A 144,179-nucleotide genomic window follows, 5' to 3' on the forward strand; every position below is an offset into this window, starting at 1 on the left:
CTACTTGGTGTGATTCCGATAGTCAAAACCCCGATCTCCTTGGTGCGAGGCTGAGAGATCCGATCTTTTTGGTGTGAGGCTGAAAGATCAAACCGGTATATCAAGAGTCTTTCCGCAACTCTTGTGCGACCATTCATTCCACCATCCTTATTCTTGAGGTTTCGTCGTCTTTAGAATCAAGGTGTCTCTATCAACCAACTCGAAGGTGCCGAATCCTTGGGAGGATCATATCACATCTGGTAGGAACATCCTGTGATAACCCTGCTCCACTCTTAATCTTTACTCTCTCAACACATGCAGCAAAAGCGTCTCTCCTCTTTGAAGATGCTTTAACATATATCACACTCTCTCTGATGTTGTGCAGAACATCTTTTGCTAGATCTGAACCTTTCTTCACTATCAGATTAAGAATATGGGCACAACATCTAACATGCATAAATTTCCCATCACATAATAAACCACTACCACTAATCATTTGAAGTTGACCCTTGAGAATGTTCAACATACTATTGTTGTTTGTTGCATTATCTAAGGTAATAGAAAATACCTTTTTCTCCAATCCCCATTCTTTCAAACATTCCAGAATCTTGTTAGAGATTTCTTCACCAGTGTGAGGAGATTTAAGTTCACAGAATTGCAAAATCTTGCTATTCAAGTGCCAGTTTTCATCAATGTAGTGGGCTGTCAAACAAATATAACTCATAACTGTACCTCGAGCTGTCCATAAGTCTGAAGTGAAACAGACACGCGCACGCTGGTTTGCAAGTACTTCTTTCATCTTGACCTTTTCCATCTCATACTTCCTATACACATCTGCTGCAACAGTCTGTCTACAAATTGGTTGACACTCGGGATTGAGATACTTGTCTCTTGCTCTAACTTTCTCATACTCAGGATAGCGAAATGGCAAATCATGGTAAATTATGATCTCACTTGTCATCTCACGGTTAATCTGATGATCATATGGAGGCCTATCTTCATTCTTTGGTTTCTTTGGACACTTCTCCAAATGACGAATCAAGCTCTTAGTCACATGTGTTTTAGTATTGATCACCAACTTGGTTCCACAGTGGATGCATTTGCCTCTTTCTTTGCCATCATCTTCAACCCCAACTGACACAATATCTTTCCACACCTTTGAAGTTAACTTTCTCTTCCGTGGAGCATTTTGAGTTGCTTGAGTTGCTTGAGTTGTTGATTGAGTTTCACTTTGATCTGTTCCGTGGAGTGTTTCTGTCTCTTCCTCCTCATTCCCATCAATTTCTACATCTATATCACAATCTTCTTCATTCATATCCATATAATCACTTTGAGCATTAAGCCTTGCTATCAAATGTTCAGTTTCTAAGTCCATTCTGCAAAATTAATAAAACAGATTTGTAAGTGTTGATGAGTCATCAAACAGTGAAGAAAGAACTGAGACAATAAATCGAGAACAGAGAACTAGTGGGTCGAGATCAAAGAACTGAGACAATAAATCAACTTTGAATTTGACCAGACTTGAATAAGAGAGCCCTAGACTTGACCAGACTTGAATAAGAGAGCCCTAGACTTTACCAGACTTGAATAAGAGAGTCCCTAGACTCATAAAGAATTTCTGAAGAGAATCTTTGATCACTTCTGAGCTTTGAAAAAACCTGAATCTTCACTTCAACATATGCCATTAAACATAATTCAAACCTGTGCCATTAAACATAATCCAAATCGACCATTAAACACAAACGTAATCTCCTCATCAAACAACTTAACACTTCAACATATTAAGAGAATTCACATTCGAGCACTCAAAGAAGTACCATTCATAATCAGATTTGTCACTCTCAGAGTCCAAGAACTTTTCAACAGCGCTCCTTCTTGGCAAGAGGTCTAAACTCTTTGTGCTACTCTTTTCAACACTGTTTGCTCCTGTACAAATCAAACAGCAAAATTAACACAAAATAAAAATCACTAAACAACTCTTAATTACTAAAAACTGAATACAAAATCACAAAGATATGGTAACACTAACTAAGTATAAGAAGAGGTTCAAAATTAAGCACTAGTACTACTCGCAGTCGCGGAAACAACAACACCAGAGCCAATTTTGATAGCCCTTTTCTTCAAACCAAGCTTAACCCTTGAAGGGTTTGGATTGTTACTCCTTAATCTCTCAAACCCATGAAACTAAGGGACGAAAAATTCGAGCTTGTTTGGTGATTTTAACAAAGTATCCATCGAATTCCCCCAAAATCGAAATTAAGAAAAACCAAACTTACCATGTTACCCATAAGCAGTGAGGAACGAAAGAGACAATTATCTTCGTGATTCGAGCTTTAGGCCTTTAGCTTTAGCCCCAAGCATGATCGGAGATAGAGATGGTGATTGGAGATAGAGACGGCGAGGTCATCGTTTTTGACAAGGTCAGGTCAAACCATCGACATCGCGTTTTTCAGAAACAACAAAAACTCAGAAAAAAAAATTAACGGGCTACCCATTAATTTTTTATCAGACCCGTGAAGCCCGTGAGTTTAAATGGGCTTACCCGTTTAAAACCCGTTTATTTGATAGTGTTAATAAATGGGTACGGACCTAAATTTTTATAACGGTACCCGTTTAGGCCCGCGGTCTCTGAGCCCGTTTTAACATCACTATCTATATCCATATATTTACTGTTATATATCATATCTTTAGTAGTTAGGATACATTTGTACACTATATATTAATACGTATCAATAACACAAATTCCTCACGAAGATTACATAGACTCTTTCACCAACCACAGAAAAATAAATACCCAAAAACCGCAAAAACAAAGCTGCTCGACCAACACCACCACGAGACGACCACAACAAAGCATCCCAGATTTAGTTCACTGTCCTATGCAATCTAGGGATGACAAAACGTAGGTGTGAGAAACGAAGTTCACTCTTCTACCTCCGAAAAGTTACTGGCGGGGGTGCTTACCACCGTTCTAGTTCCGAACTAAATAACAGAGTAAAGATTGCAGTTGCGAAGTGAAAGTTATATGTTATTCTTAGTTAAAGTTTTTTCGACCCCCATTACAATCACCCTTCTATTCGTACTTATACTCCCAACTATCATTAATTTTCTTTCATTAAATCCCGCACATTTCGCGTTATTTAATACAATTGATTAGGGGAATCTTTGACCGGCTACCAAGCTCCGAAGTGACTTGTATCGCTCTTCACCTCACTCCATTCTTTTTGTTTAGCGTTTGATGGGCCAGTTCCGCTTATGACTCCGGCCCATGTTCCTGAGGAATTGGGCCATGGTCTAACTCCCGAAGTGGATGATTGCGGTACCAACAGTTGCCCCCCAAGTCTACCGATCTGATTAGTTTGGAGGACTTTTGATCTCCAATCGATCATTTCGGAAAACTAAATATCCCCCGTATCCCATGATTTGATTGTGGTAATGATGGGTTTTACTTCCCGAGAGAGCCTTGCGTATAAAGGTAGTCTTCTCCCTTCTCTTCTTCATTAATTCCTGAACTATGTCTAGCATCTCTCCTTTTTGCTCTCGTTATTTGCTTTCATGATTACTGTTCACCGGAAACACTATTATCTCTTCCCCTGATTTCCTTTGAGAGCCATGTCTCCTCCAAAATATACTCCGAACAAGACCGCCAAACCCCTTATTCTCGGAGTTTTAGGCCCCCACCCACCGTCTATTCTCACCGAGAAAGATGTGGCGGAAATTAGAGGATCGTGTGAAATCCCCTCGGATATCAAGATTCGATTCCTGGAGGCTCACAAATCCCCGGAAAATCCTCCTCCTGGTTACTGCTGCGCGTTCGAAAGCTTCTTTTCCGGTTGTGGGCTATCCTTTCCTCTTCCCGAACTCATCGTTCGAATGATGTTCGAGCTCGGGTTCGCCCTACCTCAAATGTGCCCGAATTTTGTTCAGAATGTTCTATGTCTCCAAACCTTGGCGGAGGAGCATAAGTACAGGCTATCTCTTGCTGACTTCCTCCATATCTATACTGTGAAGACTGGTCGTACTAAGGGCACCCTTTATGTGAACCCGCTCTCCGGTCTGAAGGTCTTTGATGACCTCCCCGAGAAGGATGAGAAATGGCGGAAGTCATTTTTCTTTTTCCTCGTCAACAAGCTGACCTTTGGTCACCTCATGGGTTTGCACGTGTCGAAGTGAGCCTCGAAAATTGGTAGCGCAGAACGCCTTACACGGCACTACACACCCTTTCGCTTGTTATTTATTATGTATTTTTTTAAATCTTGCCCTTTTTTTTTTCTTGCAGCCCACTTCGAGCGTGGTCAGCTTGCTCCAGTCTTTGCGGAGTACTTCACTAAGTTCCGCGGTGGTCAGATCGCTGGGATTCTTTTTCGTGTGAGCGAATCAGGGAGTCCGGAGTAAGGCTCAGAAAATTCTCCTATGTTGCCTCTTTCCCACCCCGCATCGACACCTCTTCGATGGGTTACCGAGAAGAACAGGCTCTTAAGAAGGAGCTCGAGACCGCTGAGAAGGAAGCAAAGAGGCTAATGTCCACTGCCCTGGCTGAAGACAAGGCCCATATCTCGGGTAAGAGCGCTGACTCCTCGACCTAAAAACCGGCAGAAGTCCATGCTTCGACCTTGGCCCGAACTCCTGCTCCTACTTTGGAGCCTACTACTGCTCCTGTTTCGGAACCATCAGGGACCCTAGTGATTGTCATCTCAGACTCTGCTGATGACCCTAAAGGGGGCGAGGTTCCTGCTCCGGCTGCTGGTAACAACTCTTAGCGAACTGACAGTGACACACAGCAAACCGAGTTGTCTAGGAAGAGGAAGGAGTTAGATTCCTCTTCTTCTCTTCGTGAGAAAGCCCGAGCTCGAACCTCTTCTTCGGGAGATGGGCGGACCCGTTCCGAGCCTCGGGACCGAGTCACCCTCTCCGAAAAGAAGTCCGGGGAGTCCCAGCATGCCAAAGAGTCCGAAGGTTCTTCAGGTCGAATTCCCCTGAAGGAACATCGCCACTCTCCCCGTGGTAAGTAGTAATCTTGACGCCATTCCTTAATTTTTGTCTGATTGGGAGTAACCCATTATACTTGGCTCAGCTCCTCCCGCATCTCCAACTGACTTGATGAGGAGCTATGTGCGTCCCGGAGTCCGCATCCCAGCGTTCTCCGACATGTCCGAGATGAACCGCGGAAATTTCTTCCGATTTGCGGACAAAGTCGGCGAGGTTGGTAAAAAAGGGGGCTGTTTTACCTATTACATAAATCTTTGTGTCTCTTTACTAACTTTCAATTTTTGCAGATGATGATCGAGTTCAACACTACCGTGGCGTCCTACGAGGAACAGCTGTTCGCCTCTCCCTCGGTATCTAAAGTGGCTAAGCTTCAACGCAAGGTGGCCGATCTTGAAGGTCAACTAGCGGAATACATTCGGTTAGAAGCTGAGAACGCGAAAACGGTAGAGAAGGCCGAGCAGATTCGGGCTCGGATGAAGAAAGCCGAGGTAGAGGTTCTCGATCTAGGGATTGCCAACGAGGACCTCAGGGGAAAGTTGAAGAAGGCGGGCGAACTGTACTTCAAAGCTGCTGAAAACGAGAAGGTGGCCAAGAATAGGCTACATGAGGTCGAGCTTCGCAACCAGCTTATGGAGGCTGGGAACAACTGCGAGATAGAGAGGGTTGATATATGATAGTTTTCGTGGTTTTTAACCATGTTATAAGTGTATTTTGAGTCTTTTGACTTGTTTTCTAGGTTGTTTTTGAGTCTTTATAGATTTAGGTACTCATTGGCACGGATGGAACGCAAAGGAGCTAAAAAGGATGATTTGGAGCATAATCGAAGTAAGGCTGATCAACAAAGGTTGGAGTCGAGTTCAAGAGTATGCATCGACCGACGCAACCCTAAGCATCGATCGATGCAGTCCCTAAAAGCCGAATCGGAAGCTTTCTCCACAAGCTTTAGAAGATTTACAAAATTTATCCAAGTTTTCTCCCCTCTCTCTTCCCTTCAGCGTTGTGTAAAAAAAAGAGAGAAAAATCAGAAAAAGAGGAAGAATAAAAGATGAGATGATTTTGATCAGTTTAGAGAGGTAGGTAAATTACCTGTGACCTCATTATTCTATTCTTGAGTCAAATGATCACACAAAGCTTGGAAGTGAGGGGTAGGTAAATTACCAATGACTTTGGTATTCACTTACATCTTTGATAAAAAAACAATAAAAGAAAGTTAGGAGAAAACAACTCATTATCAGTGAGAAAAGGGAAAGGAAAGGAGATGTATGAAAAATGTCTTGGCCTGAAGAGAGTCCATATGCCACTGATCAATACACCAAGGTAAGAACTCACATGTACTTGCTTTAATTTATGTAATGAGATGACGATGGTGAGACTAGAGATTCCAGAGGATTGTGGGATTTGAGTAAGAAATGTTGATCCTTTTCAAATGACAAAGTATATGAAGTAAGTTCTTGAGAGTTAAGACGATGAAGAGTGTGAAGATCAGTTATATCCAGTTGAGGGAGTTCCTATGTTTTCAAACCTCTTTCACAGGTCTAAGTTTATGTTTTGCTTGAGGGCAAGCAAAGGCTAAGTCTGGGGAAGTTGATATATCATAGTTTTTGTGGTTTTTAACCATGGTCTAAGTGTCTTTTTGAGTCTTTTGATTTGTTTTCTAGGTTGTTTTTGAGTCTTTATAGGTTTAGGTACTCATTGGCACGGATGGAACACAAAGGAGCTAAAAAGGATGATTTGTAGCATAATCAAAGTAAGGCTGATCAACAAAGGTTGGAGTCGAGTTCAAGAGTATGCATCGACCGACACAACCCAAAGCATCGATCGATGCAGTCCCTAAAAGCCGAATCGGAAGTTTTCTTCACAAGCTTTAGAAGATTTACAAAATTTATCCAAGTTTCCTTTATTTGCAATTAAGTCCCAAGACGTGTTTTAGAGTATTTATAGATTTTTATGGTCATTGTTTAGACCTAAGTTATTTTCTAGCAGTTTTTGAGAGAGAGATTATTGAGAGCTTTTGGGAAAGAAGAATCCGAATTCTTTGTAAAGAGATGATTTCTAAACTCCCTCTTTTACTTTTCAATATCTATTGCATGTTATTCATAATGATATCTTGTGCTTCATTGATTATGTCTGAGTAGTTTGCTTGTTAGGTTTAGGGTTTTTCACAGGGTTTTTATGATTTATTAGATCTGTGGATTTATTAGGATTCTGATTCTTCTGTGATCTTCATCTTAGGTTGTTCTTCATATTAATTCTTGATTGATCACCTAGAATTAATACTTAGGAAAATAAATTGATATGAGAGTATACTTGATTTTCCTGATTAAAACTTTTGATGAGCAAAATTATTTCTTGCAAAGAGATTTGATTTAATAATTTTGTGAACAATCTAAACTGATTTTTAAAGCTGATTTTTAACCTAGAATTTTGTAAAGAAATTTAGATTTTCTGGTTTTAAATTTAGATAATAATTGCAGTGAGAACTGAATTATTTTACCAAAACTGTTTAGAGTTCTAGATCTGATTTTAATTGATTGAATCCTAATTTGTCAATTGATTTAATATTTCATAAATTCCAGAGAATTTCCCCAGACCTAGTGTTTTTAATTCCTGAATTTACAACAGTTTTTAATTCTGTTTTTGCACTGTTTTTAAATTAATATTCTGATTTAGCATAATTAAAAGATTAATAAGTCTATTGTGTGATCTAAGTCTCTGTGAATTCGACCCCTAGAGTATTACAACTGCAAGGCTGTTAGTACGATTAGGGTATTACAATTTGAGCTTATCAACGGTGCAGAGAGAAGAAAGGCAATCTATGAGACGAAGTCTTCGACCGCTGATAGAGGACGTGAAAGTCCACTTCAAAGAGCGTGAGAGGTTAGCCCCGGCCCAGATTCGAGCTGCCGAGATTAGGGCGAATCATATGCTGGTTGAAGAAATCACAAGAGGGGAGATAGAAGACCTCGAAGCTGAGCTTGGGATTCTCCGGGCCAACGAGGAAAATGCCGACAATGAGGTCACAAAGGTAGCCGTTCGTGACTTTGATCTCTCAGCGTTTTCCGGCCATTTGGCGGATACTCCCAAAATCCTTTGCAATGAGCCTCCCCTCAGTATCACCATTGATGAATCCAGGACTAACTTCGGTCAAATGTCAAACCAGGAACTTCACGCCATCCGATCTAATACTACTTCGGAGGTGGGGATCTCCGAGATGAACCTGGTTCTTCTTGAGGTGGACGGAGCTGCTGTGACCGACCTTGCCCCTACTTTTGTCAGAGTTTTTTTGGCACGAGTTGCCCCCCTTTTTGTTATTTTTCTTTTATTTTTGCTGAAGTTGGTTCAGGGCTTTTGGTCCCGGTGACCACCACTTTTGTTATTGGTTTTTGACTTTTAATCATATAATTCCTCTTACGTTCCCTCTAATTTTTGCCGAAAACCGAAAAGAACCCAAATTTTATAAAATAATCTTAATACGAACTTCGGAAATGAAAATGAGGTCCCGAAGTTGGACTTAGATAGTGCGAAGTAAGACTTCGGCTTGAATAGATTCTTAGTGACACTGTTATCACTGAAGTTTGGAAAGAGACCTGACTTATAGGTCTGATGCAAACTTCGGAAATTAAGCTGAATCCTCGAAGCGAGAGTTGGATCGTGCGAAGTTACTTCGAATTTTTAGTGAGTTCGGGACTCCGAAGTCTAAAAATCTTTAAGTGAGGTTCTTAGTGTTTTGAACTGCACGAAGTAAGAGCTCGGTTTTTGATAAGTATTACGAAGTGATCCTTTGAAGTTAAGGAATTTACTTCGAGTTTTCTTTTTAAGTTTTTTTATAAAGGAACAGTTCATTTTGTACGAGCTATACGAGGTAAGGTATAGAGTTCGGTACAAAATTACTCGAACTAATTATAAAAACGTTTGAGATGCATAGAGTTCCAGGACCTTCGTACTGCTTTCCCGTCCAGATCTTCTAACTGGTAGACCCCATTTTGTACTTCGCGGGTGACTCTGTATGGCCCCTCCCAGTTGATCCCTAGCTTTCCTGCATTATCCTCTTTGGTATTTTCGTGGACTTTTCCGAAGTACTAGGTCGCCGACTGCTAGAGGCCTACCTTTAACCTTTGAATTATAATATCGAGCTACCGCATTCTGATAATTCTGCATCCGAACTGAAGCTCGGTCCCGACGCTCATTTATGACGTCCAGGGTACCTGCAGGAATTCCTCATTCTCCTTGGCCTGAAGTAGATTAGATGTTGTGCGGACTCCGGATACTTCGATGTCGGCTGGGACTACAGCGTCAACTCCGTAAACCAAGGAAAAGGGGGTTTTTCTAGTAGCTCGTCTGGCCAACGTCCTTTGCGAGAGTCGAGCCGTTTCTTTAATTTTGCCAATATAACTTTATTCATCGCTTCGGCTTGGCTTGCGGATAACGAGGAGTCGACTTGCTGAGTCATATTCTCCACTTCGCACATAAACAATCGAACTTCGAGGACATGAATTGCGGGCCGTTGTCGGTGACGATCTCGTGTGGAACGCCGTAGCGGTAAATTAAGTTTTTTAACACGAACTGTTCCACTTCCTCGCTCATTATTTTTGCGTATGCTGCTGCTTCCACCTATCTGGAGAAATAATCAGTAAGAGCCAGCACGTACTGAACTCCTCCCGGGCCTCGATGTAAGGAACCAATGATATCCATGGACCATCTCATGAAAGGATAAGGTGCAGACACAGATGACAAAAGCTCGGTAGGTTGATGGATTGACGGAGCATGCTTTTGACACTTTTCACAGGTTCGGGAATATTCCTCACAATCAACGACCATAGTAGGCCAAAAATACCCTTGTCTTTTTATTATGAAGGCCAAGGTACGACCTCGGGAGTGATTTCTGTTGGGGCCACTATGCTCGCATTAATGTCGCAGGCTCTTCTCTGGTGACACATGTCAGATATGGACCGGCTACACTTCGGCGTAGGTGCGCTCCATTATAAATGCAATATTGTGCATTGACAATTTTGAGTTTCCTAGCTGCCCATTTGTCTGCTGGGAGTTCCCCCTTTTCCAAGTAAGCACAGATCGGGCTCCGCCAGTCTCCTGCCCCCCCCCCCCCCCCAATTGTTGGTGTTTGTATTGCCCGGAGGTTGGTGCGGGAGAATAGTCTGGTCGATTGTTGGTGGACTGGATACTTCCGAAGCTTGGGTGGAATCTTGTTCGATCGCAGATGTGTCCGTAATTTCTGGAGATGGTTCGATGGGAGCCGAGTCTACCAGTGGTTGAAGGTCAGAAGTTGCCTTCTAGGCTACCTCTGCAGCGGATTTTTACTTCATTTCCTGAGTTACCACATGCAAACTTTTTAACAGTATCTCTACTGGGATAATTCTTGTAGTTGCGGGGTCCGAAATAGAAACCAACGCCACTATAATGTCTGCAGTGGAGTTTTCACGCCGTGGGATCTTAGTGATTTTGAAATCATTGAATTTATCCGCTAATTCCCGAGCTGCCGCTAAGTAGGCTTCAATGCGCCCATATTTTGTCTCATATTCTCCCAGGAACTGGTTAGTGATCAATTGTGAATCAGAAAAAGCCTGGAGTTTTCGCACACCAATTGCCACTAAGAGACGTAGTCCAGCAAGAAAAGACTTATATTCGGCTTTATTATTCGACGCACTGAATGCCAGGCGAAATGATTGCTCGATTACTTCACCAGTGGGGGAGACGAGGCGAACCCCAATTCGTGCACCTGTCCTTGAGGACACACCGTCTACGTGTAAGTTCCATGGGGCCTCGATATTTCTTTCTACCGAATTGGCAAGTGAAAGTTCTATGAGGAAGTCTGGTAGAACTTGCGCTTAAGCACAAGTTCGGGTTCGGAACTCGATGTCGTATTCACTAAGCTTGACTGACCATTTAGCTAATCTGCCGAACTGGCTCGGACTGTGTAGCACTGTCCGAAGTGGTTGTGTTGTTAGAATTACAATCGAGTGGGACTAGAAATATGGCCGTAGTTTTCCTGCCGAAGTGACAACTGCTAGAGCCAACTTCTCCATCATGGGTTACCTGGATTGTGCCCCTGTAAATGACTTACTAATGTAGAAAATTGGCTTCTGTTCCCCCCTTTCTTCGCGAACAAAAGGTCCACTTACTGCACTATCCGAGATAGCTACATATAGAAAGAGTGGTTCTCCTAATTCAGGTTTAGCCAAGACCAGAGGTTGAAATAGGTATGCTTTCAGCTGAGCGAATTCTTCGTCGCACTTCGCATCCCACGCGAAGTTTTTCCCTCCTTTTTCAATAGCTGGTAGAATGGGAGGCACTTGTTCGTTGATCGGGAGATGAAACGATTAAGAGCTGCGATCCGTCCGTTAAGACGTTGCACTTCTCGTAACGTCCTTGGAGAACTCATGGATAAGAAGACATTGATTTGCCTCGGATTTGCTTTGATCCCTCGTTTTATGACAATGTAACCTAAGAATTCTCCTGACGGGACTGCGAAAGTGCATTTTTTAGGGTTAAGCTTCATTCCGATCTGGTTTAGAAGGTTAAAACAAACTTTCAAATCCGTAAGGTGCGAGCTGGCTTCTATGGATTTCACCAGCATGTCGTCAATATAGACCTCCATGGTCTTCCCAAGCTGCTGCTCGAACATCCGATTCACAAGACGCTGGTAGGTTGCTCCGGCGTTTTTCAATCCGAATGGCATCACTTTGTAGCAGTAAGTCCCGCAGTCCGTAATGAATGCGGTCTTTTCCTGGTCTTCTGAATTCATGAGGATTTGATTGTAACCAGAGAAAGCATCCATGAAGGACATCAGTTCGTGTCCTGTCGATGTGCAGAAGTGGAAAACTGTCCTTAGGGCATGCCTTGTTCAGATCGGTAAAGTTAACGCAAACTCGTGACTTCCATTTTTCTTCTTTACCACCACCGTGTTTACGAGCCATTCTGGGTATTTTACTTTGCGGATCTGACCTGCATTCAGTAAGCGATCTACTTCTTTGTTGATGATTTCAGCTTGGTCAGGGCCAAGTTTCCTTCACTTCTGCTTTACCGGCCTGAACGTCGTTTCGTCAACGGACCACGCGAAGGTGGACATGTTCTCCTTCAAGAAGGAGATCAGCTTGGTTCGGAGCTCGCTTCCTAACCCGGATCCGATCTTGATTTCCTGGTCTGGAAACTTATCACTAATAAAAATAGACTCACTGAGATCACCTTTGAGTTGCTTCTGAACTGGTTTCTTCGTGACCTCGAGATGTGGTTGCTATTGAACCAACAGCTTGTGGTTCGTAAGGTAACAACTTCTTGCTACTCTTTGGCTCCCTAAAATTTCCCGAACTCCCTGCGAGGTTGGGAATTTTATACACTGATGGTAGGTCGAAGGCACTTCCTTCATCTAGAACATCCAAGGTGTTCCCATTATTGCGTTGTAGGCCGCAGGTCGGTCAAAGACCGTGAACTCCACCATTTTAGCGACGCCTTGGGTGGTGATATGATCATGAAACCATCCAAAACGACTCTTGAGCCTTGTTCAACATAAACAAAGTCAAAGTTAAATTCTTCCAGCCAAACTACTATTTGGGATACATTCTTACCTCACTTAGAGATTATATCGAAGTGGAATCAGTCCAATCAGAGTATGTATGAAGGAGTTATTTATGTTACAAATCAGGTGAACTCATGGCTACGCGATTTGGACCTACGAGCATTCAACGGAGGATTCCAACCAAGTCAGACAGATTCAAGCTATGAACCAAACTGTTATGGAATCTTGATCCATTCCAGAACCATGGAGAATTGGAATCACATTGAGATCAGTTCATATGTGAAATATATGGATATTTCAAATCAGCGGATCTATTTGAGTCCCAGTTTCACGTCTGAGCCAAACATTGTATTACACAGACCAGTTCAGCAACAATTTCGACACGAAATCAGTTGGAGGATTTCAATGGATCTCTTGTGTTTCCAAGAAGCCCAAGAACACAAGATTTGGCTAACAAACCACAAGTTACGCTTCATATGTCAAAGGAGGTCAATCTAGTTCTTCACATGAAGAGTTTTAGGTCCAATTGGTTTAGGTGCTTCCAGAATTATGTTTGGCAACCACGAGGTGTTTGTACTAATCCCAAGGGGAAGAAATGGTACAGCCAATGTTGTTTCTCATCAGCAAGTTGGATCAAATAGTCAAAGAGAGAGAAGAAAAAGGAAACATATAATGGGTCAATTCAAGAGTTTATGGCCAAAGTGAGCATGGGAAATTCTAATGGGGATGTTGTCTATCAAGTCCAGTCCACTTTCAGCCTAATACAAGCTCAAGAAAGCCCAAAATAATTACTTTATTTTGTGGTCTAAGAAGAGTGACGAAAATAAGAGATACATGCACCAAAAGTCACTTTGGAGGAAGGAAACATGCACCAAGAGTTTGGTCTTCATTCAACTTAGTATCTTTAATGTTTTTAGTTTCAAGAATAATCAATACTTGGCTTTGTGACCAAGTTTTCTATCCCTATATAAACACATGTAATCTCATTTGAGAAAATCATTCAATCAAGAAATCTTTTATCTTTTATTTGAGAGTGGTAAACTCCTTTGTTCCTTTTGGAACTTGTTCTTTCTCCTTGGTGGGTTACATCAAAGAGTTCTCCTTCGTGAGTTACATCAAAGAGTTTCGGTATATCAAGTGATTCTGACGCACTTGACGTTGCCATTCAGTAGCTGAGGATTGAAGAGTCGTTACAAGAGAGTCTAGGGCACAAGGATTTTCGGGATTCGTCTCACGCCTTGTCATCTGTCTCCGCGAAGCATCTATCTAAATTTCCACCGCCTTGCTTTGTTTGGTTTGTTTTAAGAGAGTTTGGGGCATAAGGATTTTCAAGTTTATCTCACGCCTTATCATCCAGCTTCGCGAGCCATCAGAGTTCTAGGATTATCAGTCTACCTACCTTAGAGCGTCGATTCCTTGGAAGGATCATATCAGGTGGAGACGGGCAAAGTGATCGTCCCTAAGGACATGAATGTTTCGCTTGTAAACGAAACTAGTGGCGAAGGAGGACCTGCTATGTGTTCTCTCCCAATACCCATCCTAGCGAGGGTCTCCAGGAAAATCAGGTCCACCGAACTTCCAGTATCGACTATGATTCAACAGACTTCGTGGTTCGCAACATCAAGTGAAATGACCAGAGCGTCATCATGCGGAGAATCCAAGTCCTTGGCCTCCTTTTCGGAAAAGGTGACTTCGGGTAGAACATCTATGGTGAGCTTTACTGGCTTTGTACCCGAGTTGGTAAGCTTCCATTGGTGATCCTTGATCGCTGTTTTTGAATTTCGGAAGAGACGCGAACCACCCATGATGACGTCTATCCTTTTCTTGGGACTTGTATCATCATCAGCTTGCTTTGGTTTCTTCGATGGCGGGACTTCATCATCGACCTCGAGTGCAGCTTGTTGATCGAGCTCGCTAATAGTCACGCTTGGCATTTCACCAGAAACAAACTTTTCTGCGAGAAGGTGCATCAATTTCTTGCAGTTTCAGGTTGAATGTCTGTTGGCTTTGTGCAGCTCGCAATAAGCGTTCTCGTCCCTAACCCACTTGTTACTTGGGATTACTCCACTCTTGGAATGTGGTGAGAATGGTGGCTTGGATGGTGAGCCCCTGGGGGAGCCTTTTTGTGGGGACTTATCCACAATGAAGGTGCCGAGCCCGGACTTTGGAGTTGATGGAGGAGTTTTCTTAGCGGGTGCTTCAAACCTAGGTTTCAAGGTAACTTTATGCTTTTGGGCCGCGGCTGCCTTCTCTTCTTCTGCTACTATCCAGTTCGATGCGCGAGGTAGAGCGTCTTGGATGGTCGTGAACTGATTCACAGTCAGCTCCTCGCGGAAGAGAGACTCGTGCCAGAGGCCGTTCTTCAGGGCGGCCAATGCAGTCGAGTCGGAAAGCCCAGGGATTTGGACTTGGATTTCCTTAAATTTAGTTATATGCGAGCGAAGTGACTCTCCGGCGCTCTGACTTAAATTCCATAGTTGGGCATCCGTTTTAGCTGTTTCCATCAGGCTCGAGTATTGCTTGATGAAAGACGATAGCAATTCCGTGAAGTTGTTGATGAAGCTGGCCGCCAAAGATGGGAACCAGAGCAGAGCAGGTCCGTAGAAAGTTTCCGCAAACAACTTACAGTAATCGGCGTCTGCTTCGTGGGGCTCGAGGTCCACACGACTAGCAGTGAGCAGAAAGCTCTTGAGGTGCGCGGCTGGGTCCCCTTTTCCTTTGTAACTAGTGAACTTTATTTTTTCGGTATCCTTGACGCGGACTCTGGCTATAAGATCAGAGAAACGGGTTCGCTTCGACTCCTCGATTACTCGAGAGATGTCTGCTACTGAAGTGGTTGCAATGTGCAGCCTAGACCACATATCTCGGATCTCGTCTTGCATCCAATGGAATTCCGGATTGGACGCATAGGCCGGGGCAAGGTTCTCTTGGAGGACACTTCCTCCCACTGGGGGAGGGGCCCCAACTGGAACTCCCGAAGATCCAGCGATTTCGAACCGAACCGTGGTATTGTTGTTTCCTACTGGAGATGGTGTCTCTTGAGGAGTCGTCTATGGTGGGAAAATGTTATCAGGAGTTGTCGCGGCCGTTACCTGCTGCGGGGTGAGCGGTGGAATAGTGCTGGTGAAGTCTAAAGCTCGCCGCCGCTGTTTCTGTTTGGAAGAAAGCAGATCGAACCGATCTGCGTAAGCTTGATGGGAAGCCGAGAGATTGGCAATCGAGCTGGTGACAGTCTCCAGGCGAGTCGAAACTTGCCTTTCCAAACTACTGAAGCGCTCGGTCAGATCGGTGGAAGCCGCTTGCTGACGGTCGGACTTTTTGTTAGATCCTGCAAAAGCTTTTGGATTGTTATGGATCTGAGGGCGGAGTCGAAACTAGCGAGAGTATAGGTAATAACCCCCCTCCTTCTAGCGCCAAATGTGAGAACCGAAGTTCACTCTTCTACCTTCTAGTTCCGAATTAAATAATAGAGTAAAGATTGCAGTTGCGAAGTGAAAGTAATATGTTATTGCTTAGTAAAAGTTTTTTGACCCCCATTACAAACACCTCTCTATTCGTACTTATACTCCCAACTATCATTAATTTTTTTTCATTAAATCCCGCACATTTCACGTTATTTAATACAATTGATTAGGAGAATCTTTAACCGTTTACCGAGCTCCGAAGTGACTTTTATTGCTCTTCACCTCGCTCCATTCTTCTCGTTTAACGTTTGATGGGCCAGTTCCGCTTATGATTCCGGCCCATGTTCCTGAGGAATTGGGCCATGGTCCAACTCCCGAAATGGATGATTGCGGTACCAACAGTAGGAAGCAACGCTGCAACTTGAGAAGAAACCACCTAAACACAGAACACCACGAATAGATACGCACATGAATTCCCATATTTTATTGCTTCATGCTATGAATATGATAACATGAAAATAAATTACTTACATTATAGTTGATGAAGCACGAAAGTTATGTTCTTATTTCACGTACGTTAATTCCTTAATTGTTTTGTGACCGCTCATACTACATCCTAGGTAGTTTATATAATATTTTTACTCTGTTTTAAGTTATTTTTAAAAAGTTTAGTAATCGTGATTTTTTTTCTATGCAAAGTACAATGAGCAAGCTGTTTTTGGAGAAGTGAAAATTTTCACTTTTGATTCATGTTTGCACTGATCATGTGACATTAATTCATGATAATCCCATCTCCAAACTCGTTAAAACCAATCTCCTTTAAATAATTACACGGTAAAGATAATTTGTGTGTGTTTTATTTAGTGCTTAAAGATATCTTTCGTTAACTACAACGCCATAGCCACAATTTTTTTTTTGGGTCCAAACTGTAATTTCTTAAAGATCTCCTTTTTACTTTACTTTGTCTTTCTGCCATGCATGTTCAGTGACAAGGCGTCGTATGAAAATCCAGTAAGTCACCACTGATCCTAATTTAGTGCCATTACATTCTTCGATTCGGTAAGTTGCAAATTTGCTATTTATTATTAACAAATTACAATGTTTTCAAATAAGAATTATATCAAATTAATAACATATTCAACGTTTCAAGAAAATTATACTAATCAAAGAAGAAAATACATTCGAAGGTAAATATGGTGTCACGACTCACGATAGAAAAAAACAGCTAAATGAAAGCTGTCGATCTTCACAATCACAATATCACATGCCACACCCCAAAAGAGAAATATTAAAACTAGCTAGAAATATCAACGTATGAAATTTCAACTGAAATATGGTTTGTATATCAGTATATGGCGTGTTTTCAAATGTGATTTTTGAGTATACTGTATTATCGGAAGTTAAAGAAAACGTGTAGTAAGTGTATATGTCTACGCCAATTACATTAGCAGAATAAGGTTTTTGAAAATACACGCGGGCTGGCAGATCGGCCCGCGGTCTTCAAATATTAAATAAAAAAAATATTTAATATAGATACATAACTATTTTTATATAATTTTAAATATATATCTTTTAAAAGTATGTGATAATACAAATAATTTAATGTAAAAAATTAAAACATCTATAAAAAATTAATACAAACATTGATTTTACTTAAAATTATTTTTTAAAATTATTATTTATTATTTTTACTTTATTTTTATATATTTTTATTTATTTTATTTTATTTTTTAATATATTATTTAGGCTTGCGGGCTAGCTTCTTAACCCGCTGGGCTTAGCGGGATAGGCTTGGACATAACTTTTATGTCCGCGAGCTTAGCAGGCCAGCCCGTTGCGGTCTAAAAATAGAATTTGCCCGCTGCGAACGGCCATGGACGCGGGCTGACCCGTTTGACATCTCTAGTTTTAATGGATGAACAAAGAAGAAATACATATAAATTTAGTAGGAAATGTAGTAAGTAAGACTCTCCTAATTGAAAAAGTTGTGGTCATAATCAAAGAGCCAAGCTATTGCGGAGGAAGATGCTTCCTCTTCTAAATAAAGGAGTAAAGCTCGATCGGATGACAAAGTAAAGAAGACCTAGTAGTAGCAATGTCACATTTTTGTCGTTTATTTCAACCTTAATCCTAGTAACTTTTATGGAATAATCAATTTATACATATGTCGTGCTGGAATAATGAGTGGTTAGTCATGTCATTTATCTTTCCTTTCGAAATTTTTAGGATTCTCATATATAATCAATCAATTGATAATTATCTTTCTATTAAATATTAAATTTTACACTAGTCAAAATCTAAAATTGATAACTTGACACATGTTATTTTGTTAATGCTTAACTTTCAAAACCCAACTTTATATAATAAGATACTAATCATGGGAAAAAAAATTCATAATTAAACAGGTGAAATTTCTTCATGGTTTTGACTTCTTCAAATGAACTTTTAAAGTATTAGAAAAAGAGTGTGACATTTCAATTTAGATGTGTAAAACTTAATATTTATCTCTTTCTCTCTCTATATATATACTAGAACAGAAGATTAAGTTTTTAATGCATTTAAATGATGCACTATTTTTTACTACACATGTACAATACACAAAAATTATTAAAACTTTTGAAAAATATAAAGTTGAAAAAATAAACAAAATCAAAGAATAACATAAGCAAATGATAAGCAAAACATAAGCATAAATTAAAAAATAAACAAAATGAATAGAGCATAAATCAGTTGTGTGGTTAACGAGGAAGAATAGATTTTTTACCACTAAAATTTTCGTTAAAATAATTATTTATTGGGTATGAATGAAGAATGAGTTTTTTTTACTACAATAACGTGTATATTGAAACAATAACGATATGGATGAATTCTACTATAACCTTGTCAACTCCGATGAAAGTGGAAATCAGTTGTGTGGTTAAAGAGGAAGAATAGATTTTTTTACCAGTAAAATCTTCGTTAAAATAATTATTTATTGGGTATGGATGAAGAATGAGTTTTTTTTACTACAATAACGTGTATATTAATACAATAATTATATGGATGAATTCTACTATAACCTTGTCAACTCCGATAAAAGTGGAACAAAGTACTTGGATATACATTAAGAATCAGGTTTATCAAGAATTGTAACAAATTTATCAGGAATTGTAACAGATTTATCAGGAATTGTAACAAATAGAGTCTTTGATATATTACCATTTTTTACTTGGATCTTTGATTATGACCACAACTTTTTCAATTAGGATACCCTTACTTACTACGTTTCCTACTAAATTTGTATGTATTTCCTCTTTTTTTTCATCCATTAGATCCAACCACTCAATTTTTCAAAATCTTTATCCTGCAAATGTAATGTGCGTAGACATATATATATATATATATGTCTTTTGGGGTGTGGCTTAGCTGTTTTGTTTTCTTTACACCATATTTACTTTGTAATGTATTTCACTGCTATAATTTTCTTTTGGGGTGTGGCTTAGCTGTTTTGTTTTCTTTACACCATATTTACTTTGTAATGTATTTCACTGCTATAATTTTCTTGAAACGTAACGTTGAATATGTTATTTTATTTGGTATTATAATTCGAAAAGCAAAAATAATGGATACCTAAATTTTTTGGGATTAATCAAAACCAATATAACGAATATTTTGTCTAGCTAGTTGTAAATCAGTCAACCCTAAAAAAAAAAATGCTTCTTACAACAATAAATTTTCTTTTTAATTAGTTTTCCAAATGGTTTTCCATAGTTATTTATTCATTCGTAATAATTACGTTGGACTAAACTCAAGAGGAATTCAATGTTCTCTTCAATTATTTGGACGCTGGTTTTCGACTTTCAAAAATTGTACTAGTCCACAAGAAACACAAACGAAAAATCCACAAGCCAGGCCTGATCCTCCTGACTTTATATCTCGAGACTACTCACTTGAAAGAACACTTGTTCCTAACCACCACTGGTTTATCCCTTTCCCATTTTTAGCATGCGTACTATACACAGATGATTCTAAATGACAAAAATTTTAACAAAATGAAATGTCGACGGTAGTCCCATCCCATCATCTGTTGCTATTATAGTACATGGTTCGTTTAATCTTGATTTTCCAAACTAAATTGTTACTAGCTAATGGGTGGTAGAAACAACTTGATGTAAGCTGCGACATATCTAATTTAGTTGTCAAACTAACAACCATCTATTTGGTGATGAGTGTAATGTTGTAGCAAAATTAGTCTTTTCTCAGCTAGACGTCAATAACACACATTACACGATGGCCTTCAAAATGTTGTATATATGCATTAACCTCTACGATTCAGTGACTAGAGTCACTAGACCAAACCAAATAACAAGTGTTTATCGATCAATATACAAATCCAATCAAGTGTCTCGGACATATTACACAAGGTTTACAGTTCACGCACAATACATTGGTTACACTCAAAGTCGATATATGTGATCCCTACTTCTTTATAAAGTCTTAGGGAATTTTTTTTTTTTTTTTATCTTCTACTCTACATACATGATATAGTACTAGCACCATCTCGATCAAAATATTACGTAAAAAAGATCATCTTCAGCATTAGCTCTAAGCTAACATGATAGACCTCGAAAAAGTACACTCTTCATTGGCATGTGTAGTTCTTTCTCAGCAGTGTTTAACTATGCTGCAAACATTTTGCATCATGCATGCAACCCCTTGTCTCATGCTAGCTAGTTGTATCAAAGACAAAGTTTTTTACGAATCATTCGACAACCATCTTACCTATAAAACATTTCTAATAGAAGGAATATGTTAAGAGCACTCTAGTAATTCAATTTTTCATCTCCTTACATTTTGTTTTCCTTATATAGTTAAACTGGTCTCTGCGAAGTTAAAATAAGACACTGAGAGATCCTCTAGTGTCATAATTCTATTGCTGGTGTTTGGTTTTTTTTTGTTTTGTTTTTTTTTTTGTTTTTCTGCATTTGGTTCTCTATCTGTTTACAAACGAGAGAAGAGATAGGGAGAAAAATCGATTTTTCATAAGTTGATTCACAACCCATCGATTTCCAGTTAAAAATGATCTCTTAAAATTCTGGGTATTAATCTATTGATTTCGGAGGAGAAGACGACGAAGAGAACAATGGTAAGAGGGATCGTGGGGCATATGAGCAAGGAGAGAAGGAGGGATAAGGTTAGAGAAGGATCGAGAGATTAAGAGATCGACCGTGAGAGGAGTAGCAATAGGAGTGATAGGGAAAAAACCCGAGACCGAGAGAGAAGAGATAGGGAGAAGGATAGAGACTCTTTTGCTTGCGTTTAGTTTAGTTTAGTTTAGTTTTTTTTTTTTTTGTTTTTAGCTCAGTCTCAGACTCTCAGTGTTGATTTCAGGTGATACATCTCTCGTATCTCAGATCATGGCGGACGAAATCAGATACTGGAGCGAAGATTCCATCAGTCGGTCTCGGAACGTGGCAGGCCGATCCTGGTCTCATCGGAAACGCTGTCGAAGCTGCTGTAAAGGTTCGTCTTGTGATTTTCTAATTTGTGATTAATGATTGTATTAGCTAAATCACTAAAGAGTCTTCTTCTTGATGCAGATCGGTTATCGCCAAATTGATTGTGCTTTAATCTCTATGGCAACGAAAAAGAGGTAATCCAAACAAACTCATCTTATATATTATTTAGATTATGGTTCTGTTTCTTGTATAAGTTTTGAAAGTCATAGGTGATGTGAGATGTATAGGTTTATGAAAAAGTTTTTGTCTTTTGTTCGATTTGATACTTTGTGTGAGGAAAGCTTTGAATTTTTTGTTCTTATGGGACTTGGAGCAAAATAAAAGTTGTGTAGTTTCTTATGCGTTGTGTATCTCAATGGGTTTGCTTAACACTGCTCATCTTTAGTTTGCCTCATTTGGGAATTCCCGGTTCCTGCTGTAGATTGGGTTAGTCCAGAAGAAATTGTTTGATGATGGAGTTGTTAAGGGTGAGGAATTGTTGTTTTGAGAGTCCACTTGATTTTACTAGATTTCTAATTATCACAAAAAACTGAACTGTTGGTTTTGTATTGTTGATTACTCTTTGCTTTGTAATCCTATTTGGTTGTACAAGCTCTTACTAGATCAGCTCAAGGTTGTAGAAGACATGTATTAGACTTATATGATATGATAATGCTAATGATAATTTTAAGAGGGAAGGATGATGGGCTCTTAAGATAGACATGTACATGTGTTTTCACCATTCTCAGCTAGGTTCTTTTCGATTGGTTTGTGAGAATTGCTATAGAATCGGAATCAAATTGTGTAATGTTTCTGGGAATCGCTTTGACATAGCTAATCAATGAAACAAGGGTAAGCTTAGATTCCTTGAGATTTTTGGATTTGCTAAGAAAACAGGGGAGAACAGAACACCACTTTATCTGAACTGGTCTTTGATTTCTATGAATATGTTATCAAAGTGGGGCTCTTGTTTCTTTAGTGGACCTGTCTTTTAGTCTGTGTTACATCCATTTGGGTGGAAAAGGAGAAATTAGCATCATATATGCTCATGTCTGGAGTTGCTGCTTCTAGGCTTGGCTTGTGGATGTTCGATCTTGCGGTAATCCAACAAATGCAGGTACGAATTCAAAACTGAGAAATGGTTTTGCTCTGTTTAACTATTGCTTCAAAATCTTTGGTCTTTGATGAGTATGTGATGCTTCTGGGAACATTGGTTTAGGATCTTGTCCCGGAACCAGACCGTTGTGTGGTTGGAGGTGTACAACCCTGGCGAAGGCATTGATGTTGGTGACTTCAAAGGCTTACAAGGCCAAAACGATGCACAAGGATCACCTGATTCACCTACAAGTTGCAGTGTTCCCTCTACTAGTGCCAGCCCTGGCGAAGGCATTGCCGACACTCCCACTACTAGTCCACAGTCAGAGGTAAGCCTGACTGATGAGTTCTTTTTTTCCCTTAAGAGTTAACTATACTACAAGTTGTTGTTTGCATTTTCTGCTTTCTCAGCCGGAATGTTGTTGCTATGGATGTTCTTATTTGATCTTCTTTTAAAGTAATAATTTTTTTTTTACTATATGTATTCTACTATACTTACAGTTTCTAGTTTTATTTTCCTAACATTGCATACATTATATAACCAACATTTATAACATTATAAAATATACTTAAAACACATTTTGTAACAAAAATAATAAGACACTTAGGGATGACTAATGGGGGGAGAAAAAATAAAAACAAGGGTGTAAGGATTTAAACTTAAATTAGTATTATTTTTAAGGAAAAAAGATACTCAGCTACACGAAGTATTGTTCAATACATGGTCACACATCCCAACTTTAAAAATGTATTGCCAACTACACGAAGTATATGTATTGCATGGTCACATATACCAACTATATGATGACATGTGGTCAACATCACAACTTTTTTTTATTCCGGTACACCGTTCATCAGAATCCTGTGTTGACCAGTATTGACCGGTATTGACCGATGTTGATTAATAAAAATATGCAATTTTTTTTTGTTTTTAATATTAGAAACCAAAAAAAAAATTGTTTACATCTTTAATGTATTCATTCTTATAATTAGTAATTTTAATTTTGAATCTAAACTAATAGTTAAATAAAAATTATTAATAATTATTTTAAATTCATATATATATATATATATATGTATTAATATTTTCTACAGTCAAATATATTTTTTTGCAAACTCAATTTTTTGGATCTTCTATATATTAAAAATAAATATTGTGTGTTTTTGTTGTTTACAATCAAATAGATTTCTTTTATTAAATAACAAACAAATTGTATTTAAATAAATCAAATAGTAAGTTGATATTTTTAATTGCAATAGAAAAAGAAACTAACTATTATAAGACTGGATGGATTAACAGATATATAATATATTTTTATATTGCAAAAATTAATAAAACTGAAATGAAAAATCATTAATAATTTTTCCAGATATTAATTTTTTTATTTTACCATGAGTATATAACATTTTTCAATAATTCTAATAATTTTGATATGTATTGGGTTTGGTTCTAAGTATTTTTGTGGTTGAGAATATTAAATAATATTTATTTTATATTTAGATAAATTAAGTAAGAAGTTGATGTTTTTAAATTAATAAAGTTAAAATAAATAGTTTTCTTATTCGATTTATTATAACAAGATTATCTGGTTTGAATTTAAGTTTTAATATCTTATGAATGATTTTTATTTCAATTTTAGTTAAGTTTTGAAATTGAAAAAGATAACTATTACAAGACTAAATTAATGGAATTATATAGAATATATATTTATTTTGGATCCATATATGTTTAACATTATAAAACACTATAAATGATTCCTAAATAATTCAACTAAATCTTTTTTTTGTTTCTAAGATTAAAAACAAAAAAAATTGCATATTTTTATTGGTCAACATCGGTCAACGCCGGTCAATACTGGTCAACATCGGATTTTGATGAACGGTGTACTAGAATAAAATGGTTGTGATGTTGAGCACATGTCATCATATAGTTGATATATGTGACCATGCAATACATATATTTCATGTAATTGGCAATACATTTTTAAAGTTGGGATGTGTGGGCATGTATTGAACAATACTTCATATAGCTGAGTATCTTTTTTCCTATTTTTAATATTATGAAAAGTTAGAGATACTCAAATGAGGATGACTAATGGCCATGCTCTAAGTATTTCACAAAACAAGTACAATATATTTTTTCTTCCTATGAACTGTGAACATTATATTTCTGAATTACAACCAGTATATACTGTTACATCAACCTCTATATTATTGATTCTCATAAACGAATGTAAACACAAATTAAGAACATTAAAAAACAAAAAAAGTAACTCGAATTTGATTCTTAGTTATATAATATGAGTATGACGATTCACATGTTCCAGAAATTAGTTTATATAGGATCGTGTTTAAAAGATAAGAGAACGCTTCACTTTCTTCGATTACGGCTACCGGAAAAAAACAGGGCCTAAGCAAAATATATCAGCCAATGGGACATTCAACGCCGCACTATTCATGGATCTTGGAGCTCTAAACTCTGTAGAATTCATCTTCTGCAAACTCTTTTTTTTTTTCTTCTTTTAGCTGAATCTGCTACAAGCACTAAGAGACTTTTGTCTTCTCCGAATTCCTAAAATGATGTAAAGTGCTTCTTGTATGCTAGAGGTTAAGCATATGATTTAAAATGTAACTTTGTAAAATATTTGAAATAATTACAGGATATTTCTTTAAATACAAGCAGCTATTAAAATCACCTTGTGAGTGTGAAATGAGGCCGTTTCTAGGAGAATATATGAGGTTATACTCTCTAAGTTCACTCATGATTAACCAGGCATGTTCAAGGCCACAATGAACACAATAGAGAACCTCGTTCTACGAGAAAACAAAGCTGTGTTATGCCTGCTGTCTAAGTTAACATACAAATCCGGATGGTTCAAGACATCATGTTCACCATCTGGCCGAGTAAACTCGACATGGATAACAATGAGTCGGTTCAAGGTTGTAAAACGCCACCAACTCAGATACAGTTAGTTTCGCCTATACTCTCGAAGGTCTGTCTAGTCTAGCTAGTAGTGTCAGTCTATAGGGTTAGTTATGTCGTCATATGTTTCGACTTATTTCTATTCATGTGGGGGATTGTTGGAACTGAATTTTTCAGAAATAAGTTTCAGAAAAATTGCAGGTTTTGGACAGTGACTTTCCGGCCAAATTCCGGCCAAATGGCTGATCGGAATTGTCGGGTCAATAGTGCAATTGAATGCTGGTAACGAGTACTACAAGATGGTATACTCATACGTCCAAAACGGAGTTGATTTGAATAAAAAATAAGAGTGTGAAGTGAGCTACTTGGGATGGTTTCAGAAATATCCCACATCGGAAATATGATTGATTTTTCACTCATATATATATATATAGTTTTACACTCTTCTAGTTTCAAAAGTGTGTAGAAGGAAGAGGGAAGGTTCCCATGCGCGAGCCGAATTGAGCGGGCCGGGCACGGACGTGGGACGGGCCAAGCACGGACGCGGGCTAGGCTAGGCATTGACGCGGGCCGTAGGCTGTGGGCTTTTGAGTTTTTTGGACAGCTTTAGACCCATTTTTTTTTTGGAAAGACTTGGTGTGAACTCCAAGCAACTTGGACAGCACTCCGAGAATATTCAGTGAATATTTTCTTGAGACCTCTCTCCTTCCACTATATATAGAGGCACAACCTCTCATTATTTCTAACACTCAAAAACACAAAGACTCCTTCCTTTGAAGATCTCTCTCCCTCTCCCTTGCTTAGTCCAAGTAAGTTCTTAGTTTAGTAGTTTCGAGAGTATAACGTAGATTTGTTCGCTTGAGTTCTATTACTGGTGTGGTACTCTAATAGTTCGTGATCGGTTGTATCCTGGGATTCATAAATCGTGATTGTCCGAAAGCACTTACGGCCTATTTATTGAATTAAGGAAAGAGATATCATATCTTGCCTGCGTGATTTATTTTCTGCCTTATATTATACTGTTGTAATTCATTTATGATTTCATTATTTTAAATATAATTCGCATATTTTCTCAATTCGATTTTTGCGCTCCTAACAAATCTGATCGGAGAGGGATTCTCTCCTCGGAATGGTGAAGATTGTGACATGATATTGAGGTTACTCTGCTTTTAAAACTCATTGTGAAGATTATTAAAAGAAAAAAGAAAATAAATGTTTTTGAGGAATGGTTGATATATATATATATATATATATATATATACGACTACATGAAGAATGTTTACACAACAATTCACCAACCATTATTGACTATATGCAAAAAGTAATTTTTTGTTTTTATTAGCTTTTTTTTTACATTCTTTTGGAACTTTTTTTTTCGTAGTTTATTTTGTCACAAATTTTCCTGCTGTTAGATAAAACGAACACAAATTATCTCTTAGTTATACGTATAATATATCTCATTTACAATTTTGCTATTACATGAGTTTACGTAATAATAATACATGAGACACTAAAAGCTTTGCAAGCCTATACGTAGATAGATGGATTTGGGTAAGTACATAGAGTTACTGACTTAGATATGTTTGTAAATTCGATTTCTGCCACGACCAACACTAATGTGTGTGGGGGTGTTTAGTTAATTTATAGATTTTTGTCAGATTATTTACTCTAGTGCGCTTACTAAACAATCTTGATAAAAATAAATATTTTTTTTAAAGATTAATCGGTGATTTGGCTAACGGAACCGGCTAAGTCGGGATGAAATTTTTTTTAAAAAAAGACTCGGTAAAACCAAAAAGAAAAAGATGTGTAAAACGAAAACGTAGAAAAAGGTAAAATCTGCTTGTAATCTAAAGTTTTTTTTTTTTTTTTGCTTTATTGGGTGTAGGAAAGACTTTGACTTCATCGCTGATATTTGGTAGACTTTGAAGTTTGAAGCATTGATTTTTGCTGGACTTTGAAAAGTTGAAGGGAAGGGAGAAGACCCCAACATCTAAGTTTTGTTGAAAACAGAAACTATTCACCTAATTAATTTACAAATTAAAACAGCTCACTAAAACAAATTAAATAGAAAGAATGATTATTGTAACAAAAAAGATTAGAACAAAGTTCTCTCTCGGGTACGACTAGCGTATAAGCTTTTTTCTGTGCATGTTCGTGCTTCTCAACTTACCTGTTTTTTCAACCTTTTTTTTTGTTGTAAAAATGTGAATTTTCATTTTAGAAAATCGGATTGTAATGTTTACAATAACTTGATACTTGAGATAACTCTTGCCCAAAAAAAAAAAAAAGATATCTATATTAGAAAATCACTTTTAAAGTCACCTAAATGGTTCTGAGCCACACTAGCAATAAGCTTCGAAAGTTCTTTCGATGGGCCTTTGCGAGGATGGCATCCCGTACTTGCCGGTCAAGAGCTTTGAGTAGGATATGTGTTAGAGTCATGATGTTGTTGTGATACCTGTTGTTTCTTTCAATCCAAATGGAGTAGATGAGAGCCTGTAGTACAAGTCGATGGAGGGTTTTCGGGATGTGGCATCGTAAATTTCCAACCAGGTCGAGAAAGCAGTCCAAGTGTGAAAACGAAAGGAGAGTAGTCACAATGTAGGAAAAGATGGTTACGTGTTTCTGGCTCGAGACCGCAGATACAACAAGTAGTCACAATATCCAAACCCCAGTTTGCTAACCTTACTTTAGTTGGGAGCCTATTAAGATGAGTGATCCACAACATGAAGGCGTGTAGCGGTATATACCCCTTGTACTAGACATGATTTGTCCAGGCGAGAGGTTCCTGTTTTTGTCTAAGTACTTCCCATGTTTTACTTGATTTGAAGTTTCCAGATTCTTCGTCTTCCGTCTTCCAGAGATACAAGTCAGCTTCTGTCGAAGTAGTTGGGAGGGGGATTGTTGTTAGGTGAATTTGCAGGAGTTCTGCTTGAGGTGAACGTGCTGAGCGGATTGACCATCCTGTGGAGGAGCATGCTTGAGCTACTGTCGAAGATAGTGTGATACCTGTTTGTGCAGGTCCAATATCTCCCAGCAGTTTGATTAGTGGTCCAAATGGAGTCCACAAGTCGAACCAGAAGCTGGCACGCTGACCATTTCCAACTTTGCATCTCAGGAACTGTATCGCATAAGTACGACGTTGAAGTAAGGTCTTCCAAGTCGAGGAGTTTTGCTGCTTTATTTCAAGCTGCCAGAAGCATCCGTCCTTAATTTTGTTATTCCTCAGCCAATCTGCCCAAAGTGAGTCCCTAGCAGTGAGAAGTCTCCATATCAGCTTCAATCAAAGTGTTTTGTTCCATTGAGTAAAGCACCGAAACCCGAGCCCTCCTTCCTCTTTCGGTAGACAGAGACTATTCCAAGATACCTTTGCTTGCGGTCTTTTTGTGACATCACCACCCCAAAGAAATCTTGAGCAGAGGCTTTCAATACTCTTGATACAACCTTAAGGTAGGATAAAAGCAGAGGCCCAGAAGTTGTAAATCCCATAGATAAATAAAGAGATCAATTCTTTTCTTCCAGCATAGGAGAGTGCACGAACTGACCAGGAGGAGACTTTTGCTGATATATTGTCTAGCAGAGGTCTATACTCTGAAATCCGAAGTTTCCTATGCATGAGCGGTAAGCCAAGGTACCGTATTGGAAGTTAACCTAGATTGAAGCCAAGTGAAGTCCACCAGGAGGTTTCATTCAGGTTCACTCCAGCTAGGAAAAGATTGGTTTTGTCCTTATTCATGGTTAGGCCAGAGATAAGAGCAAAATCTTGCAGAACTTTTGTGATATTCTCCAAAGACCTGCTGCTACCATCAAAAAGACCATTATGTCATCGGTGAAAGCTAGATGAGATACATGGGGCGTGACTCCCGATGGATGATGGCCGATAAGATTGTTGTTGTAACTGTTGTTGAGCATGATAGTGAAAACTTCCATTGCTATTGTGAAGAGGTATGGAGATATCAAATCTCCTTACCTTAGTCCTTTAGCACTTTTGAAATATCCGCAAGACTCACCATTTACCGATACAGAGAATGAGCGTGTTGTGATACATTCATTGATCATGGCTACAAAACATGGAGGAAAACCCATATCCTTGAGGACGTTGATGATGAATTCCCAGCTAACTGATACGAACGCCTTCCTCAAGTCTACTTTTAGCATACCTCTTGCAGATATGTTCTTGTGGTTGTAGCCTTGAACCAGTTCAGTGGCTAGAAGCACATTTTCGACCAGAAACCGACCCATGATGAAAGCTGACTGTGAGTTAGCAATTAGATCCGGTAGAATTGTCTTTAGCCTATTGGCTAGCAACTTGGAAACCACTTTGTAAATCGAGTTACAGCAAGCAATGGGTCGGAATTGAGACATTGAATCTGCATTTGGCGTTTTCGGGATGAGAGATAGCACTGTGGAGTTCCACTGCTTTAACAGACGACCAGTGGTGAAAATTCTTGAACTGCAGCAATCATGTCAGGACCAACAATATCCCAATGGAAGGTGAAAAACTCAGCACAATATCCGTCAGGCCCTGGAGCTTTATTTCTCGGAAGAGCCAAAACGCTTCTTTTATTTCAACGGGAGTGATAGGGCTAGAGAGGATTTGAAGCGTGGATCCAGAGCAGCGTTGGGGAATCATGTCCGCGAGTTCTGCCACAGATGGAGGATTTACATTTTTTTGATCGTTGAGAACTTTTGAAAGTACTCCACTGCCAGTTGCTGGATCCCTTGCTTTGTTTCCACAAGCTGACAAGTATCATCGAGGAGAAAAAGGATTTGGTTTTGCGCCTGTCGAGAGAGAACTGCCCTATGGAAGAATTTAGAATTTAGAGCTAACCAACATATTCTTGATTTTTGCCTTAGAAAAGATTCTTCAGCTCTTGCCAAGATACACCACTTGTGATGGGCTTCTTTCTCCAAGATTATCTCTTGGTTTGATGGTGAAGACAATAGATATTGTTGATAGGTTAGCAGGTCCTCATAGGCTTTAGAGACTCTTTTTTCTAACTCGGATTAGTTGTCTCGACTGAAAGCTTTGATGACACTCTTTAGCTGTTTCAATTTCTTGGACACTTTTAACATCTTAGGGCAGTCAAAAGATAAGGCATTCCATCAGAGACTGATCAGGGAGCTAATTCCGGGTTTTTGTTGAGAAGGGAGAGGAACTTAAAAGGTCTCTTGCCCTTGGCCTTAAATTGATCCATAAAGATGCAACAAGTACTGTGATCAGAATAACCGGGTTCACCACATACACCAAGCGAGTTGGGAAAAGCGTGTAGCCATCCGTCATTCACTAAGATTCTATCAAGCTTCTTCGCGATTACATTTACGGAGTGCTTGTTTGTCCACATAAATGTGTTACCACATAATGGGAGATCAGCTAAATGAGCTAGAGTAAGGCATTGACTGATATCCCTCATACCTCTAGAAGAGTTTGAGCTTGGAGATGAGTGCTAATGGGGGAAAAGGATCTGATTAGAATCCCCGAGGACTGTCCAGGGTTTGGCTGCAACCAAAGGCGATGAAGAAAGCTCCTACAGTTCTACCCATAACAACCTTCTTTCCTCACTGCTGGTTGAAGAGGCATAGACCATTGATACTACTACTTCCATTTGCTCAAAAGGTAACTTGACCAGGCAGGATATCATTTGGAGTGACTTAGAGAGGACTGTGACCTGTACAGCTGGGTGCCACACGTTGCCTGCTCCAGATACCATTTACTATAGCGTGGACCGCTCCTCGATGGGGTGGTTCTTCATAGAACTGACCTAGGATGAAACTATCCCATGCTTTCTTATTTTTCTCTTTTACCGAATTGGGAATAGTTACACACACCTCCCCTGAATGAAGTACAAAGGGAGAACCTTTTTTCTGTAGTTGGATAGAGTGATCTTTTACCTGTGCTTTCCAAGGAGAATCCTCTGTCAGAAACACAGCCGGAGGTAGTGTTGCGTTCACCAAGGACGACTCCTGGGGCTTTTGGATGCCAACGGAATTGGGACCCTTTGTTGCCGGTACGGTTGTGTTGATAACAGTCATAGAAGCGATTTCCCCTGAATTTGTAGATCTAGGGTTTTCGATTGATGCATCTGTAGCCGCCATGGTGGCTGAATTGCAGGAGATCGGTGATGACTTGTTGGCTGAAAACGCAGGCGTGGCAGGCAACTCTTTCAAGAACGGTGAAGTGGATACAGTCCTGTTGGGATCGGAGACTCCGCCGAAAGGCTCTACGAGGCAGAGGAAGCAGAGGTTGCGGATCCAGTGGGGATACCGCTTGGGGGTTTTTTCTTGGTTTTGGATTTGCCCATGAGGGGCGGTGGGGACCGACGCCGAGATCGGCGACGGTGAAGGGAGAATGAAAAGGATCGCATGTTTGAGAGAAAAAGAGAAGAGAGAAAGAGAGGAGCTCCTGTTTTCTCAACCTTACCTTCCTTTTTATAGCTTCTTTTATAGTGAATCTCTATAACTTATGTGGTTTATCTCGCAGATTACGCAACTCAAATTTTATTTAGACTACATACCAGTATACGTCTAGTTTATAGTTTAGATCAAATATGACTATAAGAAACAAACATATACAACAATATGTAATTTTTTTTATACGTATTATACTAACTATATTTTTGTTTACTATGAAATTATCTGTTGATATGGTTTACCAAATCCATGAAATTGATTTTCTTAGGCATAAAATTCTAAAGTTGTATTGTTGGTGCGGGATATAGTACCCCCGACATACCTGTCTAAACCAAAAGCAAACCAGTTGCTTATCTAACCCGGGAATTCGACCAAGGCGGCGAATTAAGCCTTCAAATGAAAGCCAAACAAAATCGACAGGCCCAACAAGAGCAACTAGCCAAGTTTCTGATCGACTCAAGACCGACCTGGCGAAGAAGAAGAAAATTTTCTGATTTCAATTCAAACTATTAGGAAAGTAGACATGTTTTCTAATATAAGACAGCATATAAATAGAGGGGTATCCCCCTCTTGGTAATCCATCCATCCCCCTCTTTGTAATCCATCTAACAATTAATACAATAAACCTAATTTCTCCTTGTTCTTGAGCAAAACTTTGGCTTGTATTCCAAGAGATTTCAATTCTTTTTTACTTCATAACTTTGATCCAATTTTAATAGAAGAGGTCTTTATTGAATTTGTTTCCCCTAACATAGTGAAAAACCTAGTTTCTATAATTGACGCTGTCTATGGGGACGCAAATTTCTCAGCTACTTCTCTCTTGAAAACACGCTTCAAAACTTCTCTCGCAACTCGAACGATGACTCCAACCTCCAACGACAGAATCACCGGTGAAACCCTTCCACAACAAGACGTTTCCACCATTGGGAGCCTTGATAACCATAATCCGCAAGATAGCTTCTCGTATCCAAGCGCCACCTCAACCGAATCACCGCCGCTCGTCTATGTTCTTCGTAATCAGAATACGTCGGCTAACCCAACCGATGACCAATCTCCTCCTAGAACCAGGACAGGTACGGTCAAAGCGCCCAGTTAGGAGATAGAACATACAGATGGACGATAACCTGGTGACCAGTCTAGCGTCATGCGACCTCTTGTTGCACAAATCGCACAACCCCCTCAGGCTGTCTCCCTGAATAATTTCCAAATCATGTCCAGGACAATGACAAAGGAGATTTACCAGATGATCTCCGATACAAACCAGAGAATGGATGCAGTCGAGTGTCACACACCACCTCCCCCACAGCAGGATATTGCACCACATCAACTGTTCAGGACGAACGACACGATCCAACGCTATCTGTTCCCCGATCCCCCGCTCTTGGTTGATCGAGCTAGTTACAGACCATCCTGTCGATCTTGGCTTCCGGAATACAGCCGCACATCAGACAATCTCTGCAAGGCCACACGGCTTCGTGTACCCACCACAAGGTTGAGGAGATCCACTCCTTCATCGTGCTGTTAGTTCGGCCCTCGAGATTGATAGGATGATCAAAGCAATGCAGCAGACCCTGTTCAATCAGTGAATCATGCAAGCAGTAGTCCCACATGTGAATCTGAAACTCCCAACCTACGAAGGAAAGAAAGATCTGGTGCAATTTCTGACATCGTTCATTGCCATGGAAGCCAAAGCTCGTTTCACCGAGGAGCAGAAGGATGTCAAGTATTGCTAGTTGTTTGTTGAGAGTCTGTCAGGAAACACATTAACCTGGTTCTCCAGACTCGAAGCAAATTTCATCGACAGGTTTGCTCAGCTATCAATGGCATTTCTACGACACTATTAAATCTTTATTAAACATGGTTTTTCTAGCACAAAATTGTGGGAGATGACCCAGGAACCCGACGAATCCCTGCATCGATTCCTGACCAGGTTCAAAGAGAATTAATCCAACGTTTCTATCTCAGAGGATGACGCGATTTCTGCCGTTAAGAAATGACTCCTTCCCATATCTCCCTTACAGAAGGACCTGAATATTCAAGAACCAAAGGATTTGGTTGACACACTCTACCGAGCCTCACGGTTCGCACTCGTGGAGGAGGATGTGGATAAGGGAGCTGTGAAGACAGCTCCCACACGAACGATCTCTACGAAGGATAAAAACCGGGAAGACTATCATGAACCCCGCAAACACTACAATATAAGGGATTCTAAGCGGGGAGCAGTTCATGCGATCTCCTAAGCCAACAGACAGGACAAATCATCTTCGAACCCGAAAGATTTAGTCTCCGACTTCCATAAAGTCCCAGACACTCGACTGTCGAATGCAAACACTTGTCGAATAATTACCTGTCCGGTGAGATCGAAGCTGTCTGTCAACCTAAGGTTTTTCTTGGTGGTCGGCGAAATAACCACTACAAGAAAACATGCGATTAGCGACTACAAGTAGCAACTACATTTGTAGTCACCAAAAATAACGACCAAATAGTGACCACTTTGCGACTACGTTGTGACTATAGAAATTTAGTCGCTACTGAGTCACTACGGCACCGACCACAACTGATAGTCGTACCCTAGTCATTAAATTAGCGACTATTGTGCGAATCATTTGACGAGTCATAAGATAGTCATAAGGTGGTCGTAAAATAGCGACTACGGTACTGACCACAGCCGATAGACGTATAGTTTGCGACTGCTCTTTGACTCATACGGAGAGTCATTATATAGTTATCTTGTAGTCGCCAAATAGTCGTTAAAGACAGTTAAACAAAACGTGTTTTTCATGATTGATGTCATATTTATATCATGGAACATAATTGATATCGTAGAACTTGAATATGGGAACATAAATGATATCATAGAACTTGAATATGAGGGGATGGTCAATTCGAAGATTACACTTTTTAATTGTAAGTGGTATGATCCTGTTCTCGGTAGACGTGAATGCATCGAGGAAATACAAACAAATATGAACCATTTATTTTAGGTACGTAAAGACTCCATATAATTTAGATACTTACACATAAATGTAACTATCCATACTAAATAATGATTTTACAAACAGCATCTCAAGCGGATCAAGTTTGCTATATTCCGTATCCATAGATAAAGAAACCAAAGTGGGAGTGGCTTAGTGTTCTAAAAGTAAATCCTAGAAGAAAAATTTCAGGAGAATACGAAAACAACGAACCGGCTCTATTGCAATATTTAAACCCAAATAAATTATATTTGTTAAATAATATTAATTTTTTTTCAGTATTTAAACCCAAATAAATTATATTTATAATCTGTAATTTAAATTAATTTTCACTAAGGATTAATGTTTTCCAAAATAATTTAAATTTGTAATTAATTTTTACCAAAATAATAAATTAATTTGTAATTATAATTTTTACCAAAATAATTTAAATGTTTTAAATGTTATAGTTTACAATTGGGCTAAATTTAGGCCCATATCCACTTCCTAATTAACTAATTTAGACAAACCCTTAACCCCTCTACCTCTCGAAATTCTCTCAATCCCTACTCTCTCGAAACCTCTCTTAAACCCTACTCTCTTGATCCAAACTCGACTTCTAGTCTCTTTGAATCTATCAATCTCTCTATCAATTACCAACAAGATGCCGAATCGAGGAAAAAAGAGGAAGGTTGCTCCTAACGTTGCTCAGAGACCGAGAGGGGAAACACCAAATCGATGGCCTAACACTCTCCCTAGTCAGTATAATTTCACGCCGGTGGTCCAAGATCGTCCTTTTCTGCAGACGCCTAAAGTGCAAGTCGCCAGTTCACAACAACAATCACCAGAAGCCCACATCCGGAACTATCCTTCGCTGCAACAACTTTTTCAGAACTTAATTACACACCCACCTCCACCCGAACTATACCAGACTCCTTCCGAAGAAGTCCACTTCAATCCACGCACTCAGGCCAATCTTCAGGATGTCCCTCCGCCTTCTCCAGTTTGACCCTCTCAACCTCGATCACATCCATCGTCTCATGGGAACAACGTCTAAGAAGAATCTTCTCCGGTGTTGCCGGAACTCCAGGAGGACCTGTTGCATGCTCTAAATGCACTGCTTCTGGTTCTAGACAAGGATAACTTCACCACTGTCCTCTCTCCCACACCCATACCAAACACCCAATGGTATGATCTTTCCTCTTCACATGTTTTGGAATGGTGTTTTGTGATTGTAATTGTATTTTTTGATTGTTAGAAGAGAAATTGGTGAGTCAATGTATTATAATGATTGTGGTGTTGGCTTATACGAATAGCAATGGTTTTTTATGATTGTGGTGTTGGCTTATACGAATATCAATGGTGTTTTATTCTTGTGGTGTTGGCTTATACAAATAGCAATGGTGTTTTATGATTGTGGTGTTGGCTTATACGAATTACATAGCTGTTTTATGATTGTGGTGTTGGCTTATACGAATAGCAATGGTGTTTTATGATTGTGGTGTTGGCTTATACGAATAGAAATGGTGTTTTATTATTGTGGTGTTGGCTTATACGAATTATAAAGCTGTTTTATGATTGTGGTGTTGGCTTATACGAATAGCAATGGTGTTTTTTGTCTTATGCGTATGCGTATTGTAATCAAATAGAAACAGATGCCTCTTCTATTGATCTCATTTCTTTTGGTTTGTCTATTATTTGCTTTTAAGTAACCTACTTACTTGTTTTATTGGTTCAATTGTATGGAGGTTTACACATGACAAAGGATCAAAACTTGTTCGGAAGATTACTAAAATTCTTGTAAACAAATTCGATGATCCCTACTACAGCTGAACATGTGTGCGGTGGGACAAACAAGAGAGATAATTTCTTGAGTTTGCGGTAAGGATTTATGTCACATAGCCTTCATACATAGCTAACCATGTCTTCTTTCCACTCACAATAGCTCTTTTTTTTTCTAGAAAACCCACACCTGGGATCGTTTGATAACCAGGACTGTTCAAGCTTATTTTAAGCAAATTTGTCAAAAGCGGATCAAAGACAAGGTTAGCACTGTGAGGACTAGTCGATTTTAACCAAACTGGATTGAAAACACTCTCTGGATTACGATGGAGGATTATTGGGACACTGAAGAAGCACAACAAAGGAGTAAAACCTACTCTGATGCCTATGTCTAACCATAATGGCGTAGGTCCTCACGTCCACCTCTCAGGGCAAAAAATAACAGCTACCTAACCATCTTTAACTTCTTGTCTAGGAACTTGTTCATTCTTTTCAGCCAACCGATCCTCTTATGAGATTCCCTCACCCCAACAGGTTTCTTTTGAGAGCACACATACTCCTCAAAATCATACTCATCTGAGTTGTCTCCCTGTCCTTGCTCCGCTTACTCTCCCTCAGCTTCAGATTCCTCCTCCGGATTGTACAGCTCCTCCAAAGGTGGTGTGAAGTCTATGTTGTTCCCTAGCCGGACCTTGGCACTCACGACGTTGGGTAGGATCATTTGAGCTGCCCCTGCAGCTGGATGGACAAAATTGAACAAGAACATATCATTGGCCTCTCATAAGCCAAGAATCTCGCCAGCGTGAGGTAGTCGATGTCTAGCCACCTCGGCTCATGTATCACTCCCTTCAAGGGCACATCGCAGGCTACCAAGATTGGTGTTACCAATCCTCCAATGGAGATCTCTCCAGCTCCATCCCTCCTCGCAGTTTTCATTGCCCAAGACTTCAGGTAGAGGAACTGATCGAGCAGCACAAAGACCATACTAGTGTCTGCAGCATCTCCGGCTAGAGGTGTACCATCCCTAGCATTGCCTAAGACTCCACATAAGGCAATATCTAGCAGCTGGAGCTCATGATCATTCACATTCCCAGTCTCCTTTCTAGCAAAAAGAGTGCAGGCGACGGACTTGTGAAAATACCTCAAAACAGGGCTCCTTATTTGTGCAGACTTGGAGCTTGTAGACTTGTAAGGAAGCTTGTCGCCTATTGTCAGCCATAGGGACTTCATCTCCTCCTTGCTCACTTCCATGTTCTCTCCAGTCCCAGCCTTGAAACCATACAGCTTCTCCATCTCCTTGAATGTAAGCCGGTACTCCTTGTTGCGCACGGAGAAGGTGATGAACCCGATCCCCCCATCGGGTAGTAGGGTCGGGTGGTCTTCAAAATAGTGTAACCGCAGTGTGGAGAGGAAGTGAACCGTCTCCTCCTCATAAGCTTCAAGGTTCGCATCATCTTGCCCAGGTGGCACATGTCGAACAGGAACTCGACGTCTCTTGCGATTCCCAACTGCTTCATTGTTTCACGGTGAGGGAAATGGGTTCCTACAAAGCTCATCTTGCCGAGGACCTTGAAAAGCTTGGTTGGAGTCTCCACCTCTTTTAGCTTCAGCCTCCGCGAAGTTTGGCGTGTGCGTTCTCTCTGCTCCTCTTCTTGGTCACGGGTCTCCTCCTCTGAAACTCTATCTTCTTCCTCAGCTTCTCTCTCGGCTACCTTCTCAGCCTTTTCAGAGACTGGTCTCTTCCCTCTTGCAACCGCAACTCTGCTCCTTAACTGCGAGGTTTGGGTTTCCTCTAGTTCTCCTCCACCGGCATCAGAATCGACCTCTATCGGGTCGGTAACGGTTCTCTCGGACGTAGACAGGTCCCTACGTCGAAGAGATCGGCGGACTGCGACAGCTACAAGATCAGGATAGAGAACACGAGTCTCTACACGATCGGTTGCTCGAGCATCCTCTCGGGTGGCGGATCGGGTCGTGCATCGGGTTGGGGATGCGAAACGTCCAGCCGACGGTTGGGAATGTGGAACAATTCCCCTTCCTTGTGAATCGTGAGCTTCGGCGGCATCACCTCCGGTTATAGCAGCAGTGGAGGTTGATCTGCTCCCCTTATTTTGGTAGGTCTTCATCTTTGGTGCCATTGTCGGATTTTTGAACTTTAGAACAGAGACTAAGCCGAGATTAGTATGGTTAGTCCACAAAAACAAAGAAAACTCGATTTCTAGAGAGAGAAGGAGTTTGGAAGACAAATAGTGTAGGGTTTAGATAAAACTTAGGGAGTTATGGAGTTTTGAGGTTAACGCTCCTTAAATAGGGAAGGTTGGCTTCTTGGGCTTCACCGAGAGTGAGCTAGGGTTTTATGGAATTCGGACTCCACTCGCCACTTGATGGGGAACACGACCAGGCGCGTCTGGTACGGATTCGGGTAGAGCCTCGGTTCCCCAAATTCTCTTTCTTTTTATTTCTCTTTTCCCATTTTTTTTTATTTTTTTATTTATTTTTTTTTAGATAAATGAAAATATGCAAAAATAGAAAATAAGATTCAATAAATAAATAAAAATTAAAACAAAATAAAGTATACCTTTGGGACTTCCTCCCAAGTGAGCTTGTTTAAAGTCACTAAACTTGACTCTTCATGCTCTTTAAGCATGGGTATTGGGAGGGAGAGGTTCTGGAATACTCTCCTCTGTAACAAGTTGAATCAATAGATTTTCCAAGTCTTATCCAGGTTCCAAAGCAAATGTAGTATTGACCTCTTCAAGATGCTTGACTTTTCTCTGCTTTGTTTTAGTGGAAACGGTTTGACCATCAATGGTTGGCCTTTTAATTCCTTTCTTGACATCAAACTCCATCTTGAAATGCTCCCCATGCTCAATTCTGATCTTGCCTTGTTTAACCTCAATCACTGCTCCTATTGTTGCCAATAATGGTCTTCCTAGGATCAGTGGATCATCTGGTTCCTTATCCATATCAAGGATCATGAAATCAGTAGGAACTTCCACTCTTCCAATCCTGAGAGGCAAAATATTCGGGATCCCAATCGGATGTCTTCTTGTTCTATCAGCTAGAACCAAATACAAACTACTTGGTTTAAAACTGCTGAAACCCATCTTGTTGGCAACTGATAGTGGCATGATGCTGACTGAAGCTCCCATATCGCATAAGCAATTTTTGAAAATCCGAAGTCCTATCGAGCATGGTAAAGTAAAAGAGCCAGGATCCTCCAATTTCTCCTCGATTCGCAGTTCCGGATCAAAACACACCCCACTCCTCAGAATTTCATTACCAATCTCCATAACAGCTTCCTTAACCTCAATCTCCAGCTGAGCTGTCTCCTTGATGATTTCCTCTCGAGGTTTGTGTGGTGGCAAGAGCTTAGGAGGTGGAGCTTTTCGCTTGGCCATACATTCTGCAAGCGCTTCTAATTGGATGTCAAGAGCAACATTGAACCTTTCCTCTAGTTTCCCTTATGCTGCTTCAAGCAGTTGAGGTTGGTCTGCCATCTGAACGTCTACACGATGTATCATCCGATTACCACCATCGGGTGTGACATCGGGTTCAGCCTCAGATAGTTCTTCAGATTGTGATTCTCAAACCAGTGCTCGATCATCAACTCGATCACTCTCATAGGGTAAAGGCTCAGGTTCATACTCGGATATGTAGTACTTGACCTCATTTATCCCATAGGGATCCACAGCCTCCCCATCTTGAACATCACTGTCCTCAGTTAGGTAATCCTTATAGTCATCATCAAGGAAAATGGCTTGGACAGGGGCATAATCCTTTGGGTTCTGAACAGCTTTACCTGGAAGCTGTTTGATCTTTGGAGGTGGTTGGATGTTGTGGTGGCCCTCGAGGTATCTCAGCTTAGTGTTGAGAGAGTCATACTTAGCAGTCAAATCGTTGTATCCAGAATCGATCTTGTTGCTCATCTCGGCAAAACGTTAGGCATTGTCCATTGCAGGCGATGGTTGACTCTGTATCATTTGTTGAATCAGTCCGCGTAGATCAGCTTCTTGGGATTGGTTCTTCGGGCCTTGTTGTGGTTGGAAACCAGGTGGTGCAATTGGTTTGTAGTTGCCTAAGTACTGCTGCTTAAGAGCATAGCCTTGATTGTATTACACAAAAGGGTTTTGCTGGCCTTGGTTCCCTTGGACTCTGGATGGGTAGACTTGGTCTTGAGGATTAGCAACATTGGGGTTACGGTAGGACAGGTTCGGGTTTGGTTTGTAATTGTTGTACCCCTTGTTATAGCCTCCTTGGTTGGTGATGTAGTTCACATCCTCAAGCTCAACATTCACCCCATCTTGTTGCAGAAACTGCTCTTCCTCGGAGATGGCATGGACATGCTGCTGCTGGCTTAGGAGCTTATCCAACTTGTCATTTACGGCTTTCATGTCTCTCTTGTACTTGGCATTTTCCTATCCAGTGGATCACATAGTGCGATCGTACTCCTCATTGTAATGCCCATCAGATTGAGCCAAGTTCTCCACTAGATCCCAACCTTCATCGACATTTGAAACATGTTATTTTGTATGGGTTATGTATGAAAGTGGAATGCAAGAGGTTTCAATTACTCTTATGCTGTTGTAGTATAAGAGATGTCAATCCATAATGAGTATGATGCAAGCAGTCTAGATGTGAACACTTATTTAAGTTAAGCCAAATATGAAATGGTTTTGATGTAACAGTTGTTGACAGAAATGTAAATGCAGAATACAAAACACTAAGATAATAGACTAAATGCAAGGTAATAACTGAAACTAAGATATGCAATGAAATAAGAGTGAAACTAAAAAGATGCAGAACATAAAGTAAGAACTTGGAAGTTGACTCGAGCAAGCACTCGATCGTATGCTTGATCGAGTAGAGGGTCGAGTGGGAAGTTACGAAAAACAGAAATCAAACTTAACAATCAAACAGAGCAAATCTAAATAGTTCAAATGAAAAGCGGATAACAATAATCAAATAAAAGAAATCAATAACACAGAAGGTCCTAGGGATGGATTCATGGGCTGGACTTGAGCTATACTAATTTAAACTGATTAACAAACCTCAATCAACAGTGATCTATCTATAGACAATGACCCTCTAATACTTGTTAATCCATTCTCATGACAATAACAATCAAGCTTAGATGCTCCTAGATCTAGTTCTCACTAGCTATTCCACATAAAAGCAGGCATAAAGATCCAGATCATCACATGTCAAAGATCACCTTGTGCAACCAATCTCTTGGGACAAGAATAATAATCTCTAGCATTAGTATTATCCAGAAGCTTAAACATTAGTCTGATGTTAAGCAACTAGGATCTGTTCTTACCCTCTCAAATATAAGAACAACATAGAGCAAGCCTAATCTAGATGAAATATTTATACAAACAAGCTTGATCAGTCTAAACTACCATAACTCTCATCCAACCTAATCCATCCCTAAGATCCTAACACACTACTCAGATTAACAACTCATGATGAACAAAATCATAAACCCAGAAATTAATGAAACTTGCATGATTAGAAAGTTAAGATGGAAATCTACAACTTTGTTCAAAGAAATAAACTTAGATTCTCAATACTCAAAGAGTTACAGAAGCAACAAAGTATGAAAATCTAGAGAAAAAGCTTAAAAGTGGCTGATGATGTAAAGCTAAAAGCTAAAATCCTAAAAAGGGTAAATACTAGGTTTTCTGATATTTTCTCTCTGAAAAGTGGCTTGTCAGCGGCCAAAGAGTACAAGGGGTATATATAGAAAACTAGGGAAGCCCTAAAACAGCTACAGGACAAAATAGGAAGGCGGCTCGGTTGACTCGACCATGTGCTCGGTCGAGTGCATGGTCGAGGCAGGTCTTCTTCTGCTCCTCTAAGTCGGTCGAGTCCCTCTTAGCACACGGTCGAGTCCCTCTTAGCACACGGTCGAGTGTGGTGGTCGAGTGGACTTTTAGACCTTGATTATCCTCTGCTCTAGCTCCTTTGTCTGCTTCTCTTGATGGCTTCACTTTCCCTCAGCACTTATCCATGCTCAATTGGGTCCTAAATCACCTATTTATGCAAGAAACAATGCAATGCAATGCAAATCTACTCTAATGCATAAACAACCCTAAAACTACTCAATGATCTGTAAATAACAAGCTAGTGAATCAAGCCAAATGTGTAAATAAACTAAGGTAAAATAAGATAAATTATGTGAACATCAACACCCCCAAACTTAGTCTTTACTTGCCCTCAAGCAAACAAACAAGACATGAGTAGGAAAGTGAGGTTTGAAGGTGGGATCTCAGAACCTTAAACATGCTAATAGACTAGCTAGAATCAATGTCCAATTTACTATTACTAGGTTGCAAAGTGAATGAGCTGTAATTAAAGATTTTAGACAAGCCTTTCACAACCTAAACTGATTAAAGCCTTAAACTTCCATATGTATTCAAATCAACAATTTCCTTTAACATTCATTAAACAAGAACATGAATCAGATTATGCAATGCTTAAACTCATTTGGCTTGGTAATAAGGGTTTAGAGACAGAAATTTTCTCTCTTTTGAGTTGGGCTTATCAATAACAAGGGTTCTCTCACAAGATAAATGGATTGAGCTTCAGAAAAATGCTAAAGGTAAGATCACTTAGACACATACAAGAACAGAACCTTGTCTACCCAAAAGTACCCAAAGTAAATGTTCCTAATCATTCTAAACCCATGATGTCCTATTTCTACCCTTTAACTTCATCTTTTTCTCTTTGCTTCTCTGTTTTAGGAGGGGTTTCAACTTGATTTCTCTTAGTGGAATGGGGTTTCTTTCTTATTTGGTAAGGTTCTTATTCTTACTTGTTTCTCAAGTCATAAAGCTTTTCACTGAACTCTTCTTTTCTTTCTTTCTTTTCTTTGACCAGAACCTTACTTAGAACTTTTAGTGCTCCCATTCTTTCACTTAGAGTTTAATTTTTCTTTAAAAACACTTCCCTCCTAAGGAATTAACCCTTCACACACAAGATTTAACATGGCTTGAAAGAAGGATTGGTTAAGGGTAGGGGAAATGATTCAATGATGAAATCAACTACTTGGATCAACAAGAGTGGTGAAAATGGGAAAAGATGATCCAAATATGTATAAAGTATCCATGAGTTTAAAGCAATGCCCAAACTGATAATTAAAAGTCAATATTAGGTTCTTATAATTAGGAAATGGTTTCATATCACAACATGCTTCAGTTTAGAAAGAATGCAATATAGGAATTCTAGACTTGGTTCAATCTTATATTTCTAACCACTCAACTAGCATCAAAGTACTAATAACTTGGGCATTGATCCTAGTTTAGTGAATTCAAGCAAGTTTACAAGGCTAAACTCATCATAGATCCCTAATGCAAATATGAAACAATCCTATATGAAATATGCTAAACAAGATCCTATTATGCAATGCAAACTACATGAACACTCTGTTTTTTTTTACAAAGATTTTGTGAAAAATTTTCAAATTTTTAGGGTTTTTCTATGCCTTAGATAATATTTAAATACTAACATGATAATGCTAAAAATTTGAACTAAGAGAATAGAAAATAATGTCAAATGTCATCTCAAACCCTTCCCCAAACTTAAATTAAACAGTCCCTTGTGTAAGAGATATTTGAAAGAGGATTCAAGATTTAAAATAAAATAAAACAAGAAATGCAATGATATTTACAATGAGATGGTGATTGTGGTACCTTATGGATTGTCGAATAAACTAGAATGGCCGTCATGTACTTGATCACGTACTCGAGCATGCACTCGACCGAGTGCTTGGTCGAGCAGCTGGTCGTTGTTGCATATGAACCTTCCTCTGTTATCTGTTTGATACCCCCTTCCTTCCTAGCCACGAAAACACTAAAACCAAACCAAAATACTTTAAATTTAGATTAATATTCACAAGGTTACCTTAGGGATTTCCTCCCTACTGAGCTTGTTTAAAGTCACTAAGCTTGATCGTTGGTGCCTTTTTAGGCTTGTTTTGGAGACCAGAGAGGTGATGAGGTCCCCCCTGGTTCAAATTGATCACCATGATCCTTGTTCTTCGTCAAAACAGTCACAACACCTGAACCTTGCTTAATCTTAACCTTGGGCTTTGGCCTTGCTTTTTTAACAGATTTCTTGTTGAGTTTCACTTGGAGATCTTTCACCAAGCTAGTCAACTCTTGAACAAAATCCTTGAGGTCTTGAACAACTACCTCATTGGAAGAAACCTTGGTCTTAGAGTTTATTTTTTTTCTTAAAAAAGTCATCATCTGCTTTATCTTCTATCACAAAGGGATGGCCTCTAATGGTGGGTTGGTTTGTTGCATTCTTGATATCATACCTCATAGTTAACCTATCAGCAATTTCAAGGCTGATTAAACATTTTCTAACATCTATCATTGCTCCAGCTGTGGCCAAGAATGGTCTTCCAAGGATAATAGGATCATCAATCTCTTGCTCTATCTTTATGATGATGAAGTCAGTTGGTATCCTGGCTTTGCCAATCTTAACTGGGAAGTTCTCCAGCTTGCCAACATCATCTTTCCAAGACCCATGAACAAGACTTATGTAGAGGTTGCTTGGTCTGAACTCCTCATATCCTAGCTTCTCTGTTATTGAGAAGGGCATGACACTTACAGAAGCTCCTAGGTCACACACACACTTGTTGAAGTGCATGTAGTTCAGTGAGCATGTTAGGTTGAATGAGCCAGGATCCTCAAGCTTAGTTGGAACCACAACAGTTCCAATGTCTTCTAGGTCCTTCTTGGCTTGATTCTTAGCCTTCTGCTTTGATATGTCAAGTAACATGCCTTTATAGAGTGGATATGGCTCATACTGCTCTAAAGCTGGTCCTCTCTCTTCTTCTTTCTCTTCAATGACAACCTCTTGTTTCAAAGCCATCACTTTCTTCTTTTCAATACTCTCCCTGATTTCCTTCAGCTTTTGTTCCTTAAAACGTCCTGGGAATAGCAGAGGAGGTTTGTAAGCAGGGGAAATGTATTTGACAAGCTTAACAGCTTATGTGGGATCAACTCGATCTGTCACTCGTTCGTGTGCGTGGTCGAGCACCTTGTCGAGTGGTTTTCCTGCTTCAATCTGCTGAGTAAAACCTTCACTCTGAGATTTATCTTGTGACAAATCCTCCCCATCTTGATCCTCATTGTCTTTGTTCTTCTTCTCAACGGTCACTTCATGCGGAATGGCCATCAGATCCTGCTTCTCAATCTTTTCTTTGAGCTGCCTAATCATTTGTTCTTTGAAACGTCATGGGAATGGCAGAGGTCGTTTATATGCTAGAGGAATGTACTTGGTGGGTTTATCAGGCTCAGAAGGGACCACTCGACTGGTAACTCGATCAGCCACTCGATCGCGTGTTCGATCGTGTGCTGAGTCGAGTGCACTATCGAGTGTTTTCTCTCTTTGGTCTCCTGCTTCATTCTAAGCTGAAACTTGTTGAATATCCTCCCCATCGTTAACCTCACTGCCCTCAGTGAGATATTCCTCAGTAACAAAGATAGCCTTGGCTGTAAATTCCCTTGGGGTTTGCATAGCTTTGCCAGGCAGTTAATTAGGCTTAGGAGCAGAAGTTGAAGCCATACTGCTCTCCAAGAACTGAACCTTTGAGTTTAAGCTCTCAAACATAATATCCAAGTCGTTATAAGAAGAATTCAATGTTTGGTTCAGCTCAGCAAACTGCTTTGCTTCCTCAACCTGCCCATTTACTTGTCTAAGTAAAAATTGCTGCATCATAGCTCTTAAGTCAGGTTCTTGGGCTTGTGAGGTATGGAACCCTTGAGGTTGACATATTTGAGCATGGAATCCTGGTTGCTGTTGCTTGGGTACATAATGGAACATACAGCTTTGAAACATGATTACTAACTCGAACAGACAGACGGTCGAGCACAGGCTCGAGTGAACCTTTGTTGGTGACTCGATCAACCAATCGAACTGACACTTGGTCGAGCATTGGCCCGAGCTGAGGATGAACTGACTGAAACAAGAGGACTGACTGAATCTGTCTTGGTGCCAGACTGTCACAAACAACTACTCAAATGGCAAAGGCGCCAAATTGAAACATGTTATGTTGTATGGGTGATGTATGAAGGTGGAATGCAAGAGGTTTCAATTACTCATATGCTGTTGTAGTATAAGAGATGTCAATCCATAATGAGTATGATGCAAGCAGTCTAGATGTGAACACTTATTTAAGTTAAGCCAAATATGAAATGGTTTTGATGTAAGAGTTGTTGACAGAAATGTAAATGCAGAATACAAAACACTAAGATAATAGACTAAATGCAAGGTAATAACTGAAACTAAGATATGCAATGAAATAAGAGTGAAACTAAAAAGATGCAGAACATAAAGTAATTGGAAGTTGACTCGAGCAAGCACTCGATCGTATGCTCGATCGAGTACAGGGTCAAGTGGGAAGTTACGAAGAACAGAAATAAAACTTAACAATCAAACAGAGCAAATCTAAATAGATCAAATGAAAAACGGATAACAGTAATCAAATAAAAGAAATCAATAACACAGAAGGTCCTAGGGATGGATTCATGGGTTGGACTTGAGCTATACTAATCTAAACTGATCAACAAACCTCAATCAACAGTGAGCTATCTCTAGACAATGACCCTCAAATACTTGTTAATCCATTCTCATGGCAATAGCAATCAAGCTTAGATTCTCCTAGATCTAGTTCTCACTAGCTATTGCACATAAAAGAAGGCATAAAGATCCAGATCATCACATCTCAAAGATCACCTTGTGCAACCAATCTCTTGGGAAAAGCATGATAATCTCCAGCATTAGTATTGTCCAGAAGCTTAAACATTGGTATGATGTTAAGCAACCTAGGATCTGTTCTTACCCTCTCAGATATAAGAACAGCATAGAGCAAGCCTAATCTAGAAGAGATATTTAAACAAACAAGCTTGATCAGTCTAAACTACCATAACTCTCATCCAGCCTAATCCATCCCTAAGATCCTAACACACTACTCAGATGTACAACTCATGATGAACAAAATCATAAACCCAGAAATCAATGAAACTTGCATGATTAGAAAGATAAGATGGAGATCTACAATTTTGTTCAAAGAAATAAACTTAGATTCTCAATACTCAAAGAGTTACAGAAGCAACAAAGTATGAAAATCTAGAGAAAAAGCTTAAAAGTGGTTGATGATGTAAAGTTAAAAGCTAAAATCCCAAAAAGGGTAAATACTAGGTTTTCTGATATTTTCTCTCTGAAAAGTGACTTGTCAGCGGCCAAAGAGTACAAGGGGTATATATAGAAAAGTAGGGAAGCCCTAAAACGGCTACAGGACAAAATAGGGAGGCGGCTCGGTTGACTCGACCATGTGCTCGGTCGAGTGCATGGTCGAGTCAGGTCTTCTTCTGCTCCTCTCAGTCGGTCGAGTCCCTCTTAGCACACGGTCGAGTGTGGTGGTCGAGTGGACTTTCGGACCTTGATTCTCCTCTGCTCTAGCTACTTTGTCTGCTTCTCTTGATGGCTTCACTTTCCCTCAGCACTTATCCATGCTCCATTGGGTCCTAAATCACCTGTTTATGCAAGAAACAATGCAATGTAATGCAAATCTACTCTAATGCATAAACAGCCCTAAAACTACTCAATGATGACCTAACAAGCTAGTGAATCATGCAAAATGTGTAAATAAACTAAGGTAAAATAAGGTAAAATATGTGAACATCAACATCCTTGTTGAGGAAGTTTCCATTGCTTGTGGTGTCCAGCAACATCCGTATCTTTGGGACCACTCCTCGGTATAGTGTACTTAGCAATGAAGCATTGCTGAAACCATGAAGAGTGCATCTGGTATCCCTTGAAACGTTCCCAAGCTTCGCTGAACGTCTCATTGCTTTTCTGAACAAAGCCGGAGATATCATTTTGCAGCCTTGCAGTTCTGGAGTTGGAGAAGAATTTGGCTAGAAACGCCTTCTTGCATGCTTCCCAGGTGGTGATGGAATCCTTGGGGAGGGATTTGTCCCAGATGTGTGCTTTGTCTCCCAAAGAGAATGGGAAAAGCCTGAGCTTGAATCCATCTTCACTAACTCCATTTATCTTGGTTAGGCTACAAAGCCTATCAAACTCATCTAGATGATATAACAAGTTTCATGGATTGCTCTGTTCCATATATAAACCCCCCTCTTCTTCCTCTCGCCTTAGAACGCCGCAGACCCTCAGAATAGAGAGCGAGAGCTTCTGGGAGAGATCGAGAGCTACTCAAAACTCTTTTCACTTTTGTTAGGATTATTTTTGTTTCTTTTTGCATTTTCTCTTAGATTTCTACTCTATACTCTTCTACTCTACTTCTACTTTTATTATAATGCAATTTTCGTTTATCTATGCTTTTATGTTTTCTGCAATGAGATCAAAGTAGTGTAATAAAGTTTCTAGGGATGGGATAGACGATTTTGTGTTCTTGATCGGTTAGGATGTCTTAGCTTTTATATTTTTCGTTTTATAAATTCCCTTCTAGATTGGTGTTCTTAATGCTATCAACAGACCGAGAGGTTGAGATTAGAACTAAGGTGTTTTACCACTGAGAGGTGTTGATGAAATGCTTGAATCAATCAATGCTAGAGATTTACTCACTTAGCCTAAGAGATTAGATGAGTAAGGGGTTTATTGACAATAATGGATCGGTTTGTATTGCCTGCTTGGTCATGTTTCTCCAACGAGAGTTGGGTAGGGAAGTGATTAAGATTGATTGTTTCTATCACGAGAGTGTTTTAACAAGATTTTAGAGATTCATTGTCTAGGGTATATCTGCTTGAGGCATGTAGGACATCTGTACTGGTTAGGAACACTTAGGATTCGAGTACCCCATCCTTAGGAACACTTAGTCGAGTACCCCATCCTTAGGAGCTCAATCACCCCACCTGATCCTGTACATTCGAGTGCTTAGTTCATGTGGTTCTTGTTTATATTTGCTTTCTTTGTTTATTTTAGGATTGTTAGATCAAACCCAACTATTGCTTGGCTTGACTTGCATAGTTCTGATCATATCTTATCTGCTAGCATAACAACCATTTGGATTGATAACCCTTTGTACTACAACAACATACGGAATTGATACCTAGGGAGAAAATCCTATTATCAAAAGGTAGAGAAGATTGGAGAAACATATGAGAAGACTGTTCAAGAGAGGTTGTCTCAGCTCGAGGCAGAGTCTCTTGCTTTGTCAGATGGAGAATCACGGCCACGGAACCTCACAACAGAAGAATATACAGAAATTTTCGTTGAGGTTACTTTTTTCTAAAACCAATACACATTTATAGTCTTGGAGTTTAATTTGTCATCCTCTAATCTTAACTTTTTCTCTTATTTTCAAGTCCATTGAGAAGGATTCAAGAGGAAGACCTTATAGCGTTGGAAGCCTCAAGGACTACCTTATCAATGTAAAGAATAAGCAAGTATGTGGCTCTTCTACCTTTGTGTCTCACCAAGAATAGTTGAAGGAAGCTCAACGCATGATAGAAGAACAGGCTGCTCATTCGTTGAGGCGTGATGCAGAAATTGCTGCGCGTGAAGCTGAGCAATCCAAAGTTATTGCTACCCAGAAGGACAAGATTGACCAATTCTGCATCGTGGAGGAGTTTTTGAGGGAATGTGATCCGCGGTTTCAGAATTTTGTTGCAAGCCATTCAGCTAAAGAGACAACCACAAAACCTCTTCCCCAAAATAATCCAACTCCAACTCCATCAACATCTGCTTAATATGTTTCTCTGTCTTAACTCTTTTTGGATGAACTCAATCTCACTCTTTTGGATGAACTCATTGCCACTTTCAGATTGAGTTTATGACCTTTTTTTATTTCTGTAATTTGAACATGTACCGTGTATTTCTATATTTCAATATTGCAATATTATGTCTTTCAAAATTCTAATCACTCTATTTAAATTGGTATACAAGAATGAAAGGAAGAGGATAAAGGGAAATTAGTATATGCAACATTCAGATTCTGAAATCAACATCAGTGGCCAAATAGTCGTAATTTAGTTTCTAAATAGTCTCCTCTAAGTCACTATGATAAGAGACTATATAGCGACTACGAAAACTGTAACGCCCCCAAACCGTCCTATGGCCAGACAGACCAACAGACACTCACAAAACGCTACGATGGGAACTGCGCTGAGCTGGTCCAGTCCAGGGACGGAAGCGGAGGCTTACTGACCGGTCCTCCCTAGCACAATTCCACCGCGACCGAGACAACTTAGGCTTTGCAACCCTCGCGGTCTGGTGCGTTGTGTTGGCCCAGACAAGGCTAGTACCATTTGAATTCACACAACAATACTTAAAACAACTTCATACTTTATTTATTTCATAAAATAAGTTTAGAAAACATTTATACAAAAATGGCGCCAAGCCTAAGGCCAAAACACGATAAACTTTAAGTTTTACAAAAACAACAACTTGCAAAGGCAATATAACACTACACCGGTTGGCCTAACGTCCTGTGCTCCCTCTAAGGCTTTTCCCCACTAAGGTTACCTGCAAACAAATTATGGAGTCTTAAGTGCTAATCACTCAGTGAGTTCGGGAACCTAACAAGAACCAAAAACCAACCCAAACCCAAGCAAGCAAGCAAACAACAAGCAAGCCTAAGCTAAACAAACATGCAAGACTAAGCTTTCAACATGCAAGGCTAAGCTATCAACATGCAAGGCTAAGCTATAACCAAGCAAGCAAGCAAACATTCAAACAATCAAATGGGGAAAGCATGCAGAAGATAATGAGCTAAACAAATAAATCTAGCAAGCAATCAATCAACAACAAAGCAATAAAACTTGAATAAAATATAAATAATTTAAACAAGTTTTAATTCTTATGGGCCTGGTATGCTTCCTCCTTCCTTTCAACAACTTTGTGAACACCCACACTACAACCTCAAAGGCACGCAACCAGAACATCACCTAATGCTACACCGTCGCGTAGACAGCTTCGACCAGGGTAGCAAGCCCAGTAACCTCCGAGCTCTTCGTGCCAGGCCCTACAACTTACGAACATGAAATAATGAACGCGGCTGCATGCTGGTACGGAATCATCCTGAGGACAGCCATACCCAAGTTTTAGTACGCTAGCAGGACTTTGTCGCGGACACAACGAATTAAAACTTCTACATTTGATACCTTGAGTTTATATGGTTCTTGGAACACATAAATTTACAAGTATCGTACAAATTTTTAACCTCTCCAGCACTAGAACTTGTGTACGGGCGTTTCACCTTTTGCACAATCTAGTGTCGAGACTAACCTTTAGCAATGCAATTAAACAAGAAAAGCAAACAAGAAATTCAAGTAAAATGAAGTTACACTAACATGCAATGCAAACAAGAAAACATGCAACAACAACAAGCAACATGCAAGCCTAAGTAACTAGAGAAATATCTAGAGACTAAGTGCTAAACATGCAAACCACTAGCAATAACATGCAACTTAAGAAACTACACTAAAATCTAGAGACTAAGCTCTAAATACTAACATGCAATGCACTCAAGCACACATGCAACAACAAAAACGCAACTTAAGAAAATAGAAGAAAATCTAGAGACTAAGAGCTAGGCGCAACCTCACTCTAACAAGCAAGGAAGCAATAGACGAGACTTAACTACCTAGAACTTGATCTAGAAGATAAGAAACGAATCTACCCAAAAATGCCTAAATTTAACTTGAAAGACAAATCCTAAGCAAATATCAACAAAAACCCAACCTATCATGTACCATATTACATGCTTCGAGACTCACCTGGACTTGGATGAAAGAAATGAATCTAAACAGACTTCTAGTCCTTATTGGCGAGAACTAGACGCGAACAGCTCCTACGGCGGAACACGGCTAACGACCTAGGCGGATGCGGCTAACAAATCGTGGAAGAGAAAAAGCTTCTGAGGAAAGAACTCTCTTTCTAACTCTCTAACTTTCTCTCTCTTTTTCTCTAAGGGTGGGATGAAAAACGACATGGCTTCCTAAGGGGGCTATATATAGTGGAAAAGGTGTGAGTTTGTGTGGTTTGTTGAGCCAATGCATGGCAAGCAAGTGTTCTCCTCTATGCTACAAATATACTTGGTGAAACACATAAGACTTGACGTAACATACACTTGTTCTTTTCTTTGTCTCACATTTTCCTTTGCATGAAATCTCATTGGTCAGATTGTGAGAAGACAAAATGATGATGTTTTCTAACTTTTCTTGCATGAAATCCTATTGGTTGATTAAGAAGACAAACGCTCCTTTATTTCTGGATTCTTGTCTGCTCAGTAGCGACACCGCGGTGCAGTCGATGGTTCGCGTCGCGGTACAGTCTCGAACAGATTCTGCGGCATGGTCACGGACGACCCTGTGGTGCGTATTGGATCTACGGTACGTCGCGGATCTACAGTACGCGGTACGGTACATGGTACGGTACATGGCTTCTTCCTCTTATCTCGACCATTTTTCTTCCCTTGTATTTTTAAGAATATCCTTCGAGAGAAAACTCTTGTCCGTCGATCATCCGTCCTTTAATCGATGGTAGACGCGTCTGGCAACGGCCATCGGCCATCTCTCGGACTATCCACATTCTCTCCAACACTTTTTCGGCAATTCTTCTACCTTCCTTCCTTGCCTTCTTTCCAAGTCGTTTCCAGGTCCTTTGGTCATAAGTTTTTATTTTAATTTTACCCTGTAGTGAGGGTCACTACATCCCCCCCCCCCCTTACTAGAATTCGTCCTCGAATTCTGTGGTTATCTCCACCTTTTCTTGTGATGCCGATGCTTCTTGTCATCTGTGTCTCCATCCTGCTACCACGGTGATCTCCCTTACATCAATACCTCCGTTGTAATGTTTCTGGAAGCTTGAACTTCCTCTCATTCCTTGGTCTTTACGAGTCTTCTTGACTTGCTTCAATCTTTGTCGTTCTTCACACTGTTAATTGTCCTTGCCATCACCTTTGGCTTTGTCTACTTCATTATATGCTCTCTCCACTCGCGCCATTGGCTAGCGCCATTGAAAGCTTCTTCATCTCCATCAACTGCTTGGTTCTCCATATTAGCATAACAACCATTTGGATTGATATCCCTTTGTACTAAAACTGCATAAGGAATTGATACCCTGGGTGAAAATCCTACTATCAATTTGGCGCCGTTGCCATTTGGTTGAATTTGCTACGTTTAGGATTTTAGCACTTGCTAGATCAAGTTCTATAATTTATTTTGGTTAGTTACTGACTTGTTTACTTTCGTATTTGTTTGTCTTGCATTTCAGGTACGACCCGAGTACCCACCTGACCCATCACTCGATCACCTGGATCGGGTTGACCCTCGTGTACTCACTCGGTCAACTGTTTGTGCATGCAAACACGATCCAAAGGTAGCCAACACTTGAGTCCTTTCATCGACAACATCGACAGACCTAGGGTACTACGTCAACAACAAGTCCAGCAACCACAACCATCAACAATTGAGGAGGAAATGAACGGTCCACCAGCTCCTCCAGGGAGGACCAACATATGAGCAGGAGATGCTCCATCTACTCACACTCAAAGAAATGGCATTGTGCCACCTGCTGTCCAGAACAACAACTTTGAGATCAAGAGTAGTCTCATCCAGATGATACAGAGCAACAAGTTTCATGGGTTGCCAATAGAGGACCCATTGGACCATTTGGATGAGTTTGATAGGCTCTATAGCCTAACCAAGATCAATGGAGTAAGTGAAGATGGCTTCAAGCTCAGGATTTTCCCATTTTCTCTGGGAGACAAAGCACACATCTGGGAGAAATCACTCCCCAAGGAGTCCATCACCACCTGGGAAGCATGCAAGAAGGCGTTTCTAGCCAAATTCTTCTCCAACTCCAGAACTGCAAGCCTGCGAAATGATATATCCGGCTTTGTTCAGAAGAACAATGAGACGTTCAGTGAAGCTTGGGAACGTTTCAAGGGATACACCATTCGATGCCCTCATCATGGCTTCAGCAATGCTTCATTGCTAAGTACGCTATACCGAGGAGTGATCCCAAAAATACGGATGTTGCTGGACACCACAAGCAATGGTAACTTCCTCAACAAGGATGTCGACGAAGGATGCGATCTAGTTGAGATCTTAGCTCAATCTGATGGACATTACAATGAGGAATACAATCGCACTGTGCGATCTACTGGAGAGGATGATGCCAAGTACCAGAGGGAAATGAATGCCCTTAATGAATAGCTGGATAAACTCCTGAACCAGCAGCAGCATGTCCATGCCATCTCAGAGGAAGAGCAATTTCTGCAACAAGATGGGGAGAATGCTCAGCTAGAGGACCAACGTTGCTAATCCTCAAGACCAAGTCTACCCATCTGCAGTACAAGGGAAACAAGGCCAGCAAAAGCCTTTTGTTCAATACAATCAAGGGTACACTCATAAGAAGCAGTACTCTGGCAACTACCAACCAATTGCACCACGTGGTTTCCAACCACATCAAGGCCCGAAGAACCAATCGCAAGAAGTTGATCTACGCGGACTGATTCAGCAGATGATACAGAGTCAAGTATCGGCTGCAATGGACAATGCCAAACGATTCGCGGAAATTAGCAACAAGATCGACTCAGGGTATAATGACCTAACCACCAAGTATTACTCTCTCAACACCAAGCTGAGGTACCTCGAAGGCCACCATAACAACCAACCACCACCAAAGATCAACCAGCTTCTAGATAAAGATGTTCAGAACCCAAAGGATTATGCTACTGCCCAAGCCATTTTCCTTGATGATGATTATACGGACTACCTCACTAAGGACAGTGATGTTCAAGATGGGGAGGCTATGGATCATTATGGGATGAACGTGTACCAGCATTACATATCCGAGTATGAACCCGAGCGTTTACCCGAGGAGACTGATGGAGTTGATGATCAAGTACTGGTTCGAGAATCACAAATCGAAGAGCCACTCAAGGCCGAACCTGATGACTCACCTGATGATTGTGATCGGATGATACATCAAGTAGATGTCCAGGTGACAGATCAACCTCAAATGCCTGCACCAAAAGAAAGGGAACTAGAGGAAAGGTTCAACTCTGCTCTTGACATCCAATTAGAGGCGCTTGAAGAGCGTATAGCCAAGCGAAAAGCTCCACCTCCTAAGCTCTTGCCACCAAACAAACTTCGAGAGGTAATCATCAAGGAGACAGCTCATCTGGAGATTGAAGTTAAGGAAGCTGTTAAGGAGATTGGTAATGAAATTCTGAGTAGTGGGGTTTGTTTTGATCCTGAAATGCGAATCAAGGAGAAATTGGAGGATCCTGGCTCTTTTACTTTGCCATGCTCGATAGGACTTCGAATTTTCAAAAATTGCTTAAGCGATCTGGGAGGTTCCGTCAGCATCATGCCACTATCAGTTACCAACAAGATGGGTTTCAGCACTTTTAAACCAAGTAGTCTGTATTTGGTTCTAGCTGATAGAACAATCAGACATCCGATTGGGATCCTGGAAAATTTGCCTCTCAGGATTGGAAGAGTGGAAGTTCCTACTGATTTCATGATCCTTGATATGGATAAGGAACCAGATGATCCAATGATCCTAGGAAGACCATTCTTGGCAACAATAGGAGCAGTGATTGAGGTTAAACAAGGCAAGATCAGAATTGAGCATGGGGAGCATTTCAAGATGGAGTTTGATGTCAAGAAAGGAATTAAAAGGCCAACCATTGATGGTCAAGCCTTTTCCACTAAAACAAATCAGAGAAAAGTCAAGCATCTTGAAGAGGTCAACACTACATTTGCTGTGGAACCTGGACAAAACTTGGAAAATCCATTGATTCAACTTGCTACAGAGGAAAAGATTCCAGAACCTCTCCCTCCCAATACCCATGCTTAAAGAGCATGGAGAGTCAAGCTTAGTGACTTTAAACAAGCTCACTTGGGAGGAAGTCCCAAAGGTATCCTTTATTTTGTTTTAATTCTTATTTATTTATTTAATCTTATTTTCTATTTTTGCATATTTTCATTTATCTAAAATAAATAAATAAATAAATAAATAAAATGGGAAAAGAGAAATAAAAATAAAGAGAAATTTTGGGGAACCCGAGGCTCTACCCGAATCTGTATCCGACGCGCCTGGTCGTGTTCCCCATCGAGTGTCGAGTGGAGTCTGAATTCCACAAAACCCTAACCCACTCTCGGTAAAGCCCAAGAAGCCAACCTTCCCTATTTAAGGAGCCTCAACCTCACAACTCCATAACACCCTAAGTTTTCTCTAAACCCTAAACTATTTGTCTTCCAAACTCCCTCTCTCTCTAGAAATCGAGTTTTCTTTGTTTTTGTGGACTAACCCTACTAATCTCGGCTTAGTCTATGTTCTAAAGTTCAAAGATCCGACAATGGCACCAAAGATGAAGACCTACCAAAAGAAGGGGAGCAGATCAACCTCCACCGCTGCTAGAACCGGAGGTGATGCCGCTGAAGCTCACGATTCACAAGGAAATGGAAACGTTCCACATTCCCAACCGTCGGCTGGACGTTTTGCATCCCCAACCCGATGCACGACCCGATCCGCCACCCGAGAGGATGCTCGATCAACCGATCGTGTAGAGACTCGTGTTCTCTGTCCTGATCCTGTAGATGTCGCAGTCCGCCGATCTCCTCGATGTAGGGACCTGTCTATGTCCAAGAGAACCGTTACCGACCCGATGGAGGTCGATTCTGATGGCGGTGGAGGAGAACAAGACGAAACCCAAACCTCGCGGTTAAGGAGCAGAGCTGCGGTTGCAAGAGGGAAGAGACCAGCCTATGAAAAGGCTGAGAAGGTAACCGAGAGAGCAGCTGAGGAAGAAGATCGAGTTTAGAGGAAGAGAGTCGTGACCAAGAAGAGGAGTAGAGAGAACGCACACGCCAAGCTTCACGAACGCTGAAGCAAAAAGAGGTGGAGACTTTGGCCAAGCTTTTCAAGGTCCTCGGCAAGATGAGCTTTGTAGGAACCCATTTCCCTCACCGTGAAACAATGAAGCAGTTGGGAATCGCAAGAGACGTCGAGTTCCTGTTCGACATGTGCCACCTGGGCAAGATGATGCAAGCAAACCTCGAAACTTATGAGGAGGAGACGGTTCACTTCCTCTCCACACTGCGGTTGCACTATTTTGAAGACCACCCGACCCTACTACCCAATGGGGAGATCAGGTTCATCACCTTCTCCATGCACAACAAGGAGTACCGACTTACATTCAAGGATATGGAGAAGTTGTACGGTTTCAAGGCTGGGACTGGAGATAATATGGAAGTGAGAAAGGAGGAGATGAAGTCCCTACGGCTGACAATAGGCGACAAGCTTCCTTAAGTCTACAAGCTCCAAGTCTGCTCATATAAGGAGCCCTGTTTTGAGGTATTTTCACAAGTCCCTCGCCTGCACTCTTTTTGCTAGAAAGGAGACTGAGAATGTGAATGATCATGAGCTCCAGCTGCTAGATATCTCCTTTTGTGGAGTCTTAGACAATGCTAGGGATGGTACACCGCTAGTAGGAGATGCCGCGGACACTAGTATGGTCTTTGTGCTGCTCGATCAGTTCCTCTACCTGAAGTCTTGGGCAATGAAAACTGAGAGGAGGGATGGAGCTGGAGAGATCTCCATTGGAGGATTGGTCACACCAATCTTGGTAGCCTGCGATGTGCCCTTGAAGGGAATGATACATGAGCCGAGGTGGCTAGACATCGACTACCTCACGTTGGCGAGATTCTTGGCTTATGAGAGGCCAAATGATATGTTCTTGTTCAAGTTTGTCCATCCAGCTGCAGGGGCAGCTCAAATGATCCTACCCAACGTCGTGAGTACCAAGGTCCAGCTAGGGAACAACATAGACTTCACACCACCTTTGGAGGAGCTGTACAATTTGGAGGAGGAATCCGAAGCTGAGGGAGAGCAAGCGGAGCAAGGACAGGGAGACAACTCGGATGAGTATGATTTTAAGGAGTATGTGTGCTCTCAAAACCAACCTGTTGGGGTGAGGGAAGTTCATAAGACGATCGATTGGCTGAAAAGGATGAACAAGGTCCTAGCCAAGAAGGTAAAGAACCTCACTGGCTCAGTGAAGGTAACGGGAGGATAGATCAAGGAGTTGCAAGACAAGGCAAGCTGTGCCTCAGCTCCCACTTCAGCCTATGCACCCACATGGATGGGGAGGAGCGGACTATTAGGAGGAATGCGAGGATTAGCAGGACATTCTCCTACGAGCCCCAAGCATAAGAGGGAGTCACGAGATCCGAAAGATCGAGGAGAAGCCACTTAGACGCCTATCTGATGCCCGACACGATGGGGTACATGATGCCTTATCCGATGCACCCATCGAGCACCCATCCGGGTGACCACTCAGGTACTTTCCCTCCGCCTTACCAGATGTCGTATCAGATGCCATACTCGATGCACCATGCAAGCGGCTATACGGGTGATCATTCCGGACCTCTCTCACCATATCAGTCGTACTACCCGATGCCATACCGGATGACCTACGCGACGCCTTACCCGATCAACCCCTCGGATGCTGGTTCGAGCAGGTCGTCTGTGCGCATAATCGAGCTCTCTGATGAGCGAATCCCGGCACCTGCTGAAGCCGGTGGAGATCCTCGCTACACGTTGGCGAGTATGGAGGCTGCTACAACCTCTTTCTTCACCAACCCATGAGGTAGCACATTCATCCACCTCTGTAAATAACATTGCATTTAGTTCAATTCATTTTGTGTAATTCTTGGATTCTTTTTCAGACTTTTATTTACACAGGGACTGTGTAATTTAAGTTTGGGGGAGGGTCCTAGGATGTATATAACATTGTGCTTTATTTTCTTATTTCAAATTTTTGTATACTAGTTTTATTCATTTGAGTCTGCATCTATTTGCATAACCTTAGCATTTTTAGGTCATTTACTGTAGGAATCCACATTTAGGCCATTTAGGGTGTTGCATTCTTGCATTTGCATATTTTGGATGAAAACAAGTGCTTAAGAGCCAAGAATGGGGAGAAATAAGGTCGAACCCGAGCACGTACCCGAAGGAGCTATGGAGCAGGAAAAACAATCCGAACACCAACCTGATCGAAGAGGATCTAAGAGCAGAAAGAACAATCCAATGACCTACTCGAAGAGCAACCCGAGCACATCCTCGTGCACCCCATCGAGCAGAACCTCGGGCAGGACTGGGAAGCTAGGGTGAATGGGTTTCCATATATAAACCCCCCCCTCTTCTTTCTCTCGCCCTAGCACGTCGCAGACCCTCAGAACAGAGAGCGAGAGCTTCTAGGAGGGATCGAGAGCGACTCAAAACTCTTTTCACTTTTGTTAGGATTTATTTTACTTCTTTTTGCTATTCTTTTAGATTTCTTCTTTATACTCTTCTACTCTACTCTATCTTTAATATAATGCAATTTTCTTTCATCTATGCTTTTGTGCTACAATGAGATCTGAGTAGTGTAGCAAAGTTTCTAGGGATGGGATAGACGATTTTGTGTTGTTGACCGATTAGGATGTCTTAGCTTGGTTGTTTATGATTTATAAATTCCCTTCTAGAGTGGTGTTCTTAATGCTATCAACAGACCGAGAGGTTGAGATTAGATCTAGGGCGGTTTACCACTGAGAGGTGTAGATGAAATTCTTGAATCAATCAATGCTAGAGATTTACTCACTTAGGCTAAGAGATTAGATGAGTAAGGGGTTTATTGAAAATAATGAATCGGTTTGTATTGCCTGCTTGGTCATGTTTCTCCAACGAGAGTTGGGTAGGGAAGTGATTAAGGTTGATTGTTTCTATCACGAGGGTGTTTTAACAAGATTTTAGAGATTCATTGTCTAGGGAATATTTGCTTGAGGCATGTAGGATATCCATATTGGTCAGGAACACTTAGGAGTCGATTACCCCATCCTTAGGAGCTTTCGTATTTAGATTGTTTGCACTTTTATTCATAACTCAATCACTTACCCAAACAGGTACACGATCACCTGCTTCGAGTAGCTCGTCGAGCTGTTCTTGTTTATCTTGTTTACTCGATCACCTCACCCGATCGTGTACTCGAATGCTTGCATCGAGTGCTTAGGTCATGTGGTTCTTGTTTATATTCGCTTTCTTTGTTTACTTTAGGATTGTTAGATCAAACCCTACTATTGCTTGGCTTGAATTGCATAGTTCTGATCATATCTTATCTGCTAGCATAACAACCATTTGGATTGATAACCCTTTGTACTATAACTGCATAGGGAATTGATACCCTGGGTGAAAATTCTATTATGAAACAGGAATGAAACTAGAAAGATACATGACATAAAGTAAGAACTTGGAAATGGACTCGAGCAAGCACTCGATCGTATGCTCGATCGAGTACAGGGTCGAGTGGAAAGCTACAAAGAACAGAGATCAAACTTAACAATCAAACAGAGCAGAACGAAAGTAAATCAAACAGCAAGCGGATAACAGTAATCAAATAGAGAAATCAATAACACAGAAGGTCCTAGGGATGAATTCATGGGCTAGACTTGAGCTATACTAATCTAAACTGATCAACAAGCTTCAATCAACAGTGAACTATCTCTAGACAATGATCCTCTAATACTTGTTAATCCATTCTCATGATAATAACAATCAAGCTTAGATACTCCTAGATCTAGTTCTCACTAGCTATTGCATATAAAAGCAGGCATAAAGATCCAGATCATTACATGTTAAAAACCATCCTATACAACCAATCTCTTGGGATAGACACAGTAATCTCCAGCATTAGTATTATCCAGAAACTTAAACATTGGTATGATGCTAAGCAACCTAGGATATGTTCTTACCCTCTCAGATATAAGAACAGCATAAAGCATGCCTAATCTAGAAGAGATATTTAAACAATCAAGCTTGATCAGTCTAAACTACCATAAATCTCATCCAGCCTAATCCATCCCTAAGATCCTAACACACTACTCAGATGAATAACACATGATAAACAAAATCATAAACCCAGAAATCAATGAAACTTGCATGATTAGAAAGATAAGATGAAGATCTACAACTTTGTTCAAAGAAATAAACTTAGATTCTCAATACTCAAAAAGTTACAGAAGCAACAAAGTATGAAAATCTAGAGAAAAAGCTTAAAAGTGGCTGATGATGTAAACTTAAAAGCTAAAATCCCCAAAAGGGTAAATATTAGGTTTTCTGATATTTTTTCTCTCTAAAGTGGCTTGTCAGCGGCCATAGAGTACATGGGGTATATATAGAAAAGTAGGGATGCCCTAAAATGGCTACAGGACAAAATAGAGAGGCGGCTCGGTTGACTCGACCATGTGCTCGGTCGAGTGCAAGGTCGAGTCAGGTCTTCTTCTGATCCTTTTAGTCGGTCGAGTCCGTCTCAGCACACGGTGGAGTGTCTGGTCGAGTGTGGTGGTCGTGTGGACTTTCAGACTTTGACTCTCTTCTACTCTAGCTCCTTTGTCTGCTTCTCTTGATGGCTTCACTCTCCCTCAGCACTTACCCATGCTCCATTGGGTCCTAAATCACCTGTTTATGCAAGAAACAATGCAATGCAATGCAAATCTACTCTAATGCATAAACAGCCCTAAAAATACTCAATGATGACCTAACAAGCTAGTGAATCATGCAAAATGTGTAAATAAACTAAGGTAAAACAAGGTAAAATATGTGAACATGAACATCCCCAAACTTAGTCTTTGCTTTCCTTCAAGCAAACTGATGTGTGTAGAATTTCACTCCAAAACTTTTACCTGAAAAGACTACACAACGACTGAAAGTGCACAGTTAATCAGTGTAGTATTTTTGGATTGATCCCACAAAGAGAAATAGCAAACACAAATTGAATTATCAGAGAAAGAACTATGGATAGGACTGAATAAGAGATTGGGGTTTTGGTTTTCCTAATAACTATTGCAAATAAATAAATACGGTTTAAAACTATAAGACTAAGGCGTTGAGAGTTTTGGGAGTCATCTCAGGGTTTTCATGGTTCTAAGCAATATTAAGTGTAAGATCTAACAAGTAAATACCAATTTTCGGTCTAGGTTCTCAACTACGAAACACTAATGAACTAACAAGCTATTCTCACATAATGAAAGTCTAAAGTCTTCACACTCCGTTACTCAACTCTCGCAGGCAACGACGCATGTCAACCAGCTTGATGTTCATATATTTTACCCTGTTTTCCCTTAATATATTCACATCTTTTGCATCCTTTGCTATCCTTTTTGACCATTATTGCATAGTTTTAGGATTGTTTTTGCATTAGAGTGTAGTTACATTGCATTTGCATCTTTTCTTGCATAAACAGGTGATTTTGGAGCCTAAGGAGCATGGAAGCAATGCTGAGGAGAAGTGAAGCAATCATGAGGAAAAAGCAAAGGAGTTAAGGCTGGAGAACCAAGGTCCGGAGTCCCACTCGACTGCCCACTCGACCAGACACTCGACCGTGTGCTGAGAGAGACTCGACCGAGTGGAAAAAGCACAAGAAAACCCAACTCGACCGGTCACTCGACCGAGCACCGGGTCGAGTTGGCCGAGCCGCCTGGCTATTTTGTCTTTTAGCATTTTTAGGGCTTCCCCTCCTTTTTCCTATTTAAGGACCTTGTACGCTGCAGCCACCAGGAGGCAATTTTTTAGATATTCTCAAACCTAGTATTTTACCCTTTTTGGGAATTTATGCTTTTTGCACTTTTATTTTCTTAGATCTTGTACCTCTTTTGAAGGAAAAAACACAAGATTCTTCATACTTGTTTGTTTCATAACTTTCAAAGTATCAAGAATTCGAGTTTGATCCCTTCTCCAATATTGTAGATCTCTGTTTTATCTTTCTAATCATGCAAGTTTCGTGTTTTCCTGGGTTTATGACTTTGCTGTTCATCATGTGTGATTGTGAGTAGTTTCCTTAGCTCTTAGGGATGGTTTAGGCTGGATGAATGTTGTGTTTATTTGATTTGGTCAAGCTTGATTGTTGTAGATCTCTTCTAGGCTAGATGTTCTTAATGCTGATCCTATAACTGTGAGGGTAGGGTTTGATCTCAAGCTTCTTAGCATCACACCAATGTCTAAGGTGCATAGATAAGGCTTGCTAAGAGATTAGAAGTCTTGTTTGATTCTTGACATATTGCTTAATGCTTGCTTGTATAGATTCTTTACTTTGTGAGAACAAGTCTAGAAATATATGAGCTTGATTGTTTTTGCCATGAGAGTGGATTAACATGTTCTTAGAGATTAATGTCTATAGATTAGCTCATGTTGATTGAGGTTTGTTGATCAAGTTAGATAACCACAATCTAAGTTCAGACCATGAATCCATCCCTAAGAAGTTCCTTGTCTATTGATTTCTTAGTCTAAATCTTGTTGTTTGATCGTTGTTTGATTTACTTTTGTCTTGCTCTGTTTTGTATGCATTGCTCTGTTTTACGTTTTTGTTCAGCTCGACCCTGCACTCGATCTACATTTGATCGAGTGCTTGCTCGAGTTCATTCCCAGAACTCTTGTTTATGATTTGTGTCTGTCCTGTCTTGTTTTTTATTTCATTCTAGTTGCATTTCTGTTGCATTCATTTAAGTTTCCTGTTCATTACTTTCCTTGCATTAGTTCATTACATGCATTACGATAGTTTGATCTCTGTTCTAGTTTCATTATTGCCATAATCATTTTGTTCCATTACATTTAGTATCTTGTCCATTCAGCTTTTACATTCTGCATTTTACATTCTGCAATAGGTTGTTAGTGACAACCACCCTCTATAATTGGCTGAACTTAGACAAGTATTGCACACATTGATTGCTTGCATTCACTCATTTAGGATTGATACCTCTTATACTACAATTGCATAAGGGGAATTGAAACACCCTGCTTTCACTATTGTTCATCATCATCATCACATCATTCATTCACATTCCATTTCACACACACACAAGAAAGGAACTCGTTTCACAGCTAGTTAAACAAGTTCGATACATTCACCAAACTTCGTAACTCAACTTACGCAGGTTACGAGCAAGGTTTCGGCATAACACTAGTTCGGAGAAGTAGGATAACGCGGTTAGCGCTCCCGTTCTCTAGATCAGTACTTGGTGATCAATCCAAGCATAAGCATTAAGATAAAGATGTCCCAAAATAACTCTAATATCAAACCGAAAATAAGATCTAACAACCTAATTGAAGCGAATCTATGAATTCCCCTTGAATCACCCCATGAAACCCAACAAAGTAAACTACTCGCTTATGATGCAAAGAAACGACATTGATATTATAAAGTATAGCATGAAAAGTGAATCAATAAACAAAAAGGGGTTCAAAGGAAACTTCTCTATTTGTCACAAAAGTAATTGATCCCAAAAGCAATGATAGTATGAAAGAGTTAGAAAGAGAAGAAAGAGAGATTGATGGCAGATCTTCAAGCTTCAAGAGAGACGGCGAGCGAGAGAGAAAGAGCTTCTCTGGTCGTGGCTAGGGCGGCTCCAAGGGCTGTAGAAGATGCACACTTGAACACCCTAGGTTTTAAGAGTATTTATAGGGTTTTGTTTTAGGGTTAGGGTTTTGTAAGGGTAGAAACGTCTTCTCCTCTTAAGTGCAGGACAAGGGGCGGCGAAGGAAGCTTCTGGACCGTGTAGGAGGCTTGGACTGGGCCGTGGTGATGGTCGCTGGTCAGGCCTTCAATAGAAGCCCATCGGCTGGTTTGTTCTCTTCACGTTGGTTTGTAACACGTCTCAGTAAATCGGGCATAACACGTCTCGATGACTCTTCCATCTTTCCATGGAATCAAAGCATGATATATTTTTATTTGTGGAAGGTCTTCAAAAGTGGCCCGTACTGTAAAGCTCTGAAACTTTCCTAAAATATATTTTCCTTGTCTTTTGGTCCTTTTTGCTATAAAACCTGTAAAACCTTCTTGAAACCTAAAATACTTGATAATAGACATTAAAGCATTGAAATCATATCAAAATCTTCCTAAATGCATATGAAAACTATAGCTAATATGGGTAAAATAATGATGTTATCACAAACAAACTAGACATGAGTAAGAAACTAAGGTTTGAAAGTTGGATCTCAGAACCTTAAACATGCTAATATATTAGCTAGAATCAATGTCCAAGTTACTAGTACTATGATGCAAAGCGAATGAGCTATACTTAAAGGTTTAGACTAGCTTTTCACAACCTTAACTGATTCAAGCCTTAGACTTCCATATGTATTCAAATCAACCATTTCCTTTAACATTTATTAAACAAGAACATGAATCAGATTATGCAATGCTTAAACTCAATTGGCTTGGGAATAAGGGTTTAGAGACAGAAATGGTCTCGCTTTTGAGTGGGGCTTATCAGTAACAAGGGTTTTCTCACAAAAAATGGATTGAGCTTGAGAAGAAGGCTAAAGGTAAGATCACTTAGACACATACAAGAACAGAACCTTGTCTAGCCAAAAGTACCCAAAGTAATTGTTACTAATCACTCTAAACCCATGATGTCCTATTTCTACCCTTAAACTTCATCTTTTCTCTTTTGCCTTTTTTTCTCTTTGCTTTTCTGTCCTAGGAGGGGTTTTTACTTGATTTCTCTTAGTGGAATGGGGTTTCTTTCTTATTTGCTAAGGTTCTACTTTTCCTTGTTTCCCAACTCATAAAGCTTTTTACTAGACTCTTCTTTTCTTACTTTCTTTTCTTTGACCAGAACCTTACTTAGCACTTTTAATGCTCCCATTCTTTCACTTAGAGTTTGAATTTTCTTTAAAACATTTCCCTCTTTTCACTCTTTTCTTTTCTTTTTGAACTCACCAAGTCCCAAACCCAGTATTTAAACCTCCTAGTCCTATCTAGTTTGAAAACTGCAAACTAGAACTACACAAGGTTTTATTCTTGTCAGTTCAAACCTAACATTTTCTACCAAGATCAATCCCAAACTAGGCCTCATACACACAAGATATAACATGGCTTGAAAGAAGGGTTTGTTAAGGGTAGGGGAAACTGATTCAATGATGAAATCAGCTACTTGGAGCAACAAGAGTGGGGAAAATGGGAAAAGATGATCCAAATATGTATAAAGTATCCATGAGTTTAAAGCAATGCACAAACTTATAATTAAAAGTCAATATTACGTTCTTATAACCAGGAAATGGTTTCATAGCACAACATGCTTTAGTTTAGACAGAATGCAATTTAGGAATTCTAGACTTGGTTCAATCTTATGTTTCTAACCACTCAACTAGCATCAAAGTACTAATAACTTGGGCATTGATCCTAGTTTAGTGAATTCAAGCAAGTTAACAAGGCTAAACTCATCATAGATCCCTAATGCAAATATGAAACAATCCTATATGAAATATGTGCTAACCAAGACCCTATTATGCAATGAACACTCTGTTTTTTTTTTAGATTTTTGTGAAAAAACTTTCAATTTTTTTGGTCTTTTTTATGCCTTAAATGAAATGCAAATACTAACATGGTAATGATAAAAATTTGAACTAAGAAAATAGAAAATAATGTCAAATGTCATCTCAAACCCTCCCCCAAACTTAAATTACAGAGTCTCTTGTGTAAGAGAAATTTGAAATAGGATTCAAGACTTAAAATAAAATAAAACAAGAAATGCAATGGTATTTACAATGAGATGGTGATTGTGGTACCTTATGGATTGTTGAAGAAGTTCTCTACAGCATCACTCATGCTGTCATAGGTGTAGTTGGGGTCTTGACTTTGACTTGTAAGTGGAGAAACAGGGTACTCGATTATGACCATTGGTTGCGACTCGATCGAGTGATCGGTCGAGTGCTGGGTCGAGCTTGCTGGTCGAGTGGCCTGTTGTAGGTAGAATGGCTGACCTTGGTGCTCATATCATTGTTGCAGAAGGGTCCAGGAAGTACTGAGGTGGAAAGGGTGGGTAATCTGGACCATATGGGTAAGGTTGATAACCTGTTGGAGCTGGGAAGTCATAAGGTGGTCTGGGCAGGTGCTCGGTCGAGTACATCGGAGGTGCTCGGTTGAGTACTTTGGAGGTGCTCGGTCGCGTACATAGGAGGTGCTCGGTCGAGTGGGAGCTCGAGTGCACCGGTCGAGTGCCTCAGAAACTGAAGATTTGTGCGGTCTGAACCTCTCTCCCTCTAAATTGGATCATGCAGTGAAGCTCTAGCTGGTATCACCGGGTTTTCAACTCTAGACGATGCTCTAGTTGAGCTGCTCCTCCTCAAAGGCTTTGATGGTGCTGGTGATGAATCTCCACTCTTTAGCTCAGCAATTTCCTTCTTTAAACCTTTTATGGACTTAGCCATCTTCCCCATCTTCTTCTTCAATTTATCCATAGTCTTCCCATGCCATTTGTTCCACTTTTGTAAAAGTGTTACCCTTTTGATTGTCTTTCTAACCCCTCTACTATCTCTTGGACTTGGTTCATACTCTTCTGATAACTCTATATTTTACCATATTTTAGCATGCATTTATCTCCTATTTTGCATTGTTTAGAGTTAGTTTTAGCACATTTATGTCTTTTATTCTCAGTTTATGTATTTGTATATTTGTGTGCATAAACAGGTGAATAAGGTACTTTGGAAGCATAAAGGAGAAGTTGTGATCACAAGGGGACATCTAGCAAGGTAATAAGGCTCAAAAGAGGAGGAAAGCAATCACTCGACGATGGAGTCGACCACACACTCGACCGTTTGCCAAAGAACACTCGATCGGATTCAAGATAAGTCCCTCAAAGATCGACCGAATAAAGATCTTACGTTGGCATTAAGCTTCCAAGTTCTTCACTAAATTTTTACACAACCGAGTTATCTTTCCCATTCCGGTGGTTTCAGGACGATCGGAGTTATGGTGCAAAAGTTATCATTGTTTTACTGAACGGATATCATACCAGATCGACGACTGGAGCTACTTGACAAACCACTCGACCATGCACTCGACCAAGCACATGGTCGAGCACTTACCACCGGCTCTCTATTTTTGTCTCCTAGCTAACTAGGGCTTCCCTTCTTTTCTATAAATAGGCCTCTTACCTCTGGCCACAAAAACAAGCTCGTTTTTTTAGGTTTAGTCACCAAAAGTTGTAATCTTCATAACTTTTGATCCTTGAAGTATTTTCATTTGATTTCTTCTAAAAGGTTGCTTATTTTATCATAATATTTATGATTATGTCTGTTTCATCATTTTCTGGGTTTGTGTTCTTACATCTCATTTATTAGATTCTGAGTAGAGATAGATTCTTAAGGATGGGTTAGGTTGGTAGAGAACTTAGTTTGTTTAGGATTGTTTAATCTTGAATTCTATAGAATCCTTTCTAGATTAGGTGAGCTCTCAGCTGTTCTTATACTGAGAGGGTAAGAAAAGATCTTAAGCTTCTTAGCATCATACCAATGTTTAAGTTGCTAGATAAGGCTAATGCTATAGATTATCATGAAGCATGCTAAGAGATTAGATGTTTAAAGTGATTTTTGACAAGTAATGATCTGATTCTTAAAGCCTGTTTAGTATGGTTTCACCAATGAGAGTTGGGTTAGGATGTTACTAAACTTAATTACCTTTGTCATGAGAGTGGATTGGTAAGCCCTTAAGATCATTGTCTAAGGATTAGCTCTTTGTTTATTGAGTTTTGTTAAATAACCTAGATAGATTAAGTTTAATACCAACCAATAATTCCCATCCTTAGGATCTATTTGCTACTTGTTTGCTTCTGTTTCTTGCATTTAATTACTTGTCATTTTATGCTTTATTGTTTCTGCTTCTTAAAGTTAATCTTCTGTTCTGCATCACTCGTCCATGCACTCGACCTTGGTTCATACCATGCTCAATCGAGTGCTAGGTCGAGCTCCAGTTTCTTATGTATGCTCTGCTATTTTCTAGTTTTCTCTTGTTTACTTCTGCTTATTAGTTAATTCTGCTTAGTCTTGTTTATTGCATTTTCATTTCTTCTTCATTAGGTTGATAGATACCACCCCCATATCTGAATTGGCTTAACTTGTACTATCTTGATTGCATCTTTTGTGATTAGCATAATCCCATTTGGATTGACACCTTAAGTACTACAATGCATAAGGTTAATTGAACCTGCTAGGATAGACACACAAAAATCCTAGTATCATCTTCAAAATAAAACTGTTCTTCCACATCAGCAATCTCCACATCTCTAGCTTGATCCTCTCTTACTTGGGCCGTACCATCAAACAAGAATTCAGCAGCTGGCCAAAGTCAATGTTCAGCCCTTCTCTTATGGTGGTGAGTGCTTGATTAGGCATAATAAGTTGAGTCTTCCCCACTGTTGGATGTTCAAAGTTGAAGAGGTGCTTCCCATGGTGCAACTCCTTTGCTAGAATGAGGGTGGAAGTGAGATATTGGGTGTCTATCCATCTTTGTTTGGCTTTCTATCCTTGAAGTGGTACATTTGCAGCTACAAGGATTGGAGTGATGATGCCTCTAATGGTTAGAACTCCAGTTGAGTTCCTCTTGTCCAGCTTGCTCACCTAGCTTCTATAATAGATGAATTGGTCAATGAGGACCATAGCCAAATCTGTATCCACACTGCTCCCATGGAAAACTGTTCCATCTCTTCTTGTGTAATGATCCCATAGAGTGCTACATCAATCTTCTGAAGCTCTCCCTCATTCAAGTTTCCAGTTTCCTTCCTAGCAAATAATGTGTTTGCTAAAGCTTTGTGGAAGTATCTTAGGACTGGACTCCTGATCCTTGAACTCTTGGACTTGGAAGAAGAATAAATCTTGTTGTCTCCAATTGTTTCCCAAACAGCAAAGAGTTCCTTTTTAGGTATGACCATGTCCTCTTCACTTCCAAGTTCAAACCCATAGAGTGTGGCTAGTTGCTTGAGTGACAGCTCATACTTCTTTCCCTTGATGGTGAAGTCAATGTAACCAGCTCCCATGTCTTGGTCCATGCTTGTGAAGAGATGAAGCTTGATGGTGTATAGGAATTCACAACTCTCTACCCTATACCCCTCCAAGCACAAACCCATGAATTTGCTTAGGTTGCATTTCTCAAACAGAAATTCAACATCTTCAGCAATACCCAGCTTCTCCATGGTTTCTTTATGTGGATATCTTGTTCCTTGGAAGCTCATCTTCATGAAAGCTTCATAGATTTGGCTTGGGGTTTGGGAATCAGATTCTTCTTCCACCTCCTCTTCTTCTTCAATTTAATTCTCTTCTTCTTGGGGTTCTTGGGCTGGCCTCTTCCCTTTTGCCTTGTGTTTTCTTATGTGCTCTTCAAAAGTAACATCCATCTCCTCATAACTCTCTGTATGCTCTGGATCTTCCTCAACAGGTTGGTTTTTCTTCTTCGAAAAGCCACTCGACCCCCTACTCGAGCTAACACTCAGTCGTTTGCCCTCACGAGTACCGATCAAGTGCGTTTACCAGTTTCTCTCTGTATGACCCTAGGATGCATCACGATGATCGATGAATCGATCAGCAGCCTTCTTTCCTTCAGCTTCACGAATATCGGCTTGATGTGATGTCTCTCTAGACCTTGAAGTCATTTTGAAAAAGAACTGAAAGAGATAGACTCAAAACTCAAAGTTAATAGGTTAGTAACCCAAAAACCAAAAGAACTAAGCTTGAGCAAGAAGATAAAACTTGAGAGAGATTTCTAGCTAGATTTTAGTGTTTTTAGCAAATGAGAGAGTGTGAGAGACTAAAATCGAGTTTGCTCTTTATAAAGAGGCTAAAGGGAACAAGGAGACAAGAGTGGAGCGTCTATACCATTCAAAATTGAATTGGGAATCTTTGACCCACTTTTGATGTCACTCGACCCCATCACTCGACCCCACTTGGTCGAGTACTTGACCAAAATTCAAATTTCAAAATTGCTTCTCCCTCCATTCGATCCAACTAAAGAAAATTTGAACCGAGTGGGTCTGGGCTTGCAATCACTCGATCGAGTACCTCTCGTGGGCTGGTCGAGTGACCCCATAAACTCTTATTTACAAGTTCAATTCATATCAAACCCATCTATACTTCCCTAATAAAGGCCTGCCCAACACAAACATGAAAGAAAAATATCAAAACTACAAGGAAAATAAAACTTATGTACAATGATACCTTAGGGACTTCCTGCCTAGTGAGCTTGTTTAAAGTCAATAAGCTTGAATTTTGATGCCTTTTCAGGCTTGGTTTGGAGACCAAGGATATGATGGGATCCTCCCTGGTGTAACTTGATCAATGTGAAGTCATTCTTAATCACTTCACCCTTTAAACTTGAACCTTGTTTCTGCTTAAGCTTGAATCTTGGCCTTGCTTTCTTCAAAGACCTCTTGTTGATCTGAACCTGAAGATCCTTCACAAAGCTAGTAAACTCTTGAACTGAACCCTTGAGCTTTTCAACTGATTCCTCATGAGAAGACAACTTAGTATTGAAGTTTCCACTTTACTTGAGACTTCATGATCTCTCTTGTCTTTAAGAGCAAAAGGCTGACCTCTAGAAGGCAAGTTGGTTGGGTTGTTGATATCAAATTTCATGATCAAATCCTCAGCTATGTTCAAGGTTATCAACCCTTTCTTAGCATCAATTACAGCTCCAACAGTGGCTAGGAATGATTTTCCTAGGATGATAGGATCTTCCAAGCATTTGTTGAAATGCAAGTAGCTAAAGGAGCAAGATAGATCAAATGGACCTGGGTCTTCAAGTTTGGTTGGAATGATGGCTCCCTCAAACTCTTCAAGATCCTTCTTATCCTGATTCTGAGCCTTCTGATATGATATCTCAAGTAGCATGCCTTGGTAGAGAGGATATGGAGCATACTGTTCCAAAGCAGGTCCTCTCTCTTCTTCTTTGTATTGAATGACTACCTCATCTTTCAAAGCCATCAATTCCTTCTTTTCAATTATTTCCCTGAGTTCCTTCAGGTTTTTTTCCTTAAAACGCCCTGGGAATGGTAGAGGTGGCTTGTAAGCAGGAGGGATGTATCTAACAGGTTTAACAGCTTCTTCGGGATCAGCTCAATCAGTCACTCGATCATGTACTCGACCGTACAAGATTCAAGCTCGATCATGTACGGTCGAGTCGTACTCCGGTTTCTGTTTTCTGTGCAAAACCTTCACTCTGAGCTTTGTCTTGAGACAAATCCTCCCCAGCTTGAACCTCACTGTCTTCAGTGACAGCTTCCTCATAGAAATGAATTGCTTTAGCTGTGAACTCCCTTGGATTTTGAACAGCCTTTCCAGGTAGTTGGTTTGGCTTAGGAGCTGATGTAGAAGCAATGTTGCTCTCCATGAACTTGAGTTTAGAATTCAAACTCTCAAACTTAATATTCAGATCATTGTAAGAAGAATCCAGCCTCTGGTTAAGCTCAGCCAACTTCTTTGCTGTCTCAAGCTGCCCATTTGCTTGTCCAAGTAGCATCTGCTGCATCATAGCTCTTAAATATTATTTCTGGCTTTGGTTAGTCTGAAACCTTGGTGGGGGACATATTGGAGCCTGGAAACCTTGGTGTTGCCGCTTGGGCACATAATTGTTATGTTGCTGGGGCTGTTGAGCGGGATAGACTTGGTCTTGTGGGTTTGCCACATTAGTACTTCTGTAGGACATATTATTGTTCTTGACCTGGTTGTAAGGCTTGAAACCACCTTGGTGAAACCACCTTGGTTCTGTACATAGCACAGTTCAGCCATGTCATTCTCGCCAGCTTGAACTGTTGTGTCTTCATCAGCAAGTAAGTCAATGTTTGTCTGCTGACTAAGCCAAATCTTGTCTAACTTGTCATGCACAGTCTTCAAATCTTTCTTGTACTTCTCATCCTGGGCAGGTTCAACAAATCTGACAGTCCTATCATAGTCTTCATTGTGAAAAAATTTCAATTTTTTTTGTTCATTTTTATGCCTTAAATGAAATGCAAATACTAACATGGTAATGATAAAAATTTGAACTAAGAAAATTGAAAATAATGTCAAATGTCATCTCAAACCCTCCCCCAAACTTAAATTACACAATCCCTTGTGTAAGAGAAATTTGAAAGAGGATTCAAGACTTAAAATAAAATAAAACAAGAAATGCAATGGTATTTACCATGAGATGGTGATTGTGGTACCTTATGGATTGTTGAAGAAGTTCTCTACAGCATCACTCACGCTGTCATAGGTGTAGTTAGGGTCTTGAATTGGACTTGTAAGTGGAAAAACAGGGTACTCGACTATGGCCATCGGTTGCGACTCAATCAAGTGCTCGATCGAGTGATCGGTCGAGTGATGGGTCAAGCTGGCTGGTCGAGTGGCCTGTTGTGGGTAGAATGGCTGACCTTGGTGCTCATAGCATTGTTGCAGAAGGGTCCAGGAAGTACTGAGGTGGAAAGGGTGGGTAATCTAGACCATATGGGCAAGGTTGATAACCTGTTGGAGCTGGAAAGTCATAAGGTGGTCTAGGCAGGTGCTCGGTCGAGTACATCGGAGGTTCTTGGTCGAGTGGGTGCTCGAGTGCACCGGTCGAGTGCCTCAGAAACTGAAGGTCTGTGCGGCCTGAACCTCTCTCCCTCTAAATTGGCTCATGCAGTGAAGCTCTAGCTGGTATCACCGGGTTTTTAGCTCTGGACGATGCTCTAGTTGAGCTGCTCCTCCTCAAAGGCCTTGATGGTGCTGGTGATGAATCTCCACTCTTGAGCTTAGCAATTTCCTTCTTTAAACCTTTTATGGACTTAGCCATCTTCCCCATCTTCTTCTTCAATTTATCCACAGTCTTCCCATGCCATTTGTTCCACTTTTGTAAAAGTGTTACCCTTTTGCTTGTCTCTCTAACCCCTCTACTATCTCTTGGGCTTGGTTCATACTCTTCTGATAACTCTATATTTTACCATCTTTTAGCATGCATTTATCTCCTGTTTTGCATTGTTTAGAGTTATTTTTAGCACATTAATGTCTTTTATTCTCAGTTTATGCATTAGGATTGAATTTGCATTGCATTTGCATATTTGTGTGCATAAACAGGTGAATTAGGTACTTTGGAAGCATAAAGGATAAGTTGTGATCACAAGGGGACTTCTAGCAAGGTAATAAGGATCAAAAGAGGAGGAAAGCAATCACTCGACGATGGAGTCGACCACACACTCGACCGTTTGCCAAAGAACACTCGATCGGATTCAAGACAAGTCCCTCAAAGATCAACCGAATAAAGATATTAAGTTGGCATTAAGCTTCCAAGTTCTTCACAAAAGTTGTACACAACCGAGTTATCTTTCCAATTCCGGTGGTTTCAGGATGATCGGAGTTATGGTGCAAAAGTTATCATTGTTTTACTGAAAGGATATCATACCAGATCGACGACTGGAGCTACTTGACAAACCACTCGACCATGCACTCGACCGAGCACATTGTCGAACACTTACCATCGGCTCTCTATTTTTGTCTCCTAGCTAACTAGGGCTTCCCTTCTTTTCTATAAATAGGCCTCTTACCTCTGGCCACAAAAACAAGCTCGTTTTTTTAGGTTTAGTCCCAAAATTTGTAATCTTCATAACTTTTGATCCTTGAAGTATTTTCATTTGATTTCTTCTAAAAGGTTGCTTATTTTATCATCATCTTTATGATTATGTATGTTTCATCATTTTCTGGGTTTGTGTTCATACATCTCATTTATTAGATTCTGAGTAGAGATAGATTCTTAAGGATGGGTTAGGTTGGTAGAGAACTTAGTTTGTTTAGGATTGTTTAAGCTTGAATTCTATAGAATCCTTTCTAGATTAGGTGAGCTCTCAACTGTTCTTATACTGAGAGGGTAAGAAAAGTTCTTAAGCTCCTTAGCATCACACCAATGTTTAAGTTGCTAGATAAGCCTAATGCTATAGATTATCATGAAGCATGCTAAGAGATTAGATGTTTAAAGTGATTTTTGACAAGTAATGATCTGATTCTTAAAGCCTGTATAGTATGGTTTCACCAATGAGAGTTGGGTTAGGATGTTACTAAACTTAATTACCTTTGTCATGAGGGTGGATTGGTAAGCCCTTAAGATCATTGTCTAAGGATTAGCTCTTTGTTGATTGAGTTTTGTTAAACAACCTAGATAGATTAAGTTTAATACCAACCAATAATTCCCATCCTTAGGATCTATTTGCTACTTGTTTGCTTCTGTTTCTTGCATTTAATTACTTGTCATTTTATGTTTTATTGTTTCTGCTTTTTAAAGTTAATCTTCTGTTCTGCATCACTCGTCCATGCACTCGACCTTGGTTCATACCATGCTCAATCGAGTGCTAGGTCGAGCTCCAGTTTCTTATTTATGCCCTGCTCTTTTCTAGTTTTCTCTTGTTTACTTCTGCTTATTAGTTAATTCTGCTTAGTCTTGTTTATTGCATTTTCATTTCTTCTTCATTAGGTTGATAGATACCACCCCCATATCTGAATTGGCTTAACTTGTACTATCTTGATTGCATCTTTTGTGATTATCATAATCCCATTTGGATTGACACCTTAAGTACTACAATGCATAAGGTTAATTGAACCTGCTAGGATAGACACACAAAAATCCTAGTATCATCTTCAAAATAAAACTGTTCTTCCACATCAGCAATCTCCACATCTCTAGCTTGATCCTCTCTTACTTGGGCCGTACCATCAAACAAGAATTAAGCAGCTGGCCATAGTCAATGTTCAGCCCTTCTCTTTGGCTGGTGAGTGCTTGATTAGGCATAATAAGTTGAGTCTTCCCCACTGTTGGATGTTCAAAGTTGAAGAGGTGATTTCCATGGTGCAACTCCTTTGCTAGAATGAGGGTGGAAGTGAGATATTGGGTGTCTATCCATCTTTGTTTGGCTTTCTCTCCTTGAAGTAGTACATTTGCAACTACAAGGATTGGAGTGATGATGCCTCCAATGGTTAGAACTCCAGTTGAGTTCCTCTTGTGCAGCTTGCTCACCCAGCTTCTTTAATAGATGAATTGGTCAATGAGGACCATAGCCAAATCAGTATCCACACTGCTCCCAAGGAAAACAGTTCCATCTCTTGCTTGTGTAATGATCCCATAGAGTGATACATCAATCATCTTAAGCTCTCTCTCATTCAAGTTTCTAGTTTACTTCCTAGCAAATAATGTGTTTGCTAAAGCTTTGTGCTAGTACCTTAGGACTGGACTCCTTATCCTTGAACTCTTGGACTGGGAAGATGAATAAAGCTTGTTGTCTCCAATTGTTTCCCAAACAGCAAAGAGTTCCTTTTTAGGTATGACCATGTCCTCTTCACTTCCAACTTCAAACCCATAGAGTGTGGCTAGTTGCTTGAGTGACAGCTCATACTTCTTGCCCTTGATGGTGAAGTCAATGTAACCAGCTCCCATGTCTTGGTCCATGCTTGTGAAGAGATGAATCTTGATGGTGGATAGGAATTCACAACTCTCTTCCCTATACCCCTCCAAGCACAAACCCATGAATTTGCTTAGGTTGCATTTCTCAATCAGAAACTCAACATCTTCAGCAATGCCCAGCTTCTCCATGGTTTCTTTATGTGGATATCTTGTTCCTTGGAAGCTCATTTTTATGAAAGCTTCATAGAGTTGGCTTGGGGTTTGGGAATCAGATTCTTCTTCCACCTCCTCTTCTTCTTCACTTTCATTCCCTTCTTCTTAGGGTTCTTGGGATGGCCTCTTACCTTTTGCCTTGTGTTTTCTTATGTGCTCTTCAAGAGTAACCTCCATCTCCTCATCACTCTCTGTACGCTCTAGATCTTCCTCAACAGGTTGGTTTTTCTTCTTCGAAAAGCCACTCGAGCTAGCACTCGGTCGTTTCCCCCCTCGAGTACGCGGTTGAGTGCGTTCACCAGTTTCTCTCTGTATGACCAAGGATGCATCACAACGATCGATGAACTGATCAGCAGCCTTCTTTCCTTCAGCTTCACGAATAGTAGCTTATTGTGATGTCTCTCTAGACCTTGAAGTCATTTTGAAAAAGAACTGAAAGAGATAGACTCAAAGCTCAAAGTTAATAGGTTAGTACCCCAAAAACCAAAAGAACTAAGCTTGAGCAAGAAGATAAAACTTGAAAGAGATTTCTAGCTAGATTTTAGTGTTTTTAGCAAATGCGAGAGTGTGAGAGACTAAAATCGAGTTTGCTCTTTATAAAGAGACTAAAGGGAACAAGGAGACAAGAGTGAATGGGGAATCTTTGACTCACTTTTGATGTCACTCGACCCCACGTGGTCGAGTACTTGACCAAAATTCAAATTTCAAACTTGCTTCTCCCTCCACTCGATCCAACAAAAGAAAATTTGAACCGAGTGGGCCTGGGCTTGCAATCACTCGATCGAGTACCTCTCGTGGGCTGTTCGAGTAACCCCCAAAAACTCCTTTCTACAAGTTCAATTCATCTCAAACCCATCTATACTTCCCTAATAAAGGCCTGCCAACACAAACATGAAAGAAAAATATCAAAACTACAAGGAAAATAAAACTTATGTACAATGATACCTTAGGGACTTCCTCCCTAGTGAGCTTGTTTAAAGTCACTAAGCTTGACTTTTGATGCCTTTTCAGGCTTGGTTTGGAGACCAAGGAGACGATGGGATCCTCCCTGGTGTAACTTGATCTATGTGAAGCTCATTCTTAATCACTTCACCCTTTAAACTTGAACCTTGTTTCTGCTTAAGCTTGAATCTTGGCCTTGCTTTCTTCAAAGACCTCTTGTTGATCTGAACCTGAAGATCCTTCACAAAGCTAGTCAACTCTTGAACTGAACCCTTGAGCTTTTCAACTGATTCCTCATGAGAAGAGAACTTAGCCCTTGAAGTTTCCACTTCACTTGAGACTCCATGATCTCTCTTGTCTTTAAGAGCAAAAGGCTGACCTCTAGAAGGCAAGTTGGTTGGGTTGTTGATGTCAAATTTCATGATCAAACCCTCAGCTATCTTCAAGGTTATTCACCCTTTCTTAGCATCAATTACAGCTCCAGCAGTGGCTAGGAATGGTCTTCCTAGAATGATAGGGTCTTCCAACTCCTTATATATGTCTATAATGAGGAATTCAGTGGGAATTCTGGTCTTGCCTATCTTGACTGGGAAATTCTCCAACTTACCAACCACATCCTTATGTGATCAATCAGCTAGACATAAGTAGAGGTTACAGGGCTTCAAGTCAGTATGCCCAAGCTTCTGTGCAATGGAGTAGGGCATTACACTGATAGATGTCCCTAGGTCACACAAGCATTTGTAGAAATGCAAGTAGCTAAAGGAGCAAGACAGATCAAATGGACCTGGGTCTTCAAGTTTGGTTGGAATGATGGCTCCCTCAAACTCTTCAAGCTCCTTCTTATCCTGGTTCTGAGCCTTCTGATGTGATATCTCAAGTAGCATGCCTTGGTAGAGAGGATATGGAGCATACTGTTCCAAAGCAGGTCCTCTCTCTTCTTCTTTGTATTGAATAACTACCTCATCTTTCAAAGCCATCAATACCTTCTTTTCAATTATTTCCCTGAGTTCCTTCAGGTGTTGTTCCTTAAAACGCCCTAGGAATGGTAGAGGAGGCTAGTAAGCAGGAGGGATGTATCTAACAGGTTTAAAAGCTTCTTCAGGATCAGCTCAATCAGTCACTCGATCATGTACTCGATTGTGTGTCAGGTCGAGTACACGGTCGAGTGGTACTCCAGTTTCTGTTTTCTGTGTAAAACCTTCACTCTGAGCTTTGTCTTGTGACATATCCTCTCCAGCTTGAACCTCACTGTCCTCAGTGACAGCTTCCTCATAGAAATAAATTGCTTTAGCTGTGAACTCCCTTGGATTTTGAACAGCCTTTCCAGGTAGTTGGTTTGGCTTAGAAGCTGATGTAGAAGCAATCTTGCTCTCCATGAACTTGAGTTTAGAATTCAAACTCTCAAACTTAATATTCAGATCATTGTAAGAAGAATCCAGCCTATGGTTAAGCTCAGCCAACTTCTTTGCTGTCTCAAACTGCCCATTTGCTTGTCCAAGTAGCATATGCTGCATCATAGCACTTAAATCTGATTCCTGGCTTTGGTTAGTCTGAAACCCTGGTGGGGGACATATTGGAGCCTTGAAACCTTGGTGTTGCTGCTTGGGAACATAATTGTTATGTTGTTGGGGCTGTTGAGCTGGATAGACTTGGTCTTGTGGGTTTGCCACATTATTACTTCTGTAGGACAGATTATTGGTCTTGAACTGGTTGTAAGGCTTGAAACCACCTTGGTTCTGTACATAGCACAGTTCAGCCATGTCATTCTCCCCAGCTTGAACTGTTGTGTCTTCATCAGCAAGAAAGTGAATGTTTGTCTGGTGACTAAGCCGAATCTTGTCTAACTTGTCATGCACAGTCTTCAAATCTTTCTTGTACTTCTCATCCTGGGCAGGTTCAACAAATCTGACATTCCTATCATAGTCTTCATTGTAGTTCCCATCTGATTGGGCCAAGCGTTTTACCAGTTCCTATCCTTCATCCACATGTTTGTTGAGAAAGTTCCCATTTGATGCAGTGTCCAACAACATTATGATCTTTGGTAGAACTCCTCTGTACATTGTGCTAAGTAGGGACTCATTACTAAATCCATGATGAGGACATTGGGTTTTGTAACCTTTGAATCTTTCCCATGCTTCACAGAATGTCTCATTATTCTTCTGGGCAAATACTGATATCTCATTCCTCAGTCTAGCAGTCCTTGCATTAGAGAAGAACTTGGCCACGAAAGCCTTTTTGCAGCCATCCCAGGTTGTGATTGCTCTTGTTGGTAAAGTCTTCTCCCACAAATGAGCTTTGTCTCCAAGTGAAAATGGGAAGAGTTTGAGCTTGCAACTGTCTTCACTTACTCCATTAATATTGGTCAGCCCACAGAGCCTATCAAACTCATAAAGATGGTCGAAGGGATCCTCCATAGGCAGACGATGGAACTTGTTTAACTGGATCATAGTCATCAGCCCACTTTTTATCTCAAAATTATTAGTTGCTACTGCAGGTGGGACAATTCCACCCCTTTGTGTGTGGGTGTTTAAAGCATCACCAGCTCCAATCTGTCTTGGTCTCTGCATTGGTGGATCCATGATCAGCTGTTGTTCCTGTTCCTGAAGGATTCTGGTTCTCTGTTGCCATAAATCCCTTGGTAAACGGTTGATGTGCTCAATGTATCTCTCAAGGTTCTTGTTTCCTTTTCGACCTGGTTTGCATGTTCTGACCCGATCACCTACTCGAACTGACAGACGGTCGAACACTGGCTCGAGTGAACTTTGGTAAGTGACTCGATCAACCACTCGAACTAACACTTGGTCGAGCGCCGACCCGAGTTGAGGATTGACTGAATCCGGCTTGGTGACTGGATCGATCAATCGTACGTGCAGACGGTCGAGTGCAGGTTCGAGTTGGTACCTAGCACAAAACAACCAAGCAGATGAAGATTCAAGTCAGTAATGATCAAGTGTAACAATAGAACTTAATCTTAAACTTGTGTAAATCCATACTGTCACAAACAACTTGTGTAGTATAGTGGTAAGTATTCCCGCCTGTCACGCGGGTGACCCGGGTTAGATCCTCGGCAATGGCGCCAAATTGAAACATGTATTTTCTGTGGGTTTGAATATGCTTATGAATGTATGAATGATGCAATCAGACAACAGACACAAGCTAAGACCCTAAGATGTATGATCAGGTGGAATGCAAGAGGTTTCAAGTACTCTTATGCAGTTGCAGTATAAAAGATGTCAATTCATAATGAGTATGATGCAAGCAGTCAAGATGTAAACACTTATTTAAGTTAAGCCAGATATGAAAATGGTTTTGATGTAACAGTTGGTGACAGAAATGTAAATGTAGAATATAAATTACTAAGATAACAGACTAAATGCAAGATAATAACTGAAACTAAGATATGCAATGAAACAGGATTGAAAATAGAAAGATGCAGGACATAATTAAGAACTTGGAAATGGACTCGAGCAAGCACTCGATCGTATGCTTGATCGGGTACAGGGTCGAGTGGAAAGCTACGAAGAACAGAGATCAAACTTAACAATCAATCAGAGCAGAATGAAAGTAGATCAAACAGAAAGCGGATAACAGTAATCAAATAGAGAAATCAATAACACAGAAGGTCCTAGGGATGGATTCATGGGCTGGACTTGAGCTATACTAATCTAAACTGATCAACAAGCCTCAATCAACAGTGAGCTATCTCTAGACAATGATCCTCTAATACTTGTTAATCCATTCTCATGATAATAACAATCAAGCTTAGATACTCCTAGATCTAGTTCTCACTAGCTATTGCATATAAAAGCAGGCATAAAAATCCAGATCATTACATGTTAAAAACCATCCTATACAACCAATCTCTTGGGATAGACACAGTAATCTCCAGCATTAGTATTATCCAGAAACTTAAACATTGGTATGATGCTAAGAAACCTAGGATATGTTCTTACCCTCTCAGATATAAGAACAGCATAAAGCATGCCTAATCTAGAAGAAATATTTAAACAATCAAGCTTGATCAGTCTAAACTACCATAACTCTCATCCAGCCTAATCCATCCCTAAGATCCTAACACACTACTCAGATGAATAACACATGATGAACAAAATCATAAACTCAGAAATGAATGAAACTTGCATGATTAGAAAGATAAGATGAAGATCTACAACTTTGTTCAAAGAAATAAACTTAGATTCTCAATACCCAAAAAGTTACAGAAGCAACAAAGTATGAAAATCTAGAGAAAAAGCTTAAAAGTGGGTGATGATGTAAACTTAAAAGCTAAAATCCCAAAAAGGGTAAATAATAGGTTTTCTGATATTTTTTTCTCTCTAAAGTGGCTTGTCAGCGGCCATAGAGTACAAGGGGTATATATAGAAAAGTAGGAAGCCCTAAAATAGCTACAAGACAAAATCGAGAAGCGGCTCGGTTGACTCGATCATGTGCTCGGTCGAGTGCATGGTCGAATCAGGTCTTCTTCTGCTCTTTTCAGTCGGTCGAGTCCCTCTCAGCACACGGTCGAGTGTTGTGGTCGAGTGGACTTCCGGACCTTGACTCTCTTCTGCTCTAGCTACTTTATCTGCTTCTCTTGATGGCTTCACTCTCTCTCAGAACTTATCCATGCTCCATTGGGTCCTAAATCACCTGTTTATGCAAGAAACAACGCAATGCAATGCAAATCTACTCAAATGCATAAACAGCTTTAAAAATACTCAATGATGACCTAACAAGCTAGTGAATCATGCAAAATGTGTAAATAAACTAAGGTAAAACAAGGTAGAATATGTGAACACCATCCTTCTTCGAACCCCAACCGAGGATGGTGTCACCAGACCGGATAGATCGCGGAGAAGCCACTCGGATGCCTATCCAATGCATAACCCGACGGGGTACACAATGCCCTATCGATGCAACCTCCGAGCACACATCTGGGTGACCAATCAAGTACTTTCCCTCCGGCTTACCAGATGCCATATCAGTTGCCCTACTGGATGCACCCTACAAGTGGCTACACGGGTGATCATTCGGGACCTCTCCCACCATATCCGTCTTACTACCCGATGCCCTACCCGATGCCCTACCCGATGACCTACGCGACGTCCGAGCAGGTCGTCCTTGCGCATAACTGAGCTCTCTGATGAGCGAACCCCGACACCTACTCAAGCCGGCGACGACCCTGGCTACACGTTGGCGAGTATGGAGGCTGCTACAACCACCTTCTTCACCAACCCATGAGGTACCACATTCATCCAACCTTTGTACATAACATTGCATTTAGTTTTATTTGATTTTGTGTGATTATTGGATTCTTTTTCAGACTTTTATTTACACAGAGACTCTGTAATTTAAGTTTTGGGGAGGGTCCTAGGATGTATATAAACATTGTCTTTTTATTTCAAATTTTTGCATGCTAGTTTTATTCATTTGAGTCTGCATCTATTTGCATAAAAAACCCAAAAAAAAAAAAATGTTCATGTAGTTGCATATTCACTTTAGGATTGAGTTTAGATTGCTTCATATAGGATTGTTGCATATGCATTTTAGGGGACAATGATTAAAACTACCTTGTTTAATGCCAAACCTTAGGATTGAAGCTATAGCCCTTAATCACAGTTCATTGTTGCTAGATCAATCTTTGGAAAAAAATGAAAAATCTTTGTTTAAATCTTTGCATCTTTTGAAAACTTCCTCTACTTGCTGGAACATAGAATCATCTCTTTATTATTGGAATTAAACTGAACTTAAAATTGTCTTGCTTATGGGATTTGAATACTTGCTCATAGTAACTCTAAACTCGGGTTAACATTCCATTTTTGCCAATCTCTTCGTTTAACCCAATTTGGTTTTTCCCTACCCTTGAACCAAAACCTTTCTTTCAAACCTTGTTGTGAATTGTTGAGTGAGGGCTTTTCATTGTGCTATAGGTTGTGAAACCTTGAGAGTATTGAGAACAAAAAAGAACTGGCTCTTGATTTAGCTAAGTTAGAATTTGAACTAGCAATTAGGATCAGTTTTGAAAGATAGGTGGCACTACAAGAAAACTGGCAATTCCCGACTACATTTTACGACTATTTTTCAGTCGCTAAATTTAGCGACTATGTCGTCACTATATTACGACTATGTTACGACTATATAAAAACGATCGTAATGTAGTCGGTAAATCGCGACAAAAGTAATTAGTCGTCAAAATAGTCGCCATTTAACGACTACCTTACGACTCATATATAGAATTATAAATGCAGTCGTAGTCTTGTCGTTATATAGTCTCTCATTTACGACTAATTCGGTAGACACATTCAAGTCACCAATTAGGCGACTATTCTGCGACAATTTCCGCGGGTCGTTATTTGGCGACTACTAGGCGACACTTTCGGCGGGTCGTAACATTGTCGTAAACTGCCAGTATTAAAAACTCATGTTTATTTCATTTTGGTTTGGTGTGGGGGTTGGTATACTTGTATTATGCGACTGATTTTGTTAGTCGCTTGGTAGTCGCCAAAATTGCATCTATATATACGAGCTTCACCACTTCTTCTTTCCTCACTCGATCAAAACAAACACATTTGTGCAAAGGAAAAAGAAAAAATCTTGAAAAAAAAAGTCTTTTGATTATTCTTATATAATGGCTGGGAATTACAATTATAGTAATTCTCGAGAGTGGATGTATAAGAGGTTCGATGAAGTGACGGGTAATTTTTTCGGCGGAGTTTACAACGGGGATTGAGCAATTCATGGCATTTGCAAATAGTCAATCTCTAGCACAAAATAATGGGGGTATGTTTCACTGTCCTTGTAGTCGTTGTAAGAGCGATAAATTTATGTCGGGAAAAATAATTTGGAATCATCTTTTTAGCAATGGATTTATGCCTGATTATTATATTTGGTATAAACATGGGGAAGAAATCAATATGGATATAGGAACTAGTTATGTTGGTAGTGGTCAAGAAGTGGATAATGTAGATGTGGGTAATGTAGTAGAAAATCCATATGTGGATATGGTGAATGATGCATTTCGTTATAATGTGGGTTTAGATGATAACTATCATGAGGGTATTTCTCAAAGTGTAGAAGAACCAATACGTAATCATTCAAAGAAATTCTACGACCTGTTAGAAGGCGCAAAAAATCCATTATACGATGGTTTCCATGAAGGTCACTCACAATTATCGTTAGCTGCTCGAGTCATGCAAAATAAGGCGGAGTATAATATGAGTGAAAAGTTAGTAGATTCGGTGTGCGAAATGTTGAATGAGTATTTACCAGAAGGAAACCAGGCAACCGGTTTACATTACGAGACGGAAAAATTAATGCGCAATTTAGGTCTCCCATATTATACAATTGATGTTTGTATTAACAATTGTATGATCTTCTCGAAAGATGACGAAAAGGAAAAGACTTGTCTGTTTCGTGGTGCTCAAAGATGGAAGCCTAAGGATCCCCGACGTAGAACCAAAGTACCATACAGTCGTATGTGGTATCTACCTATTTTTGATAGATTAAAGAGGATGTACCGGAGCCACAAGACGCGGGGGCGATGAGTTGGCATGCTGAGCACAAATCAAAGGAGAGAGAAATGTGTCATCCTTCAGATGCGGCGGAGTAGAAATATTTTCAAGAACAAAATCCTCGATTTGCAGAAGAACCTCGTAACATTTATCTTGGATTATGGACTGATGGGTTCAATCCGTTTGGCATATCTCGTAATCATTCATTGTGGCCGGTGATCTTGATTCCATACAATCTACCCCCTGGTATGTGCATGAAGGAAGAGTTCTTGTTTCTTACAATTTTGAATTCTGGGCCTAATCATCCGCGAGCTAGTCTGGATATCTTCCTCCAACCTTTGATTGAGGAGTTAAAAGAGTTGTGGTCTACTGGAGACGATGCATACGATGTGTCCTTGAATGAAAATTTTAATCTAAAGGCAGCACTAATGTGGACGATAAGTGACTTTCCAGCGTATGGCATGTTATCAGGATGGACAACCCATGGTAAATTGTCTTGTCCAGTTTGCATGGAAGACACAAAGCCGTTTTATCTCCCTAATGGAAGGAAGACATGTTAGTTTGATTGTCATCGAAGATTTCTTCCTCACGGTCATCTATTAAGGAGGAATAAGAAAGACGTCCTGAAGGGAAAAGATGCTTCGAGAGAGTATCCACCGCAGTCGTTGACCAGTGAGTAAGTTTATTACGAATGTTTGGATGAAGTAAAACCACCAAAAACCAAGGTTGTTGTAGGAGGCCCTGTCCAATATAGGTGGATGTATCCTTTTGAAAGGTTTTTTAAAAAATTGAAAGGAAAAGCAAAGAACAAAAGATATGCAGCAGGATCAATTGTTGAATCTTATATCAATGTCGAGATTGCTTATTTCTCAGAGCACTACTTTGCCGCAAATATACAAACAAAATCAAGGTAAATTCTAAAATCAATCAAGGTAGATAAACTGTTATCATTTATTTGAAAGTCAATTACTTTTCTCATTCGGTCAGGTTAACACGATTTGATCAAGGTGAAGCCCATGAATATCATGTCCCTGGAGTACCTCCTATATTTACTCACATCGGCCATCCAAGTGGAGAAATGAATGAAATATTGCTGTCGGAAAGAGACTATCAATGCGCACATGCATATGTTTTACGGAACTGTGACTATTTTCAGCCAATTGAGAGGTATAAAATTAAGTTTATATCGATTAAGTAAAATAAACTGAATATCATGTCCATGGAGTACCTCCTATACTAAAAAATCTCATAAATTTGTGTTGGTCTTGTATATATAGTATGTTCGAGGATTTTATTCGTGCAAAATATCCAGGACTTTGGAATAAGAACTCTCCACCAAAAGAGCTGACGAATATCATTTATGGGTTAAAGAATATGTATGTCTCTATATAATCCTTATTAAAAATATTTTTATTATATAATTCTAATTTATATATATATATATATATATATATATGTATTTATTGTGACATATATGTAGGTTTCTTACTCGAACGCCACAAATCCATTTCCTACCTGGGTTCAAGAGATAGTGCATGGACCTTTGAACAAGGTCAAAACATAGCCAATGTATTTTACAAGAGGCTACTTGTTTCATACACGTGATCATGTTGTTGGACGAAAGACTTGTAACTATGGAGTTTGTGTTAAAGGTGAAAATTACATTAATGCATCCGATGCAGCGGATTTCTATGGGACCTTAACTGATATCATAGAACTCGAGTATGAGGGTATGGTCAATTTGAGAATCACACTTTTTAAATGTAAGTGGTATGACCCTGTTATGGGTAGAGGCACTCGGATCAGCAATGGTGGCGTTGTAGACATTCTTTCATTGAGAAAATATAATAAATACGAACCATTTATTCTAGGTACGTATATATATATATATATATATATATTATTTTTTAATGTAGATAATATATATATGTGTAACTCATATTTGTGTTGATATTCCTAAACAGCCTCCCAGGCGCATCAAGTTTGCTATATTCCCTACCCATACACAAAGAAACCAAGGAAGGAATGGGTCAATGTTTTAAAAGTTAATCCGTGAGGAAACATTGCAGGAGAATATGAGAACAAAGAACCGACTCTTTTGCAAACAGAAAATGATGATATTGTATTGGTGACTACTATTGAAGATCTGGTTTTCGATAATTTAGAAGAAAGTGAAACTGACTATTTTGTGGTGGTGGTGAATGATGTATGGAATGATGACTTATGGATGAATGGATGTCAGGGTGTTTCAATTCCCCTTATGCAATTTTAGTATAAGAGGTGTCAATCCAATCTGAGTGTTTGTGAACAATCAAGATGTGCATATGAGTCTAAGTCAAGCCAGATGTAAAGGTTGTTTGTCACTAACAATCCTATGATAAAATGGAAAGTGCAGAAAGTAAAACTACAAGAACTAGGAGGTAAATGCAAATGGAACAGAGTGATTATGACAAACAGAAATAGAAACTATGGAAATGCAAGTATTGAACTAATGCAAGGTAAGTAATGAACAAGATACTAAATGAATGCAACAGAAATGCAATGAGGGTGAGACAGGACAAACACAAATCATAAACACAAGTTCTGGGTTGGAACTCGAGCAAGCACTCGATCGAGTGCTGAACGAGTGCAGGGTCGAGCTGGACAAATACGCAAAACAGAGCAACACAAGAAAAATAGAGCAATACCAAAACGAATCAAACAACAGGATTTAAGCTAAGAAATCAATAAACAAGGAAGGTCTTGAGGAGGGATTCATGGGCTGGACTATGATTGAGGTCATCTAACTTGGTCAACAAATCTCAAACAACTTGAGCTAATCTCTAGACATATATTTCTAAGACATGTTTAATCCACTCTCATGGCAAGAAACAATCAAACTCATGCATTTCTAGACTTGTTCTCACAAAGTAAAGAATCTACACAAGCAGGCATTAAGCAATATGTCAAAAATCAAACAAGACTTCTAATCTCTTAGCAAGCCTAATGATAATCTCTAGATCTAGCCTTATCTATGCTCCTTAGACATTGGTATGATGCTAAGAGGCTTGAAATCAGATCCTACCCTCTCAGATATAGGATCAGCATTAAGAACATCTAGCCTAGAAGAGATCTACAACAATCAAGCTTGACCAAATCAAACAAACCACAAACACAGCCCAGCCTAACCCATCCTCAAGATCCTAAGCAACTACTCACAAGAACACATGATGAACACCAAAGTCATAAACCCAGAAAATGATGAAACTTGCATGATTAGATAGATAAAGCAAAGATCTACAACATTGAAGAAGGAATCAAACACGAATTCTTAATATCTTGAAAGTTATGGAACCAACAAAATCCAAGAATCCTTTGTTTTTCTCCTTTTAAAAGAGTACAAGATCTATCAAAATAAAAGTGCAAAAAGGAATAATTCTAAAAAAGGTAAAAACTAGGTTTTAGACTCTCTAAAAAGCTGGACTCCTTTGGTGGCTGCAGGTACAAGCCCTTATATAGAAAATGTAGTGGAAGCCCTAAAAACGCTAGAAGACAAAATAGCCAGGCGGCTCGACCAACTCGACCTGGTGCTCGGTCGAGTGACCGGTCGAGTTGGCTCCTCTTGTGCTCCTCCCACTCGGTCGAGTCCCTCTCAGCACACGGTCGAGTGTCTGGTCGAGTGGGCGGTCGAGTTGGACTCCGGACCTTGGTTCTTCAGCCTTAGCTCTCTTGCTTTCTCCTCATGATTGTTTCACTTCTCCTCAGCATTGCTTCCATGCTCCTTAAGCTCCAAAATCACCTGTTTATGCATGAAAAGATGCAAATGCAATGCAACTAAACTCTAATGCAGGAACAGTCCTAAAGCTATGCAATAATGGTCAAAATGGATAGCAAAAGATGCAAAAGATGTGAATATATTAAGGGAAAACAGGGTAAAATATATGAACATCAGAAAGCAATGAACCAATAAATCTTGATTATGATGTCGGAGATGCAGAACCAGAAGATGAATTTCAATGTAATTTATCATCTCCAGACGATGAACTAGATGAAGACGAAGATCCTCCTAACTAATTATGCTTGTGTAAAATTTGTATCAATTTGGATAATTATGGTTGTATCAAATATTTTTAATAATTATGCTTCTATCAAACTGAGTAAATATGTTTATATCAAATCAAATTGGTGATATATATATATATATATATATATATATATATATACATGTATAAATATATATTGTGACTGCTTAGCTGTTATTTAGTGACTAAAAACTAAACTTTTTGTTTAATTAATCTTGTGACTAATTAGCGACTAATTAGTGACGAATTAGTGACTAATTAGCGTCTAAATGTAGAAATATGAATTATTTTGACCCGGAAAACCAATTAATCTCTAGAGGGAAACCAAATTAACCCAAATTAACCCAGGAAACCAATCTTAATTCCATAAACTTTTGATTTACCCCCAAAACCAAAATAATTTTGGTTTACCCGCGAAACCGAAATCCCTAATTTTTTCCCCCTTTTATCAAATCCCTAATTTTCTATCTCATTACCCTAATAGCTAGATAAACCCGATACTCTTACCACTTCGATTTATCTTCTCTTCGATTTCTATCCTCTTCGAATCTCCTATACTCTCCTCTTCGAATCCCCGATACTCTACTCTATCTCCGATCTCTTCTTTCCCGATTCTCTTTTTCACGATGGCTCCAACACAATCTGCAACGAAGTCGGCAACTAAGGCTCCAACTAAGGCTCCAACCAAAGCTCCAGCTAAGCGAGGAAGAAAGAGGAAGATGGTTCCTAATGTATTTCAAAGAACCAAAGGGTCGACCCCTGTCAAGGAAGCGAGAAGACCAAACCCTCTACCGAGTCAATACAACTTTATGCCGACAGTAGATTTACCCCATCCTCAATCACCCCAAGAGCAAGACCGCGTTTTCCCTAGACAATCACCGTCAGCAGCACCACATATCCGCAACTATCCACCGCCACAGACGCTTTTCCAGACCTCGGTGAACCAACAACGTCAGACTCAACAGTCTCTTTCGTCATAGGAGGTCCACAACAATCCACGACAGTGTGGTGCTCATCCTCCACTACAGGACGCTCCACCATCTCCAGCTAATAACTCTCAAGCTCAGAGTCGTCCATCATCTCACGGTAACAACTACCATGAAGGTTCTGAGGCTTCAAATCTGGAGCTCCAGGAGGACACGATTATCACTCTAAATTCCCTGCTTAGAGTGCCAAACCGTGAGAAGTTTACCACTGTCCTCTCCCCCACACCTATGCCAAACACGACATGGTATTAATACTGTCTTCTACTTGATTGCTAAGTAAAATATTTTTTTGTTGTTGTGATTGATGTCATATAAGACCAAATACCGACAACTTCCATTTAGAACATTGATGTCTGTTTTGATTGTTCTTAATAGGTTTTGTTTTGTGTTGGTCTTATATATATATATGTATAAGTATTGTTGGATCATACTCAATCTTTGACATCTATTTCATGTGTTTGCATGTTTACTCGCGACGAGAAATCGCGACTAGTAAGGAAGATTACTAAAAGTTTTACAAATAAATATGATGGTCCATACTACAGCTGGACATGTGTTCCTCGGGACAGACAACAGAGATGGTTCATTGAGTTTGCTGTACAGTTTTTTTCTCTCAACCTTTTCACATATAGGTTTACTTGTTGAGTTTTCACTAACATCATTATATTCTCTTTGCTATGTAGAAAACACACACATGGGATCCTTTAAGGTTTTTATTAAGACACATACCAAGCAAGATGGTACTTATGTTGACCGGAAGGCGGAGCAAATCTCTCTCAATTATGAGAAGAACTTGCAGCAAAAGTTGTCCGACCTTGTGGAACATACTTCACAGCCTCCAGAGCTCACAGCTGAGGATTACACAAGCATCTTTATTCAGGTAAAGTTTCACTTTTTACAACCCACATTGAATTATCATTCGATTTCTACAGCCTCTTTATGTAGTATTTTTCTCTTTGTTTTCGTAGTCTACTCAGAAAGATTCACAAGGAAATCTGTATGGAGTTGGAAGTCTTAAGCATACTCTTCAACCTCTTCTCTATGGCAAGGAAAACCAACGACAAGAGTCTGCAATGTTTCAGTCATTGCAAGAGCAAATGAAGGAAACTCAACGTAAAATCGAAGAGCAGGCTGCTTATAATTCTCCTCGTGATGCTGAGGTTGTTGCTCGTGATGCAGAGCTTGCTGCCCATGAAACACTACATTTCCAAGCTGTGGCTGAGCAAAAGGACAAGCTAGAGCACTTGTCCTTAGTAGAGAAGTACCTGCGCATAACTGACTCGGCCTTTATGGACTTTTTGAAGACTCAATCAGCCGAAGCAACCACAGAGCCACTCTCAACCATGGATCCTTCTCCAACATGGATGCTTCTTAGGTTAAGTTCTCACTCTCGAATTTCATGGATCTCTTTTGTTGAACTCGTCTCTTTTGTTGAACTTGTGTCTTTTGTCGAGAAATATGTATACCAATATATTTTTCTTGTGAGAAACTTGGTATGCATTTGTCTCTTTTGGTTTGTATTATGAATCATCGGTTAATATGAATTTATTGTCTCAAGATTGTTTTTGTTGTATTTACAATTGGTTTCATAATATTTTGAGAAACAGGTACAAATTTCAATTTAAAACATTTACAAATTTGTTTTCCACAAAACATTAGTCGCTAAACAGGTGTAATTTGGGACATAATAGAACAGTAGCCAAATAGTCGTAAATCAGTAGCAAGTAAGTTACGGCTACTTTACGACTACAAGCCAAAATCCGGAAAATCATGGTTAGTCGTAAATCCATCGTAACCGAGTCTTCAAATGTTACGACTACACCACGACTCATTTACAACTGCCTATATAACTGCTGCTTAGTCGTAACCCTAGCGTACTGTAGTCGTAACTCTTTACGACTATTTTTACGACTACGGGATTTTGTCGTACAGTAGTCGTTAAATAACGACTATTTTTACGACTAATTCTTTTACTGACTAATGATTTACGACCGCATGTATTAGTCGTAACTGAGTCGTAAATAGCATATTAACGACTACTTAACTACTATTACCGCAGTCGGGAATAGCCTGTTTTCTTGTAGTGTGGTTATCATGATTATTTGGGGTTGGTTTGTGAGAAAAAAAAAATGAGAAAGTCCCTAAGGTTCGATTCAATTAGCTCTAAGTCTCTAAGTAAAAAAAAAAAAGAGAGAGAAAGATCTTGCTATAGTCTCCTAGAAAAGAAAAAGAAGAAAAATAATATTGGATTATTATTAGGAGTTTAGCAAAGAAAAAAAAAAAAAAGAGCTAGATGTCTAAAGTTTAGACTTTAGGGATTATAAACAAAAAGGGAGAGCTAAAATCAAGGATGTGGGTAGTTTTATTCTAGGGGGTTTGATAAAAAATAAAATAAGAAGAGAATGAATGAGAAAAGGTTAGATTATCAAGAGTTAAGCTTTGTATGCCCAAATTGTTCTCAATCTTAGATAGTTTTCACAACTGTCTTGCATTCATTCTTTTGAAAGTAAGCCACCCAAAGATATTGCTTGAAACCTACCTACCCAAAAGCCTCACCCATGAAACCGATTGAGCTTGATCCACCTTCTATTCGCAAGAATTCGCCAAACACTTTAATGAATGTGAAAGAGATGTTCTTTGGAATTGCAAGTTTTTGCTGTTAGTTGGAGGTTGAACTAAATCGATGCATGGTGATAAGCATAGAAAAATATTTGTAAGTATGTTGATTGATCTTAGCACCATTAAACTATCTTTAAGGACTATAGCTTGAATCCTTCGCTTAGCTCAAAAGGTTATGAGTCCCATTTTAGAACCGCACCCTCCTACTTCCCTTCTAGAAGACTAGCAAGATTTAAGTATGGGGGTCTGATAACTCTCTAATTTACATGTTTTAAGCATCCCTTTTTTGACCATATCTTGCATTATTTTCACACTAACCATAGCATTTTTAGGTCATTTACTGTAGAAACCCACATCTAGGCCATTTAGGGTGTTGCATTCTTGCATGTGCATATTTTGGATGAAAACATGTGCTTAATAGCCTAAAATGGGGAGAAATGAGGTCAAACCCGAGCATGTACCAGAAGAAGCTATTGAGCTGGAAGAACAGTCCGAACACCAACCCGATCGAAGAGGATCCAAGAACACAGAGAACAATCTGAGGACCTACCCGAAGATCAACCCAAGCTCATCCTCGTGCACCCCATCGAGCAGACCCTCGGGAAGGACTGGGAAGCTAGGGTTAATGGGTTTCCATATATAAACCCCCCTCTTCTTCCTCTCGACCTAGCACGCCGCAGACCCTCAGAACAGAGAGAGAGTGCTTCTGGGAGAAAAACTGAGCGACTCAAACACTTCCTCTAATTTGTTAGGATTTAATTTCATTTGTTTTTGTATTTTTGATTCTATACTCTTCTACTCTACTTCTACTTTTAATACAATGCAATTTTTGTTTATCTATGTTTTTATGTTTTCTGCAATGAGATCTGAGTAGTGTAGTAAAGTTTCTAGGGATTGGATAGACAATTTTGTGTTCTTGATCGGTTAGGATGTCCTAGCTTGATTGTTTCTGTTTTATAAATTCCCTTCTATATTGGTGTTCTTAATGCTATCAACAGACCGAGAGGTTAAAATTAGATCTAGGGTGTTTTACCATCGAGAGATGTAGATGAAATGCTTGAATCAATGAATGCTAGAGATTTACTCACTTAGTCTAAGAGATTAGATGAGTAAGGGGTTTATTAACAATAATAAATCGGTTTATATTGCCTGCTTGGTCATGTTTCTCCAACAAGAATTGGGTAGGGAAATGATTAAGGTTCATTGTTTCTATCACAAGAGTGTTTTAACAAGATTTTAGAGATTCATTGTCTAGGGAATATCTGCTTGAGGCATGTAGGACATCCGTACTGGTTAGGAACACTTAGGAGTCGAGTACCCCATCCTTAGGAGCTTTCGTATTTAGATTGTCTACATTTCTATTCATCATTTGATCCCTTACCCGAATAGGTACACGATCACCTGCTTCGAGTATACCTTCGAGCTGTTATTGCTTTCCTTCTTTACTCGATCACCCCACCCGATTATGTACTCGAATGCTTGCATCGAGTGCATAGATCATGTGGTTCTTGTTTATTTATTTTCTTTTAATCATTTTAGGATTGTTAGAACAAACCCCAACTATCGCTTGGCTTGACTTGCATAGTTCTTATCATAGCTCATCTGTTAGCATAACAACCATTTGAATTGATAACCCTTTGTACTACAACTGCATAGGGAATTGATACCCTGGGTGAAAATCCTACTATCAAATACCTAAGGGGAAGGATACACACGATCCTTTCTAACTTGCCGCTTCAAAGGTTGCTCTTCTTTGGGACTGGTCGCTGGGGGATCTCTTGCTTCTGGTGCCGCTTTTATAGCATTGATAAGCGGACAGGCTGCCATGTAATGGCCATTCTTGCGACAGTTGAAACATATGATGTGAGATGGAACTAAGAGATGATTCTTCCCTCCCTTAAATACTCTCGGAAATAATGGCCTTGCTCTCCACATGAGTGACATACAACTTTCCTTTCTTTGAGCTTAAACTATGCCCTCCTTGATTGGATTGACTCCTCTTTAGATTTGTGCCATCGCTTGGATTAATCTTTGCTTTGTTCTTCGCACAGTCTTGTCGAATAGCTTTCTTCTCCCTTTTTAATATATCCTCTACGTTCACAGCTCTTTTAACTGATTCATCGGTTTGTTGGTAAGTTACAGACTGTAGTCTACTCCGGGTGTCTGCTAGCAGTGGATGCAAAAGACAACAAATCAAAACTACTTCATCTTCTCGTCCTTGGTACAAACACATACATTCGGAGCCGAGTGAAAATTGACTTCAATTCTCGAATGCTCTTCTCGCCTTGTTCTAAGTTCATGATCTCGGTCTCCAATTTGTCTCTAGCCTCTGGTGGAAAATATTTCGCTTCGAACTCCCTTCGAAAATCTGTCCATTTTGGATTTCTATGACCGTAGTGTCTCTTCACGCTGGTCCACCAATCTCCTGCATTGTTCTTCAAGTAGTGCTCGACAACATCCTTCTTGTAGTCTTCTGGGTATCGGGTTGCATCGAAATTCTTCTCCAAGTTTTGCAGCCATTGCTTTGCTTCAAACGTTTTTGATCCTCCTCTAAAATACTTGGTTCCCAAAATTTTCATGATTTCCACGATCTCTAGGAAGTTTGGGGACTCTGATGCACTTGGGCAACCCGCTTGGTTTTGCCGCATAAGTGCTAGTATCTCCTGGAACACGGCCAGTACAGGTTCTCTTGCTCCAACTCTCAGGACGTCTTGGCTCAAACGGTTCCTGATATGCAGATTGTACTCCAAATGGTGTTTGATGGAAACTTGCTGGTCGGGCTGAAGAATCTTGCGGCCCACCTCTTTCGGAATTCGACTTCTCTGTCGCTTGATCGTCAGTCTCTCTTGATTTTTTTCTTTCTCTCAACATCAATTTGATCACCTTCTAACGGTTCTTGCCATGGTTCTTTATCAGCTCTTGAATCACCCCACGACCAACCCTCTTCACTTCCACGGTTTGACATCTGCACCAGCAACCAAGGGTAAGTCCTAATCCCATCTACCTAAAATACACATGGACGTACCAGTTTCCTAAAATTGCCTTTGCGACTCATTTACTCGATAAAACATTTGAAAACGTGTGTTCCATGAGCATCATAACCATGCTTTGATACCACCATTGCAACACCCTGAACCATCCTACGACCGGACAGACCAACGAACAGTCACAAAATGCTACGATGGGAACTGCGCCGAGGTTGTCCATTCGAGAGACAGAAGCGGAGGCTTCCCGACCGGTCCTCACAATTCCACTCGTGACCGAGACTACTTAGGCTTTGTAACCCTCACGGTCTGGTGCGTTTTGTTGGCCCGAACAAGGCTTGTACCATTTAAATTCACACAACAATACTCAAAACAACTTCATGCTTTATTTATTTCATAAAATAAGTTCAGAAAACATTTATACGAAAATGGCGCCAAGCCTAAGGTCAACACACAATAAACTTTAAGTTTTACAAAAACAACAACTTGCAAAGGCAATATAACACTACACCGGCTGGCGTAACGTCCTGTGCTCCCTCTGAGGCTTTTTCCCACTAAGGTTACCTGCAAAACAAATTATGGAGTTTTGAGTGCTAATCAGACAGTGAGTTTGGGAACCTAACAAGAACCAAAACCCAACCCCAACCCCAGCAAGCAAGCAAACAACAAGCAAGCCTAAGCTAAACAAACATGCAAGACTAAGTTATCAACATGCAAGGCTAAGCTATCAACATGCAAGGCTAAGCTATCAACATGCAAGGCTAAGCTATCAACATGAAAGACTAAGCTATCAACATGCAAGGCTAAGCTATCAACATGCAAGCAAGCAAACAATCAAACAATCAATCAGAGAAAGCATGCAGAAGATAATGAGCTAAGCAAATAAATCTAGGAAGCAATCAATCAACAACAAAGAAATAAAACTTGAATAAAAGATAAATATTTTAAACAAGTTTTAATTCTTATGGGCCTGGTATGCTTCCTCCTTCCTTTCAACAACTTTGTGAACACCCGCGCTGCAGCCACAAAGGAATGCAACCGGAACATCACCTAATGCTACACCGTCGCGTAGACAGCTTCGGTCAGGGTAGTGAGCCCAGTAACCTCCGAGCTCTTCGTGCCAGGCCCTACAACTCACGAACATGAAATAATGAACGCGGCTGCATGCTGGTACGGAATCATCCTGAGGACAGCCATACCCAAGTTTTAATACGCTAGTCGGACCTTGTCGCTGACGAAACGCATTAAAACTTCTACATTTGATACCTTGAGTGTATATGGTTCTTAGAACACATAAATTTACAAGTATCTTACCAATTTTTAACCTCTCCAGCACTAGAACCTGTGTACGGGCATTTCACCTCATGCACGATCTAGTGTCGAGACTAACCTTTAGCAATGCAATAAAACAAGAAAATCAAACAAGAAATTCAAGTAAAATGCAGCTCCACTAACATGCAATGCAAACAAGCAAACATGCAACAACAACAAGCAACATGCAAACCTAAGTAACTAGAGAAATATCTAGAGACTAAGCGCTAAACATGCAAACCACTAGCAATAACATGCAACTTACAAAACTAGAGTAAAATCTAGAGACTAAGCGCTAAATACTAACATGCAATGCACTCAAGCAAACATGAAACAACAAACAAGAAACTTAAGAAACTAGAATAAAATCTAGACACTAAGAGTTAGGCGCAACCTAACTCTCACAAGCAAGGAAGCAATAGACGAGACTTAACTACCTAGAACTTGATCTAGAAGATAAGAAACAAATCTACCCAAAAATGCCTAGATTTAACTTGAAAGAAAAATCCTAAGCAAAAATCAACAAAAGTCCAACCTATCATGTACCATATTACATGCTTCGAGACTCACCTATACTTGGTTGAAAGAACTGAATCTAAGCAAACTTCTAGTCCTAACTGGCGAGAACTAGACGCGAACAGCTCCTACGGAGGCACATGGCTAACGATCTAGGCGGACGCAGCTAACAACTCGCGGAAGAGAAAAAGCTTCTAAGGAAAGAACTCTCTTTCTAACTCTCTAACTTTCTCTCTTTTTCTCTAAGGGTGGGATGAAAAACAAAATGGCTTCCTAAGTGGGCTATATATAGTGGGAAAGGTGTGAGTTTGGGCGGTTTGGTGAGCCAATGCATGGCGAGCAAGTGTTCTCCTCTATGCCACAAAAATACTTAGTGAAACACACAAGACTTGGCTAAACATACACCTCTTCTTTTCTTTGTCTCACATTTTCCTTTGGATGCAATCTCATTGGTCAGATTGTGAGAAGACAAAATGATGATGTTTTCTCACTTATCTTGCATGAAATCCTATTGGTTGATTAAGGAGACAAACGGTCCTTAATTTCTGGATTCTTGTATGCTCGGTTAGCGATGATAACATCATTATTTTACCCATTTTGGCTATAGTTTTAGTGTGCATTTAGGAAGAGTTTAGTATGATTTCAAGGCTTTATTGTCTATTATCAAGTATTTTAGGTTTCAAGAAGGTTTTACAGGTTTTATAGCAAAAAGGACCAAAAGGCAAGGAAAATACGTTTTAGGAAAGTTTCAGAGCTTTACAGTACGGGCAACGTTTGAAGAACTTCCATTTAACCGTACTTGGTGTCTATGGAAAGCTGAGAGAGTCATCTTTCTCCTAAAACTGGAATAAAGTCGATCGATTCAATCATCCGGAAGTTATGCCCGATTTACCAAGACGTATCTTAAACCGACATAAGGAGAACCATCAAGCCAATGGGCTTTCATTGAAGGCCTGACCAGCGACCACCACGACGGCCCAGTCCAAGTATTCACAATGTTCTAGAACCTTCCTACGCCGCCCCTTGCCATGCACTTAATAAGAGAAGACGTTTCTACCCTTACAAAACCCTAAACCTAGACAAAACCCTATAGATACTCTTCTAAACCTAGGGTTTAGGGTGTGCACATTTTGGAGCAGCCAAGAGACACGACCAGAGGAGCAGCCGACGACCAGACCCTTCTCTCGTTCATCTATTGAAGCTTTGAAGTTAACCAAACTCTTTTCTATTTTATTTTCTTTGTACTTTGTTTCTAAAGGAAGAACATCCTACACTTTGTTTGACAATCATTGAAGTAATATCTAAATCACTTTTCTCTATTTATTCTGTTATGTTTATGAGTTTATTAAACCTTGCTTTGATGATTCCCTTAAACATGCTAGAGTAGTTTTCTAGTTGGGTTTTAAAGGGATAATCAAAGGGGGGAGATGATCTTATTTTAGGTGGCACTTTTTAAGGTTTGCTAGATTTAAATTCTGTTTATTCTATGCTTTAATTCTAAGTCTTTGCTTAATGTTTTAAGTTAGCCTCATGAACTAACTATGATCTAAAGTGTGTGTGCTTTGCCAAAAGCTTGCATGTGTGCTTTACCTAGCTTAGATGTGTGGGGAGACATAGGAAGCACATACCCCTTACCTATGGAATTCCATGGATTAGAATCAAACCTGTTTTAAATGCTTTGATCTATGCGTCGTTGCCTGCGACAGTTGAGTAACGGAGTGTAGAGATCTTAGACGGTTAGCTTGAGAACTTTAACTTAACGGTTCATTAGTATTTTGTAGTCCGAGTTTTAGATAAACAAACCAACCCTAAACTTTCCTAGATAGATAGATCATTAATCCCCTGTGATTCCCCTTGATTCCCAACGCTTTTTTTATTATTTTTATTTGCTTTTTATTTATGTTTATTTGCTAGCTACAACCGTGACAACTAAAACCCCATTTTTATTGATTCCTAGCCTTACATCTCTTCTGACGGATTCTCTAAACAACAACTCTCTCTCTGTGGGATCGATCCTTAAATACTACATACCGATTAGCTGTGCACTTGCAGCAATTGTGTGGTCTTTTTAAGGTAAAAGATTGAAGTGAAAAACCACACACATCAAAGCTTTTTGGCGCCATTGTCGGGGAGAGATTGTTTGTTTACAAGAGTCTAGGAACTAGAGTAACGTCTAGGACACCTTGCTTTTTAATTTTTCTTTTTGTTTTTCATTGTTTCAGGAGACCTTGAAGATGAACCTCGACGCTTTCCCAGGAGATTTTGAGAATCTCACAATAGCTGAGCTCATGTCACACTATCGAGCCACGGACGGAGACCCATCCGGTCCGCAAAGCCACTCACTGCAAGGTTCACGTATTGGTCACTCTCGACCAACCATGGTACCATCACTTAGGCGACGTTGTCACAGTTTTTTCACTCGACCATCTGGAGGTCGAGCACCACTTGGACCAGCTTACTGCCCAGCTGACCACTCTTACGCGCCGTACCACATAGACGTGCCATGCTTTGCAACGGACCAGTACCTTGATCCGCAAGAAGTCATGCAAGTCAAAGTCAATGAAAACGTTTTCTATGACAGTCGCAAACCAATCACTTCAAGGAGTTCCCACAATGAAGACAAGCTCATGAAGATGATGGATGAACTTATATCACGTCAAGAGGAGGCTGATAAAGTTATTGATGCTAAGTTGGATAAGATGAGCATTGAGTTTGGAGCTAAACTCGAAGCCATCACCAAGGACGTTACCCACTTGGAGGAACGAATCAATGCTGTCAACAATCAAATCTTAAACAACATGGAGTATATTGATGATGATAGGACGAAGATTATCAGTATGGGTTACACCATTGACACCATCGAGAGCCGCCTAGAATGGAAGGTTGAAGCCTTACAAACCCTATTCAACAACCCGGACGAACACAACAACTGGAGTTATGATCAAGTCTTTAAATCTACAGAAGCTGAAGAAGGATATGGAGCCTCAGTTGAGTACCCAACTGATCCTAACAAGTCCAAGGAGTGGACTAGAGAAACATATTACCCAACCGATGAGGAAGAAGCTTATTTCAAGGAGAGAGCTATAGAATATGAAGATTTGCCAAGAGAGAATGATGAGTCTTATGATCTATCATCTACTAAAGAAGATGGAGAAGAAGAACTCAAAGGCTTCTACTGTTGCATGACATATCAGTTCCCTAATAAAGATGTTACCGAATACAACAATTTTCGACAATTTCAACACCATGAAGAAGCTTTCTACCGAGGTAACCCTAGAACCCGACCATCTCCAGCATCATTTGAAGTTTATGAAGATTGGGAACCTGTCCCAAGTCACCGTCCAAGTCGTTTGCTAAGACCTTATCCAAGCAGGCCCAATACCAATTTAAACCGCCCCTACCAACGCCGAGACCCTTATTTAATTTGATTCCCTCACCAAGTCTATCAAGACAATTTTCATATGTCTACTCAACAAAGAGCTGAAGAAGAGAATATGCAGGACCTAATAAGTCAATTTGCTGATCTGGAAGATGAGACTATTAAGACGCTGCATGAGAAGCTTGACAAAATCGATTTTTATCTTTCAAGGAAGATGGATGACATTGCTGTTAGAGTTAAAAGCATAGAAGATCAAAGATCTAAGGATGCTAAAGCCATGGAGATAAGACTCCATTTTCTTGAGGAAGAACAAGAGAGACATCTCAAGAGTGCCCAAGATAATGCTATCAACATTAGAGACTTGGGCAATAATGTTTCGAACTTAGAAAGGGACCATGAGTCCAAGTATGGAGTTTTATTCAACAAGGAATTAGACACAAGGAGGCGTGAGGAGAAGGTTGAGAACCGAACCGACGAAGCTGAGAGGAAGATTTTTGGTCTGGAATTCGAACAAAAACATTTTGGAGAACTCATATCCGATGAGTTTACATTCGCAAAAGAGAGCCATAAGGAGTTTGAAGCTGAACAAAAGGAGATGAACCAACATCTTCCTGATAAGATTGAGGATCTAACCTCACCTGTTGCTGGACACAAGGAAGAAGAAGATCAACCCGACAAGGAGGAAGAAGGAGAATAAAAGGAAATCCTATTCAGAAAAGGAAAACATTCTAGTTTCCTTTTAGGAAAAGGAAAATTTTCATTTACTTCAAGACAAGAGAATTTCGTGGAGAACAAGCAACAAGGTTCAATGGAGGTCGAAACCTGCAACCTCAACTCGCTCGAAATCTTACATCAAGGAGAAGAAGAATCAACACCAAATGTCGTTTATAACACCATTACAACCTTCAAAGGAGTCCAACCTTTGCAAGAACTTGAAGAAGGGGAGATTTATGAAGAAGAAGATGAGCCATTCAAGGGAACACAGTTCAAATATGAACCACGTTGTCTCACCATCTTGAACAACCGTTGGTACCCACGCATGATAAGCCTAAGAGATCTAGGCGATTTCAACCGAGCTATAGGAAGACTTCCCCAAGGTACCACTATTGAAAAAGCTTGTTCTATTTATCATATTGACCGGTTCTTTCTTGAGAGTTGTGAGTAAAGGAAAGAGATGAAGGAGCTATATGATCAAGCCTTACACTACCCACGGCCCTGTTCAACACACTGCACAAAGTGGAGAGCCCTGGCTGATTCCTTATCACTTGTTCTATCAATGGTGTTAAATTCGAAGATGCACTATGTGATTCCGGTTCATGTATCAACATCATGTCAACCGATGCTGCTAAGAAGATAGGCTTGAGACACTTACAACCATCAGACATACGCATAGGACTCGCCAACTCCTCATTCACAATACCCGAAGGAATGGTCCTAGACATTCATGTGCGAGTTGGAATCTGCAATGTTCCAACTGATTTTCAAGTTATCAATGCTGAGAAAGCGAGGTTTATACCACTTATACTTGGAGGAGCATTCATAGCCACAGCTGGAGCCGTCATGGACTGTCCTAACGGAAGAATGGCTCTCGCAAACATCAATGGAGACATTTTCTATGAAGCTAAACCATTCAACCCACCTACTCGCCGATGTAGAGAAGAAGATTATACAAGAGAACCACGTGATGCCTACATTGGAGAAAGATCCAAGAGAGCTTGTCTAAGGACAACCCACTCTCCTCACCATGCTTGAGAAAGCAACTAACGTCGAGCCAACGACGTTAAACATGCGCGCTTCTTGGGAAGCAACCCATGTCTAGTAAGTTTTTATTTTTAGGATTTATTTTCTTTTACTATTGATATTTTTGCATTTTAGTTTCAGGTTATATCAAAAAAAAAAAATAGAAAATAGAAAAGCCAAAAAGAAGGAAGAAGAAGATCCATGGATTGTCTACATAACTATGTCTAGTGGCAAGCACCACCTACTGATCGGCCATGATCAACTAGACCGAAGCAAGCCGAAGGCGACGGATCATCACAATCCTCATGTGAATCATGCCGAGAGTCCCCACCAGCCATACCAGCCGTAGCCAATGCCATGTCCTGTACCGTGTAGCGCGTACCGTCTCCAGTGTACCACGCACAACCACCGTACCTGCTGTTGTTGTCCGCGACCATTCACCCGTGTACCGCCACCATCCGACCACCTACCATCACCATTCTTTTACTTAGGTATGTTTTTATTATTTTATTTTCTCACTAATATTGATGGTTTTAGGTTTTTGTTTCAAGGATGATACATTTAGAGATATATCAAATAGAATTCGAATGAACTTAGCCTAGTTCAAACTTGATGTCAAGCAACCAAAGGAAGTACAAATGGTTAGTCACCACATTTTCATTCCACAGCCGAACTCTAAGACAATTTTTGGGCAACCATAAAACGTCTAAGAGTCGAGACAACATCATTCCATCAAGGTGACATTGTTCTTAAACCCTACACTTTTCCTTATGATTATTAATCCTCATCTCTTTCCTTTTTCCCACCGAGGACGGTGTGATTTAAGTCTGGGGGGAAGGATGTTTCATCCTATACTAATGCTACTTTCTATTTTGTTGACTTGAAACCTTTTTCCACTTTTTACATCAATAATGTTGACATTCTATTGAGTCACATTTTCTTTTATTGAGTCAAACCTAGTAGGGGATTATGATCTTATTCTAACGGTTTATTTGATTTGGATTAACACTCTTATGTCTCTTGATTATGTTTGACAACAGAACCAAAGTTTGGAAAGACTGTGAGCCAAATCAACAATCTCCCAAGTCCCTATTCGATGGATATTCAGATTATCTCTGCCTCTAACTTTTATAGGACCTAAACCAGACTTAATTATCAAGACCTCGGAATCGGTATACATTGGACTAGATCTCTACATTCAAGCCACACAAGACATTGCACTTCTTCAAGAGTATGTTCCCCTCTCTCTTCCCTTCAATACTATAAAAGAAAAAAGAAGAAGAAAAGAATTAAAAAAAATGAGAAAATAAAAGATGAGATGATTTTGATAAGTTTAGAGAGGCAGATAAAATTACCTATGACCTCATTATTCTACTGTAGATTCAAATGATCACACAAATCTTGGAAGCGAGGGGTAGGTAAATTACCGATTACCCCAGTATTCGCCTACACCTTTGATTTTTGTTTTAAAAAAAAAAGAAGTAAGAAAAGGGAGAGGAAATGAATCATATGAAGAAAGTCTTGGCTTGAAGAGAGTCTGCAAGCCTCTGATCGATTTTTCCTTGGTAAGATTTCACTTTTTATTATTGCTTAATTTATGGAGACTCTAAAGAATTGTGGGATCAAGGAGCGTTGATGACTCTCATGGTGGATTACAAATGAAAGTTCCTAATGTCAAGGCGAAGAAGAGTGCAAAGACAATATCCCCAAAGATAAGTGAATTCCCAGTATTTTCAAAACCTCTTTTCCATGATTTATTCTGATTATTTGCTTGAGCACAAGCAAAGACTAAGTCTGGGGGAGTTGATAACATCATTATTTTACCTATTTTAGCTATAGTTTTAGTATGCATTTAGGAAGAGTTTAGTATGATTTCAAGGCTTTATTGTCTATTTTCAAGTATTTTAGGTTTCAAGAAGGTTTTACGGGTGTTATAGCAAAAAGGACCAAAAGGCAAGGAAAATATGTTTTAGGAAAGTTTCAGAGCTTTAAAGTACGGGCAATTTTTGAAGAACTTCCAGAACTCACATTTCGATGTACTTGGTTTCTATGGAAAGCTGAGAGAGTCATATTTCTCCTCGAAGTGGAATCAAGTCTATCCTCGAAGTGGAATCAAATCGATCCATTCAATCATCCGGAAGTTATGCCCGATTTACCGAGACGTATCTTAAACCGACGTAAGGAGAACCATCAAGCCAACAGGCTTTTATTGAAGGCCTGACCAGCGACCACCACGGCGGCCCAGTTCAAGTATTCACCACATTCTAGAACCTTCCTACGCCGCCCCTTAGTATGCACTTAACAAGAGAAGACGTTTCTACCCTTACAAAACCCTAAACCTAGACAAAACCCTATAAATACTCTTCTAAACCTAGGGTTTAGGGTGTGCACATTTTGGAGCAGCCAAGAGACGAGACCAGAGGAGCAGGCGACGACCAGACCCTTCTCTCGTTCATCTCTTGAAGCTTTGAAGTTCACCAAACTCTTTATTTGAAGTAATATCTAAATCCCTTTTATCTATTTATTCTTTTATGTTTATGAGTTTATTAAACCTTGCTTTGATGATTCCCTTAAACATGCTAGAGTAGTTTTCTAGTTGGCTTTAAAGGGATAATCAAAGGGGGGAGATGATCTTAGTTTAGGTGGCACTTTTTAAGGTTTGCTAGATTTAAATTCTGTTTATTCTATGCTTTAATTCTAAGTCTTTGCTTAATGTTTTAAGTTAGCCTCATGAACTAACTATGATCTAAAGTGTGTGTGCTTTGCCAAAAGCTTGCATGTGTGCTTGACCTAGCTTAGATGTGTGGGGAGACATAGGAAGCACATACCCCTTACCTATGGAATTCCATGAATTAGAATCGAACATGTTTTAAATGCTTTGATCTATGTGTCGTTGCCTGCGACAGTTGAGTAACAGAGTGTAGAGATCTTAGACGGTTAGCTTGAGAAATTTAAGTTAATGGTTCATTAGTGTTTCGTAGTCCGAGTTTTAGATAAACAAACCAACCCTAAACTTTCCTAGATAGATAGATCATTAATCCCCTGCGATTCCCCTTGATGCCCAACGCTTGTTTTATTATTTTTATTTGCTTTTTATTTACGTTTATTTGCTAGCTACAACCGTGACAACTAAAACCCCCATTTTTATTGAGTCCTAGCCTTACATCTCTTCCGACGGATTCTCTAAACAACAACTCTCTCTCTATGGGATCGATCCTTAAATACTACATACCGATTATCTGTGCACTTGCAGCAATTGTGTGGTCTTTTGAAGGTATAAGATTGAAGTGAAAAACCACGCACATCAAGCGACACTGTAGTGCAGTCGATGGTTCGTGTCGCAGTACGATCTCGAGCGGATTATGCGGCATCGTCACGGACGTCTCTGCGGTGCATCTTGGATCTGCGGTATGTCGAGGATGTGCGGTAGGCGGTACGGTACATGTCCTTCTTCCTCCTATCTCGACCATTTTTCTTCCCTTGTCTTTTTAAGACTATACTTCGAGAGAAAACTCTAGTCCATCGATCATCAGTCTTTTGGCTCTATGGTTGACGCGTCCGACGACGTCCATCGGCCATCTCTCGGACTATCCACATTCTCACCGACACTTCTTCGGCAATTCTTCTACCTTCCTTCATTGCCTTCTTTCCAAGTCCTTTCCGGGTCCTTTGGTCATGAGTTTTGATTTTAATTTTACCCTGTAGTGAGGGTTCACTACAAAAACCATAGTCAGTTTGTAGTCGCCAACAAGTCACCACAATTATACGACTAAAAACCGACAACCGTAGGAAGAACACTTGGCTATGATACTTAATCACGCTATAGTCGTAAAACTGTCACTGATTTAACGACTACGAGACGACGACCTTATGACAATCTGATGACTACAATTTTTGGTCGTAGAGTAGTCACAAAAAGACAATTATATGTATGACTACATTAATTAACAACTCTCGATCTCCGACTGCTTGTGTTAGTCGCTATTTAGTCGTAACCACAACCTTTAGTCATCGTAACCACAACCTTTACGACTACAAAGCGACGAATAGCGTAGTCGTTAATCGCATGTTTTCTTGTAGTGAACGTCGGACGGCCTGGGCGATCTAACTGCGATCGAGGACCGAGAAACAACGATCGAGCCTACGGTAATGATGCTCAGCCTAACGACATCCAGATCGATAGGCATATTCCACCCCCGACAGAACTTCAACAAAATCAAGCCCGGGAGGACGACCTTCCTGGCCCCTCAAAGCGTCAAAGAGGGCAGCAACCTGAACGCGTCAATTCCCCCCATTGAGGAAGAATAACTATGATCATCAGCCAACTTGAGGACTGCAATGATTCAGTTTCGGCTTTGAAAAAGCAGGTGCGGCAGGTTTGCAGCATACAAGCACTCTCAGAGGAACAACCTCTCAGCAATGATCCCATTATGTTCACAGCCAAAGATGCCAAAGGAATTCAGCATCCTCATAACGGCCCCCTGGTTGTCGAAGTGGCCATGGGGAAATTTGATGTGAATACTAGAAGCACGATCAACGTCATGTTCTTGAAGACACTAGAAAGGATGGGCATTGCACCAGAACAAGTCAAACCCGAGACTAGAACTTTGACTGGATATGACGGAATCGCCAAGATGTCGATGGTCGATGTGAAGCGGCAGGTGTGCGTCGGCGATGTTACACGCGATGCAGGAACTCACTTCCACTTAACACCTTTGTGTCCAATTCGTGGCCAAATCATTTCTTTTAAACCTCTCTGCAAGTCTATGAAAGCTCATCTTTTCGGTCAAGGGGCCTGAGAGAACTCCAAAGTTAAGCGTGCTTGAACTGGAGCATTCTCAGGATGGGTGACCTTCCGGGAAGTTACTGTCGGAACTGTGCGAGTGAGGAAAAACCATAGGGAAAGATCATTTGGTGATTTGTAGAGACAATAATAAGTCTTTAAGTCTCCCGGACATAGCAAACCGGCAGATATGTATGGACTCACGAGCCTAGAGAGAGGACATGAGACCAATGAAGGAAAGTGGGCCTTTGGATTGGGAAAGGACATAGGGCCCACCAAGAGGTGGCGGTTGGGGCGTAACAAGTTGTATCAAAGACGAACCCAGATGAGTGTGGAGTCGAGTACGCTCACACCATCGGGGGTGATGGTCTTGGTGCGCAACGAGGATGTTGCGATTTGTTAGTGGGGGTGAATTGTGTCTGTTAATAGGGGTAAATTGTGACACCCCGGTTTCGGAGACTTGCGGAGAGGTTGAAAAGAATTCTTTTGGTTACCTATGTCACCAAAGTGCACTTATATTTTTGGTCAAGGGTCCTAAGAGAACTCCAGAGTTAAGCGTGCTTGAGCTGGAGTAGTCTTAGGATGGGTGACCTTTTGGGAACTGACTGTCGGAACTGTGCGAGTGAGGACAAAACACAGGGAAATATCATGTGGTGATTTATAGGGACGTGGCATATCAAGCCTCGTTTTCCCAAGTTACAACAGATGGGAGGAGCAGCGGTGCAGGCTAGAGGGCAGACAGGAGTGCAGCTGGTGAGATGTATTGAGCCGGTGCCGCGGGTGTACCCAATTGTGGAGACCGGTGGCACCAATGCATGAGCGATCAGATGTATAACTTCTAAGACTCGAACTTGGTCAATTCAATAGTTCAGATTTTCTGCTTGTTTGCTTGTGATTGAATGTTAGGTTCTCAACCCATGAGGTTTGTGTAGGGACCTTGTTGGTGGGCAGGTTATGTCCCATGTTTTGTTTGATTTTGGAGCTACCCATAGCTTCATTACTCCGGAGTGTGCAAAGGGTGCAAAAATAAGAGGAGATCCCGGGGAGCGAGCAGAGTTGTCAGAGTTGCAAGGAACGAGTTCCTGAGAGTCCTTGGCCGCATGAGGGATGTGGATATTCAGATTGCAGGGAAGTCAAGGCATGTGGATTTGACTATCAGCTCCGTGGAGTTATGATGTCATTTTGGGGATGGATAGGTTGCATCATCACAAGGTACATCTCGACTGTTACAAGGATAAAGTGGTCTTTGAGCATGCAGAAGGGAAGTTTGTCTTCGAGGGGGTGAGGTCGACTTCGGAGAGTCTCGTGAACTTGGCTGTGCAGACTGGGAAGATGATCGAGAAGGGGCATGAGGCCTACTTGGTTACAATTTTGATGCTGGAGTCAGTAGGGTAGTCTTCTGTTGGAGGTATTAGGGTTGTGGAGGAGTTTGAGGATGTGTTTCAATCGTTGTAGGGGTTACTACCATCTTGGTCTGATCCCTTCACGATTGAGTTGGAACTATGGAAAATGTCGTTGTCTAAGGTGCCCTACAGGATGGCTCCAGTAAAGATGACAGAGCTGTAGAAGCAGCTGGAGGATTTGTTGATCAAGGCATTTATCCGCCCTAGTTATTCACCGTGGGGAGCATCGATGTTGTTTGTTAAGAAGAAAAACGAAAGTTTCCGCTTGTGTATCGACTATCAGGGTTTGAACCGGACCACTGTGATGAACAAGTACCCTCTTCCGGGGATTGATGAGTTGTTTGATCAGTTGAGAGGTGCTACTTGGTTCTCCAAGATTGACTTGGCATCGTATTATCATCAAATTCCGATACATGAGGCAGATGTGAGGAAGACTGCCTTGAGGATGAGATATGGGCTTTATGAGTTCGTGGTGATGTCGCTCGGGTTGACAAACGCGCCAGCTGCGTTTATGAGATTGATGAACAGCGTGTTTCAGGAGTTTCTGGATTTGTCTGTCATCTTTTTCATCGACAATATTCCAAGAGTCCTGAGCAGCATGTACTACATCTGAGAGATTCCTGGGGTTGGCAGGTGACTACAGGAGATTCATTCCGGTTTTTGCGAGGATGGCAGAACCGATGACTAAGCTTAAAGGACAGGAGGTTTCATGTTTGTGGTCACTAGAGTGTGAGGCGAGTTTTGCAAGCCTCAAGCAGATACTAACTACCACGCCGGTGTTAGCACTGCCAGAGCAGAAAACCTTATGTTGTGTATACAGATGTGTCTGGGGTTGGATTGGGTTGTGTGCTAATGCAGCAGGGGAAGGTTATAGCCTATGCTTCGCGGTAGTTGCGGGGGGGGGGGGAGGTATCCCCCTCTTTGTAATATTTCCAACAATTAATACAATAACCCTAAATTCTCCTTTTTCTTGAGCAAAACTCTAACTTGTTTTCCATAAGATTTAAATTCCTTTTTACTTCTTAGCTTTGATCTAATTTTAAGAAGGTGTTTTTTCTTGAATTTGTTTCCCTCAACAAACAAATTCATTATGATAAACCTAGTTTCTACATGTCCTTATGTATGTTAATGTTGCAATGCTTTTGGACGTACCTAACTTAACAAAGCTCTGGTTAACAAGAGGCCTGATTATGTTCGATGATCCAGTAAATAATTAATTTAAATTATTTCAATACACTTTCGCTACTACATTTGTCTTAATATTTTCATAAATAGGGTAACGACTCTTTGGTAATTTCTCTACTCAGTATATTAATTGCTAATTTGCTATGTGTTACAGTCTTTACAATGATTTTGACTGTGGTATACTAGAGGACAATATTTTTATAACAAAAAAACTAAATTTTTAAAAAATATATTTGTTTGTTAATTTTGTTTCTTTTGTGCAGTGTTTAAGATTGTATAATTGTATTTTGAATGTTAATTCTTAAATTTTACCAGTTGTATACTGCAGATACCACAAGAAATTTATTTAGTTTTATTTATAACAATGTTACATTTTTACCATATTAAATTTCATATGGTCACAAAACTTTAAACATTTAGTGTTTTTTAAATTTAACCCGTGAAAAAATTATTTATACATTATTATATTTTTAAATTTGTAGTGTTTTTAAATTTAAACAGTAAGTTTTATGTTTTTTAGATTTAACCTGTAAAATAATTATCTCCGTAAAGGTTATTATGCAGTATACCACTGATTAAATTATATTATAAATACTCCAATTTATTAAATTTAACTCGTGAAATAATCATTTTTACATTTTTTATCAGCAAATTAATAACCATTAAAGCTTTTAAATTTTCATATCAAATAATATAGTTCTTATTGAATATTATAGTTTTTATAGGAAAAAAATATTGTATAGATATTTTTCGCATGTGTTATTAAGTGTAATAAACTTCTAGATTTCTAAATTCGTTTAGGAAATTATAATTCGAACTGGTCAAGACATTTTGGGAATCTAATTAATTTTTTTTGTGCAATTTTTTAAGGATTAACTTTGTAAATAAATATAACTTAAAGGATAGAACACCAAATGTACTTCAAAATGTTAATATATATCAACAAATCAGTTACAATTAAATTTAATAGAAGCTGGAAAAGCATTAGTAATAGAAAACAAAAAGGATAAAAATAAATTTATTTTCAATCATTTAAATTTTTGTCCCTTTTGCAAAACAATAAATTATATATATATATATATATATATATATATATATATATATATATATATAACCCTTAACTATTTGCTTTTCAGTGCTAAGTTAAGTGATATCTTATACTTTTAAAATGTAAGATAAATGTTATTCATTTAATATATCTATTTCCATTGCTTACTTCAAATATTTAAATATATTAGAAAAAGATAATGGAAAATAACAATGAAATCTTGCATAAAATCTTGAATAAAAAGCCAATTTAGGATTTTTCTATTACTTTTAAAATGGTATAGATTTCATGGAGTGATTTATGCATTTTATTAGGTCTTTTGTTGCATATATTTTGTTGTCAAAAAATATATATATAATTATCTCCAAATTGCATACATCTTTTACAGCTTCATGGAGTGATGTATGCATTAAATTTTGTTGTCAGAAATTAATATCCTTATCTCCAATATATATATATATATATATATATATTTCTTTGTTCAAGATCTTCAGCTTGTTTATAAATAGATTAACTAATCAATTATCTTACAGAGGACGTTAAGAAGGAAACTAGATAACGTGAAAGTATGGAGAGGACACCTTCACTTATATTCCATGTTAGCTTGCTTATTATATTCGTCGCAGGTACTTTATATATTTTGTATACTTTCAATTGTTATATTCCATTAGATAAAAGAGAAATTACATACATATGTGACACTCACATGGAAATGGATGAAAAGAAAAAGAATAACATTTTTCGGAGAATAGTCACATATTCTTTTAAAATTAAGACTAAAGTAAGATTAATTTTTTCTTAAAAAAATTCTTATTGTTATGTTAAAATTTAATATGGTATACTATATTGTTCTAGTTGTGAATCAGACAAGAGCAGATTCATGCAACGACAACTTAGGCACATGCACTTACGAGGGGGTGCCATTTTCACCCACGTCACCCCTTTCACCCCTGAGAAATGTGCAGTTATGTTTGTCCTGAGAAATGTTGTGATGCGAACTGCGCACAAAAGTATAAAGGTGGGCGTGGATTTTGTAATCCCTTTGCTAATATTATTTTGTGCCAGTGTCAGTACCCTTGCTAAAACTGGTTGAATTTTTTTGAAAAAACAGTTGTCTTTCTTTCCATCTTTTGTTATTGTAAGTTCAATAATCTTATATAATATAGAAGAATTCCTCCATAAATTTTCAACCAGAAAGTGACATATGTCACTAAATTAAAACCATTCATTTTGTTCATAAAAACTTCTAAATAGCTTTTAAAACATTTCATTGGACCCATATGATTATTTCTAGCGATTACACATGAAATAGAAATAGAAATATGTGAGCCTTTTGGGAGCTAAATACGGAAAAAAGCAAACCAAGATGAACGTACAATCTTACGGTGAAGAGTGAGGAAATTAGCTATTGATTTAGCATAAGTAGATCCGCATAAGACTTGAATAAATCATATATAAATGCAAATAATGCAAGTAAAACATTTGTATTTGTTCGGCGAACATGAGAACAAATATGGGGGAAATTGAAATAAAGATTAAAACAATGTTCAGAATCCTCGATTTTATTTTTGTTTTACACAAATACATGAAGAAAAATATATGTATATTCAACTGTAAATGACAGTAAAAAAAATCTATATATTTGTTCTACACCAAATATTTTGATAAATATCATAACAATTATATATATAAGAAAATGAATGAGTACTTTTATAACTAAGTCAAATTATTTGGGTCATGTTTTTTCCACCATGTTTCATGGTTGATGATGAGACCATGGATAGCTCAACCAAAGAACATGGACATGAGGAGCAGCTTGAACCTGAGAAAGAATCGGAGGAGCAGCTTGTACCAGCGGAAGCATCGGAGGAGCAGCTTGTATCAGCGGAAGCATTGGAGGAGCAGCTTGTACCAGCGGAAGCATCGGAGGAAGCGTTGATCGTTCCGGCAAGTCCTCTTACAAGATCAAAATCCAAGAGGTTCAACCAAGCTATCAATGGTCTACTTAGGGAGCTGTACAAGAAGCAAGAAGACATGGCTCAAGCCATCCTAACGATGATCACAGCTCAGGGTGTTCGATGAAGGGTTAAGTGTTGCCTATGCACTCTTTTTCCCTTGTCAAGTTTTGTCCCATTGAGTTTTCTTGAAGAGGTTTTTAATGAGACTTCAGTGAAACTTTCTAGGCACCTTTGTCACCCCATTTGTGGTCCAAGGCCCATCTCTTTGCCTTGGCCCATTTTCCTTATCTCTTGTTCAAACTTTCTATCAACATGGGTTATACCATTGACACTATCGAGAACCGCCTAGAATGGAAGATTGAAGCCTTACAAACCTTGTTCAACAAATCCAACGAATGCAATAATTGGAGTGATGATCAACCTACTGATGCTGAAGAAGAACATGGAGCCTCTTTTGAACCGATCCTAACAAGTCCAAGGACTGGACTAGAGAATAGGATTACCCAACCAATGAGGAAGAAGCTTATTTCGAGGAGATAACTATAGAATATGGATATGAAGATTTGCCAAGAGAGAATGATGAGTCTTATGATCTATCATCTACTAAAGAAGATGGAGAAGAAGAGCTCAAAGACTTCTACTGTTGTATGACATATCAGATCCCTAATGAAGAAGTTCCCGAAAACTACAATTTTCGACAATTTCAACACCAAGAAGAAGCTTTCTACCAAGGTAACCCTAGAACTCGACCATCTCAAGCACCATATGCTGTTTATGAAGATTGGGAACCTGTCCCAAGTCACCGTCCAAGCCGCATTCAAAAACCTTATCCAAGGAGAGTCGAAACCAATGTAAACCGCCGCTCATGCCAATACCGAGATCATTTCCGACTTCCTCACCAAGTGTACCAAGACAACTATCACAAGTCTACACAACAAAAAGCTGAAGAAGAAATGATGCTGAAATTTATAAGTCGGATGACAGACTCTCTAGATGGGACTATGAAGATGCTACATGGAAATCTTGACAAAATCCAATCTGATCTTTCGGGAAGAATGGATGATATTGCTGTTGAAGTTAAAAGATTAGAGGAGGAAAGTTCTAAAACTGCTGAATCCATTGAGAGGAAGTTCCATTTTCTTGAAGAAGAGGAGAATCAACATTGAAAGGAGATAAGAGAAAATGCTAAGGAGATAAGCGATTGCAACATGAAGATTAACACTTTGGAGAGCCATTGCGATAACAATTCCGAAGCCATTCTTAACAAGACCCTCGACCTATGCAACCATATGGAGGAGTATGAAGAAATAGCTAAGAAAACCGAAATCAAAATGGAAGAAATTGGTAATCGATTTGATACCTTGGGAGACACTCTATTTAAAGAGTTCACTAGTCTTCTTGTCCCACTACTTCAGTCTAACATTGGAGCTAAGCAAGTTACCATTGAAAATAGAATCAAGTATCTTGAAGAGAATCAAGAGAGCTTAGTCTCGTGTGTTGCGGGACACACCAAATAAGAAACCCCAATTGATGGAGAAGAAGAAGGAAGAAAAAAGGAAATCCTTGACGAAAAAAAAAAACATTCATGTTTACTTTTTGGAAAGGGAAACCTTGGCTTTATAAAAACGAGAGACAACCCTACTCCTCCTCCACAACATCTCGACGTGAAGGAAGCTCCCCTAGAATCTGTAGAACCAAAAAAATATTTTTTGAGAGATAAGCTACAAGTTTCAATAGAGACCAAGAGTTCTATACCCGATTTGCAAGAGATCTCTCGAGGAGAAGAAGTTTCGATCCTTACCAAAGATTGTTTTGCTGTAACAACACTTGAAGCCTCACCACCACGAGACCTAGAGTGATGGACACGGGACGTTGACCAGCATACGGACACAGACGAGGACCGGAGCGCACAACAGACCAAGGACACGGCTATTTCCAGAACTAGACGGCCATCGACCCAAGCACCAAATTTGATGCCTGGATCTACAACAAGGAGCCGGACAGCAGCAAGGACCGCAAGGAAGAAGTGCCTCATCTTTTTCTAAGCTTGACGCTCCATCACGGACCCAACCGACCCGACGGACAACCAACTGAGGCTCTTCTTACGGTCTTCACCATCACACAAGGGTGGAAGACCTCCAAGTCATTAGGGAAAGTAGTACTCTTTTTCCACCTTGGGTTTGTCCCAATGGGTTTACCAAGGGGGTTTTAATGAGGCTATAATCCCTATTGCATGGCCATGGCCAAGGACCACTTAGGCCACATGTCCATTCTATCCTTAGTTTAATTTTGCTTATGACCGTTGTCTTTTAAAACTATTTCCTGGATGCTGCGTTTTGATTTTACCCATGTGTTTAGGGTTTGTGAGCTCCCTTATGTAAGCCACCCTATATAAAGGGCCTAGACATTATCATGTAAAGGCAGACTATCAATAATAAATAACAAAAGTTATCTTTTCCTCTCGTTTTCATTGATTGAAATGAAACCCTAGAAGCTTCACGAACCGAGTTCGTAATCTTCTAGCTCAGCTGTATCACCAAGAGAGCCACCCCTCGTGTGTCGCTACTTCGTTCCAATTCTACTCCCATCTAACCGAGATTCTAACGAGTCGAGCATCTCCTCGTGATCCTCTCTCCGTCTGTTCTTATCGATCTTTGGTGTGTTTCCATCCGCTCGCCTTTCCATCCATTGTTCCTTTCCATCCACGTCCTCAACCGAACTGTACTTCCAATCCGTTCCGCTGGGTTTGTTCCGTCCGTACGTCCGTGGTTCACGTCCCTAGTCTGGGGTCATATCATCTGGTATCAGAGCCGAAAGTTCCTCGCAAGGTCGTATCTTTCTTGTCTTTATGTTTCGTAGGTCTAGTTTGAGTTTTGGCTCGTTTGTTTAAAGTTTTGTCCTTAATGTTCTTGAAGTGTTCTTCGCTATTGTTAGTCTAGATCCAAAAAGTTGTGTTCTTTTTGTTTGTTCTTTGTTAGTGGTGGCCAAAAAAATTGTGTGTAGCGTCTAGAGTCCCAACACGTGAATGCCGTCTTTTGTTTTGGTCCTAGGTTGTCTTGTAGTGCTTTTACGTTTTACTATTGCTTTTACTTTACCTTTTTCCAATCATTAGCTGTCCAGGGGTTGTCTATTTAGCTAATCCTATCAAACGGAGAACCCACACGTTCATCTTTGTGTAGGAATTGTTCGAACGGCCATGCATCACAGATCGACTGACAATACCGTTTGCCACCGTCCGACACGACCGTACACCGGAGGACTTATTAACCGCAGCAGTACCCACTACTAACCGACGTTGGTATCACTTCTCCAACAAGCCACTCCGTAGGCCACCGTCCGACCAGTACTTGACCACCATCCGTACCGCCGCCACCGTCCGTACAGTCACCATGGTTGAGCAGCCTGGAGAACTGCTTCCACCCACGGAGATCGGAGCTGTCCTAGCCGAGATCCGGAACCAACTAGATCAGTTAGGAGATCGACTCCAACGTATTGAGGGTGGACATCGTCAACCTGCGGTTCGTGGGCCACGTGTCGAAGACCGCCAACGACGCTATGGTCCGGACCCGGGAGGAACGTCTGAAGAAGACGATGGCCCACCTTACCAAAGGAGACATCATCGCCGGATGGACGAACACCCAGAAGATCAACCTTACCGTCTTATTGAACCAGGCAATAAACTCACGGCCCTGACGTTTGCCAGAAAGGTTGACCCGGAGGCATACCTTGATTGGGAGGGGAGGATGGACCATTATTCGCCTGCTACAACTATCCCAAACCCAAGAAGATCGCCTACGCAGTAGTCCAGTTCACGGACCACGCCCTCACATGGTGGGATCATTGCGAAGCTGACCGAAGAAGGAATGGGGAACGAGCCTTACCGCACCGGGAGGCCATGAAAAACGAGATGAGACAAAGGTATGTGACGCTGTTGTACCACTGCGAGCTCGGATAACAGGATTTTCACCCAGGGTATCAATTCCCTATGCAGTTGTAGTACAAAGAGTTATCAATCCAAATGGTTGTTATGCTAGCATATAAGATATGATCAGAACTATGCAAGTCAAACCAAGCAATAGTTGAGTTTGATCTAACAATCCTAAAATAAACAAAAGAAAGCAAATGAACAAGAGCCACACGACCTAAGTACTCGATGCAAGCATTCAAGTACAGGATCGGGTAGATTGATCGAGTAAAGAAAGAAAACAGGAACAGCTCGAAGGGCTACTCGAAGCAGGTGATCGTGTACCTATTCGGGTAAGTGATCGAGTTATGAATAAAAATGCAAACAATCTAAATATGAAAGCTCCTAAGGATGGGGTACTCGACTCCTAAGTGTTCCTAACCGGTACGGATGTCTTGCATGCCTCAAGCAGATATTCCCTAGACAATGAATCTCTAAAATCTTGTTAAAACACTCTCGTGATAAAAACAATCAACCTTAATCACTTTCCTACCCTACTCTCGTTGGAGAAACATGACCAAGCAGGCAATACAAACCGATTCATTATTGTTAGTAAACCCCTTACTCATCTAATCTCTTAGGCTAAGTGAGTAAATCTCTAGCATTGATTGATTCAAGCATTTCATCTACACCTCTCGATGGTAAAACACCTTAGATATAATCTCAACCTCTCGGTTTGTTGATAGCATTAAGAACACCAATCTAGAAGAGAATTTATAAAACATAAATATAAAAGCTAAGACATCCTAACCGATCAAGAACACAAAATTGTCTATCCCATCCCTAGAAACTTTACTACACTACTTAGATCTTATTGCAGAAAACATAAAAGTATAGGTAAACGAAAATTGCATTATATTAAAAGTAGAAGTAGAGTAGAAGAGTATAGAATAGAAATCTAATAGAAAATGCAAAAAGAAATAAAAATAATCCTAACAAAAGTGAAAAGAGTTTATAGTCTCTCTCGCTCTCTCCCAAAAGCTCTCGAGAGGAACAAGAGGGGGGGTTTATATATGGAAACCCATTAACCCTAGCTTCCCAGTCCCGCCCGAGGGTCTGCTCGATGGGGTGCACGAGGATGAGCTTGGGTTGATCTTCGGGTAGGTCCTCGGATTGTTCTTTCTGTTCTAGGATCCTCTTTGATTGGGTTGGTGTTCAGACTGTTCTTCCTGCTCAATAGCTCCTTCGGGTACATGCTAAGGTTTGACCTTGTTTCTCCCCATTTTAGGCTCTTAAGCACCTGTTTTCATCCAAAATATGCAAATGCAAGAATGCAATACCCTAAACGGCCTAAATGTGGATTCCTACAGTAAATGACCTAAAAATTCTTTGGTTAGGGAGAAAACAATGCAAGATATGGACAAAAAAGGATGCCTAAAACATGTAACTTACAAAGTTATCAGACCCCCAAACTTAAATCTTGCTAGTCCTATAACAAGGAAGTAGGAGGGTGCGGTTCTAAAATGGGACTCATAACCTTTTGAGCTAAACGAAGGATTCAAGCTTGATGTTCATATATTTTACCTTGTTTTCCCTTAGTTTATTCACACCTTTTGCATCTTTTGCTATCCATTTAGGAGCTTAAGGAGCATGGAAGCAATGCTGAGGAGAAGTGAAGCAATCCTGAGGAGAAAACAAGAGAGTTAAGGCTGTAGAATCAAGGTCCGGAGTCCAACTCGACCGCACTACTCGACCACCACTCGACCGTGTGCTGAGAAGGACTCGACCGAGTGGAGAATGCACGAGAGAAGCCAGCTCGACCAGCCACTCGACCGAGCACTGGTCGAGTTGACTGAGCTGTTGACTGCTTTGACTTTTTGTATTTTAGGGCTTCCACCTCACCTCCTATATAAGACCCTTGTACCTGCAGCCACCAAGAGTCCAGCTTTTTAGAGAGTCCAGCTTTTTAGAGAGTCTAAAACCTAGTTTTTACCTTTTTTAGATTTTATTCCTTTTGCACTTTCTTTTATTTTAGATTTTGTACTTGTTTAAGAAAGAAAGACTAGATTCTTGTATTTTGTTTGTTTCATAACTTTCAAAATATTAAGATTTCGAGTTTTATTTCTTCATCAACATTGTAGATCTCTGTTTCATCTTTCTAATGATGCAAGTTTCATTATTTTCTGGATTTTTGACATATTTCACCATGTGTTCTTGTGAGTAGTTTGCTTAGGACCTTGAGGATGGGTTAGGCTGGGTTGATCATGTGGTTTGTTTGATTTGGTCAAGCTTGATTGTTGTAGATCTCTTCTAGGTTAGATGATCTTAATGCTGATCCTATATCTGAGAAGGTAGGGTTTGATTTCAAGCATCTTAGCATCACACCAATGTCTAAGGAGCATAGATAAGGCTAGATCTAGAGCTTACCATTAGGCTTGCTAAGAGATTAGAAGTTTTGTTTGGTTTGAGATGTATTGCTTAATGCCTGCTTGTGTAGATTCTTTACTTTGTGAGAACAAGTCTAGAAATGCATAGGTTTGATTGTTTCTTGCCATGAGAGTGGATTAAACATGTCTTAGAATAGTATGTCTAGAGATCAGCTCAAAGTTTGCTTGAGATTTGTTGACCAAGTTAGATAACCACAATGATTAGCTCAGCCCATGAATCCCTCCTCAAGGCCTTCTTTGTTTATTGAAATCTTAGTCTAAATATCATTGCTTGCTTGTTGTTTGATTAGTTTTAGCATTGCTCTGTTTTTCTTGTGTTGCTCTGTTTTCACGTTTAAGTCTAGCTCGACCACGTACTCGACCTACACTCGGTCGAGTGCTGCTCGAGTTCATCCCCAGAACTTGTGTTTTTTTTTTTATTTGTGATTGTCTTGTTTCATTCCTGTTTCATTTCCATTGCATTCACGTAGTCTATCTTTGTTCTAGTTTCATTATAGCTTTAATTTGTCTGTTCTGTTTGCATTTAGTATCTTGTTCTAGTTGTTTTTACTTTCTGCATTTCATATCTCATTTTAGGATTGTTAGTGACAAACAATCTTTACAATTGGCTTGATTTAGACTCATATGCACATCTTAATTGTTCACAATCACTCAGATAGGATTGACACCCTTATACTGCAACTGCATAAGGGGAATTGAAACACCCTGACTTCTATTCATTCCAGACATCATCATTCCATACATCATTCATTCACACACCACAAAGAAAGTCTCAGTTTCAATTTGGCGCCGTTGCCCATTTGCGTGTGTTTTGTGACATTTAGGATCATTGTTAGTCTAAGATTAAGTTCGTTTAAACACTTGTGAAGTTACTGAACTCGAATCTTCCTTTGCTTGGCTGTTTTGTGTTTCAGGTACCACTCGACCACCTACTCGACCACCACTCGACCGAGCTGTGATCGAGCACTTGATCGAGCCAGAAGCCGGATCCAAATAGCCATTACTTCCCAGTTGACTCGACCACCCACTCGAGCCTGCGCTCGATCGTGTAACTGTTCGAGTCTGTAGTAGAGTTTGTTGATGCACACAAGGTCAAAAGGCAAAGACAGTCTTCAACAGCCTATTGACAACATCCACAGGCTACAAAAGGGTTTGAGACAAAAGCAAGGAAGAGTAGTTCAACAACAACAAGGTCAAGACATCATGGAGCAACAAGCTATCCATGAGCAAAGACCAAGGCACATTGGTGCAGGAGATGCACCCAATACCCACAACCAAAGGGCTGAAATTGTGCCACCTTCAGTAGCAAACAACAACTTTGAGATCAAGAGTGGATTGATCTCAATGATACAAGCCAACAAATTTCATGGGTTGCCAATGGAGGATCCACTAGATCACCTTGATGAGTTTGACAGAATATGTGGACTCACAAAGATCAATGGAGTTAGTGAAGATGGATTCAAATTAAGGCTCTTCCCATTTTCTCTTGGAGAGAAAGCTCACCTTTGGGAGAAGACCCTTCCTACTGGAGCTATCACCACATGGGATGCATGCATGAAAGCTTTTCTGGCCAAGTTCTTCTCCAATGCAAGGACTGCTAGGTTGAGGAATGAAATTTCTGGGTTTGCTCAAAGGAATAATGAGAGCTTTTGTGAAGCTTGGGAGAGGTTTAAAGGATTCCAGACTCAGTGTCCTCACCATGGCTTCAGCAATGAGTCACTTCTAAGCACCTTGTATAGAGGAGTGCTTCCCAAGATAAGAATGCTTCTTGACACAGCCTCTAATGGCAACTTCCTCAACAAGAATGTGGAAGAAGGATGGGAATTGGTTGAGAATCTTGCTCAATCTGATGGCAATTATAATGAGGATTATGATAGGACCATAAGGAGCTCCTCAACTGATCAAGAGGACAAGTATAAGAAGGATTTGAAGATGGTCAATGAGAAGCTTGACAAGATACTCCTCAGCCAGTCCAAGTCCATTCACTTCATTGGTGAAGAAGAAACTCCAGCTCAAGAGGGAGAGCCTGAATTTGCTGAGTTGTGCTACATGCAAAACCAGGGAGGATTCAAAGGCTACAACCAAGGAGGTTTCAAAAACAACAATCTCTCTTATAGGAGCACCAATGTGGCCAATCCTCAAGACCAAGTCTATCCACCCCCTCAGCCTCAACAACAGCAACAAAACTACATCCCCAAGCAACAACACCAAGTGTTCCAGCCCCAATTGTGTCCCCCACCAGGGTTTCAGACTAACCAAGGCCAGGAACAAGACTTAAGAGCAATGATGCAACAGTTGTTGATTGGGCAAACACAAGGCAAGATTGAGGAAGCCGAGCAGTTTGCTGAGTTGAATCAAAGGCTCACATCACAGTACAATGATCTGAACATGAAGTTTGAAGGTCTCAACTCCAGAATGAAGTATATGGAGAGCAACATTGCCTCTACTTCAGCTCCTAAACCCAACCAACTCCCTGGAAAAGCTGTTCAAAATCCAAGGGAGTTCACTGCAAAAGCCATTCATATCTCTGATGAGGAAGTCACTGAGGACAATGAGGTCCAAGTTTGGGGGAATTCATTAGTTACTGAAGCCCCAAGTGATGTTTGTGCAAAGCAACTGGAGTCCGTTATTGCACTCGACCAAGTACTCGAACAGCCACTCGACCGAGTGAATGCTCGAGTGGTCGATCGAGTTGAAGACTCAGAAGCTGTCAAGCCTGCTAAGTACATTCCTCCTGCTTACAAGCCACCTCTTCCATTCCCAGGACGTTTCAAGGCACAAAAGATTAAGGAGCTTAGGGAAATCATTGAGAGAAAGGAGATGATGGCTAAGCAACAAGAAGAAGAGAGGGTTTTAAAGGAAGAAGCTGTGGTTGAGGAAGTGTTGGCCATACAAGAGATCACCATTGCTTACCAAGAAGAAGAGAGAGGACCTGCCTTGGAACAGTATGATCCATATCCTCTCTACAAAGACTTTTTGCTTGATTTGTCAAAGAAGAAGGCTGAAGCTCAAGATGAGAAGGATCTTGAGGACCTTGGAGGAGTTATCATTCCAATCAAGCTTAAGGATCCAGGTCCATTCTATCTGTCTTGCACACTTAGCTATCTTCACTACAACCAATGCCTTTGTGATTTGGGAGCTTCAACAAGTGTGATGCCATACTCCATAGCACAAAAGCTTGGGAGAACTGATTTCAAGTCCACCAACCTTCATATATGTTTAGCTGATGGGTCAAACAAGGAGATAGTTGGAAGGTTGGAGAATGTCCCAATCAAGATAGGGAAGGCAAGGGTTCACACTGGTTTTGTGGTGTTGGAGATGGACAAGGAACCTGAAGATCCAATCATTCTTGGAAGGCCATTCCTAGCCACTGTTGGAGCAGTTATTGATGTCAAAGAGGGTCTTGTGACCTTGAACATTGCTGAAGATATAGCCATGAAGTTTAACATCTATAACCCAACCAACCTTCCTACCATTGATGATCAACCTTTTACTATCAAGGACAAAGGAGGTCAAGAAGGTTCAAGTGGTGAAGCAACTCCAAAGGCTAAGCTCTCCTTTCAAGATGATTCTGTGTAAAAGCTTAAGAGGTCAGTTCAAGAGTTGACTAGTATGGTTGAGGATCTTCAAGTTAAGCTGAACAAGAGGTCCTTAAGGAAGGCAATACCAAGGCTCAAAATCAAGAAGAAACATGGTTTGTGTGTTAAGGGTGAGGTGATCAAGGATCAACTTTACAGTGATCAAGAGGTTCCAGGGAGGATTTCATCACCTCCTTGGTATCTAAACCAAGTCTAAAAAGGACACCAAATTCAAGCTTAGTGACTTTAAACAAGCTCAATAGGGAGGAAGTCCCTAAGGTATCCTTTGTAAATATGGTTTATTTTCCTTGTAGTTTTGATGTGTTTTCTTTTATGTTTGTGTTGGACAGGCCTTTAGGTGAAAATGTAGTTGGGTAAGGAGAGATTTAGACTTGGAGAAGGAGACTCGCAAGCCCACTCGACCTACCCACGAGAGGTACTCGACCGAGATAGGAAGGAATTGAGGCCCATTTGATCTTCAAATCGCTAGAACGATCGAGTGGAGGGAAGAACAAGAAGAAAAATTTTGAAATTTCAAAATTTGGTCAAGGTGCTCGACCGTGTACAGTCGAGTGTGGGGTCGAGTGGCAGCAAAAAGCAGGTCAAAGATTCCCATTTCAAATTTGAATGGTATGGACGCTCCACCCTTGTCTCTTTGTCCCCTTAGCTTCTTCATATAGACCTTGCACGAAATTATACCTCTCACATTCTCTCATTTGCTCAAAACCATTGAATTCAAGTTTTAAAGTCTCTCTCATAGCTTATCTTTTGCTCAAGCTTAGTTCTTTCAAGTTATTGGTTCACTAACCTATTAACTATAGGCTTTGAGTCTATTCCCTTCAGTTCTATTTGAAAAATGTCTTCAAGAATCACTAGGAAGTCTCAACAAACCGCTGCAACCTCCATGGAACGTCATGATGCTAGCCTTGAATCAAGAGGAGAAGCTGGAAGGGCCACTCGACACCCCACTCGATCATGCACTCGACCGAGTGGTGGTTCGAGCAGCCGGTCGAGCCAGATGCCGCGTCCAAGGAGAGAGAGAGTTGAGGAAGATCCTGAGAGGACTGAAAGTGAGGAGGAAAGGGAGTCAACTCTCAATGAGTTCATGAGGAGACACAAGGCCAAAGGGAAGAGGCCATCAGTTGAGGTTGAACAAGAGGAGAGTGAGAATGAGAGTGAGGAAGAAAGTGAAAAAGAAGAGATAGATGGATGTGGACAACTACTTCCACAAACCCTAAGGTACCACTATCACCTTCACTTGTAGATATCATTGCATTTGACATTGTGTTTTGTTTTTTTTGTTTTTCATCTTGAATCCTCAATCAAATTTCTTTCACACAGGGACTGTGTGATTTAAGTTTGGGGGAGGGTTTGAGATAGCATTTGACATTGTGTTTTGTGATTCTTATTTCAAATTTTTAGCATCATCATGTTAATACTTGCATAGCATCTAAGGCATAGAAAAACCCTAAAAATTTGAAATTTTTTGCAAAAATCTTTATAAAAAATGAGTGTTCATGTAGTTTGCACTGCACATTAGGATCTTGTTTAGCATGTTTCATGTAGGATTGTATAGTATTTGCATTAGGGATCTATGATGAGTATTCCCTTATTAGCTTGTTTATTCACTAGACTAGGATCAATGCCCAAGTTAATAGTACTTTGATGCTAGTTGAGTGGTTAGAAGCATAAGATTAAACCAAGCCTTGAATTCCTACATTACATTTGGTCTAAATTGAAGCATGTTGAGATTTGAAACCATTTCCTATTTATAAGAACCTAATATTGACTTTCAATTATCAATGTGTGCATTGCTTTAAACTCATGGATACCTTATACATATTTGGATCATCTTCTTCCTTTTTACCACTCTTGTTGATCCAAGTAGCTAATTGAATCATTAGAATCAGTTCCCCTACCCCTCAACCAAACCTTCTTTCAAGCCATGTTTATTCTTGTGTGTGTGAGGCCTATTTTTGGGATTGAGCTTGGTAGAAAGTGTTAGGTTTGAACTGACAAGAGTAAAGCCTTGTGTAGTTCTAGTTTGCATTTTTCAAACTAGATAGGACTAGGTGGTTCACTTGTTGGGTTTGGGACTTGGCTATTATGAAAAGAAAAGAGGAAAAAGAGAAAGAAAAGGTTAGAGTCTTTAGGAGGGGAATGTGTTTAAGAAAATTTAAAGTCTAGTGAAAGAATGGGAAGAATAAGGTTGTTTAAAGATGGTTCTAGTTAAAGAAAATAAAGAAAGAAAAGAGAAGTCTAGCAAAATGCTTATATGTCTTAAGAATAAGAAGAAAAGAGAATCATAGCAAATAAGTAAGAATCCCCCATTCCATTAGAAAGATCAAATAAGAAACCTCTCCTAAGACTTTAAAACCAAAAAGAGAAAAGGGTGAAAAAGAAGAAAAGAAGTTAAAGGGTAGCACTAGGATCAATTGGGTTTAGATTGATAGGATAAACACTTTGGGTGCCTTTGGGTAGACAAGGTTTTGTTCTTGTATGTGTCTAAGTGTTCTTACCTTTAGCATTCTTCTAAAGCACAATCCATTTTTTTATGAGAGAACCTTGATATTGATAAGCCCTACTCTAAAAAGAGACCATCATTGTCTCTAAACCTTTTACTGCCAAGCCAAATGAGTTTAAGCATTGCACATAATTGATTCATGTTCTTGATTAATGAATGTTAAAGGAAATGGTTGATTTGAATGCATGTGGACATCTAAGGCTCAAATCAGTAAAGGTTGTGATATGCTTGTCTAAAGTCTTTAAGTATAGCTCATTCAACTTGCATCATAGTACTAGTAACTTGGACATTGATTCTAGATAGTCTATTTGCAAGCTTTAGGAGCTGAGATCCCACTTTCAAACCTCACCTACCTTATTTTGTCTTGATTATTTGCTTGAGGGCAAGCAAAGACTAAGTTTGGGGTTCATATATTTTACCTTGTTTTCCCTTAGTTTATTCACAACTTTTGCATCTTTTGCTATCCATTTAGGCCATTATTGTGTAGCTTTAGGACTAATCATGCATTAGAGTATAGTTGCATTGCATTTGCATCTTTTCATGCATAAACAGGTGATTTTGGAGCTTAAGGAGCATGGAAGCAATGCTGAGGAGAAGTGAAGCAATCCTGAGGAGAAAACAAGAGAGTTAAGGCTGTAGAATCAAGGTCCTGACTCCAACTCGACCGCACCACTCGACCACCACTCGACCGTGTGCTGAGAAGGACTCGACCGAGTGGAGAATGCACGAGAGAAGCCAGCTCGACCAGCCACTCGACCGAGCACTGGTCGAGTTGACCGAGCCGTTGACTGCTTTGACTTTTTGTATTTTTAGGGCTTCCACCTCACCTCCTATATAAGGCCCTTGTACCTGCAGCCACCAAGAGTCCAGCTTTTTAGGGAGTCCAGCTTTTTAGAGAGTCTAAAACCTAGTTTTTACCTTTTTTAGATTTTATTCCTTTTGCACTTTCTTTTATTTTAGATTTCTTACTTGTTTAAGAAAGAAAGACTAGATTCTTGTATTTTGTTTGTTTCATAACTTTCAAAATATTAAGATTTCGAGTTTTATTTCTTCATCAACATTGTAGATCTCTGTTTCATCTTTCTAATGATGCAAGTTTCATTATTTTCTGGGTTTTTGACATATTTCACCATGTGTTCTTGTGAGTAGTTTGCTTAGGACCTTGAGGATGGGTTAGGCTGGGTTGATCTTGTGGTTTGTTTGATTTGGTCAAGCTTGATTGTTGTAGATCTCTTCTAGGCTAGATGATCTTAATGCTGATCCTATATCTGAGAAGGTAGGGTTTGATTTCAAGCATCTTAGCATCACACCAATGTCTAAGGAGCATAGATAAGGCTAGATCTAGAGCTTACCATTAGGCTTGCTAAGAGATTAGAAGTCTTGTTTGGTTTGAGATGTATTGCTTAATGCCTGCTTGTGTAGATTCTTTTCTTTGTGAGAACAAGTCTAGAAATGCATAGGTTTGATTGTTTCTTGCCATGAGAGTGGATTAAACATGTCTTAGAATAGTATGTCTAGAGATCAGCTCAAAGTTTGCTTGAGATTTGTTGACCAAGTTAGATAACCACAATGATTAGCTCAGCCCATGAATCCATCCTCAAGGCCTTCATTGCTTGCTTGTTGTTTGATTAGTTTTAGCATTGCTCTGTTTTTCTTGTGTTGCTCTGTTTTCACGTTTAAGTCTAGCTCGACCACGTACTCGACCTACACTCGGTCGAGTGCTGCTCGAGTTCATCCCCAGAACTTGTGTTTTTTTTGATTTGTGATTGTCTTGTTTCATTCCTGTTTCATTTCCATTGCATTCACGTAGTCTCCTGTTCATTACTTGTCTTGCATTAGTTCATTAGCATAGTGTCTATCTCTGTTCTAGTTTCATTATAGCTTTAATTTGTCTGTTCTGTTTGCATTTGGTATCTTGTTTTAGTTGTTTTTACTTTCTGCATTTCATATCTCAATTTAGGATTGTTAGTGACAAACAATCTTTACAATTGGCTTGATTTAGACTCATATGCACATCTTAATTGTTCACAATCACTCAGTTAGGATTGACACCTCTTATACTGCAACTGCATAAGGGGTATTGAAACACCCTGACGTCTATTCATTCCATACATCATCATTCCATACATCATTCATTCACACACCACAAAGAAAGTCTCAGTTTCAAAGCTATAGTTCTTAAAGATAGTTTAATGGTGCTAAGATCAATCAACATACTTACAAATATTTTTCTATGCTTATCACCATGCATCGATTTAGTTCAACCTCCAACTAACAGCAAAAACTTGCAATTCCAAAGAACATCTCTTTCACATTCATTAAAGTGTTTGGCGAATTCTTGCAAATGGAAGGTGAATCAAGCTTTATCAGTTTCAAGGGTAAGGCTTTTGGTAGAATGGTTTTTAAAAAATTTCTTTGGGTGGCTTACTCTCAAAAGATTGAATGCTAGACAGTTGTGAAAACTATCTAAAATTGAGAACAATTAGGGCATACAAAGTTTAACTCTCGATAATCTACCTCTTTGCTCATTAACCTTTTTCTCCCCTTTTTTTTATCAAACCCCCTAGAATAAAACTACCCACAACCTTAATTTTAACTCTCTTTTTTTTTTTAGAATTTCCCTAAGGTCTAATCTTTAGATATCTAGCTCTCCCTCCTTTTTTTTAATTCTTTTTCTCTTTTTTTTAGCTAAACTCCTAATAATATTCCTATTATGTTTTTTTTCTTTTCTAGGAGACTATAGGAAGATCTTTCTCTTTTTTTTTTAGAGACTTAGAGCTACTTGAATCGAAACTTAAGGACTTTCTTCTTTAATTTCTCTTTTATTCCTCAACCCAACCCCAAATAATCATTCTAACCACCTATCTTCCAAAAGAGATCCTAATAGCTAAATCAAGAACCAGTTCTTTGTCGTTCTCAATACTCTCAAGGTTTCACACCCGATAGCACAATGAAAATGACTCACTCAATAATTCATAGCAAGGTTTGAAAGAAAGGTTTGGGTTCAAGGGTAGGGAAAAACGAATTGAGTTAAGCGAAAAGATTGGTAAAAATGGAGTGCTAACCCGATTTTAGAGTTACCATGAGCAAGCATTCAAAATCCATAAGCAAGACAATTTAAGTTCAGGTTAAGTCCAATAATATAGAGATGATTCAATGTTCAAGAAAGTGGAGGAAGTTTTTAAAAGATGCAAGGATTCAAAAAAAGATTTTTCATTTTTTTCTAAAGATTGATCTAGCAACAATGAACTGTGATTAAGGACTATAGCTTCAATACTAAGGTTTGGCATTAAACAAGGTGGTCTTAATCATTGTCCCCTAAAATGCATATGCAACAATCCTATATGAAGCAATCTAGACTCAACTCTAATATCTAAATGCAACTACATGAATACTCTTTTTTTTTTTTTTTTTTTCAAATTTTTCAAATTTTTATGGTTTTTTTTATGCAACTAGTATGCAAAAATTTGAAATAAGAAAATGAAACACAATGTTATATACATCCTAGGACCCTCCCCCAAACTTCAATTACAAAGTCCCTATCTAAATAAAAGTCTGAAAAAGAATCCAAGAATCACACAAAATGAAATAAAACTAAATGCAATGTTATTTACAAAGGTGGATGAATGTGGTACCTCATGGGTTGGTAAAGAAGGAGGTTGTAGCTCATCAGAGAGCTTAGTTATGCACACGGACGACCTGCTCGAACCAGCATCTGAGGGGTTGATCGGGTAAGGCGTCGCGTAGGTCATTGGGTATGGCATCGGTAGTACGACGGATAAGGTGGGAGAGCTCCAGAATGATCATCCGTGTAGCCGCTTGCAGGGTGCATCGAGTAAGGCATCCGATATGGCGTCTGGTAAGGCGGAGGGAAAGTACCTGAGTGGTCACCCGGATGGGTGCTCGATGGGTGCATCGGATAAGGCATCGTGTACCCCATCGTGTCGGGCATTGGATAGGCGTCTGAGTGGCTTCTCCGCGATCTTTTGGATCTCGTGACTCCCTCCTCTGGTTGGGGCACGTAGGAGGATGCCCTGTGGGGCTCAGGAGGTGCTAATCCTCGCATTCCTCCTAATTGTTCGCTCTTCCCATCCTTGTGGGTGCATTAGCTGGAGTGGGAGCTGAGGCACAACTTGCCTTGTCTTTCAGCTCCTTGATATGTCCTCCCATTACCTTCATTGAGCCAGTGAGGTCTTTTACCTTCTTGGTTAGGAACTTGTTCATCCTTTTCAGCCAGCCGATCCTCTTGTGAGCTTCCCTCACCCCAACAGGTTGCTTTTGAGAGCACACATACTCCTCAAAATCTTACTCATCCGAGTTGTCTCCCTGTTCTTGCCCAGTCGTCTCTCTCTCTTCTGCCTCAGACTCCTCCTCCGGAATGTACAGCTCCTCCAAAGGTGGTGTGAAAACTATGTTATCCCCTAGCCTTATTTTGGTGCACACGACGTTGGGCAGGATCATTTGGGTGGCTCCGGCAGTTGGATGGACAAACTTGAAGAGCAGCATGTCGTTTGGATTTTCATAAGTCAGGAACCTCGCCAATGTGAGGTAGTCGATGTGTAGCAATATCGGCTCATGAAGCACTCCCTTTAGGGGCACAATGCAACTACCAAAATTGGTGTGACCAATCCTCCTATGGAGATCTCTCCAGCTCCATCTCTACTCTCAGTTTTTATTGCCCAAGATTTAAGGTAGAGGAACTGATCAAGCAGCACAAAGACCATGCTAGTATCCACAGCATCTCCTACTAGTGGTGATGTGAACACCGGACGACCTAGAGGCTCGGAGAGAGTTCTACGTCGTTGGACGGACGGGAAAAACAAGTACTTTTCTCGGACAAAGGGAGGTGGGATGAAAGTAGAGAGAGAATGAGTTACGGAGGCGAGTTATGAGGGGAAATGGACGGATAGAATACGGAATAGAACGGAGGGTAATGTAAGACAGATGGTACGAACGGCTGAAAGCGATAGCGGACAGACGGACCGGGGAGTACGGACGGTTGCTAGCAAACCGAGTAAGAAACTCGTCCTCGGTTCTCTAGAGGATGAGGGAGTCGAAGTGAGACACACCTAACAATCTGAATCGGACATCGTGCAGTGTCATTGGTACGGATTGAACCGGCAGTGTACACAAGCGGTGGTGAGCATCGTACGCCGACTAGAAGAAGAGCGATCCCGGATCGTTCCTTCTAGGGTTTCTTTCAGGCTAAGTCCCGGACTTTGTTGCGAGAAAGAGGGTTGAGACAAGAAGCAAAGATTCTCTCTTTGGAATATTATGATTTCTTTCAAGTCTGAGAGTCTAAGCTAGGGGCGTTGGAAGTTTAAATAGTGTAAGGGTTTAGAGGGGACTAGCGACACGTGGACTCGCTATGGTTCGAACACGTTGCCCTTGACGCGTCTCCACAGACAGTGAGCATGTTGCCCTCTATGTGGTTTAAAAAAGGCCACACACGTCACACTATTCCAACGTTCACAAGGGAAGACTCTAGATAAAATCAAAACGCAAAGTTTAAAGAAAAAGACAATAGAAAGGCCGTGTCCTTAAGCCGAGCTCGGATTGCCACTTCACTGATGTTAAACGCGGCGTTGCATGCGTCCTCGGGTTAGACGAGTCATTATCCTACCGTCTTTGGCGCCCTCATCCTTGGGTAAGGACGAAGGCCGTACGGACGGTCTCGTCGATGGTTGCCTTGACCGAGTCGATCTCTTGGTCCTCTTAGACGAAGGTTTGGACGAAGTGGTTGATCCTTTGCTTGGAAGCCCTGGATGAGCTCTTGCTCCGCGTGGTTGCACCGGGAGTGATCCTCGGCATGCTGGCTCCGAGTTGTTCCGCGGGTGATACACGTGTTCCGTTGGTGTCCGGGCCTAGTGCGAGTGTTCCTGGCCGCGTCTCCAGTCTGGTGCTCACATCATTCCCTCCCCCTTGTGAAGGTTTTGTCCCCAAAACATCTTCGTCATCACGTGCATCAAACGGCCGTGATATGTGGTACTCACCGGGCAGCTCAAGTCGATAGGCATTGTCGTTGATATTCTCGACGATCTGGAAAGGTCCGTCGCCCCGCGGGCTGAGATTGTCCTTCCTTTTCTGGGCCAACCTCTCCGGCCGAAGGTGTAGCCACACCCATTCGCCCGGTTGGAAGAGCATTTGCTTGCGTCCTTTGTTGGCGTATAGGGTGTATTGTTCGTTCCTCCTCTCGATGTTGGCTCGGACTTCCTCGTGCAGACGTTTGACCAGTTCAGCCTTAGCGGCTCTGTCTTGGCATTCAGTCTCGCTCGGAGGTAATGGTAACAAGTCCATCGGGTCATTGGTTTGAACCCATAGGCGACCTCGAACGGTGACTTCTTGGTGGCCTAATGAACCGCTTGGTTGTAGGCAAACTCGATGAGTGGGATGCATTCTAACCAAGTTCCTTTGTTGCTCGCGATAGCCGTACGTAGTAATGCACCAAGGGTCCGGTTGACGACTTCGGTCTGCCCGTTGGTCTGAAGGTGTGCGGTGGTGGAATAGAGTAATTTTTCCCCCAGTTTCTTTCACAAATTATGCTAGAAGTGACCAAGAAATCTTGGTTCCCGGTCAGAGATGATCGTCCGAGGAAGGCCGTGAAGACGGACCACATGCATAAAGAATAGGTTGGCTAAGTGAACCGCGTCGTTGCTCTTGTGGCATGGGATGAAGTGGGCCATTTTGGAGAAACAATCGAGCACTACAAAAATGGTGTCCTTCCGATGTATTGGTGGCAATCGGAGGATGAAGTCCATGGATAGGTCGACTCAAGGACCTATCGAGACCGGTAATGGTGTGTAGAGTCCGAGAGGATGAGTGGTGGATTTGGAGGCTCGGCACTCTACGCACTGGCCGCAATGCTTCTCGACCATGCTCCGCATCCTTGGCCAGAAGAAGTGCTCTTGTAGCATGGCTAGAGTTTTGGCCACGCCAAAATGTCCGGTCAGACCACCACTATGCGCTTCTCTGATCGATAGGTCGCGGATAGAACCGGCTGGGATGCAAAGGCGCCGACCTCTGAATAAATAGCCCTTATACACATAGAACTCCGCATTGTTGCCTTTGCCAAAGTTCTTGAAACATTCCCCAAAATCTGCATCATCTGCGTACGCGTCCTTGATGCTCTCGAACCCCAATACTTTGGCGTCCATGGTGGTGATCAAGGCGTGTCTTCGGGAAAGGGCATCGGCTACGATGTTCTCCTTTCCTTTCTTATACTTGATAACGTATGGGAAGGATTCGATGAACTCCAGCCACTTCGCATGCCTCTTCTTTAGATTGGTTTGGCCGCGCAAGTGCTTCAAAGTCTCATGGTCCGTGTGGATTACGCACTCCCGAGCAAGCAAGTAGTGCTGCCAAGTTTCCATGGTACGGACAAGCGCGTACAGCTCCTTGTCATAAGTGGGATAGTTAAGGGTTGCACCGCTGAACTTCTCACTTAAATAGGCCACCGGTTTACTGCCTTGTGTGAGAACGGCTCCAATGCCAACGCCGGATGCATCGCATTCCACCTCGAAGGTCTTGTTGAGGTTGGGCAGGACAAGGAGGGGAGCTTGAGTGAGACGCTTCTTGATTTCCAGGAAGGCTCGTTCTTGTTCGGTACCCCACTTAAACTCCTGGTTCTTCTTGATCATCGCGGTAACGGGTTGCGGCAACGGTGCTGAAGTCTCGTACAAAACATCGGTAAAAGCTGGCTAGTCCATGGAACGATCGGACTTGGGAGATGCTAGTTGGTGTGGTCCATTCTTCTATGGCTCGGATCTTCTCGCCATCTACCTTCAGTCCCTGTTCACTAACAACAAAGCCTAAGAATACAAGTTCATTAGCAGCAAAGACGCACTTTTTCAAGTTGGCGTACAGTTGCTCTTCGCGGAGAGTGTTTAAAACATGTTCCAAGTGCTCAACATGGTCCGAAAGGCAGGAGCCATAAACGAGGATATCATCGAAATAAACAACAACGAACTTGTTGATAAAGGCCCTCAAAATATGGTTCATTAACCGCATAAAGGTAGAGGGTGCGTTAGTTAAACCGAATGGCATTACCAACTATTCGTACAAACCTTGCTTGGTTTTGAAGGCGGTTTTCCATTCATCTCCTTCCTTCATCCTCACTTGGTGGTATCCACTTTTGAGGTTGATCTTGGAGAAAATGGTTGAACCGCTCAGCTGGTCCAACATATTGTCCAGTCGCAGAATCGGGTGCCGGTACTTGATCGTGATGTTATTCACGGCCCGACAGTCGACGCCCATGCGCCATGATCCGTCTTTCTTCGGCACAAGCAGGATAGGGACAGCACATGGTCTAAGGTTCTCTCGGACATAGCCTTGGGACATGAGTTCGGACACTTGTCGCTCTAACTCCTTGGCTTCTTCCGGGTTCACTCGGTACGCGGGATGGTTGAGCAGTTGTGCTCCGGGAACTAAGTCGATCTGGTGCTCGATGCCCCTGAGTAGTGGTAATCCTTCGGGCAGTTTGTCCGGGAACACGTCCAAATATCTCCTAAGGACGTCCTTGATAACGTCCGAAAGTGTGTCCTCTAAGCCGCCTGTACCTTCAACCAACAAATCTCTAAAAACCATCAATAACACTTGGTTGGCGTCCCTAATGGACTTTCTAACATCACTTGACTGAATTAGGAAGATCATTTTAGGTTCTGAATCCTTAGACAACTTCATTTGCATTTCCCTAACTTGTGTCGGAGTTAATGGTTTTAGGCTTATACGTTTGTTATCGTGTACAAACGTATACTGGTTGGTGCGACCGCAATGCGACGTTCCCTTATCAAACTGCCATGGTCTTCCTAACAATAGGTGGCTAGCTTGCATCGGTACTACATCACATAGGACTTGGTCCTTGTACGGTCCAATACTAAAAGGGACGAGGACTTGGTCCTTCACGCGGATCACGGTCTTATCGTCTAACCACTTAAGCTTATAAGGCTTGGGATGACATGTGGTCGGCAAAGAAAGTTTCTTGACCATGGTGGAACTCGCTACATTCGTACAGGAGCCTCCGTGAATGATCAAGACACATACCTTCCCGCTTACCGTGCATCGCGTGTGAAAGATATTGTCGCGCTGGTTGGAATCATCCGGTTTGTGGCTGGTGGTGAGGATGTGTCTGATCATCAGAAGCTCTCCATCGTCAGGCTCGGCTATGGCCTCCTCCATGTCCGACACATCTCGGTCTTGTCCCTCGGCCATTTCTCCTTCGGACTCGAGCTCTCCGGACTCGGTGATGATCATGGTACGGCCGTTCGGACAGTCGCGGGCATAATGGCCTCAGCCTTGGCATTTGTAGCAAATGATGTCCCGGCTCCGCACGTCATTGGTCGTCTTACAGGGATCTTGTCGGTTATCCCGGGTCGAATCCTTGGGCTTGAACCACGAGTCGACAACGGCCGCTTTAGACTTCTCTTGTGGCCGGTTGGATGGCGATGCGTTTAACGACCAGTTAGGAACACCTTGGGTTCAGGTCCGGCTTGTGACTGCGAGCTTCTTCTTGATTTGGGTTTCTATTTGCATTGAAAGATGCAATAGTTCCTCAAATCCTTGGTACGGTTGGCGCTCGACCTTGCGCGCAATCCGGTCTTGTAAGCCATCGAGACTCTGGGCCATGAGAGACTCTTCGGTATCCTATACTTGGAGACGGTTTCTTAAGTGCTTGAACTCCTCGTAGTACTCCTCAACGGACCGCGAGCCTTGAGTGAGTCTCCGAAATTTCTTTTGGAGCTCGCGGTGATAGAGCGGTGGGACGTAGCGACGTCTCATAACGGCTTTCATGACCTCCCAAGTGGCAACAGGCCGGTCATGGTTGCGGTGCTGTTCAGCAACCAAGCGGTCCCACCATGTGAGTGCATAGTCGGTGAATTGTGCTATGGCATAAGAAATCTTGCGTATCTCCGGGTAGTTGTAACAGGAATAGATGTGATCCATTCGGCTTTCCCAGTCGAGGTACGCCTCGGGGTCGGACTTGCCGGCGAAGGTCGGAGCTGATAATTTGTGTCCTGTTTCGATCGGACGTGGAGCTTCTTCGTACCGATCATCGCGACGGTAACAGACGGTTGATATCACGAACAGGAGACGGTTCTAAAACGATGATGTGGACTTGGTCCGTATGCGATGTGCTGGCCGAGTGAGTCACGTACATCGTTCAAACAAAATGAATATTCATGAGTACACGTGTCCAAAGTTGCCAAATAAGATATTATTTGGACATTCAATGATTGATATGACAACAAGACAAACGTACAACCTATGACTAACAAAAAGTAACTACACGCGCCAAAAAGCAAACACACGCACAAAAAGCAAAACTTTTGGGACCACAACACAAACTAGAGACAAATCACTATACTTTATGGATCTAACGCGTCCTAGTCAAGAACATTGATGAACAAACGAAGGAAACAAGATGAACAAAAACAGAAACAAACGATCTAACGGCGGTACTATCGGATATATGCAACGCTAGAGATGCAAATAAGGAACCGCACTTGACAAAACGAAAACTTTAATGATAAGAGAGAAAAGATTTGGGTTTTCAGAAAGATACAACCTTTAGGTAGAACCTTTTCGCTCTGATACTAGCTGATGTAAACGCCGGACGGCCTAGAGGCTCGGACGGAGTTCTACGTCGTTGGACAAACGGGAAAAACAAGTACTTTTCTCGGACAAAGGGAGGTGGGATGAAAGTAGAGAGAGAATGAGTTATGGAGGCGAGTTATGAGGGGAAATGGACGGATAGAATATGGAATAGAACGGAGGGTAATGTAAGACAGATGGTACTTACGGCTGAACGCGATAGCAGACAGACGGACCAGGGAGTATGGACGGTGGCTAGCGAACCGAGTAAGAAACTCATCCTCGGTTCTCTATAGGATGAGGGAGTCGAAGTGAGACACAAATAACGATCTGAATCGGACGTCGTTCGGTGTCGATGGTACGCATTGAGCCGGCGGTGTACACGAGCGGTGGTGAGCGTCGTACGCCGACTAGAAGAAGAGCGATACCGGATCGTTTCCTTCTAGGGTTTCTTTCAAGCTAAGTCCCGGACTTTGTTGCGAGAAAGAGGGTTGAGACAAGAAGCAAAGATTCTCTCTTTGGAAAATTATGATTTCATTCAAGTCTGAGAGTCTAAGCTAGGGGCGTTGGAAGTTTAAATAGTGTAAGGGTTTAGAGGGGACTAGGGACACGCGAACTCACTATGGTCCGCACACGTTGCCCTTGACGCGTCTCCACAGACAGTGAACACGTTGCCCTCTATGTGGTTTAAAGAAGGCCACACACGTCACACTATTCCAACGTTCACAAGGGAAGACTCTGGATAAAATCAAAACGCAAAGTTTAAAGAAAAAGACAATAGATAGGCCGCGTCCTTAAGCCGAGCTCGGATTGCCACATCACTGATGTTAAACGTGGTGTTGCATGCGTCCTCGGGTTAAACGCGGCATTGTGCGGTAGGACTCATCGCCTCGTTAAAACTTTCTCCGGTAAACCTCATGGGAAAACCCCGAAGTAAGGAAAAAGAGTACGAGTCATGATCCTACCGTCTTTGGCGCCCTCATCCTTGGGTAAGGACGAAAGCCGTACGGACGGTCTCGTCGATGGTTACCTTGGCCGAGTCGATCACTTGGTCCTCTTGGACGAAGGTTTGGACAAAGTGGTTGATCCTTTGCTTGGAAGCCCTGGATGAGCTCTTGCTCCATGTGGTTGCACCGGGAGTGATCCTCGGCATGCTGGCTCCAAGTTGTTCCGCGGGTGATACACGTTTTCCCTTGGTGTCCGGGCCTGGTGCGAGTGTTCCTAGCCACGTCTCCGGTCTGGTGCTCACATCAAGTGGTGTACCATCCCTAACATTGTCTAAAACTCCACACAAGGCAACATTTAGCAGCTGGAGCTCGTGATCATTCACATTCCCAATCTCCTTTCTAGCAAAAAGAGTGTAGGCTAGGGAGTTATGAAAATACCTCAAGACAGGGCTTCTTATTTGAGCAGACTTGGAGCTTGTAGACTTGTAGGGGAGCTTTTCTCCTATTTTCAGCCATAGGGACTTCATCTCCTCCTTGCTCACCTCCATGTTTTCTCCACTCCCAGCCTTGAACCCATACAGCTTCTCCATCTCCTTGTTGGTGAGTTGGTATTCCTTGTTGCGCACGGAGAACGTGAGGAACCCGATCCCCCCATCGGGTAGTAGGGTCGGGTGGTCCTCAAAGAAGTGTAACCGCAGCTTGGATAGAAAGTGTACCATCTCCTCCTCATAAGCCTCGAGGTTGGTTTGCATCATCTTGCCCAGGTGGGAATGTTGAATAGGAACTCGACGTCTCTAGCGAGGCCCACTTGCTTCATCGTTTCTCGGTGGGGTTAGTGGGTACCAATGAAGTTCATCTTGCGGAGGACATTGAAGAGCTTGGCCGGAGTCTCCACCTCTTTTTGCTTCAGCCTCCGCAAAGCTTGGCGTGTGCGTTCCCTCTGCTCCTCTCGGACACGGCTCTCTTCCTCTGAATCCCGATCCTCTTCCTCAGCTGCTCTCTCGGCCACCTTCTCAGCCCTTTTTGAGGAATGTCTCTTCTCTCTTGCAACTGCAGCTCTCCTCCTCAACCTATAGGATTGGATCTCCTCCGGTTTTCCTCCACCAGAAGCAGAATCGACCTCCATAGGATTAGTAACAGTTCTCTCGGACGTAGACAGGTCACTACGTCAAGGAGATTGGAGGACTGCGACAGTTACAGGATCGTGACAGAGAACACAGGTGTCTACACGATCGGTTGCTCTAGCATCCTCTCGGGTGGCGGATCGGGTTAAACATCGGGTTGGGGATGCGAAACATCCAGCCAATGGTTGGGAATGTGGAACGTCTCCCCTTCCTTGTGAATCGTGAGCTTTGGCGGAACCACCTCCGGTTCTAGCAGCGGCGGAGGTTGATCTGCTTCCCTTCTTTTGGTAGGTCTTCATCTTTGGTGCCATTGTTGAATCCTTGAAAAGAGATCAAAGCTAAACTTCAAGATTAGTAGGGTTAGTCTCCAAGAAATTGAAAAGTCCCTTGAGAGAAAAAAAGAAACTAGGAATGCAAAAAGCTTTTGGGGTTGAGAGACTTATCGATTTGTGCTGCTGAGGGAGAAGGGGTCTAGTCCCTTTAAATAGAAGAGGGTTAGCAACTTGGGCTTCCCCGAGAGTGGGCTTGGGTTTGTGGAATTCGGACTCCACTCGCCACTCGATGGGGAACACGACCTGGCGCGTCGGGTATGGATTCGGGTAGAGCCTCAGGTTCCTCAAAATTTTTTCTTTCTTATTTTATTATTATTTTTTTATGTGCAAAAATTCGAGAATAATGCAAGGTAATAAGTAAAATTAAATGAAAATAAAAATAAAAAGATACCTTTGTTACTTCCTCCCAAGTGAGCTTTTTAAAGTCACTAAGCTTGACTCTTCATGCTCTTTAAGTGGTGTTGAGAGATTCATACTTAGCAGTCAAATCGTTGTATCTAGAATCGATCTTGTTTCTCATCTCGGCAAAACTTTTGGCATTGTCCATTGCAGTCGATGCTTGACTCTGTATCATTTGCTGAATCAGTCCGTGTAGACTGCTTCTTGGGATTGGTTCTGCGGGCCTTGATGTGGTTGGAATCCGGGTGGTGCAATTGGTTGGCAGTTGCCATAGTACTGCTGCTTAGGAGCGTAGCCTTGATTACATTGAGTAAAAGGCTTTTGCTGGCCTTGGTTCCCTTGGACTCCGGATGGGTAGACTTGGTCTTGAGGATTAGCAACGTTGGGGTTGCGGTAGGACAGGTTCGGGTTTAGTTTGTAGTTGTTGTACCCCTTGTTGTACCATCCTTGGTTGTTGATGTAGCTCACATCTTCTAGTTGAGCATTCTCCTCATCTTGTTGCATAAACTACTCTTCCTCTGAGATTGCATGGACATGCTGCTACTGGCTTAGGAGCTTATCCAACTTGTCATTTAGGGCTTTCATGTCCCTCTTGTACTTGGCATCTTCCTCATTGTAATGCCCATCAGATTGAGCCAAGTTCTCCCCTAGATCCCAACCCTCGTCGACATCCTTGTTGAGGAAGTTTCCATTGCTTGCGGTGTCCTGGAACATCTGTATCTTTGGGACCACTCCTCGACACTCATCTCAGACAAAACCCTACTGCAAAATCTCAGGTTCCAGCATTTGTTGAGAGGGTGTACAAGCCTAAGGTCCCTTTTCCAAAGCCAAGAAGGTCCAAGCAGGAGATTGAAGATGCTATATGCAAAGTTATGATGGATAAGGTGTTGATTGAGATGCCTTTGATTGATGCAATCAAATTTTCTCCTGGGATTAAGTGGTATATGAAGAGAATGGTATCTAATTGTTTGAGTCTTGAGGAAGGAACACTGCTTACCAAGGATGTCAGCGCAATTCTATTGACCCAGCCTCCACAAAGTAAGAAGGAGAGAAAGCAAGAGGTAGTTGTCTTTGAGAAAATGAGTGCAATGATCCAGAGTTGGATTCCAAACAAGTTACCATATCCTGGAAGTTTTGTGTTAGATTTTTCTATCTCCACAGGAAGGTTTGCTCACTCACTTTGTGATCTTGGATCTAGCATCAACTTGATGCCACATTCTGGTTCTCTAAGACTTGGGATGGCAGATTTTAAACCAAATCAGATATCTCTTAGCTTAGTTGATCGATCCCAAAGAATTCCTGAAGGTGTTTTAGAGGATATTCCAATTAAGGTTGGAAACTTCATGATTCCCACTAACTTTGTGGTGTTGAAGTATGATAAAGAGCTTAGTGATCCTCTCATCTTAGGAAGATCTTTCTTGGCAACAGCTGGTGCCATCATAGATGTGAAGAAGGGACACATAACCCTGAATGTGGAAGGTTTAAGTATGAAATTTGAGATGGATAAGCTGAGGAGAGCTCCTACTGTTGATGGACAGACTTTTTCTGTTGAGGAAGTTCTTGCGACACTAGCATCAGGCTCAGTGTCGATCGACACAACATCAGTGTCAGTCGACACCCCTCCACAACTGAGCCCACACTTGACCAGAACTGAGTGCTCGCAGGACATTCTCTGCGCTTCAAGTCAGAAACCTGTTCCCACACAGAAAAATCACCTCTCCACACTCCATAGTCCTCAGGTAAGGCCAAGGTACACATCTTTTGCACCTATTCCTCCTCAAATCGTCAATAAAACTTTCAAAGGTACAAGAACTGTTTTATAGTTAACCAAGCCACGAGATTATCGTAGAGCGTTAGTTTCTTCTGTTGATGATTTTGCAAGACATAAAAGAAGCAAACCCATCCCTAAATCCCGTGCTGGTCATGTTCCTCATGTCCTTGGTAGACCTCACTCTTCTACTGCTTATACACCACCTGGGATGAGGAGGACATTTTCTCGGAGGCACTCACCTCCACGTTCTGATCCACCTGATGCCTGAGCTTCAACACAGTCAAGCTAATGGATGAAAACAAGCGCTTAGTGGGAGGCAACCCACTTCTAGGTTTTTCTTTTCCTTTTTGAGTCATTTTTCTTTTTGTATTTAGTCAGTTTTTGTTTGAAATTTGTTTGAAATCATGAACTATCTATCATGTTGCTTTTAAGTTTTAACTTTTGTTTGAGTGTCTCTTAACAGAATAATCTTCCACGTATTGATCCAACAACACAACACTGCAACTAACAAGGAGTTTCGGCCAACAAAACACCATTTGTGATGAGTGTCGATCGACACTGAATCGTGTCGGTCGACACCAGCTGGTAACCCGAGAAACAGTTCATATTTTCATTACAATTTTCAATACGTTTTTGTTTCTTTTTGCTTTCTTCTTACTTCAAAACACTGGGGACAGTGTCGTTTTAAGTCTGGGGGAGGTTAGTACTAACTACTAACATAGTATTTGTTTTTAGTGTGTCAAAACCGATTTTTGTTTTTAGGTGTATTGCCTTGGTTGATTAATGTTGTAGATTGAATCCACTAATCCGACTAATGAAAAATCCAATGGCTGGCCAGTAAACCAGAGACATCTAAATTTCCAACTGAATCCATAAAAGCCTGAGGTAACTTCTGCACTTTTCTTTTTACCTCATCAAGGAGATTGATGTTCATAGAGCTTGACTCCTTGTTCATGCCTGACAAGTAAGATTTTCGAAAGAAAATGGTACTCCTCTCCCTTATTTAAGTTGAAGAGATTATTCCTGAGAGCTTTGTTTAGAAAAAAAAGAGAATAAAAGATGAGATGATTTGATCACTTTAGAGAGGAAGGTAAATTACATGTGACCTCATTATTCTACTCTTGAGTCAAATGATCACACAAAGCTTGGATGTGAGGGGTAGGTAAATTACCAATGACCTCATTATTCGCCTACACCTTTGGTTAAAAGAAAAATAAAAAGAAAGAGGTTAGTAAAAAAAAAGAACAAGCAAAGCAAAACTCAAAAGATGATAAGAATAGAATAACTATGGGGGAGAGGAAGAATACCACATGTTGTAAAAAGATATATCTTGCTTGTTATGGTATAGTACGAGAATGAGTCTACAAGGTTCTTGACATTAATTAAATTGATGAGACCTACTGATGAAGGCTTAATGGAGGAAGTAGTGGAATTTGGTTTGAATTTGGGATGCTACGAATGTCAACGAAGAAGTACATGGTGGTTTTATTTGGATTTGTCTGCTAAGCATATGAATTATGTTTTGAATGATCATGGCATTACCTTAGAGAGAAAATGAGTTTCTGTGTTATCAAACCTCTTTTACAGGTCTAAGTTTCTGTTTTGCTTGAGGGCAAGCAAAGGCTAAGTCTAGGAGAGTTGATATATCATGGTTTTTGTGGTTTTTAACCATGATATTAGGAGTCTATTAGAGTCTTTTGATTTGTTTTCTAGGATGTTTTAGAGTCTTCACACGTTTTCTAGGATTTTGGCATGGATGGAGCGAAATGAAGCAATTTGGATCGTTTTGGAGCCTTTAACCGGAGGAAATCAATTTGGAGTCTGATCCTATGAAGAGCATCGACCGACACCAAAGGAGCATCGGTCGACACCAAGCTGATCCGACACAAGACTTCAAAATTGGAAGTTTCACAAAAGTTTCCCAAAGTTTTTAATATTTGCATTATTGGTCCCTGACGTGTTTTAGAACATATATATAGTGTTTTTGGGTTTTGTAAACCCGTAAGTTTTATTCAAGCAAATTTTTGAGAGAGAAAAACCATGAGAGATTTTTAGAGAGCTTTTGGAGAGAAAAATCAAGACTCCTTCAGAGAAGATTCAGAATTTCTTTACTTCTTTCTTTAATCTCTTAATGCTATCTATTTTATTCATGATTTGTGTTCTTACAATTATGTCTGAGAGATCTCCTTATTAGGTTTAGGGTTTCTCATTAGGGATTTCATGGACTGTTAGATTGATTAATTGTTTGGATTCATTATCTTTCTGGTTCTTCACCATAGGTTGTTCTTAATGTTAGATCTTTGATTAGCCATCTGGATTTAGATCTTAGGATTATTAATTGATATGAGAATATAATTGATTTTCTTGACAAAAACTTTTGGTGAGCAAAATTACTTCTTGCAAAGAGATTTGATTTAGTAAATTTGTGAACTTATCTAAATCAAATTTTAAAGCTGATTTTTAACCTTGAATTTTACAAAAAGATTAGGATTTCTGGTTTAAAATTTAGATAATATTTGCAGTGAGAACTGATTTATTTTACAATTATGCTTAGAGTTCAAGAACGGTGCTTCATTATTGAATTCTGCTTGCTTAATTAATTGAACTGATTTTCCATGATTTCCTGAGAATTTCCCTATGCGTTTAATCCATCTGAATTTTACAACTCTTTTATTTTCTGTTATATTTTGCAATTTAATTACAATATTTTTGTTTAGCATAATTAAAAGATTACTAAATCTATTGTATGAATCTTTGATCCCTATGTACTATACTGATCTCTTAATTTTAGAGAGTAGCTTTAGAGTAAATTTGAGCATATCACTAATCACAAATAACTGTTTTTGTTTTCAAATTAAACTCGAAACCAATCAAAAAAAGAATCTTGCAAACAAAAAAAAACACCGACTCAAAAAAACACTGCGGATAATTTGAAAATTAAAAATTGCTTTGCTGTGCTTCGTTTCTAGAGTTGTTCGGTTTTGGTTCTCGTAATGGTTACTTAAATGTGAAAGGGAGGCAGATTCACGAACATGTACATATCTATATGCATCGAAGCAAAGTTCAAAAATACAGATATGAGGTAGGAGAAAATATTGTCACTGACGTTTGGATTAAAAGATGGGAAACTGTTGGTGGAGGAAGCCTGACGTGTTGATGGTGGCGGTGGAGAAGATGAAACCAA

General features: G+C 40.4%; 2 protein-coding genes, 1 long non-coding RNA gene, 4 other non-coding genes and 1 pseudogene across 8 annotated transcripts; 4 read left to right on the forward strand and 4 right to left on the reverse strand.

Annotated features, from left to right (window-relative positions):
- Positions 1–20,760: 20,760 nt before the first annotated feature.
- LOC104719496 (aldo-keto reductase family 4 member C10-like) lies at positions 20,761–22,953 on the forward strand. Of its 2 annotated transcripts, none has more exons than XM_010437427.3 (5): positions 20,761–21,028; positions 21,274–21,405; positions 21,483–21,535; positions 22,452–22,497; positions 22,600–22,953. In XM_010437427.3, exons 1-5 carry the CDS (start codon positions 21,026–21,028, stop codon positions 22,660–22,662), a joined length of 297 nt encoding a protein of 98 aa, XP_010435729.1. In that variant the 5' UTR covers positions 20,761–21,025; the 3' UTR covers positions 22,663–22,953. The 2 variants fall into 2 exon arrangements, with proteins under 2 accessions (XP_010435729.1, XP_010435728.1); XM_010437426.3 differs by having other exon boundaries at positions 20,776–21,076.
- A 5,206-nt stretch (positions 22,954–28,159) lies between these two features.
- LOC147937210 (uncharacterized) lies at positions 28,160–29,766 on the reverse strand. Its single transcript, XM_087468710.1, has 4 exons — positions 29,372–29,766; positions 29,053–29,201; positions 28,769–28,845; positions 28,160–28,678 (listed from the first exon to the last, which is right to left on the reverse strand). The coding sequence occupies exons 1-4, from the start codon at positions 29,764–29,766 to the stop codon at positions 28,160–28,162; spliced, it is 1,140 nt and encodes a 379-aa protein (XP_087324836.1).
- A 7,499-nt stretch (positions 29,767–37,265) lies between these two features.
- On the reverse strand, positions 37,266–38,686 carry LOC147937211 (uncharacterized; annotated as a pseudogene).
- A 9,664-nt stretch (positions 38,687–48,350) lies between these two features.
- On the forward strand, positions 48,351–48,452 carry LOC147937212 (small nucleolar RNA R71). The gene has a single exon (XR_015569779.1). It is a non-coding gene; the product is annotated as a small nucleolar RNA R71 (small nucleolar RNA).
- Positions 48,453–54,400: 5,948 nt separating this feature from the next.
- LOC147937213 (small nucleolar RNA R71) lies at positions 54,401–54,507 on the reverse strand. Its single transcript, XR_015569716.1, has one exon. It is a non-coding gene; the product is annotated as a small nucleolar RNA R71 (small nucleolar RNA).
- A 25,479-nt stretch (positions 54,508–79,986) lies between these two features.
- LOC147937214 (small nucleolar RNA R71) lies at positions 79,987–80,093 on the forward strand. The gene has a single exon (XR_015569695.1). It is a non-coding gene; the product is annotated as a small nucleolar RNA R71 (small nucleolar RNA).
- A 31,857-nt stretch (positions 80,094–111,950) lies between these two features.
- Positions 111,951–112,607, forward strand: LOC147937215 (uncharacterized). Its single transcript, XR_015568299.1, has 2 exons — positions 111,951–112,050; positions 112,280–112,607. It is a non-coding gene; the product is annotated as an uncharacterized LOC147937215 (long non-coding RNA).
- Positions 112,608–121,332: 8,725 nt separating this feature from the next.
- Positions 121,333–121,439, reverse strand: LOC147937216 (small nucleolar RNA R71). The gene has a single exon (XR_015569732.1). It is a non-coding gene; the product is annotated as a small nucleolar RNA R71 (small nucleolar RNA).
- Between the last annotated feature and the right edge of the window lie 22,740 nt (positions 121,440–144,179).

Source organism: Camelina sativa, chromosome 10 (assembly GCF_030686135.1).
Source record: "Camelina sativa cultivar CO46 ecotype springtype chromosome 10, ASM3068613v1".
NCBI lineage: Eukaryota > Viridiplantae > Streptophyta > Magnoliopsida > Brassicales > Brassicaceae > Camelina > Camelina sativa.

Bases quoted from the DNA above. Each gene is read 5' to 3' on its own strand.
- LOC147937210 (XM_087468710.1), bottom strand. From the start codon at position 29,766: ATGTCTCAATTCCGACCCATTGCTTGCTGTAACTCGATTTACAAAGTG. The intron at 29,202-29,371 runs GTAAGGAGATTT...TTTTGATGGTAG, and splicing joins AAAAGTGCTAAAGGACTAAG to CAGCAGGTCTTTGGAGAATA. The intron at 28,679-28,768 runs GTATCTTGGAAT...CTTTGATTGAAG, and splicing joins CAAAAAGACCGCAAGCAAAG to CTGATATGGAGACTTCTCAC.
- LOC104719496 (XM_010437426.3), top strand. From the start codon at position 21,026: ATGGTAAGAGGGATCGTGGGGCATATGAGCAAGGAGAGAAGGAGGGAT. The intron at 21,077-21,273 runs GTTAGAGAAGGA...TGTTGATTTCAG, and splicing joins AGGAGAGAAGGAGGGATAAG to GTGATACATCTCTCGTATCT. The intron at 21,406-21,482 runs GTTCGTCTTGTG...TTCTTGATGCAG, and splicing joins CTGTCGAAGCTGCTGTAAAG to ATCGGTTATCGCCAAATTGA.